The sequence below is a fragment of the Oryctolagus cuniculus genome, chromosome 17 (assembly GCF_051225735.1).
Source record: "Oryctolagus cuniculus isolate XC-2025 breed Fujian yellow rabbit chromosome 17, ASM5122573v1, whole genome shotgun sequence".
Taxonomy (NCBI): Eukaryota; Metazoa; Chordata; class Mammalia; order Lagomorpha; family Leporidae; genus Oryctolagus; species Oryctolagus cuniculus.
The window spans coordinates 56,737,722-56,881,900 of NC_142883.1; the positions used below are offsets into that span (position 1 = coordinate 56,737,722).

The 144,179-nt window shown below is 45.5% G+C and overlaps 2 protein-coding genes across 25 annotated transcripts in view; both read left to right on the top strand.

Annotated features, from left to right (window-relative positions):
- The first annotated feature begins 2,334 nt into the window (after nucleotides 1-2,334).
- On the top strand, nucleotides 2,335-115,044 carry MYOCD (myocardin). Of its 16 annotated transcripts, none has more exons than XM_051825177.3 (16): nucleotides 2,361-2,928; nucleotides 41,839-41,904; nucleotides 49,533-49,576; nucleotides 54,880-54,935; nucleotides 56,330-56,405; nucleotides 56,905-56,983; nucleotides 59,806-59,967; nucleotides 74,830-75,005; nucleotides 79,387-79,512; nucleotides 84,674-84,936; nucleotides 86,260-86,413; nucleotides 95,108-96,040; nucleotides 100,864-101,007; nucleotides 102,002-102,130; nucleotides 105,929-105,986; nucleotides 109,236-115,044. In XM_051825177.3, the coding sequence occupies exons 7-16, from the start codon at nucleotides 59,841-59,843 to the stop codon at nucleotides 109,805-109,807; spliced, it is 2,682 nt and encodes an 893-aa protein (XP_051681137.3). In that variant the 5' UTR covers nucleotides 2,361-2,928; nucleotides 41,839-41,904; nucleotides 49,533-49,576; nucleotides 54,880-54,935; nucleotides 56,330-56,405; nucleotides 56,905-56,983; nucleotides 59,806-59,840; the 3' UTR covers nucleotides 109,808-115,044. The 16 variants fall into 16 exon arrangements, with proteins under 16 accessions (XP_008268930.3, XP_051681137.3, XP_069917505.2 ...); XM_089317707.1 differs by lacking the exon at nucleotides 2,361-2,928 and adding an exon at nucleotides 3,527-3,572; XM_070061404.2 differs by lacking the exon at nucleotides 49,533-49,576 and having other exon boundaries at nucleotides 2,418-2,928.
- An 18,974-nt stretch (nucleotides 115,045-134,018) lies between these two features.
- Nucleotides 134,019-144,179, top strand: part of ARHGAP44 (Rho GTPase activating protein 44) — a 188,382-nt gene continuing 178,221 nt past the window's right edge. For 2 of the 9 annotated variants that reach the window (XM_089317709.1, XM_089317712.1), the window contains exon 1: nucleotides 136,313-136,378. In XM_089317709.1, coding sequence (XP_089173835.1) covers nucleotides 136,329-136,378 — 50 coding nt within the window. In that variant the 5' untranslated portion in view covers nucleotides 136,313-136,328. Of the gene's footprint in view, nucleotides 134,443-134,660; nucleotides 134,944-136,305; nucleotides 136,379-144,179 lie in introns of those variants that run through there. The other 7 variants (XM_008270707.5, XM_051825171.3, XM_051825168.3 and 4 more) reach the window with 7 other exon arrangements.

Below are 144,179 nucleotides of genomic sequence, written 5' to 3' on the forward strand. Positions count from 1 at the left end.
AGATGGGTATCTCTGTGTGGGAGGTACCTCTCACCTCCACCACATTCATGTCCCAGTGCCAGCCCTCTGAGTATGTGACATCACATGACAAAGGGGAAGGAAGGTAGCAGATGAAATTAAGGTCAGTCACCTACGGATCTAACAATAGAATCTGTCCTTGCCGCAAGGCTAATGTGAACGATGAATGTGGAAGGTGAGACAGGATAAGAACGTAAGGGTCCACTTCTGCCTTGGAAGCTGGAGGAAGAAGCCCCCAGGCAAAGAACAGGGCTGCCTCTAGAAGCTGGAAAAACAGCTCATCTCCTGGAGCCTCCAGAATGGAGCACAGCCCTGCACAGAGCTTGATTCTATCCCAAGAAGACCCATTCTGGACTTCTGCCTTCCAGAACCATGAGATAATAAATGTGTGTTGTGTTGTTGTTCTTAAGCCACTCCCTGTGTGGTAACCATGTGAAACAGGCAAGGTACACACGGGGAATGGGAGTGTGACAGAATCACTGAGTTGCTTGTCCGCACCTGCAAGCAGGTCTCCACTGCCAGAGGACATCATCCCCAAGACGAACAGGAATAGGATCTCTGCATCTTTTCTTTGACACATCAGCTACTATATCGTCTGCCCCTGAAGACCTTATTTACACAAACAGCCTGGTGAGATGCAGATACAGAACTCTGTGTCTTAGAACACACACTGGGACTTGGGTGTTAGTGCTTGTCCTAAGGGGCTGTTGCTCAGGTCCACCTGTCACTGACTGATACTTCAAGAGTTCAGAGCTCTAGATCATAGGCATGGTTATAGGAGAATTGAATAGATGGCATCTGGGGCCCACATTCATAGAAAGTGACAAATAATAGGGTCAGCACTGTGGCGTAGTGGACTAAGCCTCTGCCTGCAGCGCCGGCATCCCATCTAAGCACTGGTTCTAGCTCCTCTTCCCATCCAGCTCTCTGCTTAAGGCCTGGGAAAGCAGTCCTTGGACCCCTGCACCCACGCGGGAGACCTAGAAGAACTCCCTGGCTCCTGGCTTCGATCAGCTCAGCTCTGGCTGTTGCAGCCATTTGGGGAGTGAACCAGCGGATTGGGAGACATCTGTCTCTCCTTCTGTCTGTAACTCTACTTCTTAAATAAATATCTTCAAAAAAATGAAAGTGGCAAATAAATCCAAATTATGTCTGTAGATAGTTTAATGCTTATTTCCTGTGCCACCAGCTATTAAGCTAGCTTCTTGGGGCTTGCATTATGGTGCAAGGGGCTAATCCACCACCTGTGACACTGACATCCCATATTGGAGCCTGGGATTCAGTCCCAGCTGCTCTGCTTCTGATCCAGCTCCCTACTAATGCTCCTGGGAAAGCAGCAGAAGATGACCCAAGTCCTTGGGCCCCTGCCAACCATGTGGCAGACCAAGATGGAGTTCCAGCCTCTGTCTTCCAGCCATTGGGGCCATTTGGGGAATGCAATTGTGGATGGAAGATCTCTTTGTGTGTGTCTCTCCCTCGCTCTCTGCACTCTGCCTTTCAAATAAATACTATATATATATATATATATATAGTGCATTAGCTGTGCACTGACTTCAAGTGCACAGAATGGATTTTCCCCTAAGGAGGGATTCGTGTGCAGGAAAAGATTTTCCAAGCTAAGCTCTGCACAGGACCCCCATCTGGATCCCCCTTATCCTGTAGCCACCATTTACAGGCCAGTAGAGCATCCAGCTCCTGTGCCTTCCTGGCCCCTTTCCCCAGGGAACGGCGGGAGTGCCTTGTCCCGGCTGGTTTTCTAGACGCAGTCACAGATTTGTAAAAAACAAAAACAAAAACAAAACAAAACAAAAACAAAAACCACACACACACACACACACACATACAAAACTTCATCTTTTCATTTTCTCCATGGAAATATATCCACGTCTGTTAACGAAACTACTAACCAGGCATCTTCAAAATGTTTGTGGAACGTGCGAATTATGTAAAACTGTGCCTGGAGTTGAAAACTTTCGGGCACCAGAATCAGTTGAACTTTTCGAACGCCTCTTCCACGAACTTGACAAAGCGCCCTCGGATAACCCGGTCTGTCTGCGCGCCGGGCCCGGCTACGCTCCGAGGAGAGCGAACGCGCGGGGATTCTGCTCCGCCGGGGCGCAGCTGGGATGGGAAATGCCTCTCACCCAGCGTGCGCATCCGTCGCCAGCCTCTGCAGCCGGCGCCCGCGTCCCTGCTCTCGGGCTGCAGAAACTTTGGCGGGGAAGCCCCGGCTGGAGCTCCCCGCGCCGCTGCAGCGCCGCGCAGCGCCCAAGAGCCCCACCGCGTCGCCGCCGGGCTCTCCTTCTTCCTGCGTCTGCTCCCGCCCGGCCGCCCCGTCCCCTGGGCCGTGCCGGCGCCCTGCGCGCCCCAGCCCGCTGCAAAGAGTTAAAAGAGCCCCGGCGCGGCCCCGACTCTCCCGGCGGCCGTGGGTCCCGGGCCCCCAGCTCGCCGCTCCTGATTGGCCGAACGCCTGTCAGTAGTAAAGAGTATCAGATAGCAAACTTGGGACCTTCTTAAAGGCGTGGCGGCGATCTTCGGCGGTCGCGGGCAGCCTATGACATCAGCCAGGAACGCCTGCGATGCCGCCGCTCCTGGCCAACCTCCGAGGAGGAGGAGGAGGAGGAGGAGGGTCCTGCCGGCTAAGAGATAATTAGCCCCGCTCAGCGAGTGGGGGGAGGCGCCAGTTTTCTGGGGGACACTGGCTGCCACTGTGCGCGCTGCTGCCCAGGGGAGCGCACGGACGCTTGCATGAGTGCTGGCGGGTTCGCAGCGGTCAGCTGGGCTCCCGGGAGCCTGTTCCAGGTGGAAAGGAGGGGACGTCGGGCGCAGGGACCAGCGGCTCGCTGCGGCTCAACATGACACTCCTGGGCTCCGAGCATTCCTTGCTGATCAGAAGCAAGTTCCGATCAGGTAGGGCGAAGGTATTGGCGCTCCTAGTTCAGCTCCCTCCTCTGCGAGTCTCTCTCGGCATCCTCTTTCCAGCAAGCCCTGCCCGCGGCTACTTCCACTTTGTTCCCCAAAAGCACGTTTTTTTGAGAAGTGAAGAACTTTACTTAGCTTGGGGGTGGTGGTGTCTCTGATGCCTTCTGTTTTAAATGCTTTGAGTTGTTGGTGACTCGGCCAATCCCGATTTGGTTTATTTTATATTTTCTCTCTATCTGTGAATAGATTCTGGAGGGGGTACCCTCTAAGAGAAGCATCTTTGGGTATGGAACAAATAAGGGGTTACCAGCTTGGGAGGCGTACGGTATCAGTGGTTGTGGCTGAGAAGATGAACCTCATGTTGCGTATTAGGTACAAGGGTCGCTGAAAATGTAGCTAATCCAAACAAATCTATTTCCCAAAAAGAGTCACTTGGGGGAAGTAAAAATAGCAAATTTGGAGCACACCAAGTATTCAAAATGACATCACTTGTAGGAAAGAAGAAAAAAAAAAAGCCCAGTGCCACAAATATTTTTTCCCAAACCATCTGATATTTATAAATGGAGAAATTTTCCCCCAAAGTTCTGTGTTAGTGGCACACAGAGAGACGTCTCAGAGGACACCGAGTGGAGGTGAGTGGGATGGACGCACGGGAGCCGGGATGGATTTTGTGCAGGTGCCCGTGGCAGGGGGCTGGAGACACCTGACTTCTGACATTGCTTTTCAGTGGCTGTGGGTGTCACTTCTGTTTTACAACACAGGGGTATCAATCCGCTCTGTCATGGCCGAACTTGGACGGCCAATCAAGGGCTGTTAGGCCAGGATGTGCATGTTCAACACAGCAGGTGTTTGAGGCCCCCATCTTCTGCCGGGCCGAGCTTCTTTCTTTCGTGCTTCTACCTGGGGCCACTGGACTGTGGCTGGGGGACGAGTTGGTTCAAAAAGCGTCTTTGGGGAGGCAAAAGTTTATCCTTCGCTGCTCCTGGGTTTCGATGTCTCAGGGATTGACGGGAGATTTCTTAGGCTCTACACTATTGAAGCAAGTTGAAAACGTTTAGAGTGTAGGGAGCCACGAGCTCTCTCGTGTCCTCGAAGCCCCCCAGGGGGTGAGCCTTGCAGCAAGTGGACACTGATCATGGATGAAGTCCTTTTCCACAACGAGGAGAGGCAGTTGGTCTGTGATTCAGCCAGAGACCTCGCCACTGCTTGGGAACTCGGTCAAAACCGCAAGGCAATGCTGCCACCTTTCTGAAGGAGAGAGGATGTAGCATTGTTTGGCGTGAAAGCTGCATTCATTTCAAATGCTCCCTTGCCAGGTTCATATAGGGGGGTGTGGAGGGGCTGGCTTGGCTCTAAAAGGATTTGGTGATGCACTTGTTGGGAGGCCTGCAAAACAAGACTTATCAAAGGAACCCTTCCTTCAGCTGAAGGGCAATGGAGGAGGAGCAGGCAGAGCATTTTTTCAAAGCCTCCCATTCCCACCTTAGCCGTTTTGTGGAGTCCCAGGGTCTCCCAAGAAGACCCCACAGGCCCAGATCCTGGTGCTTTTGGACAATCTCAGAGTCTCCATTTTTATTTTCTTCTTAAGCTGGTCCAGGTGTTGGTTGTCGTAAGGGAGAGTAGTTTTGGGCAAACCTGCTGTCAATGCAGAAGCAGGTGTGCTTAATCTTCAGGGTTTGATAAGCAAGGGAGCTGGAGCCTGTTACTGGGCCAACTGGTTTGGGCTTCTCAGCTCCAGGGTTGGTAGCCTCCTGAAGACAGAGGAGGAAAAACAAGTGGCGTGTGGAACTTAGAAAGTTCATGATGTTGAGGATGGCGACTGTGCTGTCTGTGGATAGAGCCCACGAGAGCTGCAGGGGCACTGAAGTCTGGCTGACAGTAAGTGAAGCTCCCTCTAAGAGAACTCCGTGCTTTTTTATGTGCCTAGCCATGGGTTTGGAGCGCCTCTTCTTCATTTTGATTTCTCTAACTCCCTCTTGCCTCTCTCCTGTTTTCTTCCTCTCCCGTGAGCCACTCAAACTGTAAAGTAAGCTCCTATAACAGTTTCTAGCTCGTCGTATTTGCTTCCATCGTAGATCCCAGAATTACGTAGTTATAAAAAAAACTATTTCCAAAAATAAATGTAACTCAAGTCTTCTGATTCCAGCCCCGGGCGTTTGTGATAGTGCTTGTTTATAAGCAAGCAGATAACTGCTTTAACTCTGGAATTGACATGGGTTTCTGTAAGCTGTCATGAGCTTGTGATTAGGGGCAGAATCACGCTTACGGGGCAGTGAACTCTGAAAGCTTACATATATGAACGTGTTTAGTGATGTGTTTGAGAATCAGAGCGTCACGGTTGAGCAAGTGGCAATGTATGTGTTGCAGGGAGGGGTTGGTCTCAGGCCGGACCAGTTGGGATGTTAGCAGTCACCTGTCAGCTGGCTGACCTTGACTCTTAGGTAAATTACGTGATTCTCCGCTTCGGCTCACCTTCTCTGATTCATGAGGATGATTATGGGGTTTCTGGGGGAATTAAATGCGATAATGCAAGGAGATCCCACCTGGAACAATGCCTGGCCTTAGTAAGCCCTCATAACATAGTGTTGTGTTATTAATTTTCATGGCAGTGGGGTCCTGGATTGGTTAGTTTCTCTCTTTGTGTCTTGGTTTCTTGATCTGTAAATGTCACAATTGGGCTAAGTGATTTCTCACACCTCGTTGGTAATATTTTACGGTTCTCAGAGATCGGGAACAAGCAAAATTGTGATTGTGCTGCATCGTGGTTGGGCATAAGTAGTAGACAATTTACATAAATGCAACAATTATGCTATTTTTCTGCTGGCCACAGTTTGACAGCTTTTAGCCGTCTGGTATTTAGTCAATATCTGTCAACAATTTTTCTCAAGTAATCCTTACATGCTATAGCATAAGGGCATAGATGTATGTATACACACACACACACACACACACACACACAGGAGCAAAAGGAGAGAGCACTTCATTAATGGATTTTGCTTCTAATGTTGTGTTTCCTTTCATTCTTTCTCTCTGACCCTCCCTTTCAACTCAAACAATCCTAACAAAGACAAATGCTAGTAATTGCCAGGACCCCACCCAGGAGTAGGATTGTGAATTTTAACAAATAAAACCATAGGATCCCCAGTTCAATTTAAATGTGATGTATAACAATTCAGTCGGGGGTCGGGGAGGGAGGTTGTTATATAGCTGTATTTGGGACACGCTTTTATCGGCAACCCAGATTTCATTGGGCACTCTCTATTTTACTTGGCAACAATCTGAGCAGTCTCTGCTCAACATTTGCTGCCCTGTCCAAAAAACCCAACAAGCTTTTTAGATTCTGGATTCCCAAAGACTCCTTAAAATGCAAAACTCTGGGGCCAGCATTGTGGCACAGAGGGTTAAGCCAATGCCTGCGTCCCATATGAGCACCAGTTAGAGTCCCTGCTGCTCCACTTCCACTCCAGCTTTCTGCTAATGTACCTGGGAAAGTAGCCAATGATGCCCAAGAGCTTTGGCCCTTGCCACCCATGTGGGAGACCCAGATGGAGTTCCTGCTCCTGGCTTTAGCCTGGTCCAGCCCCAGCTATTGCAGACATTTGGGCAGTGAACCGTGAACCAGTAGACATAAGATCTCTCTCTGTCTCTCTGTCTCTCTGTCTCTCTCTCTTTTCTCTCTGATTCCCTCCCTCCTCTCTCTAATCTCTTTTCAAATAAATAAATACATGTTTTCTTTAAAATTTTTTTACATTTTTTTTTTTGACAGGCAGAGTGGATAGTGAGAGAGACAGAGAGAAAGGTCTTCCTTTTGCCGTTAGTTCACCCTCCAATGGCCGCCGCGGCCGGCGCACCGCACTGATCCGAAGCCAGGAGCCAGGTGCTTCTCCTGGTCTCCCATGGGGTGCAGGGCCCAAGTACTTGGGCCATCCTCCACTGCACTCCCGGGCCACAGCAGAGAGCTGGCCTGGAAGAGGAGCAACCTGGACAGAATCCGGCGCCCCGACCGGGACTAGAACCGGGTGTGCCTGCGCCACTAGGTGGAGGATTAGCCTAGTGAGCCGCAGCACCGGCTCTTTTTCTTTAAAATTCAAACCCCAGCCAGCGCCGCGGCTCACTAGGCTAATCCTCCTCCAGCGGCACTGGCACCCTGGGTTCTAGTCCCGGTCGGGGCGCCAGATTCTGTCCCGGTTCCAGCTCTCTGCTGTGGCCTGGGAGTGCAGTGGAGGATGGCCCAAGTCCCTGGGCCCTGCACCCACATGGGAGACCAGGAAAAAAAGTGCCTGGCTCCTGGCTTCGGATCAGCGCGGTGCGCCGGCCATGGCGGCCATTGTGGGGTGAACCAACAGAAGGAAGACTTTTCTCTCTCTCTCTCTCTCACTGTCTACTCTGCCACTCTGCCTGTCAAAAAAAAAAATTTTTTTTCAAAGCCCTCATTGAGCATGAAAGCAGAAGACTCAGAATGAGGAGGAGCTACCTTGAGAATGAACCCTGGATCTCCTGGCGTAGAGCCAGCATGTAGGTTGAGCAAGAACATGGGCCTTTGTGTCTGGCTTTCTGGCGAGGAGGAAGACAAGCCCACCAGGTGGGCCGGCCTGAGACAGCAGGAGCTCCTTAAGCAGGTGCTGCAGCTACAACAAGCCCAGGCTCATGTCCAGCAGGTGCTGAGGACGCAGAGGCAGAACTCAGTCGAGTGTCGGGTAGAACACGCCAACACTGCAAGCTTCCATCCCTGGCAGCACCCGGCCAGGATCAGGCCTCCAGAGTCTGCAATCGATTGCTTGTCCTTCCACGGAGAACAGGGCTCATCCCTTTAGGGCCCTGAGGTCACCCTCACCTGCCCTGACTCTATTTTTCCATCCACCTGCTCACCTAATAGGACGACTGGTTCCTACTTTAAGCTAGATTTTTCATCTCAGGGCCAAAATTTTGTCTCTGAGGTTGGATGAAGAGGCTGATACCCAAGATTTTTATCATGATCGGCTCTGTTGAAGAATTTCCACCATGAGCTCCAGCAAAGTCCAGGCCCTGGTCTCCCCTTCACCAATGATTATTTCATAGCTTAGGACAAAGAATTTAACCTAGCAGAGTGCTTTTTCCATAAGACAGAAAATATATTTGTATGTTTCTAATGACTCCTTGATCTCATTTTGTCATCTGCAAAAAAAAAAAAAAGTTTTTGACTGGTTAATCACTGAAGTTGCTTCCAGTCATAAGATTCTGTATTTTTCCAAGTGAATGGCCCCAAACTATTTTTGTGAAGTTTTAAATACTATAAGCTTGATTAAAAAAGCATTACCATGTGGGAATACAATTAACTATAACTTAAAAGATGAGTTGTTTTAATACCTACATGGAACACTTTTTTAATATTGGATGAATTTCTTTTCCTCCCTTTTTTCTTTCTGTCCTTTCTTTCTCTAAGATTTATTTACTTATTTGAAAGTCAGAGTTACAGAGAGAGACAGAGAGGTCTTCCATCCACTGGTTCACTCCCCAGATGCCTGCAATGGCCAGGGCTGGGTCAGGTCCAAGCCAGGAACCTAGAACTCCATTCAAGACTCCAACATGGGTTGCAGGGGCCCAAGTACTTAGATCATCTCCCCTTGCTTTCCCAAGCACATTAATAGGGAGCTAGATTAGAAGTGAAGCAGCCAAGACTCCCACTGGTGCTCATATGGGGCGCCAGCCTGGCAGGCAGGGGCTTACTCTGCTCTACCACAGTGCCTGCCCCTCTTTTTTTCATTATTTCCTCATTTATTTCTCTTAATTCCCTTATTTTTAAAATTTTATTTGAAAAGCAGAAAAACAGAGAGATTGCATCTGCTATTTCACACCCCCAAATGCCTGCAACAGCCAGGGTTTGGCCAGGTTGAAACCAGGAGCTTGGAACTCTGTCCAGGTCTCCCCTGTGGGTGGCAGGGACCTAAGCACTTGGGTCATCACCTGCTGCCCCTCAGGGCAAATATCAGCAGGAAGCTGGATGGGAAGTAGAGGGGCTGGGACTTGAACCAGGCACTCTGATAAGGAACAGCTTCTTACCTACTGTGCCAAAAGTCCCCCTCCCCAAATGGAAATTTAACATCTTTTTTTAAAAGTCAAAGGGACTTTTCAGGGTCTGGCTTAGGTCACCTGCTTGAGCCCATTGCTCCAGCTCCCACTTCCCCTACCCTATTTTTATCCATAGCTCTAATCTCTATTGAGCAGACTAAATGTTTTACTTGATGACTTATTATTTGAGGGTGGAAATTTTTACCTGCTGGTTTATTTTTCCACTGCTTTCAGTCTCTATCACCTACATCAGTGCTTGCCATAGAGAAGGCATAGGGATAGGGACCAGCACTGTGGTGCAGTGGGTTAAGCCATGGCCTACAGTGCTGGCAATACAAATGGGTACTGGTTTGAGTCCCGGCTGCTCCACTTCCACTCCAGGTCCCTACTGATGCTCCTGGGAAAGCAGTAGAAGATGGGCCAAGTGCTTGGGCCCCTGCACCCACATGGCAGACCCAGATGAAGTCCTGGCTTCTGGCTTCGACCTGTTGTGGCCATTTAGAGAGTGAACCAGCAGATAGAAGATATCCTTCTCTTTCTCCTTCTCTCTCTCTCTCTCTTTGCCTTTCAAATAAATAAATCTTAAATATATATATGTGGGATAAATATGCCCTCTTCACCCAAAGACTGTTCAAAAACAAAACAAATGAATACTATGTGTTTATGTTTAGGCATATGGGTATGTCTGTGTTAAATCTAGAACAAAAAGGGGTTGAGTAAGTATAAATGCAAAATTCAGAGCATGCTGAATTTTTAAAATTTCTTTTGAAAGAGTTACAGAGATAGAGAGGGAGAGACACACAGAGAGATCTTTGATCTGCTGGTTCACTCCCCACATGGCCACAACAGCCAGTGCTAGGGCAGGTTGAAGCCAGGAGCAACAAATGGTTCTCCCATGTGGGTGGCAGGGGTCCAAGCGCGTTGGCTATCTTCCCCCTGCTTTTCCCAGGCCATTAACAAGGAATCGGATTGGAAGTGGAGCAATCGGGACACAAACTGGCACCCATATGGGATGCTGGTGTCAGGCTAAGTCTTTACCCACTATGCCACAATGCTGGCCCCAGGATGGTGAACTTTAACCTCTGTATGTAAGTAGCATTTATATCCCCAATGGGGATGAATCATAGAAATACAAAAATTCAGAGCAGTAGCAGAGTGGGGAGGCTAGATGAGGAGATAAGACATAGTCCAAGGGCAAGAAGCAGGTTATCAGTGTTGTTTGTAGGTTAGGCAGTAGTTGCATGCATGTTTGTTACTAAGCAAGATAGTTAAACGAGGCTTATTTGTGGATCAATGAAAATAGTATGACAGTGTGTCAATGGACCAAGCATTATGTTTGAATTCAATTCCATGTGCTTGAGCTCCTTTAAAAAGTAGCATTAAGTTCATTAAAATCAGGAAGAGTGACAATCATTTTTATCTGCTGGAGTGTATGACAGAAACAGTAAGATTTTTGTCAAAGTGGATTGAATCAGATTAATGGGCTCTCATCAGAGGCGAACAGAAGTGGGCGACCAGCAGCAAATAAGCTCAACCCCAGGGTTATACTTTATATGCTTCAAAAAAGTCAAGGGATGTTGGAGCATAATGTCTTTATTTCTTTTTCTTTAAATTTTATTTATTTGAAAGACAGAGTTACAGAGAGAGGTAGAGACAGAGACAGAGACGGAGAGAGAGAGATCTTCCACCCTCTGGTTCACTCCCCAGATGGCCGCAATGGCCAGAGCTGCGCCGATCCAAAGCCAGGAGCTAGGAGCTACTTCTAGGTCTCCCACGTGGGTGCAGGGGCCCAAGAACTTGGGCTACCTTATGCTGCTTTCCCAGGCCACAGCAGAGAGCTGGATCGGAAGAGGAGCATCCAGGACTACAACCGGGGCTTCAGGCCAGGGCTTTAACCCGCTGCACCACATGCTGGCCCCGCATAATGTCTTTCATCTCCTTTTTTCTGTCTAATTAGCCAGACTTTGCCAGTCAACTAATGGATGATGAACAGGGGTTTTGCATCTGTCCAGATCAGGAAGGAGGAGCTGGCAGGTGTATTAGTCCTCAGGCCTCTGCCTTCCCAGTCTCGGGGCAGAGCCACAGCGAGAGTCTGTTCCATCCACTCTCTGACTTCACGATCTTGGGAAAACCAGCTCAACTCACTAAGCCTCCATTTCCATATTAGCAAAATGGTTTATGACCTTCGGAGCCTCATGACTCAATGAAGGAAAGATCTCTGTAGAATTATTAAGGGTTTTACTTACAGAAAGAAGGAGTTACTCACCCTGTGGGAGCAGATTACTTGACCTGATGGCATGTGCATTGCACAAGAGAGAAGCACCGAGTAGTTAGAAGCTTCAGATGGTCATAAGTAGGATTAGCAACAGTAACAACAGCCATTAGCCAAAGAGTAGTTTTGCAGACTTTTTTTTTTTTTTTTTTTTTTTTTTTGACAGGCAGAATTAGAGAGACAGAGAGAAAGGTTGTCCTTCCATTGGTTCACCCCCCAAATGGCTGCTACGGCCGGTGCGCTGTGCTGATCTGAAGCCAGGAGCCAGGTGCTTCCTCCTGGTCTCCCATGCAGGTGCAGGGCCCAAGCACTTGGGCCATCCTCCACTGCACTCCCGGGCCACAGCAGAGAGCTGGACTGGAAGAGGAGCAACCGGGACAGAATCCAGCGCCCCAACCGGCACTAGAACCCTGGGGTACCCACACCGCAGGCAGAGGATTAGCCTAGTAAATCACTGCACCGGCCTACAGCCTTACTATTTTAACACTCTGGTTTTCAATTTTATTTAGCAGATAATGCCTATTTTTTTTTCCAGAATAACTAATAAGTCAAGCTTTGCTAAATGACATTTGGATCACTCCTGTTAAAGAAAATATTGGGAAATCTCCAAATGTTTGTTCAAATAAAGTGTATTACTTATTCCCAGATATTTAGAATAATGGAGACTAATTCCTGACATTTTCCGGATACTGTCCAGTGTCCTGTGGAACCGATGCAGGGAGAGTCATGGCTTTCTTTCCTCCCACTGGGGAGGGAAGATGAGCTCTCATTTTCCTGTTGGGAAACCTCCCTGTTCAGGACAACCACCAATGGATGTTTGCTGTAGTCAACCACCTTGGGTCACTAGAGACAAGGTAGAATTCAAAGTGAATTTGGGGCCTGTGATTGTACTTGTTGGGTTTTCTCATGGATAGGAATTTAGTTCTCACTTGGTATGTGTAGATACCCAAACCCTCAAATGCTTGCTTTGCCGTGACCAACACCTCTTGTCTGGCATCCCAGTTAGAACTGCCACATAAGTAACTTTTCCGCCCCTCAATCTGCATCTACTTTGTTGGGACCTTTCTCATCTAGTCAGGTAGTCCCAAGGAATCTCCCCATTTCACAGATGAGGTGAAATGACGGGAAAGTGCCCAATATAGGGTGTTCTGCTTTTTCTATGTCCGGAAACACTCACCCCGTTAGGAACCCTGCAGACCTTACTCTGCTCATGACTGGTCAGGCTGGTTTTTCAGTCCGAGGGAAAGTCCCACATGGAATTTTTGCTGCTCAAACTCCACACGGGGCCACAAGGCTCCAAAACTAAGGTTAACGTCAGGACAAGCTGTTCAACATTGATTGAACAGCGGATCTCCTCAGTAATTTACATTTCTGTTACTGGTGGTCCTTCCTGTCCTTGTCCAGATACACGAAGATTTTGACAAAGTTATAATCAGAGTGTATGGCTAAGTTTACACTCAGCCTTTTGATCAGTCAGGATGGTATCAGAAGTATATCCAAGCTGCTGTATAGCAGCGTAATTCTTGTTTTAAAGGCGGGCATGGACCGCACTGTGGTGCAGTGAATGAATCTGCTGCTTCTATGGCACATCCCGTGGTGGAGTGCTGGGTTGAGTCCCAGCTGCCGAACTTCCAATCCAGCTCCCTGCCAATGCACCTGGGAAAAGAGCAAATGATGGCCTGAGTACTTGGGCCCCTGCCACCCACATGGGAGACCCAGCTGGAGTTCCAGGGTCTTGGTTTCCACCTGGCCCATCCCCAGCCCTTGCAGCCATTTGGGGGAGTGAAACAGCAGATAGAAGATCTCTCTCTTTTACTCTGCCTTTTAAATAAGTAAAACTTAAAAACAAAAGACTATCATAGCCCACAAGGTAATTATATAGTAATGTATTAAACTTTTCCCATCTATATAGGAAAATTAGGCCAGTTAAAATTTTTATATAATAAATTACACTATGACTATTTATGCACAACATGACTATGAAATTCTTTATTACTTTATAAGGTACTCATTATACATAATAGCTATCTAGCATGAGAACATGGATTTGAATCTTTATGATACACAATGGTAGCTAGGCTTACCCCTAGGCCTACTTCTTTTTCTTAACCCTAGGTCTGCTTGTATATGTATGGTAACTGCTTGTCTCTAGAAGATAGCTAACTCAGAACAATTTTGGTTACTTACCCAATGGTGACTTGTATTCAAGGAATAGAGAATGGAAAGAAGAATGAACAACAATTACTTAAGATCTATTTGTGGACCACCTGTTACCAAATGTGACTGGTCTATCACAAAGAAGAGATAAGGATAGGCATTACTGAACTATTTTCTGTTGGCAAAAATAAACTTACCTCTCAGTTCTACTTTTCTATAGGCTTCCTGAGGGATGCTTATATACCCAATCACATTCAAGACAATGCAAGTTGAAAGGCCAAGCTATCATCTTTTTCAAACTTCAGATTAGCGAAAATTGTATTGATAACTTCAAGTATGGAATAAGTGTGGAGAGTGTGGCACACACACCATTTTGCTTATCAGCCACATCTGCAGAGTGTAAAAGAACACAATTTGACCTTCTTGATGACTGTTTAAATTTTTATTTATTTATTTTCTGTTTGTTTGAAATGCAAAGAAAGACATAGATGGAGAGAGATCTCTGATTTACTGGTCACTCCCCAGGTGCCTACATCAGTCAGATTGAAGCCTGGAGCCCAAAACTCAATCCAGGTCACCACGTGGGTGGCAAAAACTTAAGGACTGATCACTTCTGCTGCCTCCCAGGCTGTGCATTTGCAAGAAGTTGGACCCAAAGTGGAGGAACCAGGACTCAAACCAGACATTCCAATATAGGGTGCAGGCTTCCAAGCAGTGTCTGACTTGCTGAACCAAATGCTCACCCCTCAACTGACTATTTCATTCATTCATTTATTTATTTATTTATTTATTTTGACAGGCAGAGTTAGACAGAGAGAGATAGAGAGAGAGAGAAAGAAAGGTCTTCCTTCCGCTGGTTCACTCCCCAAATGGCCGCTATGGCCAGCGCACTGTGCCAATCTGAAGCCAGGTGCTTCCTCCTAGTCTTCCATGCGGGTGCAGGACCCAAGCACTTGGGCCATCCTCCACTGCCTTCCTGGGCCACAGCAGAGAGCTGGACTAGAAGAGAAGCAACCGGGACAGAATCCTGTGCCCCAACCAGGACTAGAACCCGGGGTGCCGGCGCCACAGGCAAAGGATTAGCCTAGTGAGCTGTGGCGCCGGCCTTAACTGACTATTAAATGAGCCTTATCAATTAAGTTACTTCACGGTATCTAATCAGAAAAGATACTTGAGTATATCATTGTTGATAAGGCTGATCCTAAAAGGAGACAGACAACATAAACATACTTCCACAGGGTCATGGGTTAACTGCCTTGTGACACTACACATACTATGTATGTATGTAGCATTGTATACTACAATATAGCATAAAATACAATGTAAAGCAAAAAGAATGAGAAAATGCTACACGAACTGACATGGAACAATCTCTAAGACAAGTAATTTTTTAAGAAGCAGATTATGAAGCAACACACAGGCCACATATTTTCATTCATGTTGTAAAAATTATCCATGCATATATAGAGACAAGGCTTCAAGGTTCAGTCAGCCTTCAGTATACCCAGTGATATAGTGAGGGCAGTGCATAGTGTTTGCTCTGCTATTTGAACCTTTTACAACAAGAATATATTGGTATCTATGTCATTCTTGAACAGAATTAAAAATTAAGGAAAACTGACAGCCTCCTAATAGTGGTAGGAAATCATGCATTCTGTAAATCTTCAATCAAAAGGACAAAAATTCAAGTGAGAATTTAGAGAACATAGTTAAGTGAATTTGATTATATATTTTAATCTTCTTATCTGACATAGATTAGATGACAGTTCTAAATTTAGCACCCTTCTCTCTTTCTCTCTCTCTTCTCTCTCCTCTCTCATCTCTCACAGACACACACACACACACACACAGACACACAGACACACAGAGAAATGCAAATAAATTCTAAATATCAGGTTCACTTTTTTAAAAAATATTTACTTATTTGAAAAACAGGTGAGAGAGAGAGAGAATCTCCCATCCACTGATTTATTCCCCAAACGGCTGTGACAGCCAGGGCTGTACCAGGCCGAAGCCAGGAGTCTGGAACTCCATCTGGATTTCCCACATAGGTGGCAGGGGCCAAACACTTGGGCCATCTCATACTGCTTTCCCAGGAGCTAGATTGGGAGCAGAGCCTCTGGGACTTGAACCAGCGTCCAAATGGGATGCTGACGTCACAGGCAGCAGCTTAGCTCACTGCGTCACAGCACTGGCCCCTCAGGCTCATTTCTTGGCCATGAGGCTATGTAGAAAAAGGAAACTCCTTTAAACACTGAAATAGTTAAAATCCAACAAACTAGGAATCAAAACAGAAAAAAACACAAGACCACTAAAAAAATGCTAAAGCATTTGCATGGAAAAAACACGGAAGGATTTATTCCCAAACGACATAGCTGTGGGTGATTATATTATGTGTGACTTTTCATTTTTCTTGTGGTCTTTCACACAATTATTTATTCAGTGTGTCCTGTGTCTTCTATAATAAACAGGAATAACTTTGGCAATAAAGAGACTGCAAATGGGATTTACTAATTTTTAAGTCATGGAGCAGAAGTGAGGGTGTCATTATCCCCTATCAGAGGAGCAGTTAGGTCAGGAGTCCCTTGAGTACCAGGGGGAGGCAGGGTTCCATTGTTCTCCATCCCAGTGCAAGCTCACAATCCCGTAGCATCCGGGACCACTCGCACCTCGCCTGGGAGATGGAAGCCGACGTCCTCCGACAGTCATTTCCAGTAGTCAGTGTCCCCCTTGCCACAGTTTTGTTCTCAGCAGTGAATAAAACACAGTCAACCGTGGTCCAAAAACAATATATGGAAAATTCCAAAAATAAACACGTCTTACGTTTGAAATAGCTTTTATTACAGCATGTTGTTAAAATTATCCTCTCTTATTAGTTATTGGTCATCTCTTTCTGTGCTTAAAATGTTTCGGTTAAACTTTACCATGGGAGGGGTCTGCGTGTGTGTATTAGAAAAACATAGCGGTTGTCAGGTTTGGTAGGCTCTGGGGCTCAGGCACCCAGGGGATCCTCATAGCCCTCATGGCTAAGAGGGCTGCTGTAGGCTGCAAGCTTTGCACTTGTGTGTTGTGGCACAGGCCCTGGCGTCTGTGTGACCTGGGTTGAAATCCTGGCTCCGCCCTTAGCTGGTGATGTGGACCTCAGCCTGTGCTTTAAGCTCTGGAAATTCTGCTTCTCTTTTTGTAACTGTGGGAGCAAAAATGCCTCCCTCATTGGGAATTTTTGGGAGGCTTCTGTGGGGATGTGTCTTAGGGGGATATGCTTCTGTGGCTATTTTATCCGCATCATGTTTGTTTGTGTTATATCACAGTCCAAAGCCCTAGACTATGCTGTGTTCATTTACATGTTTTAAAGTAATTGGCATGTTATCAAGAATCATACCAATTAGAAATGAACAACAACCAGCTTCTTGTGACTATTTCTTAAGATTGGCTGCTCAGCTGTTTTCATTTCTTTTTTTCCTCATTTCTTCTTTAGAGTAATGCAGGTAACTATGGTCATTATGGAACTGATGCCGTAGTTTGGAAAGTGTTTCACAGGTGTCATCGCTCGCTCTCTTCTGTTCAAAACACTGTTTGAAGAAGGCATTATGATCGGTCTCATTCTCCAGAGAGGGGTGGCTTTTACTCCAGAGTGCCGAAGAGAGTGCTGGCCTCTGAGAATTAGCAAAGGCGCATGGCAGTGTGTTAGGCGCTGCTTGGAGTGCAAAGCCTTTTCTCTTATCAATTGCAAATACTGTTCCTTCTAAAAATAAAAGCAAAGGGAAAGCTCTCTCCCCAGAGAACAAAGTTTTGTGCTAAAATGTAACACTTTGTATTTCTATGGTGCATTAAGCTCCTCCGTGCTCACCCCCCACCCCCAAAAATCACATCCATGGATAGATTTTTTTATCTCCTTATCAACTGGATGAGATTATAAAGTTGGTTGCATGGTACAGATCAGGAGGGTGAGGTTCAGAGACTTTAAGACATTGCCCCCAAGGTCTCCCAGTAGATGAAGAGCTAGGAGCCAGGGCTCCGTGGTTCCTGCAGAGAAATGTGCCACAGTACAGCGGGTAGCTGCCTGGCATTTAACACCATTTCTCTCCCAATAAAATGGTTCCTCTGCCTAATGCTTGCTTCTCACGTGGAAGCCATCTGCACTGGCTTCAAGACTGGAAAGAACTGGATTAGGAGAGGTGGCAATTAGGCAAGTCTAACTCAGTGCAGCTGAGAGCAGAGTCCTGGGGCCAAGATAGCAAGGGAGCCCTATGCTTAGTAAAAACACCAGCCTTCGCAGGGGGCGCTGTTCTTAACACAGGGACCAGAAACCTGACAACACACAGTGTCCTAGAGACAGAAAATGTTCTGCTGAGGTGTGCTTGGTGGCCTGAGAACCCAGTGGCTAACTGCAGGGACAAGGTTATTTTCTGTATAAAAATAGCATCCTATATGATAACTAGAATATGAGAAACATACAGTAATTTTACATTTTAATTTTTTTTTGTTGTTGGTCAAACTGGTTAATGGTGTACAAAGAAACTTTTTATTTCATTAACTAATTTTCTCTGTTCTATAATTTAGTTCTTTTCCTATAATTTTCATTTTTTTCCTCCTTGATCCTTAATTTGAGTTTAGCATGAATTTATTTTGTAATTTCTTTTTTTGTTTGTTTTTAAAGATTTACTTATTTACTTGAAAGAGTTACACAGATAAAGAAGGAGAGGCAGAGAGAGAGAGAGAGAGAGAGAGAAAGAGAGAGAGAGAGAGAGAGAGAGAGAGAGAGAGGTCTTCCATCTGATGGTTCACTCCCCAGATGGCCGCAGCTGCTGGAGCTGTGCCGATCTGAAGCCAGGAGCCAGGCACCTCTTCGGGGTCAATGTGTTTAAACGTTTAAACAATGTTTAAACGTTGGGTGCATGGGCCCAACAACTTGGGCCATCTTCTACTGCTTTCCCAGGCCATAGCAGAGAGCTGGATCAGAAGTGGAGCAGCTGGGACTCGAACCAGCACCCATATGGAATGCCGGCACTGCAGGCGGTGGCTTTACCTGCTATGCCACAGTGCCAGCCCGTACACTTTAATTTTTATAAAACATAGCTATGAGAACACCTCAAAGTTCTTGAAAAAATTCAAAAATGTTTTTTCTGGTGCAGAAAATTTTTGAAATCCATGCACATGAGGGGTCTTCAGTAAGTTCATAGAAAATGTGCAATTATGAAAAAAAGTGTGAGTGAATTTCAACTTTACCCCAAAATAAGCTTATCTTCAGTCTATTTTCTATAAATTTTTGGAAGTACCCTCACATGTGCATGTATATCTGTGTATATATAAATAGGCATATTATACACATAAATACATAGTAGGGATTAAAGATTAAGGATTAAAGATTAAAAATTTCTGCTTCAAGATCTTTGGAGTGTTGTATATACCACAGAAAATTGGGGGAGGGGAGGACTGAAATCTCCAATAGAAGGAAAACGTTTAAACACATTGAAAATAGACTATAATATGTACATTAAATTTGATGCTTTCAAAGGATAATCACATGCAAGAATATCTGTATTATGTAGTAAATTTTCAAAATTATATGTAATAATGCATTCTCGATTCTGAAGAAACTGTAGAGTAGATTCCCCTTTATATGCACATGCACGTGAATCAGAAGAAAGCAAGCAAAGTATTAATATTGGGCAAAATGTTGTGAATCACTACAGAGGGGAATCACTCCTAATTTTTATTTCTAGCCTGAGATTTCCTCCATTTTAAAAATGTTCTATAATGAACATGCATTTGTTGTATAATCACAAAAGGCAAGATAGGTGCTAAATGCTAGTGTGCTGTCATATATCAACTTAACATAGGGTCTCAAAAGAACTCTAAAGACCACTGGAATGAGGAATTTCACCTTGACAGGGGGAGACTGTCACTCAGCCATTCAGTGAGTACCTAGGTTAGCATCATTAATATTGATGTTGTGATTTATCACTGTTAAAGGTAAACAAAACATCTTCCTTAAAGAGGTGGGAGACAGAGGTACAGAAAAGGTTAATGACCTGCCCAAATTCACACACACACAGAACATGGGGGAACTGCACTTGAACTCAGACCTCCCTGCACCTGATCTTATGCCCTCTGTCAAAGAAAGCCAGCACACAAGAAGGCACAAGACAGAGTCCCTTCCGTTCAAGACCTTCCCCAGCATTTGCTTTCAAGGAAAGCAGACCCGATGGTCCAGTGCTTTCCCTGCAGGCCCCTCCCACCCAGCGGCCCTACCCCAGCATCTCCTGGCGTGTGCACGCTGTCTGCTTAATTCACTCGTGGCTCCCAGCCATGGAACACATAAACAAATGGGGAAAGCCTCGGAGAGGAATCTTGGTGCCCAAATGGAACAATTTGTCTTCTGAAATTATTGTTTGAAATTGTTTATGTCAGTTGCTGAGTTTCTGTTCTGTACTTCAGGGACCTGTTTGTGATGGAAGAAAATACTCCTTGCTCCTGGACTCCTGGTTGGACAGTCCTGGTGACAGGGGGGGGACCTGTTTGCTTGCCTGTCCTCCCCAACATGGACAGGGATTTGATGAGGTTCCTTGCGGCCCCAAGACTTACCCGGAGCTCACTCTGTTGGATGTGTAGCGTGTGCTCGGTAATTAATCTTTGGAACAGTCTCAGAAGGGGGTCTGTGGTTTACCCCTCAATTTGTAGATGAAGAAATGGAAGCACCCAGCATTTAAGGAACCATCTCAAGAACCCACAAGCAGTAAACGGAAAAGCTGGGACTCGAACCCATGCATCTCTGGCTACAGAGCCCATGTTTGTGACTGCTACACTGTACTTCTTCCTGCAGGCACCACTGAGGCTAAACCGCCTTGAACCATAGGGCTTTCCCATCCCATCCCCCCAGGGTGCATGCAAATGTTGGATGCCACCCCTTGAGTGACATCGTAAGTCCCAAGGCATTCCCACTTGAGGCTCGCCTTTCTCCTCCCTCTCATGCCTGGAGATATTTTAACATGAAAGCCTTCAGCTCACAAACCTAGCAGCTTTGTGAGTGAGAGAGAATTCCTTTTGAGGCATGAATTAGTCTTCTTCAAATGTTTTGACAAACTGAGAGTGTGGTGCTTAGGGAAAGAATAGCTTCACAGTGTTTGTGTGAACAGACATGGCTCTAAAACAACCCCACGGGCCAGTGCGTGAGGCCAGATCATTGAAATAATCGCATGATAATTCGAGTCCCTTTAGCTTGCAGTATTCTCTTCATTTTTGACTCTGACATGCCCTGGATTCATGTCCCCCAATCCTCTTACGGGAAGCAGAGTCAAGAAGTCTCTCGGGGTGAAGACAGAATGGGGTGTGTTGGTCTCAGCTTCTTCCCGCGAGAATGCTTGTCTGCGAGAGCTACTACAGCCAGACCCACACCCCCGACTTGCCTTGGCCCTTCCGACCACCAAGGGTGTGTCAGTGACCTGGCCGTCCTCTTCACCTCCAACTCTCTGCAACTTCTCGCAGTAAAGGAGTAGCCAGTCAGGCCGAGGTCATCCTTGCTCAGTGCGACCCTTTGGTCGTACACTATCACACAGGGCGATGTTTGGCCAGGGTGCAGTTATTATTGGTACCTGGAATCAGAAGGCAAGCAGCAGAATGTGTTCAGGCATTAGTGCTTCACATAAAAATAATCCCTGGCTCTCAGCCTTGTTTGGGAACCACAGCCAGGGTTGGCGCAGGAGCAGCACACATAACCTGTTTTGTCATTTCATGTCCTTCCAGCTTTATGTTAGCCACCCTGGCTTCTCTTTATGAGGTGGTTCAATGCCTCCATGCCCCATGTCAGACCCACAAGTGACCCAGGATGCTAGTGTGGACTGGTGACTTTGTCCAGCATCCAGATAATGTCACGCATAGGAAAGATTTGATGAGAAGAGGAGAGTTCCATCTGTGACACGTGTCCCACAGTACCGGCTTACAGTTCTGGGTAGCCTTGAAACCTCCAATGAGGGGATCTCATCCACCCAGCAACAAGTAACCCTGCTGAGACTGGGCCAGACAGTGTCATCGAAGGCAATTTTGCCAAGGTCAAGGATGGTATATGAAGGTGCATCTAGTTCAACCCATGGTAGGACTTGGGCTGCATATCACATGGGAAACCCTGGGTTCTAATGCTAGTTCTTGCTCCTGATTGCAGTTCCCTACTAATGCAGTCCCCAGGAAGCATCAGTGATGGCTCAGGTAAAAGGGTTCCTGCCTCCCAGGTGAGAGACCTGGATTGAGTTCTTGGTCCTGGCTTCAGCCTCCTGCTGGGGTTGTTGTGGGCATTTGAGGAGTGAACCAGCAGATGGGAGCTAGCGTGCTCTCTTTCTCTTTGTCTATGCCTCACAAATACATAAATAAATTTAAATTCTGGATGAGTATTATTGTCATTTCCAAGGGTTAGGACCCCTGTCACCCATGTGGGAGACCTGAATGAACTTCTGGCTCCTAGCTTCATACTGGCCCAGCGCTGGCCATTGTGGCCATCTGGGGAGTGAGCCATCAGAAGGAAGATTGATATTCCTCCCTCCCTCCCTCCCTTTCTCCCTCCTTCCCTCTTTCTCTGTAACTTTGACTTTAAAATAAATAAATACTTTTTTTAGAAAGAAAATGTCCTTTATTGTCTTACCCTTTAGATTCTCACTTGGAAATTTTAAGGTCCAGTTATTCTGCCCATGGTAGCCTCCTATGGGTATGTGTTCTTTAGTGAGGTGTGTCCTAGTGTTTTGCTTATCTAATTTAGGTGTGTGTGTGTATGTCTTCTCTTCTACTGGAGTATCTATGCCTTAAATTATTTTGCCTCCTCCTCAGTGCCTAGGGGTGTCTCAAGCAAATAGAAAGGAGTTATAAATACTTTTTTTAAAAAAAGATTTACTTATTTATTTGAAAGGCAGAGTGACACACACACACACACACACACACACAGAGGAAAGGAGGGAGAGATCTTTGATCCATTGGTTCACTTCCCAAATGGCAGCAACAGCCAGGGTGGAGCCAAGCCAAAGCCCAGAGCCAAGAATTCCTTCAGGTCTCCCACATGGGTGGCAGGAGCTCAAGCATTTGGGTCATCTTCCAGTTCCTTCCCAAGGACATTATCTGGAAGCTGGATCAGAAACAGAGCGGCCAGGGCTTGAACTGGCACTTTGATATGGGACATGGTCATACAAGCAGCAGTTCAACCTGCTGAGCCATGGTGCCAGCCTTGTTAAATACATTGTGAGGCCGGCGCCGCAGCTCAATAGGCTAATCTTCCACCTAGCGACGCTGGCACACCAGGTTCTAGTCCCGGTCGGGGCACCAGATTCTTTCCCGGTTGCCCCTCTTCCAGTCCAGCTCTCTGCTGTGGCTAGGGAGTGCAGTGGAGGATGGCCCAAGTGCTTGGGCCCTGCACCCCATGGGAGACCAGGAGAAGCACCTGGCTCCTGCCTTCGAATCAGCGCAGTGCGCCAGCCGTGGCGGCCACTGGAGGGTGAACCAACGGCAAAGGAAGACCTTTCTCTCTGTCTCTCCCTCTCACTATCCACTCTGCCTGTCAAAAAATAAATAAATACATACATACATACATTGTGAAAGGCTGAACTGGCAAATGGGTGAAGGACATTTGATCCACAAATCGAACCGACAATCCTATAAATTTTTCTGTCATTCATAAAAGTAGGAGCATTCTAGTTCCCATGTTCCTCTCCAAGGAGTCTTTGGGAGCTTGCATTTCATACTGTACTTCTTAGTGAGGTGTTGCTTTACAATCCCATAGCCCCCTTTACTGCACTCAGAACATAACACTAAGGACTGTTACAAGGAAAGTTACCATCTCATGGGAGAAAATACTGGAGATGAAGATCCATCTCAAAGCCCTGAATTAGGGGACTCAAAAGGCAAGATCCTGGTCAAAAATTAAGCCGAGTGTTGTGAAATGTTAGCCCTCCAAGGAGCCCTGGTGATCGGCAGGCCCTCTCTTGCTTTGTGGAGGAGGAAACTGAAGCTGGAGAGACAAAGTGTCTTGACTAAGGTCGCATCGCTATTGAGTGGGTGGAATCTGCATGATTTACCAGACACACCCCACTGATAACATTGGGGCGCACACAACTTTCAGAGGAAGCCTAATCTCAAATGACAGATGTTTTGCCCATGTGCATCACAGAAATTGAAGGTAAATGCAGATGACTATTTTGTTTTATTTTGTGTTAAGACAGAGTGACAGAGACGGGGGGGGGGGGGGGGAGATGGAGACAGATCTTCCATCCTCTGGTTCACTCCCTAAATGGTTGCAATGGCCAGGGCAGAGCCAAGCCAAACCCAAGAGTCAGGAACTTCATCCTCATCTCCCACATAGGTGTCAGGGCCCCAAGCACTTGGGCCACCTCCCACTGCCTTCCCTGATTCAATAGCAAGAAGCTGCATCAGAAGCAGAGAAACCAGGACTTGAATGAGGATGCCAGTGTCACACGCAGCAGCTTAACCTACTGTACCACAACAGTGGCCCCCACTTACCTTCGAAAGGAAATGTAAAATTCATTTTGATTTTCTACAAAATCCTGGAATTTGGCATCTTGGCACCCAACATGTAAATTATAAAAAGGGCTTGCTATTAGAGGGCTTATGGCATGTGCAGAACTTGTAGAGATATGGTGCAATGAGAGTGCATGTGGCTGAGGGAATGATGACTTTGTGGTTGCCAAGGCTGCTGGTTGCCAGGCTGGCTACAGAGATCCTAAAAGAGGTTCTGCTTGTGTTGTTCCCCTCTGTGCCATGTTTGCCTTCCCTATAAGGTTTAGCTAAAGAAATGAATAGTCAGTCCTTTAAAAAAAAACAAATATGGAAGTACACAGTTTCAACCTAGCCATTCTCTTCATGCCTAAGAAACAGGAGCCCAGAGACGTGTGTTTTTGTGTTATTATTTTGAAGTCTTGTTGGAAGAACACATGTGGCTTTACTCAGTGGAATGTAGGGAGTTGCTTTCACCTTCCCACATATTGAAAGAGGAATGACTTCTAGAGAGACTAGAATTCGTGGGACATGTAGAAGAAATTGAAAAAGGTAGCTTTGTGGATGATGGATCTATAGTTGGTACAGTGAGTACATATTATTTTTCCTTATCAGTCACTTTATTGGTAAGTTTACATTTTATCTTTACAAAAAATGATTGTTAAATATACAATAACTGCAACTTGTTTTATGACTTTGGTAAGGTTTAAGTACAAATTAATTTGTAAGTCAAAAACAAATCTTGTCAGACTGTGCATTTTGGTAATCCTTTGGAAAATATGACTATTATCAGAGGCTGTAGAGATGGTGACAAGTAGACTTGTGTAGGCCTAGCAAGGCCAAGGGGAATTTACTTAACATAAATGGAGGAGTTAGGTGGGAAGAAAATTGTTGCATTGGGAAACATTAGAAAGAAAATCAACCAGGTATGAGAAATATGATGGTGTTAAGAGAACAATCTAAAGATGTACATTAGGTACAGTGATTAAGATATTGCTTGGGGGCTGGCGCTGTGGCTCACTAGGCTAATCTTCCGCCTGTGGTGCCAGCACCCCGGATTCTAATCCTGGTTGGGGCGCAGAATTCTGTCCTGGTTGCTCCTCTTCCAGTCCAGCTCTCTGCTGTGGCCCAGGAAGGCAGTGGAGGATGGCCCAGGTCCTTGGGCCCTGCACCTGCATGGGAGACCAAGAGGAAGCACCTGGCTCTTGGCTTCGGATCTGCACAGCGCCGGCCGTAGTGGCCATTTTGGGGGTGAATCAACGGAAGGAAGACCTTTCTCTCTGTCTCTCTCTCTCTCTCTCTCATTGTCTAACTCTGCCTGTCAAAAAATATATATATATCACTTGGGACGCCATATTGATATGCTTGGGTTTGAACACAGCTACCATTCCCTATTCCAGCTTCCTGCTAATTTAGACCATGGGAGGCATCAAGTGATGGCTCAAGTAGTTGGTTCCCTGCCACCCACATGGGAGACTCAGATTGAGTTCCTGGCTCCTAGCTCCTAGCTCCAGTTTCACCCAACCCCGGCTACTGTGGGCATTGAGGGGGTGAACCAGTAGATGTCAGATCTCTATCCTTGTCTCTCTGCCTTTTAAATAAAATACAAATAAATTTAAAGCATTTTAAAACAAAGCAATGTATCCATGGCAACATGGGAGGAGAAGTGGGTAAAGAGGATATTCTTAGCAGTGGTGATTTATCTAGGTGGGTGAAGTAGAAAATACAGATATTACAGTAACTTCTTGGTGATTCTGTGAATGACATAACTTCAGGGGCCCATCTAGTATACCTGATGGAAAAATGAACAAGAACCACCGATTGCTCAAGGGTTGGGAGATGCTAAGATACCTAGTATTGTTGTCAGGGACAATAATATTGCTAAAAGAACTGAGTGATCTCGTACACCCAGTGGAGGAGAAGGCAAGTGTTTCTACCTTGACTGACAACAGGGGAGACTTCTAGATCTCATAAGTCTCAACTTTGTCAGTTCAGCCCAAACTGAATATGGGTGGGTAACAATGCTGCTTATTCAAGCAAACTTGTATGAATAATTAATGATAAATAACCTGGCTTGCTGCCTCCAGACTATCTGAACAGTTGAGATAATAGCCATGCTCATGCCGAAATTTCTACAGCTACTCTTGCATGGTAAAGTAGGCTGCATTTCCTTTATTGTTTCCTTCTTTATCTTTTCTTTTAAGAATCAGAAGCACTTTTCCGATGATGTGGGCAACATGAAGTACTGCAAGGGACAGTGCTGTGGCATTGTAGGCTAAGCCTCTGCCTGCAGCACTGGCATACCCTGCAGGCCCCGGCCCTTTGTGTTCCTGCTGCTCCTCTCCTATCCAGCTCCTGCTTATGGCTTGGGAAGGCAGTGGAGGATGACCCAAGTGCCTGGGCCCCTGTACCCGTGTGGGATACCCAGAGGAGGCCCCTGGCTCCTGGCTTTAGATTGGCTCAGATCTGGCTGTTGTGGCCATTTGGGGAGTGAACCAGCAGTTGGAAAACCTTTCTTTCTGTCTCTCCCTCTGTCTGTAACTTTACTTCTCAAATAAATAAAATTTTTTAAGTGATGCCTTGCAAGTCCAGAATTCTACCAGACACCAGCTCTTTTTCCTCCCCTCCTGGGGTAGGACCTGGTGTGCCCCTGCTTTCACACATCCTTATTTTCTATTAAATGCACATGAGCTAATAGCTATCACTGGAATAGTCACACATGCGTGCACACACACACAATTCAGAAGTAAATATCTGTTTCCCTATTCCCATTCTTTTTAACCTTCTACCTTTCTCTATCCTTGCCTTGCCTTCTGTCTACTCTTTTACCCAAGCTCCTCAAAACACTAGGAACTGATTCACACTCAAACGTAATCAGATCAAAGTTTCCCTACCTGTTGCACATAAATATTTAGCTGAATACATAGCACTACTGTCATTGTTGGGTACATTGCCTTTTTTTTTTTTTCTGCTCTGAGTATAAGCTAGTCATCATGACTTCTTGGAACTGCCTGGAAATCATCATGAAATCTTGGTCTGGGAAATCTAAACTAGGATTATGTGACTGGAGGATTCAGGCTATCCCAAACCAGATTCCCACATTAACCCAAGTATACATTTAAGGCAAGTATATAAAGCCAACCTTCTATCAAACAAAACAAAATATTGAGATCAGAATATAAAGAAAGAGTAAAGATAGAGTCAAAGTTATATAAGTATATGCTGTAAGTATACAGGCTATGCAAAATATTTGGAGACCCAGACACTGAGGGATCTTCAAAAAGTTCATGGAAAATATATATTTAAGGCTGGCGCCGCGGCTCAATAGGCTAATCCTCTGCCGGCAGCATCGGCACACCAGGTTCTGGTCCTGGTTGGGGCGCCAGATTCTGTCCCGGTTGCTCCTCTTCCAGGCCAGCTCTCTGCTGTGGCCCAGGAGTGCAGTGGAGGATGGCCCAAGTGCTTGGGCCCTGCACCTGCATGGGAGACCAGGAGAGGCACCTGGCTCCTGGCTTTGGATTGGCGTGGTGCACCGGCCGCAGCGGCCATTGAGGGGTGAACCAATGGAAAAGGAGGACCTTTCTCTCTCTCTCTCTCTCTCACTGTCTACTCTGCCTGTCAAAAAAAAAAATATATATATATTTTAAAAAAACTATGCATAGATTTCAAAATTTTTTGCAACAAAACACACTTCTCTTTTCATTCAATTTTTTCATGGAATTTTTGAAGTACCTTTGCATGGCAAACATGATATCGGTAAGATCCGTTTGATATAGAAATGAATTATATTAGAGCAGTTAGTCTACCATTTTTTAAAATAATTGGAGCCTTTCCTAACACTATGTGCTAAAATTGATTCTAAATGCATTGTAAAGGCAAATGTAAAAACCAAATATGTAAAAATATAAGAACATTTAAGTGATTTATAATTTGGAGATAGACAGAATTTCTCTAAGTCTGCACCAAAGATAGAAATCATAAGAAAAAATTTCTGAAGAATTGCGTATAAGAATGTTAAATGCCAAGAATGATCACAAGCCAAGTTAAGAGGTAAACTAAAAACCCAGAAAAATTTTCTACATAAAAATGTTTAATGTGCTTCAAATATAAATAGATTTCCCCGATCTGTAAGAAAGTAATTCCCAATGGAAAAATGCCCAAGAATGTTATCAGGCAATTTGCCAAAAAAAAAAAAAAAAAATACTAATGACCATCAAATCTTTGAAAACACATTTGACTCATTAGAAGGTACTCTAAGATATAACAATTATTGATTATCAAATCAGCATAGATGGGGGCAGCCCTGTGGTGTAGTAGGCTAAGCCTCTACCTGCAATACCAGCATCCCATATGGGTGCTGGTTTGTGCCCCAGCTGCTCCTCTTCTGATCCAGCTCTTTGTTTATGGCCTGGGAAAGCAGCGGAAGAAGGCACAAGTCCTTGAGCCCCTGCACCCATGTGGGAGACCCAGAAGAAGCTCCTGGCTCCTGGCTTTGGATAGGTTCAGCTCCAGCTATTGCAGCCATTTGGGGAGTGAACCAACAGATGGAAGACCTTTCTGTCTGTCTCTCCCTCTAACTCTACCTCTCACATAAATAAATAAAATCTAAAAGAATATCAGCATAGGCTTTTTTTTCTTTACCAGCATCAAGAATTTAAAATAATTTTAGAATCCTTCATTGTTAATTACAGTATAGTGAAATGTGGACACTCTTAAAGTCCTAGTACAAAATAATATTTATGGCAGGAACAGAATCTGTAACAAAAAGAGTTTAGTTAAATAGGTCTTGAAACATAACAAAGTAATATATAGTCAATAAGATGAGAGTCTACATACACACACCCCCCAAAGCGTAACAATACATGCAAGTGAAAAGCAAAGTAAAAAACAGTTTTAAAGCATGGTCTCCTCTATATGCTTATTTTCTTATTTGTTTCTCAAATCTACCTTTTCCTACAAATTTCCTGGAAGTTTGTTCAATTGTTTTCCCATCCAAGCCCAAACCTCCTAGACTAGAATTTCCAGGAAGGAGCCCAGGGAAATGTGTGTGTTTTTCAATCAAGGCACCAGGTGATTCTTCTGTCAGGTAAATGGGGGACGTTCTGATCTGATCTCATCTCCTCTTTAAATTTGTATTGAAGCTGAGATCCAGCCAAGCACTGGAACAGCAGAATGGAGTCCAGGACACCTGTTCTGCACTCTAAACGAGCGGTCCCTCTGAGAACAACACGCTTATGTAGAGATTCCTTTTCTCCTTGAATTTTATGTATCTAATTGAGAGGCGGAGAGGCAGGGAGCTCCCATGCACTCATTCACTCCTCAAATGTCCTCTACTGCCAGGGACGAGAGCCAGGAGCCAGGAATGCAATCCAGGTCTCACATACGGGTGGCAGGAACCCAACTGCTTGGGCCATCACCATTGCCTCCCGGGGTGCACATTAGCAGGAAACCAGATTCCGGAGCCAGAGCCAGGTGTTGAACCCAGCCACTCGGATGTGGGATGTGGACATCTTAACCACTCTGTTAAAGACCCACTTCCAGACCGATATTCTTTAATGAAACTCCCAACAACCTGCTATTCTGTTGCCAGGTAACAGAACCTGTCAACTCCATTGTTCTGCATCCAGTAATGATCTGCACTCGTTGATAGTGGAAAGTTTTCCATTTTCCACTGTTCCCTAGCAATGTGACATTTTCAAACAGTAGCACAAAACTCTTTAAATAGAAAAGATCCATTTCCACTCTATCGTGACTCAGTAACAGCCACAGGATTCTTCTCAAACTTTCCTAAAAATGTCATCTTTGGGCTGGACTCAGAGGCACATTTCAGCCAAGGAGGCACATTTTCCACTGTGTCAGGAATGAGTGAGCATGGGGCTGGAACAGAAAGTGTTTTGCAATCCTCAGAAAAGCAACACTTCTCACCAAAACCATGGCAACAGCTCAGTGTGATGCCGTCACAGCCTGGGATCACTTGGGAACCTCCTTCTAATCTGAGACTGGGCTGGGACTATCACCTGTGTCTGCGAGAACTGCCATCCAGCTGCCTGTTGGCTCCAGAAAGAGAATGGTACCCTACATGACTGTTGCCATGGAGACACTGTGGCAGAGGATTCAGAGCTGAGAGTTCTTGGTATTGAACTAGCTCAGGGCAGGTAGCATGCAATCTGCCTCGTGTTCTAGTGGCTCTTGATTCTTCATTTGAAAAGCACCCCCCCCCCCGCCATGGAGGATACATTAAAACGCAAAGTCTAAATGGTAGCAGTTACTCTTTTCTCACCCAAATAGTTCCTTTGGGAACTGGCACCCATGAAGCAGAACTGAAGAACCCAACATCATGGGTTGGAAATTTGCTTCGCTCCCTTCATAGCTCCCATGGCCTTGGTTTAGCCCTCTCTGCCCTCTGAGCATGAGCAGCTAAAATGTGGGGACAACAGCATATATTAGTGGGAGATTTCAATGAAATAGAAGCTCCCATGCCTGAGACTGGCAATTCTCAATTCTTAGTAACAATTAGTTACTTGCTGCGACTTCCTTATCAGGAATTCACAGTGCCAGAGAGATGGGGAAGAGAAATGAAAGAAGACGAAGAGACAAAAACTGATCTGTGATGAGTTAATGACTCAAAACTTGCCATTCATCCCCATTTTCTGTCCTTCCCACCTCATTCCCTGTGCCTTCCGTCCCTTGTCCTACAAATGGTGTTCTCTCCCCTCCAGGGACCAGATGCTCCGAGCACGGCCAAGATAGAAGCCAACAATGACTTTCTAAAAGACACACAACAGTGTTCTCTTTGCTTCTTTAGATTCTGTAAGGAGAAACAAACCAGTGGGTCTTCTCCTAAAGAAGCCAGCATCCACACAAAACATACAGGTACTCGAGATTAGAGAGTGGTTCACTCATGAATCACCAATAATCTTTCAGTGTTGCGGGACTGATTATCAACGGTGCCACTCCCTGCAAATGAGAAGCCTGGGACTCAGAGACAGAGTGACTTACCTAGGGCAGCACAGCTTGGCAGAGTCAAAGTTGAATCCCTGTTTTCCTTCCCCAGTGCCCTTGCTCTATCTTGTGGCCTCCTGTTGGCAACAAAAAAGGGCTTGTGGCAGAAGTGACTGTCTATGTGATGAGAGAAATGTCACAATGTCCGTCAACCCCAATGATCTCCCTCCCCTTCAAACCAAAACTCTAAGGCGCCCTGTATGGTTGCACCTGCTCCCTCCTCTCTTTGTGGCTCTGCTTCCTCTCCTGAGCACAGGCAGGTAACATCTCACTGGATGCACCCCCAGTGGAGGGCAGAGATAATTCTCTGTCCATTCTTGAGTTGAGTACCCAGTAGCAGCCCCCAGCTACATGCAGGGAATCTAGTCCTTGTCCTCCATTCAATTTGACCATAAATCTATAAACATTCTTCCACTTCTCTGGCCACACAGGATTTCTACCTATTATTCTATGATCATGGAATATCAGAGGAACTTATTCTCCCTTGGAGGGGAAACAGATGCTTAGAGCAGTGGTAGAACTTGCCACAGGGTTCTCAAAGTTCACTTTGGGAAAATGGAATTGTCAAGAAACATTTATTTGTTTACAAAAAGGTAATATAGGGTTCACCCTACCAGACATGAAAATATGTATCACTGTTCTAGAATAGCTTAAATAGGGTAGTGCCAGGACAAGAATAGCCACAGAGATGAGGAAATCAGAATGGAGAGCCCTAGTCCAGTGAGTAAAGAAACCACTTGGGAACAAACGTTCAACTTGCAACTCTTATGGCAATGGTCAAAAGAATGAAAAAAAAAAAAAGGAAAAAAATGTATTTGGTTCTGGAGACTAAGAACAACACCCAAATGTCAGAATGGTAAGAGATTTCTGCTGTTGATAATGCATGTTGGGATGACATGGAAAAAACACCAAGATCTCATTTCCCTTCTCATCCCAGAGATGCCAAAGGATGGGAAGCGAGAACTCCAAGAATGCCTGCAATTTGTAGGTTGTTAGAACTGGCAGTGGAGAGAAAGTGTGGACCAAAACATAGCCCTCTTTCTCCTCTGAGTATTTTTATTGACTATAGATCCGTGGAAGTTGGCCAGGAGCTCTGGGGATGCGAGTGGTCATGGCAAGCTGAGAGTGGGGAAATGATATTGCTCAGCAAAGCACCAAAAGGGGTCCGAGGCAATGACTGAGGGCAGCTATGCCAGAGGTGATGGCGGCTTTACAAAGCACAAGGGGAGTGGTGCAAGATTTCTGCTCCAGGCTCTGCTATAGGCTATGGGCTAGAGTAGTGGAGAGGGAGGTAGTCACTCAAGCTTGAATCCTTGGGTTGGAGCTTTGCCAAACCTGGAGAGGAAGCCACCTAGAGACAAATTTCACTGCCACGATTATCCTGGACCTGGCTCTCTGGCATTCCCATTAGGCTTGGAGCACTGAGCCAGGGACCAGGAACCAGCTTCAGAGGTTACAGCTGCCTCCATATGATGAGAGCAGCAAGGCCAAGAGAAATGGAGAACCCAAGCGTGCCTTGGTGGTGGGGAGAGGATCAGAACTGCCCTTCAGGAGAGCTACTGGTCATGTCCCCCTAGCCTTCAACTTGGGCATTTCCCATGCCCTAGTCATTCTGCTTCTAGGAGTTATCTTAAAGCAGTACCAAAGATGTGGCCAAAACTTAACTGCAAAGAATGCTCTCTGATGTTTTTCATGCTGAGAAACTTGGAAACAAACTAAACACCCAAGAATGGCTATTTAGTTCAATGGCTTATGGAATAACCAAAATAAATAAGCAAATGATAAAAATCCCAGGTATCTTTTGGGGAGGTTTTAAATGAAAGGAGAATGTATCTATCCGTGCTGGTGGAGGACATGATGCCACATGCACACAGAGGAAAACAACCTGAGACTTCATGCATCCTACAGGAGTAGAGTTCTCCCTAGTTCAGTTAGTGTCCAAGTCCATTTGGGTTGCTGTGACAAAAAAGAACCTGAATGACTTACAAGCCATAGGGATGGGTTCTTTCATGGTTCTGAAGGCGGCAAGTCCAAGATCAAGGCACAGGCAGGCAGTGTCTGGGGAAGGCTTCCTTCTGAATTCATAGCTCGTGCCTTCTCCCTGTCCCCTTGTGATCTCTTCCTACTCATGAGGGCTCCCCCTTCAGGACCTAATTAATCCCAAGTGCCCCACCACAGGGTTAAGTTTTCAACACTTGAACTTGGGAGAGGACAGGTACATTTGTGCCCCGGGAAGTGAGTATTTTTATTCGTGGATGCCTTTCCACATTTCCAGCATCCCTTTGCACTAAGAGGACGTGTCAGCCCACCTTCTAGCTTTCTGACCCGTGTTGAGCTATATCCAGCCATCTACTTGAGTTTGTTTATTTTGATGGACTAAATTTTACTTTGAGCTTTAGTTTATTATTTTTTGGATTTTCTTATTTTTAAAAAACTGTGATACTTGCAACATGAAACTTAACAACTATTTTTTAAAAAGATTTATTTATTTGAAGGCAGACTTACAGAGAGGCAGAAGTGGGGTTGGGAGAGTCTTCCATCTGCTGGTTCACTCTCCAGATGGCTGCAACAGCCAGAAGCCAGAAGCCAGGAGCCAGGAGCCAGGAGCTTCTTCCATGTCTCCCATGTGGATGCGGGGGCCCGAACACTTGAACCATCTTCCACTGCTTTCCCAGGCCATAGCAGAGAGCTGGATTGGAAGTGGAGCAGCCAGGACTCAAACCGGTGCCCATATGGAATGCCGGCCGACACCCGCTTCGCCACAGTGCAGGCCCCAGTGTTGTACTTTTATAACTGGCTTATTTCATTTTCTTCCTGAAACTCAAAGGCCACCTGTGTTGCATCTGGCATCAGAATTTATGTCCTTGGTGAGGCTGAATAATGTGTTGTTGCGTGTGTATATCACATTCTGATTATCCGCTCATCCATGGGTGGACACTTGATATTGCTTCGCCTTCTGACTATTGTGAATAATGCTGCTGTGAGCTGGGCATGGGGGTACAAGTATCTCTTCGAGTCCATGCCTTCAGTTCTTTAGAATATATACCTAGAAGTGAAAACGTTGGGTTGTTTGTTAATTCCAGGTCATGGTTAATGCCTTGAGCAGCCACCATACTGTTTTTCGCATAAGTGCATCATTTTCTATTCCTACTAACAGTGCATAAGGGCTCCAATTTTCCCAACACGTGTATTCCGTTTTATTGATAGTAGCTTCCCTACTGGGTGGAAGGTGGTTAGTTTATTATTTTTCGTCTCATGAAAAATGCCCTTGCCTGTCTCTGAGAAGGTCCTTTCAGAGAGAACCCAGAGAAAAGCCCATGAAGTTCTCCTGATTGTGTGTTCTTTCCTTTGGGCAGATCAGAGTCTCTCGTGATGCTGATGTTTCTCCATGGCGATTCTTTATCGTACCGTTGCGTTGTGCCCTGTGGGTGGCCCTCTGTTAGCCACTGACACACAGGTCGTCACAGCATGCAGAGAGAAAACATTGGTGTTTTCATGATTTCAGGGATGTGAAGGAGACACAGGATGAGCCAGAGGCTAGATTTAGATGATGAAAGATTCCTTTTTTTTTTTTTCATTTTTAAAGAAAAGTTTAATTTTATCTTTGGAAAGCAGAAAGACAGAGACAGAGATAGATAGGACAGAGAGAGAACATACTCCCATTTGCTGGTTCTGACCTTGAATGCTTGCAACAGCCAAGGTTGGGCCAGGACCAAAGGTAGGAGCTGGAAACTCAAGCCAAGACTGACATGGGTGGCAGGAACCCAATTACTTTACATTTTTTTAGATTTATTTATTTATTTGAAAGTCGGAGAGAGAGGTCTCCCATCCACTGGTTCATTCCCCAAATGGCTGCAATGGCTGGAGCTGCACTGATCTGAAGCCAGGAGCCAAGAGCTTCTTCCTGGTCTTCCATGCGGGTGTAGGGGCCCAAGGACTTGGCCCATCTTCCACTGCTTTCACAGGCCACAGCAGAGAGCTGGATCGGAAGAGAAGCAGCCGGGACTAGAACCAGCGCCCATATGGGATGCCGGCACTTCAGGCCAGGGCTTTAACCTGCCGCACCACAGCACCCTGGTTTTAAACCTTTCTCATTTTCTAATATAAGCACTTATAATGTAATGAGTGCTTTAGCAATGCCTATAAGTTACAGTATGGGATATGGGAAATTATGGTATGGAATAATTGTCATATGGTATAAATTGTAATATGGTGTATATCATTAAACTTAAATGACTAAGTGATTTCTTCTTTGATCTTTGAATTATTTAAGAAAATGCATTGTCAGATATTTGCCTCAGTACTATATTGGTTTTGATTTCTGGCTAACTCCAGTGTGACGGAGGATCTACTTAAGTGAGTTCACTCCTACTGAATTCATTGAAACTTGCTTTATGGCTCAGTACATCCCGGTGAATGGATCGTGTGCACTTGAAAAGAACGTTTATTCTGTGCTTGTTGGTTGTATTGTTTTACAAATTTCAGTTAAAGCAGGTGTTTGATATTGTTGTTTGACACCTGTATGCTATTAGTGATTTTTTTTTATCTAATTCTATCAAAAATTGAGAAGGGTCTTGGAATTCCCTAGCGTGGTTTCAAAATTGTCTCTTTGTTCCTCCAATTCTGTCCATTTTTGCTTCACGTACTTGAATGCTCCGTTACCAGGTGCATAGCCATATTAAAACTGCTGGGGAGCTACTGATGAACTCTCCCCCTAAAAATTCTGAGCATTCTATTTATTTATTTTTATTTTTGAGGCAGAGACAAGCAGAGCGAACTCTGAGCCTCTGGATCACTCCCCAGCTGCCCACAACAGAAAGACTGTGTTGGGCCACAATCCAGATCTCCATGAGTGGCAGGAACCCCATGGCCTGGGCTGTCCCTGCTGTCTCTCATGGTCTGCACTGGCGGGAAAATAGAGTCAGGATGGAAGCTGGATGCTGATCTCGGGCACTCGATGTGTGCAACAGTCATCGTAACCCACATCTGCCACGTTGACTGCCTGACCCCAGAGTGCCCTTTCTTTTCCTCTTACTCTCACCAGACACCTGTTGTTTGTGTTGATACAGTTAGTTATTCCAATTTTCTTATGCTTACTGTTTTTCCATCTATTTATTTTTTTAAGATTTTATTTATTTATTTGAGAGGTAGAGTTACAGAGAGGCAAAAGCAGAGAGAGAGAGGTCTTCCATCTGCTGGTTTACTCTCTAAATGGCCACAATGGCCGGAGCTGTGCCGATCCGAAGCCAGGAGCCAGAAGCTTCTTCTGAGTCTCCCACGCAGGTGCAGGGGCCCAAGGACTTGGGCCATCTTCCACTGCTTTCCCAGGCCATAGCAGAGAGCTAGATCAGAAGTAGAGCAGCCAGGACTAGAACCGGTGGGCATATGAGATGCCAGCACTGCAGGTGGAGGCTTTACCCACTATGCCACAGCCCGGGGCCCTCCAACTATTTATTTTTAACCAATCCATCTTTATATATGAAGTGTGTTTGTTTCTTACAATCAACTTTTGATCCAATATCATTTTTTAAAATCTCTTATAATCTGTCTCATGTCAGCATTTTGACCATTAAAATTTAGTGTAATTGAGGATGCACTTGGGTTTAGAGAGACCATTTTATTGTTTGTTTTCTGTTTGCCCCTCTACTTCCTGTTCCTATGTTCTACCTTTCTTGCCTTCATATGGACTATTTGAATATTCCTTAGAATTTTGTTTTAATGTATTACTTTTTCAAAAATTCTATAGGTTTGTGTTCTTATCTATTAGTTGCTCCAGGGGTTACAGGATAATCATTAATCTTGCTCAGCCCATTTATACCTAATATTGTAGCACCGCATGTAGCATGCAGGGACTTGGCAGTCATAAGGGGACTATTTTGTGCTTGCTGTCTTGTGTGTTACACCCATGTCCCTTAAGAATGTCATAAGACAATGGAAGAATTTTTTCTAAAATGTCACATGTATTTTTTAATCAGGAAAATGCAGGACTCTTGTCATGGTGCAGCGTGTTAAACCACTGCCGACAACACTAACCTCCCATATGGGCTCCGGTTTGAGTCCCAGCTGCTTCCACTTCTGACCCAGCTCCCTGCAAATGCTTCTGGGTGTTGAAAAAGACGATGGCTCAAGTGCCTGGACCCCTGCCACCCATAAAGGAGACCCAGATGGAGCTCCAGACTCCTGGCTTAGGTCTGGCCTAGGCCCTGGTTGTTCATTTGGGGAATGAACTAGTGGATGGAGGATCTCTCTCTCACCGTCTCTCTCACCTTTTCATTCTCCCCTCTTCTCTCTCTCTCTCTCTCTCTCTCTGCCTTTCAAATAGATTAAGATAAATAAGAATACACATTTTAAAATGCTCATGGAAAATGCATATTAAGAAAAAAATGCATGGATTTCAAATTTATGCACTAAAATAAACTTCTTTTTAAACTGCATTTCCCACAAACTTTTGGAAGTACCCTCATATTCACAGAAAATCACACTTAGATACATAATAAGCCAATGACTGAAAACCAAAAACATACTCATGAAAATCAGTGGGGAAAAAAAGAGCACATTGTTTAAAGGGATACACTGATTTTAATAACCACAGATTTCTAATGAGAATCGGAAAGGGTGACTGAGACTGGTGTCGGGGTGCAGTGGATTTAAGCTGCCCACATCCCATACTGCAGTGCTAGGTCAAGTCCCAGCCACTCTCTTCTGACCCGGCTTCCTGCTGATGCACCCTGAGAGGTAGCAGACGATTGCTCAAGTGCTTGGGCCCCTGTCACCGACATGGGAGACCCGGATGACGGAGCTCCTGGCTTCCAGCTTCCGCCTGGTCCAACCCTGGCTGGGAGTAGACCAGCAAATAGCGTGTATCTATCTCTGTCTCTCCTTCTCTCTCTGTCATTCACCTTCCAAGTAAATGAAAAATCAATAAAGGTTTTAAACCTACTTTAATAACTACTTGTCCAGTAAGTCCAATCTGGTAATTCCAATTCTGATCTTCTGGTTAGCATCTGCTGATTCTCTTTGCATTCACAGTGGGTTGCAGTTCCTCAATTTATGTAAAGAGTGATTTCAGATTATATCCTACACATTGTAAGTGCCATGTTACACAGCCTCTGAATTGTCATAATCCCTTGGAGAATGCTGGTTTGTTGGGTTTTTTGTTTGTTTTAGCGTACGATTAATACAGGTAGATTTAAGCTTTAAGTTCTCTTTGGCCTTAATGTGTATGTAGGCTCAAATGTGAATTTAATTTTTTTTCCATGAAACTGATTTCCTTTGAAACCTCCAGAAACATGCCAGAAAAATCTCAAGACAGAGTTGGGGGAGGGGAGAGGTAGAAAGAAGACAATAGAGAATAAAAAAAAATGAAATACATCAACATATAAAAAAAATGCTATCTTCAGCCATCAGCTAGAACAACCTCAAATTGAATAATTTGTTTTGCAAAAATTCTTTGCCGTGTTATCGTAAGCCTGTTCTATGGAAAAGTCTCAAAGGGATGAACCTGATACTCGTGGGGTTCATACACAGGATTGGAGGCTCCTCTCTCTGGCTCCCCCTGCTGGCCAATTTTCCTGCCACTTGCTGACTGTCAAGCCATAGTCATCTGGTCACCTTTCCTGGCCCCTTGGGCTAAAAAAATGAGCAGTTCTTTGGTTATTTTTTGATCTGTGGTTTAAATTTTTGTTTAAAATTTGTATTTATTTGAAATGCAAGGACACAGAAAGAGAGAAGTCTTCCATCCACTGGTTCACTTCCCAAATGGCCACCATCGTCAGGGCTGGGCCAGACTGAAGCCAAGAACCAGGAACTCGGCCGGCGCCGTGGCTCAATAGGCTAATCCTCCACCTTGCGGCGCCGGCACACTGGGTTCTAGTCCCGGTCGGGGCACCGGATTCTGTCCCGGTTGCCCCTCTTCCAGGCCAGCTCTCTGCTATGGCCAGGGAGTGCAGTGGAGGATGGCCCAGGTGCTTGGGCCCTGCACCCCATGGGAGACCAGGAAAAGCACCTGGATCCTGGCTCCTGCCATCGGATCAGCGCGGTGCGCCGGCTGCAGCGGCGGCCATTGGAGGGTGAACCAACAGCAAAGGAAGACCTTTCTCTCTCTGTCTCTCTCTCTCACTGTCCACTCTGCCTGTCAAAAATAAAAAAAAATAAAAATAAAATAAATAAAAAAAAAAAAAAGAACCAGGAACTCTAAACAGGTCTCCCATGTGGGTGGCAGGGACCCAAGCACTTGGGCCATCTTCCACTGCTTTCCCAGGTGCAGTAGCAAGGAACTGGATCAGAAGTTTAACCCATTCACCATAGCTCCAACCCTTGATTTTTGGGTTTGGTTTTGGGCTTCCCTTGAGTTTTAGCTCCCTGTGACTGCCACTTCATCACTATAGGCCATCCTCAGGGTTCCCCCCAACCCCCCATGGGAAATTCTCCCTCATGCAAGTCATTTCTCCATGTTTTGACTTCCCTCCGGCACCTGCCTGATTTTCTTTACGAATCCTCAAGTCATTCTTTTTCATAGTATGCGGGGAGCTTATAGCTTTGATTAACGGGAGGGTTGTTGTGGAAGGGGCTTAAACAGCAAAACTCTCCTATCATTGTCATCTGTGCACTACACAAGCAATTCAGTCCTCTTTGTGGTCTGGTCTAATTAATGGGAGGTGCAATGAGGCTTCTCTAGTGAAACCCAGTCAAGCAACCAAAATTAATTCGTAGTGATTCAAGCAGTATTCGTCTCTTCCAAAGAAGGCAGATGAAGACCCACTCATATCATAGGACTGCGCTGGAGCCTCGCCCTGAAAGACTGAACAAACTTGAAATTCAGCCTGCACAGCCTTTTCACGTTTGCTCCTCTTCCCCTCATTCGAATGCTGTCTTCATAAAAGCAGTACTTGCTCGCCCCTTTCACTTTGCTCCTTAAATTAACCCTTCTGTTTGCAAACTACAGTTCTTTGCATCCTTATCCTTATGCTGCCAACTTAAACCTGGGGACCAAGATGGCAAACTACAGGTATCCCTAGGAAAATGGAATATTCAGAGGGAGAGGTAGAAGGTCCAAAATAAAATGTGCTGGGGGTTGGAGGGTGGGCAGTTCTGTGGTGTAGTGGGTTAAACTGTGGCCTACAATACTGGCATCCCATATGGGCACTGGTTCATATCCCAGCTGCTCCACTTCCTATCTAGTTCCCTGCTAATGAGGCTGGGAAAGCAGCAAAGGATGGCCCAAGTGCTTGGGTCCTTGCACCCCCCGTGGGAGACCCAGAAGTTCCTGGCTTCTGGCTTCAATCTGGCCCAAGCCTGGTTGTTGCAGCCGTCTGGAGAGTGAACCAGCAGGTGGAAGATTGTTCTCTTTCTCTGTCTCTCTCCTTCTCTATCTCTGTAACTCTGCCTTTCAAATAAAATAAACAAATCTGAAAAAAATGTATGAGGGGTGCCGGCACTGTGGCTCAGTGGGTTAATCCTCTGCCTGCAGTGCCGGCATCCCATATGGGCGCTGGTTCTAGTCCCTGCTGCTCCTCTTCCAGTCCAGCTCTCTGCTGTGGCCTGGGAGGGCAGTGAGGGATGATCCAGGCGCTTGGGCCCCTGCACCTGCGTGGGAGACCAGGAGGAAGCTTTTGGTTCCTGGCTTCAGATTGGCCCAGCTCTGGCCATTGTGGCCATTTGGGGAGTGTGCCTGGGGATGGAAGACTTTTCTCGCTCTCTCCTGCTCACTGTCTGTGACTCTGCCTCTCAAATAGATCAAAAATTTTAAATAAATATATATATATATACATATATATATATTGGGGGAGAGGTGAGAATCAGGAGAGAGCTGCAAATACTGCATTCACAATATATATTACAATGACTATGCCTATAAGATATAAATCTGTGTTAAAAATGTATAGCATATATGGCATGTGTATACACATATCTACACCTAGAATATAGATTATAGTTTAGAAAGTTTTATCTTTTTTTTATTATTTTTGACAGGCAGAGTGGACAGTGAGAGAGAGAGAGACAGAGAGAAAGGACTTCTTTTGCCGTTGGTTCACCCTCCAATGGCCGCCGTGGCCAGTGCGCTGCGGCCAGCGCATCGCGCTGATCCGAAGCCAGGAGGCAGGTGCTTCTCCTGGTCTCCCATGCGGGTGCAGGGCCCAAGGACCTGGGCCATCCTCCACTGCACTCCCGGGCCACAGCAGAGAGCTGGCCTGGAAGAGGGGCAACCGGGACAGAATCCGGCGCCCCGACCGGGTCTATAACCCGGTGTGCCGGTGCCGCAGGCGGAGGATTAGCCTAGTGAGCCGCGGCGCCAGCCAAGTTTTATCATATTTTAAGTTTTATGTATAAAGCATAAATCCAATAGCTTTTTTTTTAATCCTCCAAAGAATTCCAGATTCTCATCACACTAGCATTTACTGATGACATAAAACGTGTCGACCACTATGCTAAGCAAGGTGCGTGCATTTGCTTTATCATATGTTGTTGTAAAACCACAATGTGGACACAGTTCCCATGTACAACTTCCCCAGGGTCCCATGTCTCATAAGGAGGTAGGGGCTGGATTTGAACCCAGGTAGGGCACCAAAGCCCATGTTGTTTTCTCTCTGTCTCCCGTGATGAAGTCAGAGGCTGCCACCCCAGCAGAATTTGATGATAGCCATCTCACAAATGGTAGAGCGGGGAGAGCTGCATTCACAGACGGCATTCACTGCACAGATTAGGCAAGGTTTGGAATCCCAGCGTGTTACCAAATTGCGACAAACCCTGCAACCTCTCAACTCTTTTCTCTCTCTTCTGTTATCCTCCTCTATGTCTACAACAGAAAAAAAAAAAAAAAAAAGGCACTTCATGGTAGTGTCCAGAGCTAGGCTAGCAATAAGATGATGAATACATGTGATGGAAGTTGCATTTAGTCCAACTTACAAATGAATGCTTCCTTTTCTAAGTTTTACAGTTACGACTTCAACAGAGAAGGACCCAGGAACAACTGGCTAACCAAGGCATAATACCACGTGAGTACCTGCATCTCTTATGCACTTGTCAATGACCATGGGGCTGCGGGGAGCATGAGGGAGCTGGAAAGTGCCTCAGAGGCTGTTTAGTGTGAGCCTCATAGAATTGGTGCCAGCAGAAATCCCAACCCCGGGATGCTTTGCCCCAGTCTCTATTCACCTACAAGGTACTTTCCTTTAATAGTATTAACTATGCCTAAAATTCCAATGTGATTCATTTGTTCTTGGGGTAAATACAATTCATTACAGGTATCCCTCACCCTCTACCTACTTTTAATGTTGGATACAATTGCTATTTGTTGCAGAAGCATCTATCGGGTAATCTTTTTCTCACTTCTTTGGTTACGGTTCTATTTGGTGTATTTGAGCCCACAATTAATCGAATATTGTCAGCTGTTCCCTTTCTGGAAAATTGGTTAGCAATATCATTTTAGCACAACTGGTGTAATACTGAATTATTGGTGACAATCTGAGTCAAAGAAGAAGGGTTAGCCCATCTTTTAAAATATATGTATTTGAAATTTCCTTTCAAGTCAGCAATTCAAGCTCATTCTTGGTTATTTATGGAAATAAGGGGCCAAAGGGTGCCTTGAATGAATGAAATCACAGGTGTAAAATATTCTGGGTCATACCTTCTAGTCTCTTTCTCGATAAAATTTTGAAATCGGGAGCCACAATAACTTGGAGAAGTTCGGGTCTCTGCATAAAAGCATCATACCTATGACTTCATATTTGGTAAGAAACAAGTGCAAGTTTGACCTTGACAGAGTCCTGTGGGCAGAGATACTGGAGCCCCAGGGCCCAAGCTCAACAACAACAACAAAAAAAATGTTAAGTGCAGAGCCAGAGCAGAAGGAAGAATTTTTGTAAATCAAAAGTCAGCCTTTGTTCTCAGCTAAGCCCTATCAACAGTAAACAGTAGGTGATCTGACAGTGGAAGGACTTGTTTAGAGATTTGCCAAACACTGAAGAAAGCTGATGCTGCAACCTCAAGGGTGTTTAAGCAACGTTTACAGCGAAGGGGAGGAACCAAAAGAAGTCTCTGGGGAGCCTGTCCTCTTAGCCTTCCTGCCCAGGCTTAAGACAGAAACCAGGGTCCGCAGAAGTCGGATCAAGGAAACAGGAATTCACTCAAAGCTGCTCATCTGTCCCCTTGCAGCAAGAAACGTGGAGCAGGTACACTCAGGACTTTTTTCTACCCGAGGTGTTTCACAATTGATTTAAAATTCAACCCAAGTGGTTAGATGCCCTGAGCCTGGGTCTGACAGAAGGCATTTGGATAGAAATCAACATTTTTTTTAGGTGTAAGGGTTTAATTTGAGGATCATTAAAACACCCACTAAAGATAACAGTGTACCCTATGATAAATTTTACAAAAAGCTTCTCGCATAAGTTGTGTAAATCAAACATGCATTTGGGTAGTAAGAGTCCAGTGGAGATATCAAATCTTGTTTGTTGGGGTTTCAAGAATCAAATAACATAAATAGTAATAAAATATTACAAAGTCAGCATTTTGCATCTGAAGTTGATGGCATCATTAAGATAATTTCCCAGAGGAAAACATCCTACAGAGAATAAATTTTGCAAAATGATGAAGGTTTTCCCTATTCTGCAGCTATCTCTTCTCCACCTGACTTTGCAAGGACAGAGATTCTACCGGGGCAACATGTGCAAGGCACAGAGGGCACACACCACAGGCCCTGCCTGGACAGACTTTCTTTACTTAGCTCTTCCTGGAAAGCAAGACCCACAGTGCATCTCCACCTGCTGGGAGTTGGCATCTTCAACCCAAGCAGGGACAAAAACACGAAACTCAGAATCTCTGTGTGGTGCAGAGCGGTATGTTCCTTCAGGCTGCTAAGGGCACCTGTGGAAATGCAATGGGGACAAGCAAAGAGGAGCTGAGAGTCTCAGGATCATCTCCAGTTGGTCTAATTCGACAAATTTTATCCCAAACAAGAATTATGTACGGGCACTGTGCCGGATACTAGAGGGACAACAATAATGAACAAGATGGCCCTTCAGAGAGAGTTCAAGGTTTTAAGTGAGAAAGTATTTGGCCCAGGTGTTAGGATGCCAGTTACGATGCCAGTTAGAATGCCCATGTCCCAGGGGTCATTGTTGTGGCAGAGTGGGTAAAGCCTCCGCCTGCAATGCCGGCATCCCATATGGGTAGCTTTTCAGGTTTAGCTGTTCCACTTCCAATCCAGCTCCATGCTAATGTACCTGGAAAAGCAGCAGAGGATGGCCAAAGTACTTGGGTTCCTGCACCCTCGTGGGAGACCCAGATGAAGTTCCTGGCTCTTAGTTTCAGCCTTGTCCAGCCCCAGCCATTGCTGCCATCTGGGGAGTAAACCAGCAGATGGACAATCTCTCTCTCTCTTTCTCCCTCTCCCCCTCTCCCCCTCCTCCTCTCCCCTTCTCCCCCTCTCCCCCTCCCTTTAACTCTGCCTTTCAAATAAATAAAACAAATCTTTAAAAAAAAAAAAAAAAGAGGATACCCACAGCCCATATTAGAATACCTGGGTTCCATGCCTGGCTTTGGCTCCTGACTCTAGCATTCTGCAAATGTAGTCCTTGGGTGGCAGCAGATGGGCTCCAGCGACTGGGTTCCTGCTGTTGTTGGAGACTGGTCTGAGTTCCTGGCTCTCACCTTCAGCCTCAGACAGAGGCTACCATGGGTATTGGGGGTAGTAAACCAGTGGATGGGAATGCTCTCTATATATCTGTCAAATAAAGGTAATAAGAAACACGAGTATGTATAATTGAATATTTAACTCATTATATTCCACAAGAAGACTTTTTGTTTCCTCATTATATTTGGAATTTTTGAAACAAAGAAGAGGAAAGGAGGAAGGAAGGGGAGAGAAAGGAAGGAAGAAAATCTAATAGTCTTCAGAGATCATCTAGTTCTGTGTGTGTTTTTTTTTTACTTGTTAAAGAAGTTTTATAAATGCAGAGTCTTCGAAAAGTTCATAGGAAATTATGGAAAAAAAAATGCATGGTTGGCACTGTGGCTCACTTGGTTAATCCTCTGCCTGCGGTGCTGACATCCCATGTGGGCACCGGGTTCTAGTCCCGGTTGCCCCTCTTCCAGTCCAGCTCTCTGCTGTGGCCCAGGAGTGCAGTGGAGGATGGCCCAAGTGCTTGGGCCCTGCACCCACGTGGGAGACCAGGAAGAAGCACCTGGCTCCTGGCTTTGGATCGGTGTAGCTCCAACCGTAGCAGCATTTGGGGGGGTGAACCAACAGAAGGAAGACCTTTCTCTCTGTCTCTCTCACTGTCTAACTCTATCTGTCAAATAAAAAAAAAAAAAGGAAAAAAAAATGCATGGGCTTCAAAATTTTTTACATTGAAATAAACTTATCTTTTAATTCTATTTTTCACAAAGTTGTTGAAGTCCCTCTGTATCATTGTCTGAAATGACAGTGATGGCCTCTGCCCTGGCTTCTCCCCCTCATTGTTTCCAGAAGATTCTCCCCTCATCGTTCCATGAGAATCTCCTCTGACAGGCTGGTTCTCTTCAGAACAGAGTCCAAAGACCTGTGACCTCATTCAATGCCCATAAGTCCTTGACATACACAAAGCTGCGGTTGAAGAGACGGAAGAGAGTTTTCAGAGGTCCCGAAGCCGAGTCTGATGTTGTTTCATTTTCTACAGATTCAACTTACGAGAACTTAAATGCATGCAAGAGAAAAATATTCATAAAATCTCAAATAATTGCCATCCTCCCCAGATTCTAAAGCTTATCATAAATTGCTTAAATCCAAAGCTGACAGCCATGTGAATTGTCAGTTGAGTTTAGGTTATTATCATACTAGAAGTACTATTCTTAACCAGTCAACAAAAATACCTGCTGCTCTTTAGCAGAACCCATCTTGATTTTTACATTAGATTAAATTTCTAGAACTTGTCCCTTGTCAAAAAAAAAAAAAAAATGCAGCTCCCTCCTTTGGTGGCAGCGCTGAGGGCAGAGTCTGTGTCTCTTGACCTCTAACTTTTCTCAAATGTTCAAAAGCAAGCACTTGGCCTTTCAAAGCACTTATGTAGGTTTCCATCAGAAAGCATCTGGTAGCCCAGAAATTTAGCTGGAATTGGAAAAAAGTAAAAATGAATGTGTGAAAATGCCAAGGATAAACTAACAAGTCTGTGTCACACAATGACCAATATTGAGTGGAAAACTCCCTAGATTTAGCCATATTGCAGAGCTCACTTCAACTGCACTCCAAATTGATGATAAATTCTAAGATTTCTCCTCTGCTGACTCTAAGGAGCTGAAAACAAGTGTAAGGGATTGACATTGTGGCGTAGTGGGTTAAGGAGCTGTCTGTGATGTGAGCATCCCATCTGGGCACTGGATTGAGACCCAGCTTCTCCACTTCCAATCCAGCTCCTTGCTAATGTGCCTGGTAAAGCAACAGAAGCTGGACCAAGTGCTTGGGCCCCTGCACCCACATGGGAGACCCAGAAGAAGCTCCTGACTCCTGGCTTCAGATTGGCCCAGCCCTGGCTGTTGCAACTATTTGGGGAGTGAACCAGCAGATGATAGATCAATCAATCTCTCTCTCTCTCTCTCTCTCTCTCTCTCTCTCTCTCTGTGTGTGTGTGTGTGTGTGTGTATGTATGTATGTATGTATGTAACTCTACCTTTCAAATAAATTTTAAGGAAAGAAAAGGAACAGAAAACAATTCTCAGTTGACTAGTGAAACTAGTCCAAATAGATTGAGTTTTCTTCCGTCCCTCTTTCTGGGCATGTATCCTACAGCTTTTGAACTTGCTGAATAACCAATAGTCCACAGCAACAAATTTAAAAAAATTGTTAAATTTGGTGTAAGAGGCAGAAAAACAGAGTTCCTAACCAACCACTTGTTTATTCCTCAAATACCTACAATGGCTGGGGCTGGACCAGTCAAGAGTCAGGAATACAGTGTAGGTGTCCCACATGGCTAACCAGAACCCAGCTACCTGAACCATAACTGCTGTCTCCCAGAATCTGTTTTGGAAGGAAGGTAGAGTCAGGCATAGGAATAAGGAATTGAACCCAGAAACTCGGATGCAGGTATATTAACTGCTGAGCTAACTGCCCAGCCCAAATTATTTTTTTAATTCTTTATGTATTTAAAGTGAGAGAAAGAGATTCCATCCACTGCTTTACTTTATTTTTTTTCAGTCTTTTTTTAAAAGATTTATTATTTATTTATTTGAAAGTCAGAGTTACACAGAGAGAGAAGGAGAAGCAGAGAGAGAGAAAGGTCTTCCATTCGCTGGTTCACTCCCCAACTGGCCACAACAGCCAGAACTGCACCAATCCGAAGCCAGGAGCCAGGAGCTTCCTCCAGGTCTCCCATGTGGATGCAGGAGCCTGAGGACTTGAGCCATCTTCTACTGCTTTCCCAGGCCATAGCAAAGAGCTGGATTGGAAGTGGAGCAGCCAGGACATGAACCAGTGCCCATATGGGATGCCAGCACTGCAGGCTGCAGCTTAACCCGCTACACCACAGTGCCGGCCCCTGATTTACTTTCAAAATGCCCACAGCAGCCAGAGCTGGACTAGGCTGAAGCTGGGAACCAAGAATTCAATCCTCGCATGAGGGGCTGGTGCTGTGGTGCAGTAGGCTAAGCTTTCCACCTGTGAGGCCAGTATCCCATATGGGTACCTATTCAAGTCCTGGCTGCTCCATTTCCAATCCAGCTCTCTGCTATGGGCTGGGAAAGCAGTAGAAGATGGCACAAGTCCTTGGGCCCCTGAACCCACATGGGAGACCTGGAAGAAGCTCCTGGCTCCTGGCTTTGGATTGGTCCAGCTCTGGCTGTTTTGGCCATTTAGGGCATAAACCAGCAGATGGAAGATCTTTCTCTCTTTTTCTCCGTCTGTAACTCTACCTTTCAAATAAATAAATAAAATCTTAAAAAAAAAAAATCTCCATGTAGGTAAAAGGGACCCAACTAGTTAAGCCATCACTGCTGCTCCCCGTGGTGTGCATTATCAGGAAACTGGAATCAGAAACAGAACTGTGATTTGAACTCAGGCACTTTGATATGAGATGTAGGAATCCCAAGTGGCATTTTAGCCACTGTGCCAAACTCAAAGTGGAGATTTCAAATTGCTTACTTTGCCATCAAATCTAGTGTTCAAAGGAGAATGGCTTCCTTATCCCTTCCTTTTGGGCCCAAGGGACGTGAAGACATACAGGATTTTCACTTTCTCAAGGCCTTAAGACAGCTCCAACCTTTGCCCCTTATAGGCCTGTTGTGTTGGGGTCTAGCCATCATTCCCAGTGCACCTTTTCACCCACAGAGTTCTTTTTCCCTGGCATCATTCTCCTAGGTAGACTTTTTTTTTTTAAAGCTGTACTATGAAGTGATGAAATTTGGGCCCTAATCTTTGTTTTTTAAGATTTTATTTATTTGAAAGAGTTACACAGAGAGAGAAGGAGATGCGGGGCGGGGGGGTCTTCCATCCTCTGGATCACTCCCCAGTTGACTGCAACGGCTAGAGCTGCGCTGATCCGAAGCCAGGAGCCAGGATCTTCTTGGTCTCCCATGCAGGTGCAGAGGCCAAGGGCTTGGGCTGTCTTCTGCTGCTTTCCCAGGCCACATCAGAGAGCTAGATTGGAAGTTGGAGCATCTAGGACTCAAACCAGTGCCTATATGAGATGCCAGCACTGCAGGCGGCAGCTTTACCCCCTAGGCCACAGTGTCAGCCCCCTAGGTAGACTCTAAATGACATCATTTGATTCCAACCACTTCTGAGGCCTTAGTGTTAGATGAGCAACTATGTGAATTGGACTCATTCAAATGATCATAGAGTGATTGAGTAAGTATGTATTGACTAGTCTGAGGAAGACTCTGGGGACTACCCACAGCAATCAGACATGACTTCTGTTTCAAAATGCTTACAGTCTAGAAGGGGCCCCCATCAGGCCCATTTGTTACCTGGAAGATTCTGGACATTAAGCCAGTATGAGAGAGTAGGTATTAGAAACCACGAAGGAGACCGGCGCCGCAGCTCACTAGGCTAATCCTCCGCCTGCGGCATCGGCACCCCAGGTTCTAGTCCCGGTCGGGGCACCAGATTCTGTCCTGGTTGCTCCTCTTCCAGGCCAGCTCTCTGCTGTGGCCCGGGAGTGCAGTGGAGGACGGCCCAAGTCCTTGGGCCCTGCACCCGCATGGGAGACCAGGAGAAGCACCTGGCTCCTGGTTTTGGATTGGCACAGTGCACTGGCTGTAGCGGCCATTTTGGGGGTGAACCAAAGGAAGGACGACCTTTCTCTCTGTCTCTCACTATCTCACTCTGCCTGTCAAAAAAAAAGAAACCATGAAGGAAAGACATGACTTTTTCTCTCCCTCTGCTACTAACAGTCTATTGTGGTTGAACACATGGGAGATAGGAGGAAATGTTAGCTCATTTTCCTGGAGTACAGAAGACATGATTGGAAAACTAAAATGGATTTTGGAGGATGTGAGGCCCAGAGAGGCTGCCATTTGTCCTGAGAATCTAGAGAAAATCACTACTGTCCCAGAAGGAAATGTCTGGGTAGCTTGGTCCCAAGATCTGATCAATGTCGATGAGTTTCAAGATGCAATGAGTTGTCTATGAATGGTGCTGCCTTTATTTTTTTTGCAGACTAATCCAAGCTACAGCAGCCACATACTTACTGCAAAGCCTGGGTAAATCCCTGAATTCTGTGATGCTTCTGAAAAGCACGAAGAATGGCCGGGGCATTTCCTGCACCCACACTCCACGCAGCCTCTCGATAGTTTTGAGAAGTTGACTGGACAAAGTCTCTCTTCCTTTTCTCAGTGCATCCATTTGACTTGGCTTTTCCCTACCACACTCTGTTGGCTGTTTGAGCAGAACACAGCACAAGAGGATTAATCTATCTGCCTCTGCCCTTCTTTCTAACATCTCAAATTCAGAGAGAGAAAAAGGAACCCTGGATTTTCATGCCAAGCCCATTTGCGTCAACAGTCCTAACTTTCTTCTTTTCTCTCACCTCTTTCATTTGTCCAGTGCCCTGTTCCTTATCAAGTAGAAAACGAGCAATTACAAACACGCTTTTAATTTATCTCTGTACCCAGCTTCCAAGAAATTTCAAAGTATTCTTATAGGTTGCAACAAATGCTCAACCGCTCAAGCCAAGTCTTACATATCACAAGGTTGCTTGGGAATAGCACTGTTTTTTGCTCCTAATACTGTCGTTTGGGTATTGAATAAGCAATTTATGAACAACCTAAAGAAAGACCATAACTTGCAAAGCACTATCCCTTATGACTAGCATGTATCTCATTTGTTCCAAAGAAAAGTGCTCATTGTCCAATTTGTCTTTAAAAGACAAGCATTACTAAGCCCACTTTGTTAAGTGGGAAACAGCACAGGAAGACTACCAGACTATTCAAGATTAAACCCCCCCCCCAAAAAAAATGACAAAGCAAGAACAGAATTCAATGGGCGATTCCTCAATTTTTGATCATCCAAGTCTTCTTGAATTATACCCATGTACCACAGATCTTACATTTGAGATTTTTTGTCTTTCCCCTTAAGTATTAATTATTAATCCAGGCATTAAGTATTAATCCAGATACCTGTTTTAATTTAATCAATGGCATACAGGTTTACCAGTCTGTACTTTCTCTTGAGACAACCATTATTAAACAATATTGCTATGAATCCAAGCAGGAGGAATGGAAAAATAAGTTTCATTAGCCTAAGCAACCTTTCTCTGTGCCAACATAGCCTTCATCTTCAGTTTGTTGAAATACTGAAAATCAGTCCTGGAATTCCAGGGCTCCCTTCTTGAACTCCCAGATTCCCAAGGACCCCAGATCAGGACTCAGTGGCCTTATTAACTCCACAGCAGTGGTTCTCAAATTTACAGAGAAAAACCACCTGGAAGGCTTTTTATGACACACATCGCCAAGTCCTACCCTCAGAGTTCCTGATTCTGTAGGTCAGGGTAGGACCCAGGAATTGGAGTTTCCTACACATATCCAGTCATCACGATGGTTGCTGGTCCAGGGCCCACACTTTGAGAACCACTGCACGATTGCTGCTCCAAGTCTCTTCCTGCTCTTTGGCTCTACCTCTTGATCCTCATCCTTGGTACCAGCGGGGCTGGACTCCCAGCAGCCTGGTAGTGAAGGGTCCTCTTACTAGAAGCCAGGCCCTGCTCTGCTGCCAGGGCTGCTGCCCAGCTCCAGACACTGCCCTGTGCTGAAGGCTCAGGCCCCTGAGCTCCCAACGCCTGGGCTTCCACCCTCCCCCACCCCTTTCCTCCTTTGTCTGGGATCTCCTTGGAGGCATGAGGGTAGAGTGGAGAGAAGGGAGCTGCAGGAGGCCTGTTCTTATCTCGGGATCTTTCTCTGAGCTCTAAGTAAGCAAATGTTTATATACACAGCTGACCCAAATTAGCCAGAGCTGTGGGGACAGAAATAGGAATAGCCCACAACTAAACTCTGAGGCGAGAACGTTGAATTCCCCTGTGAGGAGCCATTAATCTTCTTCCAAGGGGGACGAGTTCGATGTGTGGCTGACTGAATTTATGACCGTATTTTAATTTGAAATCGCACGGACTTATTTTTTTAATTTAAAAGTCCAAATTCCTTTTCCATCTTAAATGTCAATGTCCTTTAAATACAAAAGTTTGCCATTTGATACTCCCAAGGCTGCCAGCAAAAGTGATCCTCTGTGTATTTTCCAAAAAGCTGACTAGGGGAAGGGGGCCTTGTGGCTTTTGTGGGCCCTCAGGGGAAGTGGCTAAAACCCACATTCTCCAGAGTCACGGAAAACACGAACCTCAGACCTCAGCCCAGGGCCGTGGCAGGGTAGTTTTCCATGGTGTGACCTCAAACCAGTGCCCCAAATAACACTCTGTGAGCCCCGAGGAGAAGACCATGTGGTATTCACAGTGTGTGGACCTCCTTGGCATTCCTCTTGAATCCTCCTTTTTTTTTTTTTTTTTTTTTTTTTTGACAGGCAGAGTGGACAGTGAGAGAGAGACAGAAAGGTCTTCCTTTGCCTTTGGTTCACCCTCCAATGGCCACCGTACCCGGCACGCTGCGGCTGGCACACCGCGCTGATCCGAAGGCAGGAGCCAGGTACTTATCCTGGTCTCCACGGGGTGCAGGGCCCAAGCACTTGGGCCATCCTCCACTGCCCTCCCGGGCCACAGCAGAGAGCTGGCCTGGAAGAGGGGCAACTGAGACAGAATCCGGCGCCCCGACCGGGACTAGAACCCGGTGTGCAGGAGCCGCTAGGCGGAGGATTAGCCTGTTGAGCCGCAGCGCTGGCCCTTGAATCCTTCTTTTTTTTTTTTTTTCCCCTTGAATCCTTCTTAAAGAGACATAACTCCTCCCACTCCTGGAGTAGAAGGTTCCAGAAGACCTCTGTGCTCCTGGCATTCGAGAACTGGACTGTGTGAATCATTTCACAGGGGAGTTGTTAACACTAAGAAGTGATGAACTGTAGCTCTATAAAGCTAAGAAACAGGGAAGGCAATGTGTCTTAGAATAATTAATAAGCTCCACTAATAGGAATTGAAGAGCCGTGGGGACAAGAAAATCAGACACATTCCTTGTAAGCCCCAAGTCCTATTAAAACCAATTGTATTTGCAATGGAAGAGCTATATCAAATTTATCCACACCATTCCCATGGGGGAGCCTCTTGAGGAAAAGGGTGCATTATTCTTATTAATCACTTAGGAAAGCCACACAAAGACTATTTCTTTTTGGGATTATGGGAGCAATTAAGCCATGCCTAGATATAAAACTAATTAAGAGACAAGTAGACCATAGGTGAGAGCCCAAGACCTATTGGTGCAGATTGTCCGGGCTCAGAAGGGCACAGTGCACTTTGGATAATCAGATTTCCCCAGAGGAAATAGGGTAGCTTTTCAGAACACCCTCAACATAAATTGCCACCATGCTCAAATGCAAGAAAATGCAAAACTTTTCTTTGGTGGCAGATCCCAAATCAAAAACAATGCCTGGGCCACACAGGAAAGCTCCCATTTATTTCTTAGTGAGTGGGGCGAAATGGTGGGAGTGAGGGGAGGGCCATCTACAGGGACAGATTGGGCAGACAAGCTCATTTTTAAGAATAAAACACAGGCCGGTGCCACAGCTCACTTGGCTAATCCTCTGCCTGCAGCACCGACACCCCAGGTTCTAGTCCCAGTTGGGGCACCGGGTTCTGTCCCAATTGCTCCTCGTCCAGTCCAGCTCTCTGCTGTGGCCCAGGAAGGCAGTGGAGGATGGCCCAAGTGCTTGGGCCCTGCACCCGCACAGGAGACCAGGAGGAAGCACCTGGCTCCTGGCTTTGGATCGGTGCAGCGCGCCGGCCGTAGCAGCCATTTGCGGGGTGGACCAACAGAAGGACGACCTTTCTGTCTCTCTCACTGTCTAATTCTGCCTGTCAAAAAAATAAATAAAACACAGAAGCCAAAGAGAAAGTGGTGCTAGATCAGTGGTAAATGGGGCACTCAAGCCTCATATTCTTTTTTTGAGTTTCATCCCCCCTATAAGAAGAGAAACCTTCACCTCTGGTCACAATAAGAAGGGTACCAACCAACTATATTTGGCACAAGGCAGTCAGCTGGTGCTATTTCGCATGTTCCTTTGGTCAACACTGTTAATGTTGGGGTGAGGCAGAGGAATTTATAGCGATCACTGCCTTATGAGCATCCCAAGTAGCCACAAGAATACAAGATACTATGTTTGGCCACCATTATGGTTGCCACCAAGACCACAGCTGTGTCCTGCTGTACACTATGCTCAGATTTAGCACATCCTTAAGGACTGAATAAGGAACCCACCCCTACCTCCCACCCTACACTCATAGGGTTCCAAACGATCTGGCCAGAAATCTAATTTTTATGCCAGCCCAGATACGGAAGAACACTTCCTCACCTGCAGTTTAACATCTGTTAAAGTAACCTTAGAACTATAGATCGTGTGATCCATCAACTTGTCCAAACGTAGAAGGCGGGGGTAGGGGGAAATATCAGTGTAATTCTGTAACCTCTGACCAACCTCAACACTTGCCATGGAAAGCAGTTGTGGCTACTGCTAGAGATTGTTCCAGGGGAACAGGAAAACCTAGAAACTTGGGAATTTTTCTGAGTGGTGTCCTACTCCTTTGCTTAGTCAAAAGAGTTCACTAAATGGAAAGATGCCCGGAGTGAAGCAAGGATGTAGTGGGAAGAGGGAGACTGGCAGGTGGTGCAGGTGGTTGATGGCTATTCACCTGTGCCTGTGTCTACTGATTGTTGAATTCTGAACCTACTGCTCTGAAAGAAATTACAGTGGTTAGAAGGCCTAGGCTCCTAGCCCTAACTGTGTGACCCTAGGTAGGTCAGTCCGTTTCTGTGGACCTCAATTTCTCCATTCTGTTCAGAGCTGGATTTGAACTTCTCTATCTCCAAGATCCCTCCCAGTCCCCTCAAAGTCTGATTCTCTGCTTCTCACTCAATGCCCTGAAGTTGCATGCTCATAACCCAGCAGACTTGTCCTTTATGCCAAATACAGTCCCTTCCTGCAATATGCCCGCCACCCACCCCAGACCACAACTATCCATGCAGCCTTTTGCACTCCAGAGCAAAGGAAGTGGAAGAGAGTGTTAGTTAGCCCGACTACCCCTCTCTCTCAAACAAAAGTGTCACTTCCGTCGTCAGTCTTCCACCAGCCTCTCTATTTTCTCAGGCACTTGGAAGGCCCTAACTCCACCACTTCTCTTGTCTCAAGCTCCACCTCTACTGCTCGTCCTGGCTTAGACTTGATGTCCACCTTCCTCTGTCTCATCTGGCTTCAGGGCAGCTGGCACCCTCAAGGCCTTTCCTCTTTCATTGCTTGTAGCCTAATAAAAGGCAATCACTTCCATTCTATGCATAGCTCCGCAAGCCCACCGACAAACCCTGCAAGACTGACCCGCACCCTTCACACAGCCTCTGCTCATGTCTTTGTCTTTCTGTTTCAGCATTGAAAAGTCCAACTGAATTCCATGAGCAAAGAAAAAAATTGGATAGTGACAAGGTAATTTTTGCAGACTACCTTTCCTGAACTTGGACTGTAGGCTATAGGACCTCTGAATGCTAAACTTTGGCCAACACGAGTAACGTTTCTACATCAAACTCTACCCATTGACGGATCCCTGCCCTCACACCATGTGGAATTTTATTCCTATTAACTGAAAACTGTAGAAATAGGACCAACCATATTAGCTTTGAAACACTTATCGTTTAACTTAAAAAAAAAAAAAGTCACAGCAAGAAGGCACTAAAGGTCAAAAGACTTTAATAAGGGAAATAGATTTGGTTTGCAAACTACCCCTCCCTTTATTGCAATGTTCTCTCTAAGCAACGGTTAGATTTTCTTAAATCCGATTGAATGATAAGGCAGGATCTATAGAGAGAGAGTTTATTTGCAGCTCCACACAGGCCAAAAGAATGCTTATTTACCTTTCTGTTTTCTGTGTTTGTTTTGAGCATTTGAGGGCAGATATTGGGTTATATCCTCTGCCTTCATAGCAAATCTCTGCAACCTGAATTTTATCAATAACATAAATACTGTTTAACAAGCTCCAGCACTTTGAGGGAGGAGGGGAGGCCCAAGGTTGGGGACAGGCCTGCTGGATTTCTTTGCCTGAGAATTCCAGCCTTGCAACTTGTCTACAAGTCGACAGGAAGAGCAGAGCTCTGCAACTCTTCAAAACTGCTCACAGGTCGCTATTTTCCTACCTCCTAAAGAATAGCAGAGAACAGCAGAGTGTCTTCTATCAGAGCTGGAGTGATTCCTCAGGTCTCGCTTGGGGTAAAACCCAGAACTGGAAATCGGGGACCCGGGGTTCCATGTTGGCCCCAGCTTACTCTTGACATCCCTCCAAGCAGCTCTACCATCAAGAAGAGGCAGAGACTCAGGAAATGACCTGTCCCTAAATGTCCTTCCAGCTCTGAGTAGGTCTGAGTCTAAAGGCTTTCCATTCTCACAAGTCCCAAGAGAGATGTCAGGCAAATAACAGGAGAAGGACACACACTGTCTTGCCCTTTTAGATGGATTCAGGCAATGTTTTATCTGTGACCTGAGTTAATCTCGTGGCTATTATAAGATGCAGTAGACTAAGGTTGGTTCTAATACAAGCAGCCCAAGTATCACGGTGGTCACAGTGATATTTTATTAACCTATACATGCCTGACCCTTGAAGGACTTTTAAGTGTGTAGCCCTGGTGTGGACCTGAACCCATTCCTCTTCGCCTTATCCTCTCATCATAAAATTGCAACAGAGGCCTGTGTGAGAGTTCCTTGTGGAAGACCAAGGAGATGTGCAGGTTCCTTCCCTTGTAAATAGAGCACTTTTCTACTTGAGAGGAACTGAGAATTTTTTTTCCTTGAAGTTAAAACTGGGTGACCCCCATGCTTGTGTTCTACAGACTGAAGATTCCCTGAAGCGCAAGGCCAGAAACAGGTCCGACCGTGCCGACTCGGTTAATATGCACATTCTCCAAGGTAAGCCTACGCAGAGTGATAAACCAGGAGATGCCCGTCAGACCGTGGGCCCCTTGTCCCCAAGGTTTTTGTGGCTGTGCAGTTACGAAGCCCTCTTAAAAAGTGTCCCCTGCCCTTCTAAAAGGGATCATTTCGGTCAGTCTTCTATGTACTCTAAGCCAAGTAGAAAAATCAGACTTACAAGCCGTCTCGTGGTTAAGGAGGTCTCAGGCTTGGGTTCCAGTCTCAGCTGTGCCTCTCCCTGTCTCAGGCAAATCACATAGGAAGTGCCCACGTATGGTGCCAATTATGAGGGTCTTTCAAAAAGTTCATGGACAATTGGGATTAAAAGAAATGTATTTGGGTGCAAAAAAATTTTGAAACCCAAGCAATAGTATTTGCATAATAGTTTTTCAAGAGCTTTTTGAAGACCCATCATAAGCATGGGTTTGAAATTCTTTTCTTCCAAAATAAACCTATCTTTTAATTCCATCTCCACAAACTTCTTAACTTTTTGCAGTGCCCTCGTATTGTTAATCTGGATCATCACTCACTTTGGAATGTGATTGGGACTCCTTACCTGGTTCCATACCCTCTAGGTAACTGCTTGATTCTGCTTTGCTGCTGACGCCTGGCATGCAGGGATTGCCAAGATGAGAACACCAGTGCCGGTCCAAGCAGGCTCAGTTGCAGTGCCTTAGGCTACCGCCTCTATGATGGGGAGTGCATGACAGGGCAAATACGTAATTGGCCTCCATATCTGGACCCTTGGATGAGGGAGCAGAGGTTTCTAGTCTGTCTTCAGGAGCTGCTGTTCCTGGGATGGGAATCCCATAGAACACTGGTGTCTGCCTCCTTTGACAGTTGAGCTATGGAGTATTTACTTATTGAACAAACACTGTGTTGGATGCATGCTAGGGGCTGGCCGCTCTGTGAGAGCCTCTGAGTGCAATGATGAGGATGACAGAGGTTCCTGCCCTCCATGGATAACAGAGTAGGCAGACACGAAAATCAGCGTTTATAATCCAGCATGACAAGAGAGGGAATGTATGTTGCTGTGGATGCATGGGAGAGGAACTGAGAGGCATTTTAATCAGAAAGCATGGGGAGGAGTGAGAAAAAGAACTGCAATATGGGCCAGGTAGAGAAAGTCGGAAGGGCACGGCAGGTTGAAGAAACGGCATGTACGAGACGCAGACACTATTTGTCTAAGACTTGGACTTCCTTGCACTAGCTTTAAGTAGTATGAATGATCCTGGAATATTATGAAAACTGTGAATCTTGGCTCTGTGATCAGCATCAATTCTGATTTCATCCTGGCTTCCCGCTATCTTCCCGCTCTACGTGCAGAACTATTTCCAGTGTAAGGAAGAGAGAAAAGGAAGGCAATGTAGAATTCAAGGGAAGGGGCTACATGGAATGTGAGACTGACCGGGATGAGGCATCCCAGGGATGCCATATGCCTTAGGCAAAGAGGAGAGAGGATCTTAGGGGACAGTGACAAAATGCTTACCTCCTCTGCAATGGTGTCTAAGAACTTAGAAACAGCTACTGTGTCAGCACAAACTCACAGCTGCACAAATAATCCAAGAAATGCCATTTCAAATGAGATACAGACTTGTCGGTGATCAAGTAGCAAATAAAAACAAAAATATGCACAAGGGTAGGAATAGAACACACATTCTTATACACGGCTGGTGGGAGTGCAACCAGGTCAACATTTCTGGAGGGTAGTTTTAACAATGTGCATAAAATCCTTCAAAGTGTACCCACCTTTTAGCCCTGTAATATAATTTCTAGTATTTTGCCCAAGAAAATAACAAGGCATACAAAGATTTATGAACAATGATTTTTTAAAGGCAGAGAAATAGACATATCTCTCACCCACTGCTTTACACCCTAAATTTCCCCAGCAGCCCCCAAATTTGCCCCAACAGAGTCTCATGGAGTCCTCTTCTTCTCCCCAACAGAAATTGGGAACTAGCTCCCTAGTGCACCAAAGATCTGCTAGACGCAAAGTGGCCTCTGCCATCCAGGAGTTCATCTAACAAAGGGCCAGAGCTTTTAATTGACAGAAGCAGTCAAAGCAAAGGTGATGTGTAAGAACAGGGAGAGTTAGGAGGGCCTCGGGCTGGGACCTAAAAGGCAAGGAGAATGAAGGTGGAAGGGGAGTAGACAGGAAGCTTCTCAGGGTAGGGAAAGGAACTTGGTAAGGCATGGGGGGTAGAGGGGAAATGACCAGGATCATTGGAGTGGTGGGTTTGGGATGCAGAGCCACAGGTCATAAAGGGAAGTGAATTTCATTTGTAAACTTGTAGTGAGTGGAGCAAAGTGCAGGAGGATGAAGAAGAAAGGATGATCAGTCCTCTGTGGCAGGTGGGATGGATCAGCAAGATCTCTGAAGCAGGGTTCAACTGAGAGCCCTTGGAATGACCTCTGGGGTGGTTTGGAGAGGATTTAAACCCAGGCTTCTTTGATCTAAACACTGATGTTCCCTCCTTCCTGTGTGAAGGGCTTTGCACCTGCAGCTTCTGGATAAGCTCAATGTGCTGCAACCAATGAGCTAGCCCTAGAGCTTCCCTGTATGGACAGTTCGGCATCAGCCCCCAGGTGCAAGGTCTGGATGGTGAGGATAACAATGACAGAATAGTGGCATTGGCAGACTTTGCCACATTCTAAATCTGTCGGAGAGTCTGTGGACTCTCATAGAATGTTCACTTACGGTTCTCCACTGGGGAAATGGGTTGCACAGATTCTCCTTTAAGCTCTGCTTCCAATCAAGTCAAGACCCAACTTAGAGGGGAAGTTGGTGTCATATGGGACCAGCATTAGAGCTCTGAAGGTGTGACCTTTCTCACCTCCTAAATGAGGAGAAACTGCCTGTTGGGTGTATTGATTTGTAAAAATCTCTCAGTCTAACTAGATAACTGTTTCAAAGAGACTTTTTTTTTCTCTTTTGCAACTGACCTGGATGTTTGGGGTGTCACAGCATTGAAAATCTAAAGCCTTTAACAAGTCATGCTCCCCTCTCTAATTATGACAATAGATCACACTGACTGCAGGCTTAGCTTGTGCCAGTCACTATGCAAATCCTGTAGCTTAGGGTCAGGCAAGCAACGTGGGCCCCCCGTGGACGGCTTGCTTACAAAATTGCCAAAGTGCACATTTTTTCACAAATCCTCGCAAAGCAAGTTTCTCTAGCTTTCCTCTGTGCCTCTCTATTTGCCTTTATTTGGAAGTGTCTGGTCTTCTGTGCTAATCCCTGCGAAGCGATGATGATTGCATTGAAAAATTATTAGGATGGTAGAGCACGACGTGACACAATGTTTTGTAATCACAAGCCAAAAACAAAAAAAAAGAAGAAGAAGAAGAAGGAGGCATCAAATTCGAGAACTGATCCTTTTCATTTCAACCCCCTTAGCCTCCACTGCAGAGAGGTCCCTCCCATCTGCTCAGATGAAGCTGAAAAGAGCTCGACTTGCGGATGATCTCAATGAGAAGATTGCTCTCCGGCCAGGGCCCCTGGAGCTGGTGGAGAAGAACATTCTTCCTGTGGATTCTGCGGTGAAAGAAGCCATAAAAGGTAGTGAGAGCAAATGACGCGCCTGTCCCTGGTACTCGTGGGATCAGAGGGCTGCCAGAGTACTGACATACTAGGGGTCTTGGGGGTGAGGGACTGTCACTAGACAAGAGCCACGCCAGTATGTTACATGTAACCAGAGACCCTCAGGATGAGGAAGGAACTCCTATTCACTCAACTATGGAGTCAAGGTCAACATAGGTCAACTTTGCTCTACTCAGCCAGGCTGGGAACCTAACCAGGCTTAATCCTCAAATCATCTCTCCTACAAGATCCCATTTCTTAGGAGTCATGGTCATGACCTCCTTTAGCTTCCTCTTTTAAACAGGGGTGGGCTGGTACAGTGGAAAGACAATTGACTTTCAACCCGAAGACCTGGGCTTCGTGCCCAGCTTGGCTGCTATGTGCTGGGCCTTGCCCAAATAACTTTTTTATTCACTGAGGTGAAGGTGACAATGCCTGCTTTGCTCAGCTCTTGGGAGTGAAATTCATGTCATATAATGCATGAAAAACTGACAATTCTCACTGCTCTTTGACGTTGAAGTACAGACACCAACATTGATTCTGCCACCCACCATTAAAATCATTTCGTAGACTTTTTCAAATGACTTGAATTCATCCCTAGAAGGGTTGAGGTGGCATCTGGGAAAACCATGATAGAAGATGAAAGGGGAAGCTTAATGCTTCCATATGCAAACTGTTTTTCTTCCAACCTGGCCCACAAATAGTGCTGAGAACGATTGATGAGAAGACGGCACTTTCAAAAAGTTATGGAACATGAAGTTAAAGATAAGTTCATTTGTGTCCATGAGATTTTTAAAATCCATGCTCGACTTCTCTTTGGAGGGGTCTCCCAAGAGTTCATAGAAAATGTGTATTATAAAAAAATTATTCATGAATCTCAATAAAATCTTTTGTCCCAAAATAAACTTACCTTTTAATTCCATTGTTTCACAAACCTTTTAAAATCCTCTCATATATTTCCATGTTAAGGCATTTAATTCCCCTCACCTGGTACCCATCCTGGCTCAGGAATTCCATGTGCTGTGTAGCATGCTTGCTACCCTTCACGACCATGGGCTGATTGCAAGCCGGAGCATCACCAGAAGGGACTGGACAGCCTAGCACAGGCCCAGGAAAAAAATCCAAGTTCAAAATCCTAAGTACAGTTTCTACTGAGTGTATACCATTTTTGCACCCTTGTAAAGTAGGGAAAAAAATAAGTTGAACCATGGTAAACTGTAAACCATCTATATATACTTCACAAGTAAAGTTACCATTACATTTTCACATTTTCCCATGTGCTGGAAACAAATGTGATCACATTGGTCCATTACTTGAAAACACTGCTTATCGAAATCATAGGAACCCAGTGACATTCTTAGGTGGTAGTTCTTTTCCACTATTTTAGTCATTGTTATTTATGTGCTTAAATTTTCCCCTGGAGTTAATTTATACAATCTACCTCTTTCTAAGAATTCTAATTATACTCCTGAATTTCAAAGGTATTAGCCTTAAGTGGTATACAGTAACAGCTCATGGTTGTTCTAAATTTCTCTGAACCTAGAATTAGACTCCGTTTGTAATTCCAAAACCATATATAAAAGGATACTTCAAAAAGTTCATGGAAAATGTGTTATGGAAAAACTGTGCACAGACTTCATATTTTTACATCAAAATAAACTTAGTTTTTTTGTCTTTTAAGGTTTTATTTATTTTTGAGAGGTAGAATTACAGAAAGAGAGAGAGACAGAGAGAAAGGTCTTCCATCTGCTGGTTCCCTCCCCAGATGGCAGCAATGGCTGGGATGGGGCCAGACCAAAACCAGGAGCCAGGAACTTCCTCCAGGTCTCCCACAATGGTGCAAGTGTCCAAACACTTGGGCCATCCTTTACTGCTTTCCCCGGCCACAGCAGAGAGCTGGATCAGAAGAGGGGCTGCTGGGACTCAAACCGGTGTCCTTATGGGATTCTGGTCCCGCAGGTGGAAGTTTAGCCTACTACGCCACAGCGCCAGCCCAATAAACTTAGCTTTTAATCCTATTTTCCACAAGCATTTTAATTGTCTTGAAATCTGAGTTGTAGAGAAAAACCAAGAGAGAGACAGAAAGAGAGCTTTCATATACTGATTCATTCCTCATATGCCACCAACAGCCAGGGGGTCATGTCTAGGAGGCGGGAACTCACTCTAGGTCTCTCACATGAGTGGCAGGGACCCATCGACTTGATCGCAGTCAGTCCCAGTGATGTAGGAAGCAGGCACTTTAACCCATCTCCTAAATGCTAGGCCAAAGACCTGCCCCTACTTTCCACCAACTTTTTGAAGCATCCTTGAATTTTGTATATTTTTTCTCTTCCTTCCTTTTCATTATACTAACCAAAAATCTTTCTTTACAATTGGTTAGTAGTAGGAGGAAGCAATACACGATTCTATTTATGGATTGTATTGGTTTTCTATCTTTTCTCAAACTCAGCGTTGCTCTCAGTCAGGTTTTTGTGCAGGAAAATCTATACAAAGAGAGCTGAGATTCGGGAGAATTCATCTGGCTGCAGGTGCAGAGGGAAAGAATGGAGGCAGAAAGAATGGTTGAGAAATAAGCCCCCATTCAGGTGAGGAGGCAGACATGTGTCAGCAGGAGCACATCGATGGAAAAGGAGAGAAAGCAGTAAATACAAAGGGATTGAGAAGTAATGATGGCTGGCGCCGCAGCTCAACAGGCTAATCCTCCGCCTAGCGGTGCCGGCACACCGGGTTCTAGTCCTGGTCGGGGCGCCGGATTCTGTCCCAGTTGCCCCTCTTCCAGGCCAGCTCTCTGCTGTGGCCATGGAGTGCAGTGGAGGATGGCCCAAGTGCTTGGGCCCTGCACCCCATGGGAGACCAGGAGAAGCACCTGGCTCCTGCCTTCGGATCAGCACGGTGTGCTGACCACAGCGTGCCGGCCGCGACGGCCATTGGAGGGTGAACCAATGGCAAAGGAAGACCTTTCTCTCTGTCTCTCTCTCTCTCTCTCACTGTCCACTCTGTCGGTCAAAAAAAGAAAAAAAAAGAAGTAATGATAATCCACAGGATGCCAGGCTGCCTGAAGATAATAAAACAGGAGCTGTGGAGTCCGTCGGCCAGGTTTTCAAACCTAAACTTCGGTCTCTGTGGCATAGCAATGTTACTTAACCTCATTGTACCCCCAGCTCCATCTGTAAATTCCTATAATAACTGTTTTGTGGAGCTTTTTTTTTCAGGGTAAAGCACTTAAATAATTTATGTAAAGATTTAGCTAGGCACTGAAGACGCACCCGCGATTTGTCTCTGTTTCTGAACTCAAGGAATTTGCACTTGGACAAGAGAAGGGCATGAAAGGAGAGAATTATCACTTCTTGTGTTAATTTCTGTGAAGGAAATAGTCAAAAGTCACAGTGGGTGTACATCTGTGTGTACCTACTCAAGACATCCCAGAAAGACTGAACTCTGATTTGGGCCCTCACAGGAGAGGGGTAGAGGAGGGTGATATGGATGGAGATGTATGTACTGGTTGGATTATAAAGTTAAGTTGTATATGCAAAAAGAGTAGACAGGTTCAAACTTCAGAGAGGCTGTTACCACTCAAGGGAATAGATAGAAGCGCTTTTCTCATTCTCCAACAAGGGGAAACATGCTTTAAAATGATAGCAAAAATGAGAGCCCTGGAGAAGAATTGGGAGCCACGATTACTGGAGGTGGGGGGAACGGATTTTGTATGTAGGAAAGTGATGTGTGAGGTGGACTCAAGAAAGTCAGAATAGTCAGAGACCTCCATTGGGAAGTTGTTCAATTTGTTTGATGAGAGCCTGCTCCAGAGTACTTGGTTGCAAATACAGAAAAAAAAAAAAAAAAAAAAAAGAGGAACTGGGAGGTAGTTGAGTTTGCATGATTAGATGACAGACCAATGGAATACACCAGCACATCGAAGTAGCCCCCAAAGTTTCTCTCTTGAACAATGGAGTAAATAGTACTGCATTTATCTTTTTTTAAAAGATGTATTTAGCCGGCGCCGCGGCTCACTAGGCTAATCCTCCGCCTAGCGGCGCCGGCACACCGGGTTCTAGTCCCGGTCGGGGCGCCGGATTCTGTCCCGGTTGCCCCTCTTCCAGGCCAGCCCTCTGCTGTGGCCAGGGAGTGCAGTGGAGGATGGCCCAGGTGCTTGGGCCCTGCACCCCATGGGAGACCAGGAAAAGCACCTGGCTCCTGGCTCCTGCCATCAGATCAGCGCGGTGCGCCGGCCGCAATGCGCCGGCCGTGGCGGCCATTGGAGGGTGAACCAACGGCAAAGGAAGACCTTTCTCTCTGTCTCTCTCTCTCACTGTCCACTCTGCCTGTCAAAAAAAAAAAAAAAAAAAAAAAAAAAAAAAAGATGTATTTATTCACTTGAAAGTCAGAGTTACACAGACAGAGAAGGAGAGGCAGGGAAGAGAGGTCTTCCATCTGCTTGTTCATTCCCCGCAATGGCCAGAGCTGTAATGATCCAAAACCAGGAGCCAGGAGCTTCTTCCAGGTCTTTCACATGGGTGCAAGGGCCCAAGCACTTGGGCCATTTTCTACTGCTTTTCCAGGCCACAGCAAAGAGCTGGAAGTGGAGAAGCCAGGACTCGAACCAGTGCCAATATAGAATGCCAAAACTGCAGGCTGCGGTCTTACCTGCTATGCAACAGCACTGGCCCCAAGTGCTGCATTTATCAGGAGATCATGGTGGTAAAGGAGATTTGGGGAAAGATGATGAATTATTGTTTTTTTTGTTTTTGTTTTGTTTTTTAAAGATTTGTTTATTTATTTGAAAGGCAGAGTTACAGAGAGAGAGAGAGAGATCTTTCATCTGCTTGTTCACTTCCCAAATGTACACAATGGCCAGGGCTAGGCCAATCCAAAGCCAGGAGCCAAGAGCTTCTTCCAGTTCTCTCATGTGGGTGCAGGGGCCCAAACACTTGAGCCATCCTTCGCTGTTTTCCCAGGCCATGAGTAGGGAGCTGGATCAGAAGTGGAGTGGCCAGGACACGAACCAGCACCCATATGGGATACTGGTGCCACATACGGTGGCTTTACCTGCTCAGTCACAGCACCTGCCCCAAATTCATGTTTTGCTTTGTTTTGTTTTTTTACAGATAGAGGTAGACAGAGAGAGAGAGAGAGAGAGAGAAAGGTCTTCCTTCCATTGGTTCACCCCCAAATGGCCACTATGGCCGGAGCTACGCCGATCCAAAGCCAGGAGCCAGGTGCTCCCTCCTGGTCTCCCATACAGGTACAGGGCCCAAGCACTTGGGCCATCCTCCACTGCTTTCTCCGGCCACAGCAGAGAGCTGGACTGGAAGAGGAGTAACCGGGACTAGAACCCAGTGCCCATATGGGATGCTGGCACCGCAGGCAGAGGATTAGCCAAGTAAGCTATGGCGCCGGCCCCTCATGTTTTGAACTATGGAATTTGAGGGACCTATTGAAAATGCAAGGGTGAAGTCTAAATAGGCAAGGAGTTCTATGGAGCTAAAGTTCAGAAAAGAAGATTGGTCTGGAGCTACAGACTTGGAAATCCCCAGTGTATGTGGCAAAGTATGCTGATGGACTAGATACAGTTTCCCTCTCATTCATTTGCTTGTTCATCTAGTATCTGTTGACTGCCTCTAGAAGACAGATAGTCTGAACTCCTAGGATATATCAATGATCCACACAAATAAAGATTTCTCCTCTAGCAAAACTGACATTATAGTAGGAGAGACAAAACACAATAAGTAAGTAAATTACACATCATAATAAGAGTTAATAACTACTTTGAAAATTGCAGTAGTATAGGATGCAAAGAATCACGAACACCCAGTACAGAAGGATGGTTGGAGGGCACAGGAAGGAATAAAAAGAGAAATGGTGCTAACACGAAGCTCTTGCACAACAGAATTTAATTTAGAGAAAGGGAATCTGTGGAGAATAAACAGAAGGATTGGTTAGAGCAAGAGCTGGAGGACCTAAGTCTACCTACTCCAAGAAGAATGCAGAGGAACATTCCACTTGTGGAGAATTGAGCACCTGCTACTCCACCCGTGCATCCTTCCTGAGCTGTGAGCTTTCAAATGTGCATAGGAGTTTTCAATGGGCAAGGTGGCTGTACCGTATGAAATGTCACAAAGACAGAAGGTATTGCTTACAGAGCAGTGTGGCCCCTCCAGGAGAGGAGCTGACCCAACCCATTCTTCTGCCTGGCACTTCTTGTGATCATATCTCCTCCCTTGGAGAGGCTGTGGCTGTACTGTGTATCATTCCTCCAGCCTCTGTGTATTTTTCCCTCCTCCATCCACGTGCCTGTCCAGATGTGTTTACAGTTTCCAGCTGTCCCTGCAGCTGTGTCTCTGTGTGTCTGCCAAGCTCTGAGAGGGCCACTCGGTCATTGTCTCCCGCTCTCCAAAATTCAGTAAAGACAAATTCTTAAGACAGGATCATCTAGAACCACTCCCAGGAGCAGCCGTTTAGTCTGACAGTGAAGACATCAGTGTCTGGCCTCAGAGTGCCTGGGTTCAATTCCTGGCTCTGTCTCTTGATTCCAGCTTACTGCCAGTGTAGACTCTGGGAGGCAGTGCTGATGGCTCATGTATTGGGTTCCTGCCACCCATGCAAGAGAACCGGATTGCATTCCTGGCTGATGGCTTTGCCTTGACCCAGACCTGCTGTCATCTGAGCAGCGAACCTGCAGATGGGAACTCCTTTTTCCCTCTGTCTCTCTCTCTCCATCTATCTCTACCAAATAAAAATAAAAACATAAATAAAACAGAACTGCTCCCAACTCAGGGGAGGACATTACTGATGGAGAGTGTCTTCCACAATGGGATTTTTCTCCTTCCCAGACATCATTCCCTCACAGTCAGCTGAATGACCAAACCCAGTCTTTTCTCTCCAAATTTTTCCACACCAAACTGTCCACTCTTTGTCTTCCTATAGCTTAGATTCCAAAGGTCTTTTTGTACCCCCCAAAATAAGCTTTTCTTTGAATCCTGTATTCCGCGGGCTTTTTGAAGTGCCCTCGTGTTTTCCGAGCCAGTGGAGTTGGATAGATCCCAGCCAGTCTCCTCACATGAGACTGACATCTCGTGGAGCCCTGCTGATCGCTACAGATCCACGCACGCATGCACCTGACTGCCTCTCTCCCCGACACGGAAAACCATTCACGAGGCTGGCATGCTGAATACAGCACACGTGGAGTGCTAGGGAGTGATGATTAGTGAGAGCAGGAATGATGTTGATGTCCTGGAGCTTTGCATGCTTTTGTGCAGCTTAGGAGTGGTCGTTATTGTAACACACCCTTCAACTCTATGACCCTTTGGGGCCTTACTCCTAGCTTGTTGATTCTCTCACTGGGTCCTAGGAGGATTTTCTTCCCTTGACAGGAATATCCCTTAGCTTCCAAGGAAGCTGTATATTGTCCAGATGCCTGACCTCCGGCTTGAGGAAAACAGAACCCAGGCTGGATTTCCCAACTCTTCAAACAGTTGAAGGGGCCTGGGTTTTCAACTCCAACAGACAAGCAACTTCTCCAAAAGGGTTCTCACCTTGTCCTTGGACTGGGCCAGATTTCTTACCTGAGTCAACACGTCAGCTGCTTTTTCAACCAGTTAACCTATGATACAGAACACGGAGTTCTAGTGTCAAAGAAAAATGGGTTCTTCTTTGCCCCCATGACCCTTTAATATAGAAAGCAACGTTTCTGGTGCACCAGAGCTGGTCTAGAGGTCACCCATCTCCAGGTGATACTTACACTTCTAGAAGATTCTACCCTAATCTTCGCTCACCGATGTGCTCTAAGCTTCAACTCCTGACCTCCTAGTCACCAAGATCCTGCTGATTCTTCCAAGACTCTCAAAGTCTTAACACTCTCTCATCCTTCATTTTCAGGGCAGATGGACAATAACCATGGCCCTGTGCCAGATGGTGGGATTGTTTGCTTTGGCATGAAAGAGAAAAAGTTTGCTTTGGCATAACTTTCTCATGGACAAACTCTATCATCCTAGGATGAGAAATAACTTTCCAAAGTACAAATGATCCTTGGGGGAAAGAAACACACTAAGGCATATGTGACAAATGCTTTTCTGAGGAAAAGTTCTGGGAAAGGAGCCTGGTGGGGGGAGAGAATCAGGGAGCTGGTGGCTTTGGAGGGGTGAGAGTGCCCTGGCAGCCTGCGGAAGCAAAGCCAGAGGCTTCCCTCCTATTGAGGTTGTCCCAGGCGTGAGAGGTGGGCGGGGCCTGCCCAAGTGGGAGCTGGAGTTGGGGAGGGGTCCTGGAAACCTGAGGGGCAGCTTGAGGCACAGGGAGGAGCTGAGTGGGTTCCTCTAAGACCCTCCCACTTGGGGGGACTCATTGTCATTAGAGAAGTCACCCTAAGAGCTGAATTGGGACAAAACATTTGTGTTAAAACGGGCTTATAAGCTTATTTTGGTGCCAAAAAAAATCTGAAATCCACACGTACAAGGAGCCTTCAGAAAGCTTATGGACCTGCATACTATAGGAAAACTACGCATGGATTTCAACATCTTTTAGCTTATAATTCCACTTTCTACAAACTTTTTTGGAGCCCCCTTGTGGTTACATGGATGGATGGCAAAATGGAAAGCAAATTTCAGAGTGTCAGGGAGCTGTGGAAAAGCCATCCTTCTTAGGCAAACACCCACTTGCACCCATTTCCATAATACAGGTATCTGATACCCTGCAAAAGCACCGAGTTCTGACTGTGGTTAGACAATCCAGTCACTCTGTAGGGTGTAGACTGTGACGTGCTAAGTCAACTCAAAGCTCTCTGGGCAGGGGCCACATTTAAAGTCTTCGACTTCAACACCTATGACTTTCTCCCTTAGGAAATGGACTTGACTTCACGTTCTTGCAAGAGGGATGCTGGGAAGGGATCTGTCCAGGAACTAAAATAGCTCTCACGCAGTGCACTGAGCAAACTCACCAGTAGATAAGCAAGGAGGTGCATTTTCACATTCCACTCTTTGCAGCCCTTGCTGTGGGTCCTATGAGAAAGGTAACTGGGACTCCAATTATCTCACTTTAATCTCGGAATTTTAAATGTTTGTGCAGAGGAAAGTACAACTGACTCATTCATCTAATCACTTCCAAGAGAGAGAGGGAAAGCTGAGAGTCGCCAGCCCAGGATCTCACAGGGGCCAGTGCCCAGAGCCAGTCCTGTGGGCATAGTTGGAGAATGATGTCAGGGCTTCCCAGAGCAGGTCCTTGTCATCACACCGCCTGACGTGCCTGCAGGGACAATAGCCAGTGCACTGCACTCCAACAACTCCCAGCCAGCCTCGCGCCCGCCATGGAAGATTGCAGCAGGGGCTCAGGGTCACCACACAAAGCCTGGAGACTTGGTTGTTCCAGAGGCACACAGATAAGGTGACCTTTGTCCCCGTGTGCAGGAGCCTGGATTGAACCAGGAAAGAGCGAGAGTCACTTTCCTCCTTTGCTGGGGCAGCTCTGTCATTGCTTTCCCCAGAATGAACCTCTCAGAACAACCAGTTTTTCTGGCTCTGGAGTTGGGCTGACCTTTGCTAAGCTGACCACAGGATAAACTGCCTCCTGGGTGGTCTTTTTCATTTTGATAATGCTAAGCTTGGGACAAACAGATGCTCCTAATAAAAACAATAACAACAATAGCAGCTAGAAATTACTGGATACTCACACATCTGGGACTGGCTCAATGCTTCATGCATGTGACATGATCCTTGGAACCCTGAGAGCAGCTATCATCATCATTGTTATCCAATTTTATAGATGGAGAAATGGAGGTTAATAACTTACCAACAGTCACCCTACTGCAGAAGCAGTAGAACCAAGAAAGAGACCCAAGTGTATCCGCCTCCAGAACCCATGGAACTCCACATCCATCACGTCAAAAAGAAGTCGCTGCTATTTGCTCCTCCAGGTCCCTCTGCTCTTGCAGTTCTTGTTTGCAACAGGGACTGAGCCATGTAGCTATGTAGCTGTGTGTGGGCTCTCTGCCCTTGCCATTGTCTCTTTCCTGGCAGTGACTTATTCAAACCAGCCCTGAAGGAGTAGTGATTGCCAGGTGCCTCTGATGGGGACTCCTGACCAGGACTGCCAATAAGTGGTCCTCAACTCATCTGTCTGTGGCTACCTTCCGATCTGGCTCAGGGGGCTTTGGGGGCTTGATGCTTACCCTGTTTGTTTGTTCAGGTGTTAACAATAACCCTATCTCTGGCTGCCTGTACTCACAGCTTCCTCCTCTCACTTCCACATGGAAGCCTCTTTCAATGGTTGATGTTCCTTGATGACCTTCTAGAGGTTGCATCTCTCCAGGGCTTGCTCCTACCATGACATAGTCCACTGGCTGGGAGAATGCCTTGTTCATCCTTCTTCTATCCCTGAGAATCACCACACTGAAATTTCTTTCCCACTCTCCCCATCCTTGCCAAATGCCCCCTTCCCTTTCTGTTGTCCCATCCTCAGCTGACCCTCATTCAGCCGCCATCCAATCCCTCCACCTCCACGAGCCTTCATGGACAATTCCGCATCGCAGTCTTCTCCATCTGACCACCAGCCATATTCACCAGCAGTTGACAGCCCTTGGCAGATTCTCTAATTGTGTCCCATGGAGATTCACAGATAGCCTGTTTCTCATGGCTTTCTGTCTCTCTTCTTTGCTCTATCTTATCTGGTTCTACTTCAGTGTGTCTTTGCTCTGCTTCAAGTGAAGGTTGCAAATGAATGAAATAATTGAGGAATTCTCCCGCCAGCTCTGAGGGAAATGGGACTGGGTACAATCATCCCCAGGTATCCTCCGGGGATTGCTTCCAGAGCTCCTGCAGGTGCCAAAACCCACTGATGCTCAATCTCTTCTATAAAATGGTATACTGTTTGAATGTAATCTACTACATCTAGCCTTCCATAGACTTTCAATCATATCTGGATTACTTATTATATCTAATACACTGTGAACGCTGTGGAAGTAGTTGTCACACTGTATTGTGTAGAGAATGGTGACAAGAAACCAAAGTCTGTACCTGTCCAGGGTCATTTGCTGTCTCTCTGCTTGAAACAATACAAATGGGATTGTTGGAAAATAAGAGGAGAGAGTTCTCTCTCCTCTCTCTCTCCTCCCTTCTTCGAGACATGGGCCACTTTGCAGTTTGGTTAACTGGCCTTAGCTTGGCCCCATTTGGGATGTGGCGATGGGTGGATGTCTTTGTCACCTGAACTTATCAGACCACACAGAGAAGATCCTTAGCCATGCAGACTGAAGGAAGTGGGGAGGGGAGCCCTGATAATGAAGCTGTCAGATGTCAGATGGAGCTTGAGTAGGGCTAGGGAGCCTGGCTGTCACTAGGAGCTGACAAGATCACATATAGGATTCCCTGAGAAAGTCAACGAGATTGGCTTTGCCTGGTAGAGACCAAAGAAATGCTGTGATTTCTGGGGTGGGGGGTGCTTAACATTCACCCACCCACTCACTCCCCTGCCTAGCTGGTCCTCAATATTACGTGTATTCCTTTGAATGGGGCAGAATCTTCAATTTCACAAATAAAGTAACACATGGAAGGCAAACATTTCTTTTTTAAAAAAGATTTTTTTTTAATAGGCAGAGTGGATAGTGAGAGAGAGAGAGAGACAGAGAAAGGTCTTCCTTTTTGCCGTTGGTTCACCCTCCAATGGCCGCCATGGCTAGCCCGCTGCGGCCGGCGCACTGCGCTGATCCAAAGGCAGGAGCCAGGTGCTTCTCCTGGTCTCCCATGGGGTGCAGGGCTCAAGCACTTGGGCCACCTCCAGTGCACTCCCGGGCCACAGCAGAGAGCTGGCCTGGGAGAGGGGCAACCAGGACAGAATCCGGCGCCCCGACCGGGACTAGAACCCGGTGTGCCAGCGCCGCTAGGTGGAGGATTAGCCTATTGAGCCGCAGTGCTGGCCTATTTTATTTTATTTTATTTTAAATAGAGATTTGGGGTGGGGGGGAGGTAGAGAGATCTTCCATCCACTGGTTCACTCCCTAAATGACCTTAACAGCTGGGGTTGCTCGATGTTGAAGTCAAGAGATAGGAATCTTCTTCCAGGTCTCCCATGTGGGTGCAAGGGCCCAAGCACTTAGGCCATGTTCCACTGCTTTCCCAGGTGCCTTAGCAGGGAGCTGGATTGGAAATGGAGCAACCAGGACTCGAACCAGTGCCGATATGGGATGCAGGTGTTGCAGGCAGCAGCTTTACCCACTATGCCACAACACTGGCCCCCAAATATAATTTCTAAAGGAAAGAAATCTATGGATTGAATTGACAATGAGGTTACGTTCATGGAGTCAACTGGAAGGACATTCCCTGGAAGATCTCAGGCAAGAGATCACCCTGAGAAAGGAAAAATGTTCTCTAAATTCGTTTGCAGGGCCAGGGCTGTGGTATAGTGGGTAAAGCCACCGCCTGCAGTACTGGCATCCCATATGTGCACCCATTTGGTTCCCCGCTGCTTCACTTCTGATCCAGCTCTCTGCTATGGTCTGGGAAAGCAGTAGAAGATGCTCCTAGCTCCTGACTTCGGATCGGCACAGCTCCAGCCATTGTGGCCAATTGGGGAGTGAACCAGCGGATGGAAGACCTCTCTCTCTCTCTCTCTCTCTCTCTCTCTCTCTGTGCCTCTCCTTCTCTCTCTGTATAACTCTGACTTTCAAGTAAATTAATAAATCTTTAATAAATAGATAAATTCACTTGCATGATGTGAAAATGACACATGAGGGTACTTGCAGAGAAAAAAGGAAGAGAATATGCTAATAGACCCTTAAAATAGAGTAGCACTTGGGATCAGAGGTAAGGGGAAGTAGACCCTGATATCAAAGAAAAGTTGGCAAAAACCCATTGAAACCATCCCATTAGAAAAAAAAAAGTTTACTATGACACAACTATGAGAAACTGTTAACAGGTTTTAGGTAAATAGCTATTTTATATTACTCTCTATACTCTTCTATTATTTTGATTTTTTTATAGTTAAAACTGTGCAAGGAGGAATTTAAAACAAAGTTCCCATCCATAGAATGGGATACATGCAGCTGTTAAAAAAAAAATGATCTCTCTCCTGTCACCTGGAAAGATCTCCAGTAAACACCACAGAGTGAAGAGAAACAGAAAGCAGGTTTCAGAGCAGTGCATGTCTCATTATATGCAGAGTTACATCTGCAAGAGACCACAAAGCATTAGGAGGAGGTGGATGTTGTATGTTAAGTGTTTTCGTTGGTATGACTATTTATGAGGAGCCTTTATTACATTTATAATCATAGCAAAGCAGCGATGACTTTGGCCAATGACCTGTGGAGCAGAAATGCTGGTCTCCAAGCCGTTCCAGGTTAGTGGGCCGCCCCTTGGGCCAGCAATGGAGTTTCCACTTACTCTGTCCTTGCCTGGCCCCTTTCCTGATCTGACACTTGGATGTCTGCATGAGGGGTCTGTGACAGATGCCAGCAGGCATGGTGGTGACAAGCCCAAAGCTGTGTTTGTTCCATTACTTCCAGCTCCTCGTGGCCCTCCCATTCTGCACACCGAGCGCTCCTTTCTCTTATCTACACGAGGCAAGAGTTAAAAGTGCTTGTCAGTGTGATTGCAGAATACCGGACTGGAAAACTTCCTGATAATACCTACATTCCTTTCAAAGAGCAGTGCTTGAAATTGGGTCAGGAGCGCTCTGTGGCTTAGAACATTGTGTACTGTGCAGCTGGATAATAAACCAGAAGAAATTTGGCAATAAAAAAAAATGTAAGGGACATACAAGGATGTCGTGATAGTCCTATCTGGTCTGACAATCCTTGTCCCCAAGCTAATTTAAATCTGCACCCTTACAAACATCATACTGTCCACATGTGTGAGCCATTGAGGATTTCCAAGACAGACACAAAGATAGGAGGACTCAGAAGAAAATCCAAACAGTAAAACAATAAGGATCAAGTTAAGGTTTCCAAGACGCATTTATGACTTTCATAAACAGTCATGCATTAGTTGAATTGCTCAGTGGGATACTGGGGTGACATTAGCTAATTTAAACTGAGAACCCATCCTGACTTATCCTTATTAGCGAAGTTTGCTAAACAGTTTGTGATGTGGGCTCTGCTTTCTGTTTGAGATGCTGCAAATGGCGTGTTGTCATCTCGGCTCTCTCTAGCTGTTAGAACTAAAGGAGATGGGGCGCTCTCCTTTGATCTCATTGTCCCTCCTCATCCCTTTTTTTTTTTTTTTTTTTTTGACAGGCAGAGTGGACAGTGAGAGAGAGAGACAGAGAGAAAGGTCTTCCTTTTGCCATTGGTTCACCCCACAATGGCCACCTAAGCCGGCGCACTGTGGCAGGCACACCGTGCTGATCTGAAGGCAGGAGCCAGGTGCTTCTCCTGATCTGCCACGCCGGTGCAGGGTCCAAGCACTTGGGCCATCCTCCACGGCACTCCCGGGCCACAGCAGAGAGCTGGCCTGGAAGAGGGGCAACCGGGACAGAATCCGGTGCCCCTACTGGGACTAGAACCTGGGGTGCCAGCGCTGCAGGCGGAGGATTAGCCTAGTGAGCCGCGGTGCCGGCCTTCATCCCTTTTTCTTTCCCTACCTCCCCGTTCCATTTCCCAGAAGTATGGGTTCCTGTAAGAAATGCATAAATCTGATAGCAAAGTTGAACAAATAATGATGGGCCTACAGCCCACTTCTGTAAGCACACATTCCCATCTGGGAAACCCAATGATTTAAAATGGATCTTCCCTCTTACCTGAACTCAGAGAAAATCGGGGCAGAGAGAGGTGTGCTTCTCATGGCAACAGTGCACAGAAGCATCCTAAGAGCCCTTGGATGCTCTGTAGCCGCTGACCCGAATGTCGGGGTTTCACTCCCACAGGTAACCAGGTGAACTTCTCCAAACCAGCAGATGCGTTTGCCTTTGAAGAGGACAGCAGCAGTGATGGGCTTTCTCCGGATCAGACTCGAACTGAAGATGCCCAGGGCTCAGCAGGGTCCCCACCTGACACTAAGACCTCAGAGACCCCTTTGGCCGGCCCTCCGGGGGCGATCCAGGTAAGCCAACTGCACCTGCAGGTGTCCTGTCTTCAGTCTTGAAATCAACGTGGCATGGCCAGTTTTTTGGGAGACCCCTGAAGTGTCCCTGATGGTAGGGGCTTCATTGTGGGACCCTCTGTCACCCTATTCAGCTGGGGACCCAAAGCAAGTGACCGAGGCCTCCAGAAAACGCTGTCAGAGAATCCCCAGGACTGCACTTGGGATTTTCTTTAGAGCTTCTATTCTGCAGACTAAATGCCTTCGCTCTCCATGTTCATGGGCAAGGTCACTGAGGCTCAATGAGCTTCAATGACTCACCAACAATCTCCCAGCTAGAAAGTACCAGAGCAGGACTGATTTCAAAGTCCACACAATGAGGAGTCCCTGTGGAGACTCAGGTGAGATGTAGCACTGGCAAGTTCCTACCTGCTGAGCCACATGACAAAGCCAACTTGCAGCCCCAGCTCAACCATGGCACTCACCTGGGTCAGGATCAAGCCACAGACCCACAAGAATGATATTATGTGTGTGTGTGTATGTATTGAAAACACACTTAAAACACATTTGCAAAGAATACTGAGAGGCCGCATGTGAGACACTAATTAGGTCACCCTCATTTGAGGGTGCTCCTGGCTCCAGCATCCAGCCCTGGGAGGCAGCAGATTCAACTTCTTGAGTCTCTGCTACCCATGTGGGAGACCTGGTTTGAGTTCCTGGCCCTTGGCTTTGTCCTTGGCCCAGTCCTATCCATCACAGGCATTTGAGAAGCTAACCAGTGGATGGAAGATTCCCTCCCTCCCTCCCTCTCATCAGTAAATAAAAAGAATAATGATGATTATGAACAACAGCTACTGCTAGGATGCACACTCTGGGCCAGGGGTAGTCCTGGGCACTTGACAACCTTGACATTTGAGGTCTACGGCCACTCCAGGTAGGCATCATCGATGTCAATTCTGGCAGAGGCTGAGTAAGAGTCACCTCAGGGATCACTGTCCATGTCAGCAACCCTGGAGAGTCCACCTTTAAAAGCCCCATGCAGGCTTGATGGGGATTATCTTTGGCCTTACGTGATGGTGATCATGTAGTCCCCAGGAGGAAATATGCATGGTGGTCCACACATGAGGGAGAAGGAGCTGTCCTACTGTGGGAGTGAGATGCACCTGGCTCTGCTGTGGACCATCTCTGGAAAAACCAGCCAACCTTACCCTTCCTGTTAGAAGGAGTCTCTTGGGCCAGAACGGTGGTGCAGCAGGTTAAAGCCCCAGCCTGCAGCATGGTCATCTCATATGAGTGCCGGTTCTAGTCCCATCTGCTCCTCTTCCAATCCAGCTCCCTGCTGTGGCCTGGGAAAGCAGGAGAAGATGGCCCAAGTCCTTGGGCCCCTGCACCCACATAGGAGACCCAGAAGAAGCTCCTGGCTTTGTATCGGCCCAGCTCTGGCCATTGCGGCCATCTGGGGAATGAACCAGCAGAAAGAAGGAAGACCTTTTTCTCTGTAACTCTCTCAAATAAATAAATAAAATCGTTCAAAAAAAAAAAAAAAAAGGAGTCTCCTCCTCTCAGACCTTCAGGGGCTATGCAACAGACTGAAATTAAACACCAAGGCTGAGCATCTTTCCTTCAAAATGCGTGGGACTGGACATGTGTCCCAATTTCACATTTTGGAAGATTTTGTGTGTGAATATACACAATGAGACATCTTGGGGAGGAGACCCAAACCTACGCATAAAATTCATTCATGTTTCATCCACACCTTATGCACACGGCCTGGAGGCAATACTTATTGGACAGTATCTTTTAACAACTTTGTGCAGAGTTTCATGGTGTAAAATTTTCCACTCTTGCCATCCCGTGGCACTCAGGAAGTTTCCGATTTTGGATTCTGGAGTTTTGCATACAGATGCCCAATCTGTATTTGAAAACTGCATCACACGTAAAACAGGGACAGATCGCCTACGTTATCATCCAGGGTTTCCCAAGACCGTAGTAATGACCGGTCCTTGTCACCTCGTCTTTACTCCATCAGAGCAAACCTAAAGCTACCAAGGAGAAGATGTGGAAGGAGAGGGAAGGGGGAAAAGGGGGGAAAAAAAGCAGAAAAATACACCCATTTATTGGGCAAGAGTTCATAATCAAAGCATTCTTCCTACCCTGCACGCCCGCTGCTCGCCTTGGCTGCCAAGCTCCCCTGATAACATCAAACGGTATCTCAGGCCATTTGTACGGATTATTCTGACAGTAAATTCCTCAGCTGCTGATTTAAGAATGGCTGGAGAAGAAGACAAGTTCTTTTCTGTTAACCCTAGGAGAGGGGACGGAGGGAACCAGTGCTGAGCAGTGCCGGGCGCCATGTAAACGCTGTTTGCCTTCGTTTTCTCTCCGCAGTGATGTTGGGCAGAGGAGGGTGCTGAGTCTCTGAGAGAAGAGAGTCCCACAGGTCTTCAGCTCAGGGAAGAACTGAGCTGTCAGTTCTGATCCCCTAGTGACCCATCTTAAGCAGCTCTATCTTCTTCTTCTTCTTCTTCTTTTTTTTTGAAAGGCAAAGAGACAGAGATCTTCCATCCACTGGTTTCACTCCCCAGATGCCCATAACAGCAGCAGTTAAGCCTCCACCTTTTTGACTTTGTGTCAAAAGTCCCAGCATAAGAATAATAGGAGAGGGGACTGCCCGTTTGTGGAGCAGCAGGTTAAGCCACCACCTGTGACACCAGCAGCCCATATGAGCACGATGCCAGTCCTGGCTGCTCTGCTTCCAGCAGTATCCTGGGAAGTCAGCTTAAAATGGCCCCTGCACCCATGTAGGAGACCAGGATGGAATTTCTGGCTCCTGCCTGAGGCCTGGCCCAGCCCAGACTGTAGCAGCAATTTGGAGAGTGAAAAGCAGTAGAGAGAAGATCTCTTTCTGTCTCTGCTTCTGTCTGTCACTCTGCCTTTCTAATAAATAAAAATGAAATCTTTTTTTTAATTTTTTGAAGATTTTATTTATTTTTATTTATTTAGAGGTAGAGTTACATACAGTGAGAGGGAGAGACAGAGAAAGGTCTCCCATCCATTGGTTCACTCCCCAAATGGCAGCAATAGCCAGAGCTGGGCTGATCCAAAGCCAGGAGCCATGTGCTTCTTCCCAATCCCCTATGTGGTTGCAGGGACCCAAGGACTTGGGCCATCTTGTACTGCTTTTCTAGGCCGTAGCAGAGAACTGGATTGGAAGAGGGACAGCCGGGACTTGAACCGGCATCCATATGGGGTGCCAGCACTGCAGGCAGAGGATTAACCTACTGCGCCACGGTGCCAGCCCCATAAAAATTAAATCTTTAAAAATGAAGAATGGAGAGGAAGAGAACATAGAATCCTGTGCTGACATAAACATGCCTCTCATAAAAATTTGTCATGACTGCATGCACACACACACACGCCACATGTGTATATACACACACACATATGCACAGAGACATGCATATATTTATATATACACATACTTATATATCCTGCACACATACACATGCATGTACACACTTAGACATATTCACACACATACATAGATATATACACACATGTACTTATCCATATATACACAGTACACATACATATTTAGACACACATATATATTCACACATAACCTTCATGGGTGTGCACACATACACATACAGTTTCCCTCCATCTGCTGGCGTCATTTTCTTCTGCCTTGTTGTCCTACTGTCCACCAAATTCCTACATTCACTCTTCCTTTCTTGTTCAATCCCATTATCAAGCGTAGCAGGTGTACCTTGCCACAGAGGGGGAGCCCTCACATGGGCTGATCAGATGCCCCAGTTGGATTAGAACCTGTCAGTTTCACACCTACATTCTGGAATCATGATTAAGAAGGTTCCCTTTCTCTCTCAGAAGTATCCCTAATTGGATGTCCAATTATATATGAATATATAACCCCTACTTCTCAGGGGAAAGGTAAAATTTGATATTTGCTTGGATACGGAGCAGCAGAGTGTAGGGGGCTCTGCTTTGACATTAATAAGTCATTCAACTATTATTTAAATGTTTATGCATTTTATTTATTTGAAAGGCAGAGTCAGAGAGAGAGAGAGAGAGAGAGAGAGAGAGATCTTTCATCTGCTGGTTCACTCCCCAAAATGGCTGCAACAACCAGGGCTAAGCCAGGCAGAAGCCAGAGGGAGCCAGGAACTCCTTCGGGGTCTCCCATATGCATGGTAGGGTCCAAGACTTGAGCCATCATCTGCTACCTCCCAGGATGCATTAGCAGGAAGCTGGATTGGAAGTGGAGTAGCCAGGACTCTGATAGGGGATGCAGGCATCCTAAGCAATGGCTTAACCCACTGCACCGCAATGCCTGCCATACTTTCATTCTTATATTCTAATAATGTGAAAATTTGGATTTCAGGATCTTGCTTCTGGCTCAGACAATGACAAGAATGACTCCACCTCACAGCCCAGCAACCATTCAGACCCGGGGAAGCAGGGCCTTGGCCCCCTCAGCGCTCCCATCCCTGTGCACGCTGCTGTAAAGGTATGGACCGTGCCCAGGCACAGCTCAGAACCAGCTCACAGCAGACGGCTCCGAGTTAGGTCTGGTGACATGGGGAGAGACATCTGGATGCACACATGACTTCACTCCCTGGGAAAAGTTGCAAAACAGGGGCGGGGAATCACCATGGGTGTACGTCTTCTCTAAGTGGGAAAGTCTGAAGGTTTGGATGTCTTTGGAATCACGATTCAGCCTGCATGTTCCTGACCACAAATTCCAAGAGTGCACCCTCGAGGTAGACACAGCTGAAAGGAAGGCACACAGGACTTGTAAGCGCTGTAAGATAGGGATGGGGGCAATTGGATTGTATGCCAGAGAAGCTCCCTGAAGACCTTGCATAATGTAAAATCCAAGTTAAATCTATGGGAAGGAGGTTCATTCATAGCAGACAAACAGCTGTAATGATTGCAGTATAATTTTATGTAATTCTATCAGTTCAGGGTACTTTATTTTCACTTAACTCCTTGCTAGGCATTTGGTCTTCTTCATAACAATTTTTTAAAGATTTATTTATTTATTTGAAAGACAGAGTTACAGAGAGGGAGAGACAGAGAGAGAGGTCTTCCATCTGCTGGTTTACTCCCCAGATGGCCACAACAGCCAGAGCTGTGCCGATCCTAAGCCAGGAGCTTCTTCTGGGTCTCCAACACAGGTGCAGGTGCCCAAGGACTAGGACTTGAGCCATCTTCTACTGCCTTCCCAGGCCATGGTAGAGAGCTGCATCAGAAATGGAACAGCTGAGACTTGAACCGGCGCTCACATGGGATGCCAGCACTACAGGCGGCAGCTTTACCCACTTTGCCACAGCGCTGACCCCCTTCATAACAGTTTAATCCTACCTAACTTGTAATTGATTTGGGAACATGCTTTCTCGGCTCCAGTTCAACCTCTTAATAGATGCTGGGATGACTCTTAAGGGATTTAAAAATAAATATATAAAAGGATTGCGAGTTGAATTAAGAATCAATGATAAAATAGCAGTTGCACGTTCTAAATGAATGGTAAGCATTTCAGTTTCCTAGTAAAGCTCCCTATCCCTTCCCTCCACACACACACACACACACACACACACACACACACCACAGTAGCTTAAACCCAGCTTGCAGTACACTCAGCTCAACAGCTTTGAAATCAGATGACTGTTGATGACTGTTGGGTGTGGCCAGGGAAGGAGATGGAGATGACTTTGCATTGCTTCCAATGTTAGATAGATATAGAGACATCTTATTAATATTCCCATCACACAGTATTTAAATTTTTGCAGAACTCAAATTGGCCAAATCATCAACCTTACTGTACTAAGGAAGTGTGACGGGATCCCCGAGAAACAACTGACCATGTTCACTGAAGAGTGAGACTGATTGTGAGGCTGATTCCAGTACCTGAATGTGGAAGAGCCATCATCCCTTCTGACAGATTGGCCAGTGCCTATGCATCTCAGTTGTTAAATACCCATCGCCTCGGCCGGCGCCGTGGCTCACTAGGCTAATCCTCCGCCTTGCGGCGCCGGCACACCGGGTTCTAGTCCCAGTCGGGGCGCCGGATTCTGTCCCGGTTGCTCCTCTTCCAGGCCAGCTCTCTGCTGTGGCCCGGGAGTTCAGTGGAGGATGGCCCAAGTGCTTGGGCCCTGCACCCCATGGGAGACCAGGAGAAGTACCTGGCTCCTGCCATCAGATCAGCGCGGTGCACCGGCCACAGCATGCCGGCCGCAGCGGCCATTGGAGGGTGAACCAACGGCAAAGGAAGACCTTTCTCTCTGTCTCTCTCTCTCACTGTTCACTCTGCCTGTCAAAAAAAAAAAAAAAAAAAATACCCATCACCTCTCAGTTAAGAGCCTGATAGAGGACTCCTCAAAGAAGGAGGCCACAGAGCTCGGGGAGAGCAACTTGCCTGGCTTTGTAAGATTCTCCTGAGAGAGACCAGTGAGAGAATGCACAAGCACACCCTGCGAGACAGCGAACATGCTTTGTGAAAAGAAAGGCACTGTGCCATCTCTGATAGGGTGTCTGTAAGGGCAGAATAAGACGTGATCCTGCCCTCAAGGAGCCTATAGTCCAGTTGGTTTATCAGGCTCAAATGTTGTTTTCTGCAGGTCAGAACAATCTGCCCCCAAAGGGTTTGCTTATCCCCCAAAATACACACATGGTCACCTGGCACATGAAAAGATTCTCAGGGTCGTCAGGTGTCATTGGGAAATGCAAACCAAAACCACAAGGCAACGCCCTTTCACACCCAGTAGGGCGACTTCCATCACAAATAGGGAAAACAGCAAGCATTGCTGAGAGTGTGGGGAAACTGGAAGCTTCTTACCCTGCTGATGGAAATGTAACATCGCGGGAAAGAGTTCGGCAGTTCCTCAATAATCTCCATAGAAAATTACCACGTGACCCAGTCATTGTACTCCCGGTGTACAAATGAGGGGACTTCAAAAATGTGAGGGGAAATGTAGTTCAAAGGGAAGCTTGTTTTGGTGCAAGAACTTTTGAAACCCATGCATGGTTTTTCATAATATGCATTTTTACATAAACTTTTGCAAGACCCCTCGTATATATGAGTTTCAAAATTCATATATACTTCGTTTCCATGGATTCAGTGGTCTTTGTCTCATTGTATCTAGAGAAAATGGTCTGATTTCAGTACCATCTGGGACCTGGTGGTACCTGTGCAAAGGTAACACAGAAAGAAAAACCCCAAACCCCTCCACTCTGACTGAGCTGGGAGACCCAAGACTGCATCTCCTATCCTCCCAGACAAGGCAACCCTGGGATGAGGTGCAAACAGCAGCAGAGCCCAGCAAGGCAGGACCTGAGCCCTGCAGAAGCTCTTCATGTAGAGGAGGCTGATGCATTAACCAACAGGTCCATTAGTGGGGAGAAATAGAGCATCGAGCTCACAGAAATACTTGTGCTCATTATTCATAGTCTCCAGGAACAAGTCTCCTTGAAAACAAAAGAGCATTCGACAGTGGGATGCGCTGAGTCAGAGAAAGGCAGGCTGTAGACTCCTTTGGATAAGGTTGCACTCAGATGCATATTTTGTGGGGAGAATGGGGAAGCGGCCAAGTCAGGAGATGCCTGCCAGCTATTCAGGAGCCCCCTCTCCTGGACACTGCTGGTAACACAGTTTCCCTCCGATTTTCCTGCTGTGTCCTCAATAACCCGGTCATGATATCCATATTCCAACTTTCAGCCTTCTAAGATCAAGGTGTAAAAGTGCATTTTTTTTATTTATTTTTTGACAGGCAGAGTGGACAGTGAGAGAGAGAGACAGAGAGAGAAAGGTCTTCCTTTGCTGTTGGTTCACCCTCCAATAGCCGCCGCGGCCGGCGCACCGCGCTGATCCAAAGGCAGGAGCCAGGTGCTTCTCCTGGTCTCCCATGGGGTGCAGGGTCCAAGCACTTGGGCCATCCTCCACTGCACTCCCGGGCCACAGCAGAGAGCTGGCCTGGAAGAGGGGCAACCGGGACAGAATCCGGCGCCCCGGCCAGGACTAGAACCCGGTGTGCCGGCGCCGCAAGGGGGAGGATTAGCCTAGTGAGCCCCGGCGCCGGCCAAAAGTGCACTTTTAAAACTGATACCAATATAGACATATTTTTTCCTAAAATATAAAGGCCTTTTTATTTCAGAAGCAGATTGTAGACATAATTACACATGTTACTGAGCATACATGATATAAAGGTTATCTTTTATAGTCTTTATATTAATCACTGAGATGGGAAGTAGAGAATATTTCCCCCAGCTTGAAGGTGATGTAACTGGATATAGCATGTCTAAGTGACTACACCGTGTTCAAAAATTTGTCTTAGCTTCTGAGTACGTACCTCTACATCTGTTCAATGTGTCTAAATCTTGCTCTCCAGTTTCTTTAAATAATAAGTCAAGTGTCATTACTTCAGAGGATGCCACTTTCTAATTTTAAAATAGCAACTGGCAGAGGGAGGGAGGTACCTGGACAGGTAGTGAGGAATTAATTCACCTTACTTTTGGCCAAAAGTAACAAAGGCACATATTCTAAGTGTTTTTTTTAATAGTTATTTATTTTATTTGAGAGGCAGAGAGACAGAAAGACGTCTGCTATTTCACTCCACAAATGCTCACGTGGCTAAGTGTGGCCTAGGGCTAAAGCCGAGAACCAAGAACTCAACTCAGGTCACCCAGATGGGTATCAGGAACACAATGACTTGAGCCATCACCAATGCTTCTCACTGTCTACATTAGCAAGAAACGGAAGTCAGGAGCCAGAGCCAGGGATCAAATCCAGGTGTTCTGATATGGGACTGGGGTATCTTTCTAAAAATCGTTTGTTTGTTTGTTTGTTTGTTTGTTTGAAAGGCAGAGTGATAGGGCAGGGGGTGGAGAGAGGAAAAGACAGACAGAGAAAGAGATCTTCTATACACTGGTTCACTCCCTAAACGGCTGCAATGGCCCAGGCTTAGCAAGGCCAAAGCCAGGAGCTTGCACTTCATCCAAGTCTCCCACATGGAAGCAGAGGCCCAAGCATTGGGCCATCTTTCACTGTTTTCCCAAGTGCATTAGCAGGGGGCTGGATTGAAAGTGGTGTCTCTGGGACTTGAAACGGTACTGCTCAATAGGGGATGCTGGCAATGTAAGTGGCAGCTTAACCACCCCCTGTGCCATAATGCCAGCCCCAACATGGACATCTTAACTGCTGGACCACACACCTGCTTCCCATGTTCTGGATTTTCAAAGACAATGATAATTTCTGCTAAGGTGATGTCTTTAATAAGTCAAGGTATAAAGTGCTTAAGGAAAGGTAACAGCATGAATCTATATGAAAGACCTTTTTTAGGAATAATTTTAAAGACCGGAATGCACCCTTTGTTTGGGCAATCAGTTGGTTTTAAGTTAAAACAATACGTTCACTGGAATTCAGACTTACTCGTAGAACTACTTCCAAAAATCAAGATCCTCCACTAAGGAGCATCCTTCCAGGGTCATGTGCTTGCAGTATATTGGCTCACGAGATGCGTTCTTGACCTTAGAACTCTTTGCGCATTGTACCTTTGCTATATTGTATTTGTGGGATTCCAGAATGTCCATCCGATAAACCTCTTCACCATTTGATGCCAAGCCATCATCATACACCACCTAAAGCACGTGCTGTTTCCTCATCCTCTTTGCAGTCCAAGTCCTTGGGAGATAGTAAGAACCGCCATAAAAAGCCTAAGGACCCCAAGCCGAAGGTGAAGAAGCTCAAATACCACCAGTACATCCCCCCAGACCAGAAGGCGGAGAAGTCCCCTCCCCCCATGGACTCGGCCTACGCGCGGCTGCTCCAGCAACAACAGCTGTTCCTACAGTTGCAGATCCTCAGCCAGCAGCAGCAGCAGCAGCAGCAGCAGCAGCACCGATTCAGCTACCCTGGGCTGCACCAAGGCCAGCTCAAGTAAGTGGGAGAGCCTGGGAGGGTGACTGTGGGCAGAGGTTGGCATGACTTCTCTCTGTCCAAGGCACACAGACCCAGCCCCCTGGGAACCCAGCAAGTCCTGTATTGCTGAGTTTGAGATCTGAGTCCATTTAGAGATCATACATATGCCTCTTTAGGACCATAATGCTGGGAGGAAGGAAGTCAATCCATGCCTGGTGGGAAAAAGGAGAGTATTAGCACTTCCAAATGGAACTGTGATACACCTAGAGAGGAATTAGTTCTCACGTTCTGTAGCACAAGTGAGATAACTACAACCATTTATGATATATTCAAAGCTAGAGGAGGCTGGAGGTTTTCAACATGTAAGAGGAGTCTTCAGAATTCAGAGAATGCATATTATGAAAAAGATTGTGCGTGGATTTCAAATTTTTGCCCCAAAAGAAACTCATCTCTTGAATTCCACTTTTCCATGTACCTGATGAAGTGCCCTCATAGAGATAAGTGTTTAGGTAGATGACAATGTTAGCAATCCTGAGTAGTGGATCACCACACATTGTATACGTGTGTGAAATTAGCATTCGGTACCCTGCAAATATTATGTGTCAACTGAAAGTAAAAATAGGGAAATAGTGGAATTGTGAGCAATTCCAGGACACTTCTGCTTTGGGAAGTCACAGAGTTAAACAGCTGAATGACAGCCTCCAAAATCAACTACTGAGCCAGGGTTGTGTGACCACAGTGCTGGGTCACCTTCTCAGTGGTCAACAACCTGACCTGTGAAGTTGGGATGTGGGTTTCCTTGCCTGTCTCTTGCTCATCCTAAGGCCATGCTGGCAATCAGGTTGAGTGCTGAAGGCAACTGAGCTCCAGCCCCTATAGGACAAAGTCATGCTCCAGTATCCCCAGGATAGAACATGCTCTAGCTCCATACCTCCACCCCTAGGACAAAAGCACGCTTAAGTGTCCCCAGGTCAGGGTGTGCCCTAAGCTCCCCTCTCCAGGGAAACAGCACACTCAAGTGTCCCCAGCCCAGGACAAGGGTAAGATCCAGTTCCCCCGCTCCTATCCCCACCCCCAGACAACACTTTGGCTCCGTCATAGAAGATGAGCACTCTGCCTTATACCAAAGTCTCCACCACTCCCTGTTGGTTTCCCACTAAGAAGCTCCAGCTTCATATGCCATTCACCATGTGGTCTGTCCCGTTGTGTTTCCTTCCCCAACCTCTTCTGCTGACTTACTACAGGCCTGATCCTTATAGGCAATTACTCTGTGCACTGATATAAATGCAGGTTACCCCATACATATTTGATTGTATCTTAAGCGCGTCTTTGTTTTTTTAGAGAACCAAGCGAACAGATGGTCAGAAATCCAAGCTCTTCTTCAACACCAATGAGCAATACCCCTCTGTCCCCTGTCAAGAACAGCTTTTCTGGACAAACTGGTGTCTCTTCTCTCAAACCAGGCCCACTGCCACCTAACCTGGATGACCTGAAGGTAGAGGATTTGACATGATTTTTCTCTTGTGTACAAATTGAGCAGTATATCATTAACAACATCTTTGCCATCTGAGTACAAGAATGAGAAGGGGGAGAAGGGGAGGATTCAAAAGGGTGACAGAATTTATGCAACCGTGGTTGAAGACCCCACAGAGCAAACAAACCCCGTCAGCCTCATGCACAGCTTTCCCAGGCTGTGGAAGCTTGGGCTGCTTCGGATACTTTTCCACGTCTCTGATTGCTTGTTTGCATACATGACTTATTGTGACAGTGGAATAGAATAGCAGGCAGAGCCGGCACCGCGGCTCAATAGGCTAATCCTCCGCCTTGTGGCGCCGGCACACCGGGTTCTAGACCCGGTCGGGGCACCAGATTCTGTCCCGGTTGCCCCTCTTCCAGGCCAGCTCTCTGCTGTGGCTCGGGAGTGCAGTGGAGGATGGCCCAAGTGCTTGGGCCCTGCACCCGCATGGGAGACCAGGAGAAGCACCTGGCTCCTGCCATCGGATCAGCGCGGTGCGCCGGCCGCGGCAGCCATTGGAGGGTGAACCAATGGCAAAAAGGAAGACTTTTCTCTCTCTCTCTCTCTCTCTCTCTCTCTCTCACTGTCCACTCTGCCTGTCAAAAAAAAAAAAAAAAAGAAAAAAGAAAAAAAGAATAGCAGGAGAGTAGGTGTGAGATTGATAGAAGCCTCCAGAACATTTTAAACCTTCCAGAATGTTTTAAACCTTAACTCAGCATAAAGAGTAGGCATGAGATTGATATTAGCTTCTAGAATGTTCTAAACCATAGTGATCACCTCCATGATGAACTTTTATCAATCTCTGGCAGAATGAGAAAGGTAGAAATGACAGAAGGGGCTTTCCCTACGTTGAAGCACATTCCACATTTCTTTTTTTTTTTTTTTAAGATTTTATTTATTTATTTGAGAGCTAGAGTTACAGACAGTGAGAGGAAGAGATAGAGAGAAAGGTCTTCCATCCATTGGTTAACTCTCCAAATGGCCGCAATGGCCAGAGCTGCGCCGATCTGAAGCCAGGAGCCAGGTGCTTCTTCCTGGTCTTCCATGTGGGTGCAGGGGCCCAAGCACTTGGGCCATCTTCTACTGCTTTCCCAGGCCATAGCAGAGAGCTGGATCAGAAGAGGAGCAACCGGGACTAGAACTGGTGCCCATATGGGATGCCAGCACTGCAGGCAGAGGATTATCTTACTGCACCATGGTGCCAGCCCCTCCACATTTCTGAGTACATATTCATTCAGAGTATATATGCCCTTCCAATGTTTTGAATTTTGAATATCCTTCCCACGAGAAGATGATGATGATGGTAATAGATGAAAATTGAGTTTTTTCATAAGCTTTTTATTATTATTATTATTATCATTATTTGACAGGTAGAGTTAGACAGTGTGAGAGAGAGACAGAGAGAAAGGTCTTCCTTCCGTTGGTTCACCCCCCAAATGGCCGCTACGGCTGGAGCTATGCCAATCCGAAGCCAGGAGCCAGGTGCTTCTCCTGGTCTCCCATGCGGGTGCAGGGCCCAAGCACTTGGGCCATCCTCCACTGCACTCCCGGGCCACAGCAGAGAGCTGGCCTGGAAGAGGAGCAACCGGGACTAGAACCCGGTGCTGCAGGCGGAGGATTAACCAAGTGAGCCACGGCGCCGGCTCCCATAAGCTTTTATTCATTCCTTTTTGTTAAATAAGGGTATTATTTAATAAGGATCTTAGTACTTATTGAACGAGATAAAATGTTGATAACCCAGTGTTATTCATACACTATACATTGTATTGTTTTTTACTGTGGAATCCTCAGATTAGGGAGCTTCTGCCCTGAAGCATCTCCTTGTTACATAAGTGTGTGCTGGTAGCTCACTCCACATCAGAGACCACAGAGATCTCAGCTCACTGAAGTGATGTTGAACTTTACGTTGAACCTGGTGTACTTCAAAGAAGTCCTCAGAATTGGCACGTTTGTGCATCCTGCATCACCACAAAACCATAAAGAAGAGTACCAGGCCCTTCAGCTTTCTCTAACATGTGAATACAATTCCTCACCCCATTTTTAGCAATTCCACTTGTTTGCCTGGTTTCTGCCCTACCCATTCTTCACCCCAAAAGATCTTAACATTTTCCCCCCAAATAAACCAAATTCCTATAACCAATCTGATGGCCCTCCCTCAGTCCTCGCTCTCACCTCATTCCCATTCATCATTGGTGGGAGAAGGTAGGACTGGGGCTATTTGAAAGGCTCTTTATGGCTGCCAGCTGTCAACACCAGTAAATAAAATGTTGTGTGGGTCCTGATACTAAAGGTTCCTCTAGTCTTTCCACTTGGATTAAAAAAGGCTTAGATTTCATTGAGCTTGTTTCAATTTGGCATCCATACACCTAGAAGAAGATGCCAAGCTTGGGATAATGCTCTCCAGAGCTGTGGGTCACCCACCCTCCATTCCCCAGGTCATAAATCCATGGAGATAAAAGGAGGCAACCTCACCTTGTAAACATTATGCTAAGTGAGACAAGCCAGACACGAAGGGATGCATATTGTATGAGTCAACGTGTTGGAGGCACCTGGACGAGGCAGATTCATAGAGACAGGAAGTAGACTGCTGGCCACCAGTGGATGGTGAAGAGAGAGACATTAGGGAGCTGCTATCCAATGCATACAGGATTTCAGTGTGGGAAGATGGAAAAGTTCTAGAGATAGGTAGAGGTGATGACTGCAGTACACTGTCAACGTTCTTACCATACACTTACAAATAGTTAAACAGTAAACTTCATGTTTACTTTACCTCAATAAAAAATTTAAGGTAGACTCTCTTGGTGGTGGTGGGTAGGGGGAGAACCCTGGGTCAAGATGCTTAGTCCTGAGAGTGAACATAGTCCAGATATGCTAGTGCCATTGTTCAGAATGCCCAAAGGTGATTCCCCCCATATGAACACGTTCAGAGTCATTGACTGGGGGTAATTGTAATAACTAGTATCATGTAAGAGAATAGTGGTGATGGTGATGGTAACTATGAGTTTTTTAATATAAACTATCAGTCAGCAATTCTATAAGATTTGATTTCATTTTTATCCTGTAAGATTTCACTTTGAAAAGTGATAATAAAAATCAGAATCTTAAAGAGGCTAACAACAGGCAAGTTGACCATCTCACAAGTGACCATCTTAGAAAAATTGGGCTTGAACTTGAATTATCTCAAGGGCATCCCATCATCATTAGAGATGAAATTGAAAAAGGAAAGATGGAATTAATGACTCGCTGTTTGTATGGAGAAGTTGTCAGCTGAGTCCTGGGGTGGTTACAACAATGGCAGAAACAGGGAGCCCAGAATAGGAAACTGAGTCGAAGAGTTTGTGGCAAGTTCATTCACTTTGAGAAAGTCGAATGTCAGATAACAGCAGGACAATCAAGAGAAACATCTAGTCAGTTTTTATCAGTAAGAACTATGCCCACTTGTGGCATGTGGCAGACTTTTGTCACAGTGGTTAAGACACCACTTCGGGTTCCTGCATCCCATAATGCAGTGCCTGGGTTCAAGTCCTCGCTTCTCTCCTAATTTCAGCTTCTTGTTAATGTACACCCAGAGAGGCAATAGACTCCAGAAACTTGAGTCTCTGTCACCTACATCAGAGACCTAGATTGAGTTCCCAGTTCCTGGCTTCAAGTTTAGCACAGTCTCAGCTATTGTAGACATTCGGGGAGTGAACCAGCAGATGGGAAATATCTCATTAATTAATTAATTAATTAAAAGTGATATGCCAACCTAGGTCAGCCTAGCTGTATTGTCAAGGATTGAAATAGCAGTTTTAGAGTTATGTGCAACATGGGGAGAGTTGGCATGAGAAGAGTGAATGACATGGAGGGAGAACAAAATGGAAAGAGTAGAAGGGAAGAAAGGAGAGGAACAAAGAAAGCACATGAGGCAACCAGACTGGGGGAAGGAAGAAATGAAAGGATCTCCCCAAAGGTGATCAGGGAGGTAAAACAATGAAGGTGATGTTTTCAGGAGATGTTTTGCTACATGGACAGAAAAATGAAAAGTTATTGATGGCTTTATCACACTTGGGGGGTATGACAGAGTATTCATGGAAATAGATTTAAAAGCTAAAATTTTGGTGAAAAAAATTTCAAAATCTATATATACCATTTTCATAATATGCATCTTCATGGACTATTTGAAGACTCCTCCTATACATGGACTGCAAATTTTATGCTCCAAAATAAGCTTATCTTTTGATTCATTTTCATGAACCTTTTGAAGTACTCTCATGTATGGATTTTTTTTGCACCCTTTTTCTAAAAAATTATAAAGTGAAAGAGAGCTTTTAAGGGCAGCAGGGTCTGTGATGTGTGAAAACTGGGAGAATATTTGATGGTTACCAGGAAATAATTGTTCATTTTTAAGGTGTGATAATGATGTTGCATCTGTGGTTTTTTTTAATGAGTATAGAGCTAGATACCAAAATATTTGCAGATGAAATTATATGATTTTCTTTCCAACTAACCGAGGGAAAGGAGTAGAAGAAGTGAATAGAATTTTAATAGAATGAACATTGGGAATATATTGATAGCAGTGGAAGTGCGTTGATAAATATATAGATTTTGTTATACTTTTCTATCTACTACATCATATGCATTTAGTACCTTCCATAATAAATGGCCTAAAACTAATGAATGTAGAAAAGAGGTGTATACAAACCTTTGTCCCAAACTATCCCATAAAGCTTAATATTCTGAAATTTAAGGTAAAATGAACTCAACACATATCCATTTTATTTTAGAATATGAACTACATTATTTAATAACGTAGTTTAAATTATTCAGTACCAGAATAGACTCTAAAAATAAATGTAGAAATCATTAATTTTAAGTAATTCAAAATTAAAACAATAATGAGCTCCCATCTTGTACTTTCCAAACCAGTAAATCTTTTAAAAAAAAAAAAAGGTAAAATAATAGCAAAAAGATTATGGGGGAAATAGCATATTTATTGCAAATGTAAGTCGATGAGATCTCATTTTTGATGAATTTTAGCAGATTTTGAGCTTACATACATTCACTGTTGAAACATGACAGTTTCAGGTATAGAAAAATACACAATATTTTAAAAGATAACTAAGACTCACAAAAGCCATGACAGATTATATTTCCTCCTGACCTTAAAATGCACTTGAACATATTTTATTTTACAATAATTATGTGTAAATACTCACATATTTCTGGCATGCTCCTTTCCTGAACATAGCATGAATATTTTTCATAACTTTTCATATCCAATAAAGTTTTTATTTTTAATAGCAGCATATCATTCCACCATCTAGTTAACATTCCACTGTTGGACTTAAACTAGCTGCCAAAATTTTGTTATTCAAACTATGGTCTCTCTGACCTTGGCACAGCTGTTGGCTAATTTTTCTGACTATTTCCCCAGGCTAAATACATAGGAGTGAAATTCCTGAACTGGAATATACTAATATTTTTTAAAGCTCTTGATATACATACACTGCCAAATCTGTGTTCTGAATAATTGTGCAGAGGGAATGTGTTATAGAGACACTTCTCAAACAGTGATGTATGCTGTGAAAACATAGATTCTGAGTTAGTCTGTCTGGGGAGGGCCTGAGATTCTACATTTCTACCAGGCTCCCATATATTGTATCAGCAGTATGGAGTAGCAAGGTAATAGAGAGGCTTTAAAAATCTTTTTTATGTAGTTGTTTTTGCTGCTACTTCACTGACACAAAGTGTTATCATTGATTTATCTGTCAATCTGATAAATACAGACACGCGTATATTCATTTTATTTGCATTTATTCGATTGCTAATGATGGTAGACATACATTCTTGGCCATTTTTATTTTTTTTTAAAGGAGTTTATTTCTTTTGTATTGTTGAGTAGTTTTCTATTTTATAGACATTCTTCTATTAAAAAGAAAAGATTTATGAAGTTATTTGAAAGGCAGAGGTACAGAGAGAGAGAGAAAGAAGAGCGTGTGTATTCATTCCACTGGTTCACTCTCCAAACGGCTGCAATAGAGGGGCTGGTCCAGGCTGAAGCTACCAGGAGCCAGGAACTTCATTCAAGTATCCAATGGGAGTGGCAGGGGCCCAAGCAGTTGGGACCTCTTGTGCTAGTTTCCCAGACACATTAACAGGGAGCTGGATTGGAAGCTAAACAACCAGGACTTGAACCAGAACTCCAACATGGGGTATTGGTATTGTAAGCAGCTGCCTAACCAGTTAGGCCAAGCCAGTCCCACACTAAACTTTTTAACACTATTATTGGTGCTATAATTTTTTTCCAAGATCACTACTTCTGTTTGCATTTTTTATTGTTTTCTTACTTAGAGATGTTTTCAATTTTTGTTTTCAGTATGTTTACAATTCCTTCCTTTGCTTTTATGTTTAGAGTATTAAAAGAATGTTTCCCTGTGCATTTTTTATGAAAGTTTTGAAAGTGGGATACTTAATATACTTCCTTATTTAATTACAAAAGTGATCTGTTAATGTGAGAATATGAGCAAGGACCATTGTTAACATTTTACCATAAATTTATCTATATTCATTTGTAAACATTTCCATCTACATGCTTATGTACACATTATTTATATAATTCTTAGAAAAATAGAATGATTTCCAACTTTTTCACTTCATAATATTTCGTAAACAATTGTTCATTATTCAATGCCTATAGTATTCATGGCACCAGCTGTAAGGGGCAACAGTATTCCATCATCTGCATGCACTATCATTTCTTTGACAATTCGTGAATATTCATAGTTTCCAATTTATGAACACGATTTAAAATACAGGGATAAAATAATCACACATGAATCAACATAATAATATATCCTTATACTGCACAACACTTTTCTGGGCACAATTCCAAATGCTTTGCAAATTTTAAGCCATTTTAACCTTCATAAAAATATATAGGCAGGGGGTCAGCAAGTGGCATCCTATTTTGAAGCCCCAGTTCAAGTCCTGGCTGCTCTGCTTCTGGCCCAGCTCCCTGCTAACATGCCTGGGAGAGCAGCAAAAGATGACTCAAGTACTTGAGCCCCTGCAACCCATGTGGGACACCCAGACGGAATTCCTGGGTCCTGGTTTCAGCCTGGCCCAGCCCTGTCCATTGTGGCCATTGAAGGAGTGAACCAACGGGTGGAAGATATCTCTCTCTCCAACTCTTTTGTTACTCTGCCTTTTGAAGAAAATAAATAAAGTCTTTAAAAAAAAAAAGTATAAGGCAGGTATTGCTATTTCCAGCTCAGAAGGGAAACTGAGACACACGATGATCTCCAACCTAACAACAGGCAGGACCAGAATTTGGATTAATGGCATTATCACCACACACGCCCTCTCAATATATGATGATCATTCATCCACTCATTAAAATTAGGACACCAATGTTCATGTGAAGCCATGGTTTTCAGTCTGGTCTGAGGACCAGCAGTGCATTCTGTCTGACTCCACTCAGACTTACTGAACCAGGAGCTTGTTGGTGGGGCCCAGCAGACTGTGTTGTCACATGCCCTCCTGTTGTTCTGGGAGACACTGAGATTTGAAGAAGCCAAGTGGTTGAAACAGCCTTCACCTAAGAAGTCAGAGAACCTGCAGATGCAGGATGCCTTAGATGATTGTTTGAGAGCCTATATCTAAACCCAGGGATATAACAGTCTTCTCATCTACAAAATGGGGACGGGAACCATGGTGTGGGTTGGAGGGCAGTAGATTCAGGAATTTCTGTAGTTCATTTGAGCTCTGCATTTCTGTTTTTTTGTTGTTGTTGTTGTTGTTTTTTGACAGGCAGAGTGGACAGTGAGAAAGAGTGAGACAGAGAGAAAGGTCTTCCTTTTGCTGTTGGTTCACCCTCCAATGGCCACTGCAGCCTGCGCACTGTGGCCAGCGCACCGCGCTGATCCAAAGGCAGGAGCCAGGTGCTTCTCCTGGTCTCCCATGCAGGTGCAGGGCCCAAAGACTTGGGCCATCCTCCACTGCACTCCCGGGCCACAGCAGAGAGCTGCCCTGGAAGAGGGGCAACCGGGACAGAATCCGAAGCCCCGACCGGGACTAGAACCCGGGGTGTCAGCGCCGCAAGGCGGAGGATTAGCCTACTGAACCGCGGCACTGGCTGAGCTCTGCATTTCTATAAGGTCATGAAAACATGGCACAGTCATCCCTAAACGTGATGGTTTGGTTTCAGATATTTCCACTTCACAATCAGGTACAAGCCATAGCGATGCAGTAGAATCCTTACTAGGAAGTTTGATTATTCCTGATCTAGTGATATCTCCAATCCTGTCTGGAAGATGCTGGCAGCCTCCTTGCAGCCCAGCAGTCATGAGGAGAAGCCACCCATGCTGCACAGTGGGCTGCATCCCTGAGCCAGGATGTGCGGGAAGTCGGGTGGACTCAATGCATTTTAGACTTATGATCAATGGTTTCATCAGGATTTAAACCCATTGTAAGTCAAGGAGCATCTGTATCTGATAAAGACAAAATTGTTAAAATTGTGCAAAACTGATTTGTATCAGGGATAGGAGAGGAAATTGAAAGGATGCATACAAATAGAGAGGCAGATATTGTTAACATTCTATCTGTGGTGCTTTAAAGCTCACGCTTGAATCAATTCATTCTTTTAAAATGCTGTCACTGGGTAGCACACTAACACCGCCCTGGTTTCCTTAGGTCTCTGAATTAAGACAACAGCTTCGAATACGGGGCTTGCCCGTGTCAGGCACCAAAACAGCCCTCATGGACAGGCTTCGCCCCTTCCAGGACTGCTCCGGCAACCCTGTGCCCAACTTCGGGGACATAACGACTGTCACTTTCCCTGTCACACCCAACACGTTGCCCAATTACCAATCCTCTCCTTCCACCAGTGCCTTGTCCAATGGCTTCTACCACTTTGGCAGCACCAGCTCCAGCCCCCCCATCTCTCCTGCCTCCTCTGACCTGTCGGTGGCTGGATCCCTACCCGACGCCTTTAACGACGCCTCCCCCTCCTTCCTGCACCCGTCCCCAGTCCATGTCTGCACGGAGGAAAGTCTTATGAGCAGCCTCAATGGGGGCTCTGGGCCTCCGGAGCTGGACGGGCTGGATTCTGAGAAGGACAAGATGCTGGTGGAGAAGCAGAAGGTGATCAATGAGCTCACCTGGAAACTGCAGCAGGAGCAAAGGCAGGTGGAGGAGCTGAGAATGCAACTGCAGAAGCAGAAGAGAAACAACTGTTCTGAGAAGAAGCCGCTGCCTTTCTTGGCTGCCCCCATCAAGCAGGAAGACGCTGTCTCCAGCTGCCCTTTTGCATCCCAACCAGTATCTGTGAAAAGACAAAATAATGGATCGGAGAGTCAACCGCCGGCTTGCGAGACTGCCCAGCTCCTGCCCCTTGGAAACACCCATTGTGTGGAGTCCTCAGGTCAAACCAATGTACTTTCTTCCACGTTTCTCAGCCCCCAGTGCTCCCCTCAGCATTCGCCACTGGGAGTGGTGAAGAGCCCCCAGCACATCAGCCTGCCCCCATCCCCCAACAACCATTACTTCCTCCCGTCATCTTCCGGGGCTCAGGGAGAAGGACACAGGGTCTCCTCGCCCATCAGCAGCCAGGTGTGTTCTGCCCAGGTAAGAATGGCTTGTACCAGGGGCCACTGCCCTCTTCGTTCAGGGAATGTGAAATGGATTCCCTTGGAGATTTCAATGCTAAGGTTTACCAAAAGCCCAGCAGGAAATCCAAACACTCCAAGCCATCACAGCAGACCAAACTCACCTGTCCTCCAAGACAGGGCTTGGCAGGCTTGTTCTGTGAAGGTCTGGATAGTAAATACTTTGGATGTTGTGGGTTATACCATCTGTATCACAACCATTCAACTTTGCTCTTGCATCATGACAGTAGCCATGGACATCTTGTAAATGATACACATGGCTGTGTTCCAATGAATCTTTATTTTCAGAACCAGGCAATGAGCAGGAATTGACTTGTGGGCTGTAATTTACTGACCTGGCTCTCAGGACTCTTGGTATTAAACCTTACCATGGGCCAAACCAATTCATCAGGATGGCCAAAGGAAAAGTACCAAACCATACTCTTCCCCCATGTAATAGTATACACAGTGTATTAACTGAGCACCTACTATGTGCTGGGCCATGACTCTAGCTAGTTTGAACTAGCTAAACAAGTGGTAAGCAAAAATAAAATGCAAATCATGCATTGTATTAAGCAGAGAGGTGTATATGAGGGGTTTGGGAGTTGCAACTTTAAATCGAGGAGCCAGGGACATTTTAGCAAAATGTTGCAAGAGATAAAAGAGAAAACTTAACGAATATTGGGATGAAGGCATTGAAGGCAAAGAAGGAGCATCAAGTGTGAGGGCCCCGAAGTGAGAGTGTGTGGAAAGTTGGAATCAGAAACATGGCCAGTACAGCTGGGACAGAATGAGAGGAGTTGTAGAGATGGCTTACAAGAGTTACTAATTCCAAGACTAGACGAGGGGCTCAGCAAAGACTCCTTGTGTTCATGAAGGTGGAAAATTATAAGGAAAGTCTGTCAGAAGTCAATTTGAGAAAAAAATTAATCAAGGGGTCTTCTAAAAGTTTATGGAAAATGTGTATTATGCAGAAACAAACTATGCATGGGTTTCAAAATATTTTCATTAAAAGAAATGTATCTTTTAATTCCATTTTCCACAATCTTTTTGAACTGTGCTTACGTTATCAAAACCTGAAACCTACATTACCCAGAAAAAAAATTCCTGCCACATTTCAAGTAGCAATGAGATGTAAGTATCTCATTAACGTCACAGTGATCCTGTGTGCTCCAATCTGTTGTTCAATAATTGCCATTGAGGAAAAGGAAGCTGATAGAGGTTAGACCACTTGCCCAGGACCACAGGAACCCAGGGTCTGTTGAGTCTAAAGAACTTGCCCTGTTCACATTGGGTATCTCTACCCTGTCAATATGCACTCAGCTCAAGGTAAAGAAAATGAATGTTAGCAAACCTAGCAGAATAACACATTAAATCAGTGATGCCCACTCCTCTGAGGGTACTCTGGGAAGAGTTGAGACTTAAAGGGGCTATCATCATTGTTAACAAACATGTGTTCAGTGCATAGTATCCTACGCACCAAAGACAAAAACAAAAAAAAAGGGGGGAGGGGGCTCAAGACAAAGTTCTGGGCCATAACTTTCCATTCTGATGATATTGGTGCTATCAAAAAGACCAGCATGTCTACAGTGATTTATGATTTACAAAGATTCTCTGAAGACATTAACAATTCGATGATCGCAAGATGAAGATCAAGATAGGATAACACAACTGCTCTGTACTTAGGACATCAATGCTGCACAAAGTAGGTGGTGGTGAGTCAGGGCACAGATTGATCATAAAGGGCTGGAAATCTCTAGGGAGAGTTTGTAAAGGAAACGGACTGTCCAGGAAGCGCCACATTAAAAAGGAAAGAGAAAGCAGGAAAGGACATTCCACGTGGACAGATTTAGGGGGTAGGATGTTGAGGGATGCTCGTGGTGGGAAGAGTGGAACTGAGGTTTGTAGAAGTGATGGCGCCAGTACCCAGGTTACGAATGGAGACTGCATGCTGTGGATACCCCAGAGCCCTTGGAAGTTGGTGAGTGTCGCTCCCCCTCTTCGTGGAGGAACGACACTAAGCCCTGCCTAGGCTTCATATCCGAGTCACGGCACCATTATGTCGCTCCCCCTCTTCGTGGAGGAACGACACAGGACCCTGCGCTGTTCTTTCGTCTGCTCGGCCCTCCCCGGGTTTGCTGCTGGTTCTTCCCGGGTTGGCTACTGTCCCTTCCACCTCCGTGGAAGGGCGGTTCCCCCTGGCCGCTTTCCCCACTTCCGCAGGGGAGCGGCACTCCGCCGGCCGGCTCTCTCGGGGGCTGCACAGGTGTTCCCCTTAGATGTTCCCCGTAGATGTTCCCCGTAGATGTTCCTGGTGAATGCCGTCTCTCTCCTCCTTTATAGTCCTCCTCCGCCAATCCTAACTCGGCTGCCCACACGCCGAGTACGCTGCTCTCCTCCAATCAGGAGTAGGTCCTACAGTTTATTGGTTGAACTGGAGGCAGCTGCGTAGAAGCTGTTTTCTTCTCTCCCAGTGCCATATTGTGGGAGAGCAGATGCATAGAATAAGTCTTAATTCCAGTAACAGTCTAGTCCGGGTTGCTCCCCACAGATCCCCCTTTCTTTTTATTTTTTGGCGTTGATACGCGCCTGTCTTCAGTGTCCCGCGGCACACACTCTGCTCTACTTGCTAGAGTTGCCACAGGTTCTTACAAGTCCTATCAATCAGGCAAACCGAATCCGGGTCCTCTCTTCGCCATGTTGTGAGGAGGTTTTTAGGCGCTGATGCGTGCCTGTGTTCGGTGCCCTGCAGCGCATGCTCTGCTCGAGCTGCCTGCTGGTGCTTATCGCCCTAATCAGGCAGACCGAATCCAAGCTCTCTCATTGCCATGTTGTGGGGGGACTTATTGGTGTTGATTCGTGCCTATCTTCGGTGACCTGCAGCTCATACTCTGGTCGAGCTGCCTGCTGGTGCTTACCGCCTTACTAATCAGGCAGACCGAATCCAAGCCTTCTAATTGCGGTATTGTGGGGAGGCCTTACTGATGTTAATTTGTGCCTATCTTCGGTGACCTGCGGCGCATAAGCTGCTAGCTGCCCGCAGGTGCTCATCGCCTCCCTAATCAGGCAGACCGAATCCAAGCCTTCTAATTGCGGTATTGTGGGGAGGCCTTACTGATGTTAATTCGTGCCCATCTTCGGTGACCTGCGGCGCATAAGCTGCTAGCCGCCCGCAGGTGCTCACCGCCTCCCTAATCAGGCAGACCGAATCCAAGCTTTCTCATTGCCATGTTGAAGGGAGGCCTTTCTATTTCTCTATTTCTCTATCTCCGGGCATTCCTATTTCTCCTATTTTACTTCTATCTACCAGCATTCCTATTTCTCTCATTTTACTTCTAAACTTCTGTTTCTCTTATCCCTGCGGCTTCCCGGCGGCGCTCGCCCCGAGGCTGCTTCTCGGCACCTCGCCCCGCGGCAGCTTCACGGCTCTGCATGGCTTCCCGGCGCCTCGCCCCGCCGGCGGGTTCCCGGCTCTGCGCGCACGCTCCGCGGTCTCCACGTACTTCGCGCCCGCACCACGGCCTCGCGCCAGCCCCGCGTTCCCTATCTATTCACGCCCCGTGCTCTCTCTGCACGTGGCGGCTTCCGCGAATGTTTCCGCCACCACCGGCATTCAGTCCAAGTTCCCCGGACTAACCTGGCGAATTTCAACCTGGCGGCCCACGTCTCTGCCTCTGGTTCCAGATCTTCACCTCTTGCTCCCCGGGGTGACTTGAAGAATTCCAAGGTGGCTTATGTCTCCGCCTCGGCCTGCACTCGCGGCTTCATCCTCCCTAACATTTTTCTCTACCCGGTATGTTTCCTTAAGTTTTCTTCCAACAATATTCCTCTCATTTCTCCTGGCTACTCCCCACAGTCCGTATCCGAGTCCAAGCCTCCTCCAGGTTTCACTTTCGCTTTCAATCTCCTAGCTTCCCCGCCATAGTCCGCATCCGAGTCTATGAAAGCTTTCACTTTCGCTTTCAATCCTAACTTCTTTCCCACAGTCCATATCCGAGTCTATGCCTAGGCTTTCAATAGCTTCTTCTGGCACCTTTTCCGTCCAGCTTTTCCCTAGGCTGTTTGCTAGTCTCTCTCTCCGGTATTTTCCCATTTCTTTCCTCCTAAGTTTCCTATCCGTCCTAGGTTTCCTATCCGAGTCACGGCACCATTATGTCGCTCCCCCTCTTCGTGGAGGAACGACACAGGACCCTGCGCTGTTCTTTCGTCTGCTCGGCCCTCCCCGGGTTTGCTGCTGGTTCTTCCCGGGTTGGCTACTGTCCCTTCCACCTCCGTGGAAGGGCGGTTCCCCCTGGCCGCTTTCCCCACTTCCGCAGGGGAGCAGCACACTGCCGGCCGGCTCTCTCGGGGGCTGCACAGGTGTTCCCCGTAGATGTTCCCCGTAGATGTTCCTGGTGAATGCCGTCTCTCTCCTCCTTTATAGTCCTCCTCCGCCAATCCTAACTCGGCTGCCCACACGCCGAGTACGCTGCTCTCCTCCAATCAGGAGTAGGTCCTACAGTTTATTGGTTGAACTGGAGGCAGCTGCGTAGAAGCTGTTTTCTTCTCTCCCAGCGCCATATTGTGGGAGAGCAGATGCATAGAATAAGTCTTAATTCCAGTAACAGTCTAGTCCGGGTTGCTCCCCACAGTGAGTAGTAGGTGATTTGTCCAAACTCAGGTTTAGGCAGGTTCATCTGATAATGGACTTCAGGAAGGTTTGCAAAGGTAAAACACCAGGCACACAGGCCAGGACCACAGAGACCACACACAAGGAAGTGTTCTGCTGCTGGCCATTTAATTTGTCACTTCTGCCTTTCACAGAACTCGGGAGCACACGATGGCCACCCTCCAAGCTTCTCTCCTCAATCTTCCAGCCTTCACCCCTCTTTCCCTGGAGCCCAGGCAGACAGCAGTCACGGTGCTGGAGGCAATGCTTGTCCCAAAAGCCCAGGTGTTCCGCAAAAGGTGGGTACCAGGAATCAGGTTTAAATCTGGGATCCGCTTACCCTCCAAAGTGAATGATGAGATTCAGAGACAGCAGTAAATTTCATTTCAGAAAGAATCAAGTCCACTCAAGGTACATTGAACCAGATGTATCCCTAGGGAGTTATTTTCTGGGGCCAACTCAGAAATCATGATTAAAATGGCCATGGTTTATTTGCAAACCACCGCGGACAACCAGGCAAGTTTTGTGTTGAAGTTTGGAAGAGGGGCACAAGGGATAATAGTGTTGGAGAAAGAAAGAAGCATAGAGTTCCAGGAAAAGGACTGGCGAGGAGCAGAGAGATAAGGTCATAGTGCAGTATCTTTGAGAAAAAGGAAGAGATGACATAAATTGATCGGTAGAAGGAGTCACGAGTGTGAAGGGTCCAGAGATCCCTCCTCCTTGGGGAACTCCAAGGAGCCATGAAGATGTGGCAGGAAAGAGACAGATATAAGCTAGTCATAGCAGGAAAGTGCCACCTGCCACAAGTCACAGAAGGAACAGAGACCTGAACATGGGTAGGGCGCACTTCACACAACACACTTACAGTAGACAAAGCTGGTTCACAAAGAGATCCCAGCGATGTCTCCACTCACAGATACAGCCGCTTCAGACCAAAATGTCCAGAGGATAAATGACTCTGGAAATTCCTGGATGAATGATCTTCTTTGCGTTGGATTGGGCTCTATTTCCTCTGCTCACCTCATTTTCTCCAAACTGCAAAGAGTATACCTTAGAGGGGGATGTACGTCTCCAAGGTGCCCATTAAAAGATGCCTCCAGCAATAAGTTCACAGGATATGCACTACTGTTAATATATTAGAGCTATTTTTTAAGCCCTGACCTTTTTATTTATTTATTTATTTGGTATTAGATCAGTTTTTTCCAAAACCTAGCCTCTAGTTTCTAGAACAGAAGCAGTTAACCATTTCTGATCCACTAATTGAATGCCTCTCTGAATTTTACCCACATACAGATGGCTGGTTTACACTCTTCTGATAAGACGGGGCCAAAGTTTCCAATTCCATCCCCAACTTTTTCTAAGTCAAGTTCAGCAGTTTCAGACATAACACAGCCTCCATCCTATGAAGACGCGGTTAAACAGGTAACCACATGATGTACTCTATATAAAATAGAAGGATTCAATGTATACTGTTTTATATGAGAGCATTTCAAAAAGCTCTTTGAAATGGAATTAAAAGATAAGCTCACAGACAGGCATTTGGCACAATAGGTAAGATGCCCACATCTCATAGCCAAATGCCTTGGGTTTGGTCCTGGCTCAATTCCCAATTCAAGTTTCTTGCTAATGGGCACCCTGATAGGCAGTGGTGATGGCTCAAATTCCTCAGACCCTGCCACCCACGTGGGAGGCCCGGATGGAGTTCTGATGTCCTAGCTTTGAGCTGGCTCAGCCTTGGCTGTTCTGAGCATTTGGAGGAATGAGCCAATAGATGGGAGATCTCTGCCAGTCACTCGCTCGCTCTCTCTCCCTCTCTCCCTCCCTTCCTCCCTCCCTCCCTCCCTCCCTCCCCCCCACCTCTCTCTCTCTGCCTTTGAAATAAAATAAAAATAAATTTCTAAATGTAGAGAAATTGAAAATTTGTAAAGATAAATTTATTTTGGTGCAAAGAGTTTTTGAAATCCATGCATAGGAGGGCTTTTCAAAAAGTTCATAAAGTGACAATTGTATTATTACAATATAAGATGTTAATGATGGGGAAAACTGGGTATGGGATATATAGGAACTCTTTATACTATTTCACAGATTCTGTCTGGTAAATTTAAAGCTATTCTGAAATTAAAAGTTTATGTAAAACAAAAAATGTATATTATGAAAAATCTATGCATGGATGTCAAAAATGTGTCACCAGGCCGGCTCCATGGCTCAATAGGCTAATCCTCCACCTAGCGGCGCCAGCACACCGGGTTCTAGTCCTGGTCAGGGCACCGGATTCTTTCCCGGTTGTCCCTCTTCCAGGCCAGCTCTCTGCTGTGGCCCGGAAAGGCAGTGGAGGATGGCCCAAGTGCTTGGGCCCTGCACCCCATGGGAGACCAGGAGAAGCACCTGGCTCCTGCCTTCGGATCAGTGCGGTGTGCCAGCCGCAGCGGCCATTGGAGGATAAACCAACGGCAAAGGAAGACCTTTCTCTCTGTCTCTCTCTCTCACTATCCACTCTGCCTGTCAAAAAATAAATAAATAAATAAATAAATAAAATAAAAAGTGTCACCAAAGAAAACTTTTAGTACCATTTTCCATGATTTTTCATATTATTAAACTTCATGCAGTTTGTAAATCCTGATACTGAGTGTGCCTGGTGTCTATATCGAGCACTGTCTAGATACTAGTTGCTGAGATGCGTTGCAGGTGAATAGAGGCTTTGTGCAACAGGAAGACGGGGTTGGGGGGTTGGACTGGCATTTAGTTTCCTGGTCTTAGTGCCAGCTCTGCCAACCACCCACAGTCACTGACACTAAATAGAGCAAGAACTGAGTTCTTTGCCGTAAAATAGGAACTGTACCTACTTTGTTGGCATTTTAGATAACCTAACACTTACTCTGTTATACAGGCACACAATAGGTACTCAAATACATGAGAGTGATTATCAAGGGAATACTCTCAATAGCTTTTCCTAGCTTTAAAACCTGAAGCACCGGCATCCCATAGAGGCACTGGTTCTAATCCTGGCTGCTCCTCTTCCGATCCAGCTCTCTGCTATGGCCTGGGAAAGCAGTAGAGGATGGCCCAAGTCCTTGGGCCCCTGCACCCAACTGGGAGACCTGGAAGCAGCTCCTGACTCCTGGCTTCTGATTGGCATAGCTCTGGCCATTGTGGCCAGTTGGGGAGTGAACCATCAGATGGAGTGAACCATCTGCCTCTCTTCTCTCTATGTAACTCTGACTTTCAAATAAATAAATAAATCTTTAAAAAAAATTTCAATGACAAAGATTGAGAGGGATTGAAGCTGAGTAACGAATGCACAGAGGTACATTTGTATCTTTTTCTTTGCTTTGTGTTTGCATACTTCAAAATGAAAAAGCAAGAAAAAGGGAAACAATGAATGAGCTTACATTGCAAAGGGTCTGAGCTTGGCTAAGGTATCAGTGAATACTTCAAATGTGCTCAACCCAAAAAAGAACATCAAAGTTGGTTGGCATTCCACAGACCACAATCAACATGCAGCTAGGTTTCATTTGGAATAGAGGGTGTTTTTTTTAAGATTTGATTTATTTATTTGAAAGGTAGAGTTAGAGAGAGAGAGAAAGAGAGAAAAAGAGAGAGAAATCTGCCATCTGCTGGTTCACTCCCCAAATGGCTGCAAAAGCTGGAGCTGAGCCAATCCAAAGCCAGGAGCTTCTTCTGGGTCTCCAACAGGGGCCCAAGCACTTGGGCCATCTTCTACTGCTCTCCTAGGCTGTAGCAAAGAGCTGGACTGAAAGTGGAGCAGCCTGGACTCAAAGCGGCACACATATGGGATAGCAGCACCATAGGCAGTGGCTTAGCCTACTATGCCACAGTGCTGTCCCTAGAGTAGAGTCTTAAGGATCAGGTGATGTTATGCAAAGTGGCTTTCTCATTTCTAAAACCTCAGGGGATCTGCCCAACTCGGGAGCTAATTTTCCGTCAAGCAACAATTGCCTGGAGCGAGGTATCTGCTGCTGCTTTGAGCCCCAGCTACACTCTGCACTCCACCTCTGTTTCCTAGTCTGTACTGGGCTCATTAACAATCCCTGCCAGATCCTGCAGGTAGATGGCACCTTCTAGACTGCTCCATGACTCACTCTTTGAGCAGTGCTCTCATCCGTATTGATTGTTGATGCCTGTAAACACATGGGAATCAATGCCTTTCTTCTCCCCACTCCCTTCCGTGTCTGAAAATATCAGCCAGTTCTTTAATTTCAAAAGAAAAAGGAAAAGGCCCAGGTAAAGGGGACTTCCCAAAGTAAGACTTTACTCAACAACTTAGATTAAACTCAGAGGAAAGGGGTGAGCCCTACAAGTGTCTCCAGGTCCCTGAAGTGGTTGCAATGAGGAACGAAGGAAATAGAAGCAAAGTTATGGGACTGCATCCACAGCAGCCAAACAAGAGGTAGATCCAATTTTCTGTGTGGTAAAATGCCCTGTATCTGGTTGGAAACCTTGCACCTGAACTTAAGCTTAGGTACTCTGGGCTAGTGAGTATTCTACCTTCTTTTACCTTTTCTTGTTGGAGTAGATTATTTCATTCAGTAGTTTACCTGCCTAAGTTTATTCAAATTGATTGATTAATCAAAGTAATCACAATATTAGATGTGGTGGTTCTAAAATCTTTAACCAGGCACCCATTGTGTTCCAGAGCAACGTTATTCACTGTGGTCAAAAGGTATAAAATACCCAAATGTCTATTAGCAGATGAATGGATATACAAAATGTAGTGCATCCATATAATGGGCTATTATTCAGCCTTAAAAAGGAAGGAAATTCTGACAGATGCTACCACATGAATCAACCTTGAGGACATAATGCTTAGAGAAGTAAGCCAGTCACAAAGGACAAATACTGTTATTTCACTTATATGTGGTTCCTAGAACAGTCAGATTCTCATAGAGCGAGAAAGGAGAATGCTAGTTGCCAGGGGTGGGACACAGGTTGGGAAGTTATTGTTTAAAGGGTATAACATTTTGGCTTTGCAAGATGAAGCGTTCTGGAGATGGAAGGTGGTGAGGGTTGACGACAATGCCACAGAACTGTGCACTTTAAAATCATTAATACAGTAAAGTTCCTTGTTATATGTACCATCCCACAACTTAAACAAAAGAACCTTTAACTGAGCCTAATTCAAACACTTGTGGTACTGCTTCTGCTGACGTAGACGTAACCATCTTCTCACTTCTTTGTTCTCTTTGGGTTAATTCCCAATAGCAACTGACTCGGAGTCAGCAGATGGATGAACTTCTGGATGTCCTCATTGAAAGTGGAGGTAAGATTGCCTGGACCTGTCCAGCAGACTGCTTTGCCCTTGCGCATACCCTTGGGATGCACTTGTCGACCAAGGTCAGGTGCACGTTGTCAGTCAGATGCCCAGGTGGTCTGCAGGGAAACAGTCACTTCCCTTAGCTTCCTGTGCACTTCTGGAGCAGATGGAAGAAACACGGTGGATGAGTCCTCACTGCATTCACCTTAGAAGCATTTTTTACTGATTTATCTTAGCAGTTTTCATTTTTCAGCTCAACACCTGTTTTTCTAAATTTTTCTCTTCCCATATCATTTTTTTCCCAACTCTCGAATCACAACGTCCCTGTCTTCTTGATAACAAGAAAAAGAGCAAAGCAGATAGTGAAAGATGTGTGTTACCTACTCAAAAGGAAGCTCTATTAGTCATCTTCCACTGGATGGTCCATTCGTGCTTAAATGTTATTCAAACTATCAATACAAAATAATCAGCATGTTCTTTTTGCCTTGTAATCCATTCGTGCATTTATTTAAAAGAACATTATTGAGTGTGTGCCTAGAATTTTAAAACACACAAAAGAATAAGAAGACCTGAGAAAGAAGAGTAGGTAAAAAGAAAAGAGCCCAGGGCTGCATTCTTAAGCAACAACATTTAAAGTTTCAGGAAAGAAGGTAACAAAAAACTTGGCCAGGAATTATACTGCACCAGGCAAATAATATTCCCATCCTTAAGGTCTGGTGAGGGAAATGGACAATGGCAAGTGAATAGATGTTTTTCCATTGTTAACAAGATGATAGGAAAAAAGAGATGGGTACAGGGACTTCAAAAAGTCCATATGAAATGAAATTTAAAGATGAGTTTAGGGGCCAGCATGGTGGTGCATTGGATTAAGCCATCACTTGCAACACTGGCATCCCATTACCAGAATGCTGGTTTGAGTCTCAGCTACTCTGCTTCTTTTTTTTTTTTTTTTTAAGATTTATTTTATTTATTTGAAAGACAGAATTAGAAAGAGAGGGAGACATAGAGAGATCTTCCATATGCTGGTTTGCTCCCCAAACACTTGCAACAGCAGGGGCTGGGCCAGGCCGAAGCCAGAGGCCAGGGAATTCATCTGGGTCTCCCACATGGGTGCAGAGGCCCAAGCACTTGGGCCATCCTCCACTGCTTTCCCTGGTGCATTAGTAGAGAGCTGGATTGGAAGTGGAGCAACCAAAACATAAACCAGCACCCATATGGGATTCCAGTGTTGCAGGCTGCAGCTTAACCCATTACATTACAACAAGATACCCTACTCTGCTTCCGATCCAGCTTCCTGTTAATGCACCTGGGAAAGCAACAGATGATGGCCCAAGTACTTGGGCCCCTGTCACCCATGGGAGAAAGAAGGATGAAGTTCCTGACTCCCACCTTCAACTAGCCTTGACTGTTGAGGCTATTTGGAGAGTGAAATGGCAGATGGAAAATCTTTCACCCCTCTCTTTATCTCTCTCTCTCTCTCTCTCACTCTCTCTTTCTCTCTCTCTAGTGAGCTTCTGATATGACTACCACTCACATTTTTAAAGATATATTTTTGTGTAAAGGAGTTAGAAATCCATGCAGATTTTTTTCATAATAGGTGTTTTCTGTAAACTGTTTGAAGACTCCTCTTGTGTGTGATTTCTAATTTCTTTACACCAAAACAAACTTATCTTTTAACTATATTTTCCATGAACTTTTTGATGCACGCTTGCATGTGACAAGGTCAACCAAGGGTGGTGGGAGGTTCAAGGAAAGATGACGAGTTATGACTTAATCATAAATGAATTTAGTTTTCTGTAGGAATATAATAAGGATTTCTAGGTAGAATTAAATGTCAGTTTTAGACTTGACATCATGTATTTAAAGTGAAACCAGGCAGTTGACGTGTGTAATTTTTCCCTCTTGTCACTCCCAGCTGATCTAGTAATGGTTCAGAGAAAGCAGTTGATGAGGTTCATCCAGCACAAAGTCTTGCCATAGGCATCCAGTGAAAATAGAGAACAGCAAGAGGATGGCAGGTATTTGTAGGAGAGTCACTAGGTGGTAGGTTAGAGGTTACAGCTAGGAATGGGAAGAAGTGAAAATCAGAGGGGCTGCTAGTAGAAATTGAGAAAATTGTAGCTTTGGTGGATTGGAATGACTCTTTTTTTTTTTTAAAAAGGATTTTATTTATTTATTTGAGAGGTAGAGTTACAGACAGAGAGAGGTAGAGACAGAGAGAAAGATCTTCCATCTGCTGGTTCACTCCCTAAGTGGCTGCAATGGCTGGAGCTGAGCTGATCTAAAACCAGGAGCCAGGAGCTTCTTCCAGGTCTCCCACATGGATGCAGGGGCCCATAGACTTGGACCATCTTCTACTGCTTTCCCAAGCCATAACAAAGAGCTGGATCGGAAGAAGAGCAGCCAGGACACAAACTAATGTCCCCATTCCATGGAGAAAAAGCACCCACTTGGAATGCTGGCACTGCAGTCAGAGGTTTAGCTCATTATGCCACAGAGCCAGCCCCTGGAATGACTCTTAAGTGGCTGAGAAATTATTGCCCTGCAGTACTTCATCAGAGAGCTAGAGAGCAGGGAGATGATGGACCAGGAGAGGAACTCATGCTTGACATTGAGGTTTCAAGGGGGTGCAGCTCTGGGGGATGACCAGGTCGAGGGTATGTGCCACAGCATGGAGACAGAGGAGTCACTGAAATTGAGGAAGAGGCCAAGAAGCCAAGAGGCCAGCACAGATTTCTAAGGATGCAAAGATTGCCCAGGACGAGTATTGAGGTAGAAAAGAGGCAATGAACCAGGGAAGTGTCATCAGCAAATGAGCAGAAGTGACCAGGAGGCTGGGGGTGAGGAGAGCAGCTTGCCCCTCAAAACCAGAGGGGGATTGGGAAAAGAATAGAGAGTAACAATCAGCAGGTGGCAGCAGGCTGGCACTCGATCACTCATTTCCTGTCCCTGAAGTAAATGGGCCCCCGCTGAGGGCAACACAGAGAATGCAATATTCTCAGGGGCCAGCGAAAGAATGGGGAAAGGAATCATCATGACAGAGTGGGAGCTCCGGAGTGAAGTGGTTTTGGAAAAGACCAAAGGGAGATGAATGAGGGGTACCTAAAGCAGAGCAGGGAATAGAATGGGTGATGAGCAATGACCAGAGGAGCATGTCCATCTCCATGCCTAAGAGTAACTCATCCCAAAGACTCCTTGTGTATGGCGTGCTCCTTTTGAAGCAGTTTCACAAGGGAGCTTGTGTTTCACCAACAGAAATGCCAGCTGATGCCAGGGAGGACCATTCGTGTCTTCAGAAAGTCCCGAAGATCCCTGGGCCTTCCCGGAGCCCTACTGCTGTCCTCCCCAAGCCCTCGGCTTCCTTCGACCAAGCGTCTTCAGGAGGCCAGCTTGCCTTCGACCACTATGCCACCGACAACGACGAGCACCTTGAAGTCTTACTCAATTCCCAGAGCCCCTTAGGAAAGGTGAGCGATGTGGCACTTCTGAAAATCGGGGGTGAGGAGGCTCCTTTTGATGGCATCACGGATGGATTCTCTGGGAAGGCTGCCGAAGACCTCTTCAATGCCCACGAGATCTTGCCAGGCCCCCTCTCCCCAATGCAGACGCAGTTTTCACCCTCTTCTGTGGACAGTAATGGGCTGCAGTTAAGTTTCACTGAATCTCCTTGGGAAACCATGGAGTGGCTGGACCTGACTCCACCCAGTTCCACACCGGGTTATAGCTCCCTTGCCACCAGTGGCCCCAGCATCTTTAACATCGACTTCCTGGATGTCACGGATCTCAATTTGAATTCCCCTATGGACCTTCACTTGCAGCAGTGGTAGATGGCCTGATGCAGCCATGCTCAGAAAAACCCATTCCGCGGGGAAAAAGCACACTACCATAAATTCTCATGTTACCCCCGCCCCCAGATACAAAGAAGAAGAAGGGAATTAAAAAGAAGCACGGAGACTTCTATGACAAGCAACAAGAACATACAGGGGTCATTTTTCCAAGAAAAAAATATATATAAAATGTCATATTTACCAGCATTCAATAACTGTCAATGATGTCAATAATGCATTCAACAACAAGCTTTCTCAGATTATGGATGCCAAAAAGTAATTCTTTCACTGCCTTTTCAAATATCCATATTTTTTCTAGCCCATAATTTTTATCAGGCATTGTTGGGGCATAAACTCATACTATAAGCTTTCCTCATTAATTTACTGTGGAAAGAAAACAAAGTCTTTTGGGAGAAAAGGGAAGGACATGCTCATAATTGAGGCAGTGTCCTGTGTCTCCGTTTTCTGTCTTTCAGAAGAGAAGCCAGGTTCAACTTCAGTGAGGGAGAGTTTGAGGAAGAACAGGAGGACAGAATCTACCCATTCCCAGGAAATCAAAAATCAACTCGATGTCCCTCTACCCACAACTGCCCCATTGGAGTAGTTCCCATCCTGTACTAGGACTCTTTGTGGTCACTTGGCACAACTCATCTGTGTTTGGTCTGGAGATTTCCACCCAAAACTTTCCTCCATTTCAACCAGTAGCCCAGTCATTCCCGCCTTCTCTTTGCTGATAATCCTTGTGTATTAGCTGAGAACCTTGAAGCAAGAAAACCTCTTGCCTGGAAGGGGTTCCTCAGGTTCTCCACACAATTGGCTTTTGATCCAAAGACCAAAGATGACCACATGAGCCTTAACAGGGATGATTCAGACAAGCATAGAGAGCAATGTTGCTTCCCGTGCCCCAGGAATAAACACCAAGGGTTACCATATCAGGACTATTACTTATGAAGGTCCAACTTCTATTTTTGCTTTGTTATGGAAGGAAGGGTCCACCTTCATTTATCTCTCTCCTATTCCACTTTTATTTCCTTTTTTCCAAGATGCTAATCATTTTTCTCCTCTTTTGTCAGCCCCTCCTTTTCTGTCCCAACATTGGGAGGGGATGACTTCTCAACTTTAGTGAGCTGCCTTTCTCCTAACTAAGCCATTTTTTAAAAAGCTAAACGTCCAGGTTGTCCTGCAGAACTCATTCTGCATATGCATAGTTGAAAGAGTTTCCTTAGGAAGAAATGGATGACTTGGCCCAACAAGTCACCAAGCTCATCCCATTGGATGTATGAGTAATCATTGATTGGTGTTCCTCTGGGGAAATTGGAAATCTTATATTGCAAGGATAAATATGGGTGACATTTACTGGAGAGAGTATTTCAGGTCCGGGGTTCTGAAAGAAAGCACAACTGCCCACTGAAAAACAATGGCAGGCAAAAAGACATGGTCCAACGTGCATTCCTTATCATCTCTCATGCTTTGGCTGGGAGTTTAAGAAACTCAACTTGCAAGACAGTCTCCACAGGGCTCACTGTGGCTCCAATTCACCATTTTATAGTGTTACACGCTGTAGAAAGTAGCTGTTGCTGTTGTTGTTGTTGTTTTAATTTAAATCACTGAGGCACTGTTTTCTTGTGTAAAAAAAAAAAAGTGTTCACTGTGCACTTATAGAGAAAAGTAATCAAAAATGTTGTGATTTTAGAAGCTCTCATTTTGATAAACCAAAGATTTAGAAGTCATTCCATTGTTAACTTGTAAAAATGTGTGAACACAAAGTGTTTTTGGTGACTGCTACTCTGAAAGCTGCCAGAAGTTGGCGGGAGGGAGACAAATATACACACAGACACATGTGTATAGTTATATACGTTTGTGTATATTATATGTGTGTATACACACGTACATATATGTGTATACATACATACACACACAACGTGTGTGTGCAAGTATCTTGCAAAGCAGTGTTGCAGAGTTCTATACCAAAAGCCTTTAACCCTTAACATGCTGTGAATGATACCTGGCCTTTCTCACTACAACTTCCTGATTAATCTACCAGACCACACGTTGCCTCTCTGTGTATGACTCATGGCTCCAGCCTGATGACTCACAGCCACTTGCTTCCCATGAACAAGCTCATCTTGGCAATGAATACGGATGTGAAAAGACAGAAAGTCTTCACCATTAGTAGCTGGAAATGGTAATATGCCTCTTGTTGAAGAGCACAAAAGGAACATGAAAATCATTTTACATTCCTTGATCTGCATTGTGCTTTGAAAGATCCACATGGCAAATCTCCTACTTTGCTTTTTATGTCAGTTATCAGAACCAAAAGCCTAGAGGGAAAAATTACAGGCATTTTCTTTGCAGATGAAGCTATGGTGAAAGAAAACCTTAACACATTCCACACGTTGGTTTATTCTGCCGATGTTGATATGTTTTTTGGGTGTTGACAAAGCTTGTGATCAGTATGCTTTTCAGGTGCCATGTTTTGTTATTTGTATGTTATTCCTCCCTCCCCCTTACTTCCTTTGGAAAACAAATTCACCTCCTACCCTATATCTCAGAATTAATCTTCTGAGGCCCTGGTCTGAGTATTAATTGTTTTCTCCTTTGAGTATTTCTATCTGAAGGACTAGACCTGGTTAGGAGGCATCTGTATTGGCGAGATTGTGCCTTTTTGTTGGGATTTTAAGAGGATGTTACCTAGGACTGATGTATCTGCCTCACAGTAGACAAAAGACAAGCTGGCTCCTACTTCTATTGCAACCCAGCACAGTTCAAAGAGCAGATCCCAGAATAACTGGGCTCAGTCTCCCCCCACAGTCTTCATTCCCCTCATTCACCCTGTCTCTTTGTAGGTCATTTGTGACACTAGGGGTGGGGGTGGGGGGACTGTAGACAATTAAGAGAAAATTGATGAAGCTGGCCTCTCCTATTGGATCAGATATGTTAACTCATCTGTTTCCTATTGGAGATATTTATGTCAAGTTCTTTTAAACTCAGTTATGTTCTCTTGTTGGATGAGTGTAACTAGCAGTTGTATGGAGATGGATGAAGAAGTGGCCACATTCAAGTTTCATAAAGTTCTTAGAACCTGAAGGCAACCACATGTAGTTTTCTTAACACTGCTTGAGTACCCAGGGTGATGCAAATCTGCAGACATTTGCAACCATTCCAATGTGGCTGCAACCCAGTAAATCCATACTTAGCCAATGGAGTCAGAAAATTCATTTGTGAAGGCACTTTCAGTAACCCAATGCTCATTATTACAGTTCCTGTTTCTAAGGATGATGTTGAGACAACACACATTCTATTATAAGGAAGAGCAAGCGAGAAAGAGAGGGAGGAAGAGAAGGAGGGGGAAAGAGGGATGAAAGGAAAGATGGAAGGAAGGAAGGAAGAGAGGAAGGAAGGAAGAGAAAGGAAGGAAAGAGGGAGGGAGGGAAGGAAAGAAGGGAGGGAGGAAGGGAAGGAGGAAAGGGACCTCTCAGTTGAGCTAAGTTGTCACATTATGAAAAGTGAATCACAACTTTGTGAAGAGTAAGTTTATAAAGATACCCATTCTTAACAATACAGTGATTGCACCAGTAAGTGAGGAAACAGACAGCCCTCACCTGAATAGCCAATAGTCTGTGAACTGATAGGCTTCTGCCTTTCAAACATATTTATTTCTAGTCAGGTGGGAAAAATAGAATCAGTAAAACGTATCCCAGTCATTTGAGACAACCCTTTTAAATCCCATCAGATGAGCTCTTGCAGAAACTGATTCTGGCCTGGTTGAAAACTCCCACATCAGATGTACTCATCCAGTGGATAATTATTTGATGCCTGCCACGTGCACAAAATGCAAATCTTCAGCTATCCAATACTGAATGGATTCAGCACAGACTGTTCAGATTTTGAATGATTGAGGAGTTGTAGTTCCCTTAAGCAAGAACATTAGGAATCGCCAGTTCTCAAACTAGAAACCTTTTAGCTATGCTTAAAAGGGATCTTGGTTGTTTCCAAAGAGATTGGAGGACTCTTTCTAGCTAAAAGCTATCTCCTACACTGATTTGTGTCTCCTTATCTGGGGTCCAGTGGCAGTATCACTTGGAGATTGTCTGTCATCATGCAAAACAGCTGTGACTTGTAGAATTTGTTTTGGTGGGTGGGCACAGAAGTCCCTTGAAATTGGAAAAAGGGTAGAGGAAAGCATCTTTTGTCCCTACCCTATTCTCAGTCATCATAACAAGCTCTCTAGGGGAGAACAGGGTGTCCCTAGTGGGCCTCCATCCCCTGAGAGAAAAATAAAAAGGGTTATGAAGGCAATTTGGTCTCTGCAACATTCCTCACAGTGGGAAACCCACAGTGTGCTAGTAGATACAAGAAAACTTAGAGCAGAAAGTCCAAGGTCTTCATTTTCCCATAAATCCAATATAAGGTGGCTCAGATGCTGAAAGTGCTCCTGCTCTATTAGGTAGATGAAATTAACAGACACAGATTCTTGTGTCCAGGTTTGGAACAAGATGGTCTTACTGTGCTGAGGGCTGGTCAGTTGTGGTAAGGAGCTGAATTTGATCCTAGAGTCTACATTTTTAGAGCAGCCCTGGCTGGGCTGAGATTGTCCATTGGGAGATAAGTGAGAAGAATTTACTTGTAATGTGCCAAGGAAATTGTAATAGGACTCATTGGATTCAGTAATGCTGAAGTTCCCTTCTGATTCTAGGATTTGGTGGTTTTTCTCTATGGGTTAAGACAAGCCAACCCCTGAATGACTCCTGTGCTCATTTTAATCACCTGCTCCCAACATGGACACTGGTAGCATGCATTTCCTATCAATGCTTTAGCAGCTCCTAAGCATTTATGGAAAAAGGGAGGATGGGGGGGGGAGGGGATCCTGGAATCAAACTTAATGTTTTCCAAAGGAACAGAGCCCACACTGCTCCCCAGAGTTCCTTTCCAATGGCCCTGCAAGGAGGAAGGAGGGCAGTGGATCACTGCTGGGTGTTTAAAATCCTCCCTTCGTGAAACACAAAGAGGCACCTTGTAAAGGACAAAAGACCAAGCACACATTCTCTGTGGGCACAGCATGGTGGTGTTTTCACCTTGGTCTCCTTGCTCAACTCTACATAAATCAGAAAGCAATGTGGGTTATAAGGAAGAAAAAAGAAGCAATGGCTAAAATACCAAAGTTGGCATGTGTTCTTTCTTTTTTTAAAAAAAAAAAAAAGCATATATTTTTAAATAAAATGTTTATTTTAAAAAGAGATGCAAGCCTTTTTTCTTGACCCTATGAGGGACTCAGGCCTGTGCCATTGGTTTTCCATGTGTTGTCTCCCTGAATCCTCCCAACAGCCCTGGGAAGTTGTACCATTATTATCCCCATAGTAAATTTTTTTCAATTATACAATGAAAAAAAAAATGACAGGACCAAGAATGAAACCCCACCTTGAAACACCCTGATCTTAAGCTTTGCATATGTGCTGCCTTGCATACTAATAAAATGAGGCCTTTTGTAAAACCTTCTCTAATTACATATATGTCCATGAAAATACACATGTGCACACACACCCCGCTTAGCCAATCCAATGATTTCATAAGCTTGTTAACTTAGAGCCAAATGAAAAATAATGTAGAATAAATTTGGCATCAAGTTGGCCTACAAGGTGCTCATATGTCTAATCCTCTTGAGGAAGTCATAACTTTTATCTGATTTTCTCCTAGATTTTTTTACACTCATCATTTTCTCATCAGTGAATATATAATCCACATAGAAGCATGATGGTCTTGGATAAGAAATGGGGGTCTTGGCCAACGCTGTGGCTCAATAGGCTAATCCTCCACCTGTGGCACCGGCACACCGGGTTCTAGTCCTGGTCAGGGCGCCAGATTCTGTCCCGGTTGCCCCTCTTCCAGGCCAGCTCTCTGCTGTGGCCCGGGAGTGCAGTGAAGGATGGCCCAAGTCCTTGGGCCCTGCACCCGCGTGGGAGACCAGGAGAAGCACCTGGCTCCTGGCTTCGGATCAGCGTGGTACGCCGGCTACAGCAGCCACGGGGGGCTGAACCAACGGAAAAGGAAGACCTTTCTGTCTCTCTCTCTCTCACTGTCCACTCTGCCTGTCCAAAAATAAAAAAATAAAAAGAAATAGGGGTCTCAAGCCCTGGTTTGGATGAGTAATGATCCTTCTCCCTATCATGGTTCTCTCTTCCTCTGCATTGTTCTTACTTCCGTGAGTTCTTCCCAGATAGAAATTGCAAGGTCACAGGTTGCCAGTGGCCCAAGGATAGCAATTCCAACATCAACAGAGTTTCTCTTTCCTAAGAATCCCAGCATAAATCTCACAGCTGACTTTAAGTGCAGACATAGTCATGACCGGATATTCCTGAACCCTTCTCTGTAGACATGAGAAGGAGGTACAACCTCATTCACAGGGTCTGGTGCCCTGCTCAGCTCTGAGCTGTGGAGTGGCATCTTTGAATCTCATGGACTGACAGTGGCAAAGGTAAGGTTTTCTGGGGGGAAAACTGGAGAGCTGTTACCAAATGGGAGGATGGACACCAAAAAGGCAGAAATAGTAGGTTTCTACTATATAATCCCTGCTTTCAAGAAATTTGTCCTCTACGGATGACACAAATAATAAATATGGAGTACCATCTTGTCCAATAAGTGTATGCCATGTGCTACTGGAAGAGCATTAATAAAGTCTTCTTTAAGATGCATTTTATTGGGGGCTGTGACGGCGTTGTGACGCAGTGGGTAAAGTTGCTGCCTGCAGTGCCAGCATCCCATATGGGCGCTGGTTCAAGTCCCAGCTGCTCTACTTCTGATCCAGCTCTCTGCTATGGCCTGGGAAAGCAGTAGAAGATGGCCCAAGTCCTTGGGCCTCTGCACCCAAGTGGGAGACCCAGAAAAGCTCCTGGCTCTTGGCTTCGGATCAGCTCATCTCTGGCCACTGCGGTCATTTGGGGAGTGGACCAGCAGATGGAAGACCTCTCTCTCTTTGGCTGCCTTGCCTCTGTGTAACTCTGCTTTTCAAATAAATAAATAAATATTTTAAAAAATATTTTATTTACTTGAAAGGTAGAGTTACAGATAGAGGGAGAGACAGGAAGAGAAAAAGATAGAAAACCATCCACTGGTTCACTTCCCAAATGGCCGCAATGGCAGGGGTTGGGCCATCTTGAAGCCGGGAGTCTGGAACTCCATCCGAGTCTGGAACTCCATCCGAGTCTGCCACATGGGTGCTAAGGGGTCCAAGTACTTAGGCCATTTTCTGTTGCTCTCCTGTGTGAATTAGCATGGAACTAGATTCAAAGTGGAGCAGCCAGGACTCATTTGAACCAGCACTCACAAGGGAAGCCGGCATTGCAGACCGTAGCTGAACCACTGCACCACAATGCTGATCCCATTAATGAAAGTCTTGGTGGTGGAAAGAGAAGCTGGGCAGGAAGGACTCTCCTTAGAGGGAGATCACTAAGGGAAGGTATTAAGGACATAGACTTTGGCAAGCAAACAGCTGAGTGAAAGATTCCAGGCAGAGGGTGCAGCCTAAGCAAAGGCTTGGAGATAAAAGAGAATTTAGCACATTTAAGGAATGTGAGAAGCTAGCATGGCATGGAGTAGAGTGAGGGGGTGGAAATGCAGAAGGGAAAATAAGAAAAAGTTGGGAGCTGTGTTGGTTTGCTAGGGTTGACATAAGAAAGCACCACAATCGGGGTGACGTCAGCAATGGAAACTTGCTGTCTCACAGCTCTGGAGACTGGAAGCTTGAAAGGGGGGTGTTGGCAGGGTGAGTTCCTCCTGAGAGCAGTGAGGGTCTGCTCCCAGCCTGCCTCTTTGGCTGGTAGACATCCATCTTTGCATTCACCTAGTGGTTTCCCTACATCTTCACACCATGTTCCCTCTGCATGGGTCAGTGTTTGTGGCCAAGTTTCCTCTTTTCACCAGGGCACCAGTCCTGTTGGATTAGGGCCACTCTAATGACCTTACTTGAACTTGGATTGCCTCTGTGAGAACGCCCTGTTGAGAAAGTCACCTTCTGAGGTGCTCATGGGTTGGGTAGGGTTTCAACTTGCCAATTTTGAAGGGACATAGTTCAGCCCACAATATGGGGCAAGCCAAGGCCACATCACAAAGGCCTCATTAGACATTTTGAAGGATAGGCAGTTATCTTTAATAATAAATAATAATATAATTTAATAATAAAAGGCATCATGGAAGAGTTTAAGCAAAAATAAATAAATAAATAAATAAATAACAAAAAAAGTAGGTAAAAATCTTCACACTTCAGAAAAGTATCTCTGGGGCCAGTGTGGTGGTGTAATGATTTAAACTACCACTTATGATGCCAGGATCTCATATCCAAGTTCCAGTTTAAGTCCCACTTACTCTATCTCTGATCTAGATCCCTGCTGATGCACCTGGAAAAGCAGGATGGTGGCCCAAGCTCCTGGGACCCTGCCCCCGACGTGGGAGACCCAAATAGAATTCCTGACTCTGGCTTCAGCCTGATTGAGCCCTGGTTGCTGCACTCATGTGGGGAGCTAACCAGCAGATAGAAGATCTCTCTGTGTGTCTCTGTCTCTCAAGTAAATAAATAAATATTTTATTAACACATAAAAATATGTCTTTAGCTGTGATGCAGATTGGAGTGGCAAGGGCAGCCTGGTTCATGTTGTGAATTAATTTGATACATCATTGATGCAATCTTAATTCTACAGACTGGAGAACTTAAAGTAACCCAGAATATTGGATTTTATATCTGCAAAAAAGATAGTGTTGGCAATGGGAGAAGAGGATGGGTAAGTATCAGAATGAAGGTAGTGGCCTAAGGGCATCTTTAGCAGGCAACTGAAGAGTTGCCTATCACCAAGAGTGGCAGGGAAAGTGTAAAATTATCTCCTAGCATTTGTGCAAAGCACAAACTAGAGACATGCAGAAGAGAAATGCATGAGAAAAGCCGTGGGGTTTGTCATGAGGGTGCACTCAACAGTGACCAACGCAAGCTGACATCCAGGAACCGAATGGATACCCAGGCTTCTGAGCAGGTGATGGCAGAGAAGAATAACCCAGTGTTGGCGCTCAGCTCCCTCCACCCTACCCTCCAGTCACAGTTCTTACACCCACTCCCTGAGAGAACCAAGTCCCAGCCAGCTGGCATGATCTGCCTGCAATACACGCCTTTGTGAATTTCTCGAATAAAACACTGCTATAGACCAGGGGAGTATGTGGGAAAGGAAGATGTGTGCAGAACAGGAAAAAAAAAAAAATAAAAGCCCCAGAGCAGCTCAGCAGATGTAAAAGTATTCTCAAGGTGGACGATGATGTATTTGAGAAAGATATTCAAGAGACAGCAACTGTGCTGGTAGTCCAAATCCTGCCAAGAGAAAGTGGAAAGTGCAGTGCGATTGAAAAAGATTGCATGGAAATGGAGGCTGAGATGAAGAGAAACAGAAAGACTCCTCTGGACAAGCAGTCTGGATGAACCGGAGGCAAAGAGAAAGGCCGAAGGCAAAGGCAGAGAAAGAAAGGGAGACAATCAAAGCTAAGGCAGTAAAGGCAGCAGAGGATTTGGCCTGTAGACCCTGACACACATGAGACAGGTTACACAGCACAGATGTTTAGTTACGATTTATTGACCTCAGCTCCCAACAAATGAAAACTCTTCGTTTTCTCATTTTAACTTTTTTTTTTTTTTGACAGGCAGAGTGGACAGTGAGAGAGACAGAGAGAAACGTCTTCCTTTGCCATTGGTTCACCCTCCAATGGCCGCTGTAGCCAGCACACTGCACTGATCCGAAGCCAGGAGCCAGGTGCTTCTCCTGGCCTCCCACGCGGGTGCAGGGCCCAAGCACTTGGGCCATCCTCCACTGCACTCCCGGGCCACAGCAGAGAGCTGGCCTGGAAGAGGGACAACAGGGACAGAATCCAGCGCCCCGACCGGGACTAGAACCCGGTGTGCCGGCACCGCAAGGCGAAGGATTAGCCTAGTGAGCTGCGGCGCTGGCCTCTCATTTTAACTTGACCTTTTTCCGCACTCCTGTTCAAACCCAACATAACTCCTCAAGTTTGTGTAGGGAGCTTAAATAAAATAGTTTGATGAATGAAAGCTATATTGATGTTTTCATTAGATCCAGGTATCATCAAACATCAAGATTCTGTCAGGTGTTAACATCTCTAATCTGCAGGAGATTATAGCTAGTAAAGGATATACTGACAAATATGGTTTTTTTTTTTTTTAAAAAAAAGCTATTACATAATCGTATCATTGAAGAATGTAACATCAGTGGGTCTTATAAATAGTACTTGTTTGGAGTTTTTATTTGGCACAATTCAGAATTATGTATATATGTTAAAGATTTGTTTATTTATTTGAAAATCAGTTATAGAAAGAGAGACAGGGGAGAAAAAGAGAGAGAAAGAGAGAGAGAAGAGAGATCTTCCATCCACTGGTTCACTCCCCAAATGTCCTCACCAGCCAGGGCTGGGCCTGGCTGAAGCCTAGAGCCAGGAGCTTCAACCAGATCTCCCATGTAGTTGCAGAGGCCCAAGCACTTGGGCCATCCTCTGCTGCTTTCCCAGGCACATTAGCAGGGAGATGGATTGGAAGTAGAGCAACTAGGACTTAAATCAGCACCCATGTAGGATGCCGGTGCTGCAGATGGCAGCTGAACCTGCTATGCCACAGCTCCCAGAATTTAAAAAAAAAAAAAAAAAAGTATAAAAACAGAAAAGAAAATTGAGTCCCAACCTAGAGAAAGGGTTCTAACACTCAAATGCCTAAAATTAAGTTTTTTTGTGACTCAATGGAATGAGTGTCAAAATAAAAAGTCCATATAGCAAATGCTTATGCATCTTATTTTTGGATTAAGCTCTGAAGTTACTGTACTTTCTCATTCTTGAAATTGTGAATCTATGTTATCCCTCTTGGACCTGTCATATCTTTCATTGTTTCATCATAAAGGTGTCTTTATATTTATTAATAAATCTTTATTTTTTCTTATTTGTATTCTTCTTATTCATATTTTCTACTATCCACATTTATTCATTCATGTTTCTTGATACTGATTTGATATTTTTGCTACCTTTTCTGATGATATTGAAAATATTCAAGTCTATAAATTTTCTTCTGAGGGCAGTTTTGAGATAAAACTATGGGTTTCTATATAATATTCACGTAGTAAATAATCTATGATCACAGCCTTGATTTTCTCTCTGATTTAAGAGATAACCTAGAAGACTAAGCTTCCATTCATTAATTTACAAATCAACATTAATTAACAAAAATAACATGCGTACAAGAAAGTGGCAGATTATAAGGGTAGAGCTAGATGAATTTTTACAAAATGAGTCTACTCAGTGTGACCACCACTGAAATCAAGAAATAGGAAATTTTTAGGGTGGGCTTTGGGGCACAGCAGCTTAAGTTGCTGCTTGGGATGTCTTGCCTGTATTCCCTATCATAGTGCCTGGGATCAAGTCTCCCCTTCCTGCTAATGTGCTTGGGGGAGAGCCGATGATGGCTCAAGTACCTGGGTTCCTGTGGAGTTCCTGGCTCCCAGCTTCAGCCTAGCCCAGCTGTAGCTGTTGAGGGTGTTTGGGGAATGGACCAGTGGATGGACAATCTGTCTCTCTTGGTTTCTTTCTCTTGCTCTGTCATGTGGCTCTCAAATAAATAAATCGTTTTTAAAAAAGAGAAAGAAATGGGAGATTCTTTTTTTTATTTTAAATACATCAACCCTTGGGCAAGCATATTTAATATTTTTTAAAAGATTTATTTATTTTATTTGAAAGAGTTGCAGAGAGGGAGAGGCAGAGAGAGGCGGGGGCGGTCTTCCATTCACTGGTTCACTCCCCAAGTGGCGACAATGGCCAGGGCTGGGCCAGGGTGAAGCTGGGAGCCAGGAGCTTCTTCCAGGTCTCTCATGTGGGTGCAGGAGCCCAAGGACTTTGGCTATCTTCTGCTGCTTTTCCAGGCACATTAGCAGGGAGCTGGACCGGAATTAGAGCACCCAGGACTTGAACCCGTGCCCATATGGGATGTCAGCATTGCAGGCTGCGGCAGCTTTACCTGTTATGCCACAGCATGGCCCCGGGGGATGGCACCCTTTCCCAACCACCAAGGTAAGCCTCACCCTGACTTTTATTACCACTGATCTAGTTTGATTGTCTTAACACTTTCTGTGAATTAAATGATATAATGTGTTCTTTCCTGAATTTAGCAATTTTTGCTCAGCCTTTTAAAGTTATAGTGACCTATGGTTCCTCCATTGTTAAATGAAGCCATAATGCATTCGTCTCCCTTTCTTGCTGCATTGTATTCTGTTGTATGAGTATCACACTGTTTATTGACCCAGCCCATTGTTGACAGGCATTTCAATTGTTTCCAACTGTTTAGTGTTACAATTACTGCTTATACAAACACCCTGGCACTCACCTTTCTTACAGAGTTACACAGAGAAGGAGAGAGAAAGAGAGAGACATCTCCCATCTGCTCTTTCACTCCCCAGATAGCTACAGCAGCCAGGGCTGAGCCAGGCCAAAGCAGGAGCTGGGAGATTCTTCCTGGTCTCCCACACAGGAGCAGGGATCCTAGCACTTCAGCCATCCTCTGCTGCTTTCCCAGACACATTAGTAGGGAGCTGGATTGGAAGTGTAGCATCCCGGGACTCGAACCAGTGCCCATTTGGGATGCTGGCATGTTTGTCCCAATGCCAGCCCCTGGCACATACCTTTCATTGCAAATATGTGTTCATTTCTGTTAAATGTGTGAAATTTCTGGGTCACAGGTTGTGGCTACTGCCCAGTCTTCACAGATACTGTAAAAACAGTTTTTAAAATGGTTTAGATTTGGTGTTTAGTTTAGCAGTTAAGACATTGTTGGGATACCCACATCACACATCAGAGTGCATGGGTTCAAGTTCTATCTCTGATCCTGATTCTAGCTTCCTGCTCATGCACACTCTGAGATACAGAAGGCGATGGCTCAACTAGCTGAGTCCCTGCCACCCGTGTGTGAGACTCATTTTGAGCTCTTGGCTCTTGGCTTCAACCTAGTACAGATCTGGCTGTTGAGAGCATTTGGGAAGTGAACAGTGGACGGACACTCTGTTTCTCTGTCTTTCAAATCAATTGCAAAAATTAAAATTTAAAGTGTTTGTAATGATTTCACTCCCATCAAAAAGTATGAGAACTCCAATGGCTCTACATACACACCAGCATTTGATTTAGCCAATCTTTTTCCTTAAGTTTGCCCATCCTAGAGGTATGTGGTAGTATGTCATTGTATGTTGGTTGGCATATGAGTATATGGGTGATCAGAAGTTGAGCAACTTTTTGTATGTTCTTTGGCTATTTGGATTGTTTCTGTGACAAAATGCCTATCGTGTTTTCTTTCTTTTTCCTATTGATTGGTGAGATTCTATACATGTTCTTTATATATTCTGGAGTTGAATTCTTTGATGGGTGTATGTGCTGCCAATAAATTTTCCTCCTGCAAGGACTGCTTTTTCATCTTAATGATGTCATCTGATGAACCCAAGTTCTTAATGAAGTAGCCCAATTTCTCAATATTTCCTTTAAGGTTTGAGTTTTTAGTGTTGTGTTCAAGAAATCATTGTCCACAACAAGGTAATGAAGATGAAGATCTCTCTCTCTCTTCCCCTCTTCCACCCCCTCTATTTTAATATTTATTTCTTTTATAAAAGATACTTTTTTTGACAGGCAGAGTTAGACAGTGAGAGAGAGAGACAGAGAGAAAGGTCTTCCTTCCATTGGTTCACCTCCCAGATGGCCACTATGGCCGGCGCACTGCGCTGATCCGAAGGCAGGAGCCAGGTGCTTCTCCTGGTCTCCCATGGGGTGCAGGGCCCAAGCACTTGGGCCATCCTCCACTGCACTCCCTGGCCACAGCAGAGAGCTGGCCTGGAAGAGAGGCAACCGGGACAGAATCCGGCGCCCTGACCGGGACTAGAACCGGGTGCACCAGCGCCGCTAGGTGAGGATTAGCCTATTGAGCTGTGGCACCAGCTAAAAGATACTTTTGAGTAGCACTTTTTTGATTAATATTCTTTTCAGAAAGAATGGGAAGTTGATAAACTTTTCCAGTCAATGCACACCTAAAAATGACCTCCTTTTGTCCTCGGTTGTGAATTTTGAGCCAGAGGCAGACTTTTTGAGTTGCACTTGAGTTTCAGTCTATTTCCACAGGAACTCAATAAACGTTGCTCCAGGTTTTTTGGCATTGGGTACTATAAATGTGAAGCATGAGGAAAACTGGCTCCCTTTTCCAGAGACAAGCATCTTTTCTCTGAATAGTACTTACATATATTTATATCTATCTTTGAAATTCAGACGTTTGAACAAGACGTCTAGGGTTTTTTCCCTCCTCTACAGAAATATTTTCTGATGCTCGGTTCATTATCTTAATTTTTAAAAAAATATTTGAGAGAGAGAGATCCTATCCGCTGGTTTATTCCCCAAATGCCCGCAATGACAGCAACTGTAGCCAAAGCTGGTTGCTGGTTACTCAATTCAGGCCTCCCACGTGGGTGGCAGGGACCCAACTACTTGAGCCATCACCACTGCCTCCCGGGGTCTGCACTTGCAGGAAGCTGGGGTCAGGAGCAGAGCCAGGCATCAAATCTAGGCATTCTAATTTGTGATGTGGGCATCTTAACTGCTAAGCCAGACACCTGCCTGCCCATCATTTAATTGTGACTTGGGCATTTCTTCAGCTCTGCAAAAATGTTTTTTCTAGGTTATTTAAGTTTATTTCCTCTTCATCATGTGCTCTGGAAATTCTATTACATATTTTTTTAATGTCCTGAAAAAGGATGCCAAGGCTCCTTACCTTTTCCTCACCCTTTCATAATTTTACTTACTTTGTCCCTTTGAGTTTTGGGTGCATTCTTCCAGCCCATCTTCTAATGCACTAATCCCATTTTGGGCAGTGCCATACCTGCTATTTCCTTCCTCTGTTGAGTTTCGTTAGTCTGTAAGTTTCTTATCCATGAACTCTTTCTTGTTTAATGTGCCTATTTTCATGACAACCAGTTCCAACTAAATTAAAGCAATATTCTCTTAGCTCTCACCAGGATTACAAATTAGAGTGGAAAAATATGTTTCCGGGGCCAGTGCTGTGGCATGGCGAGTTAATGCCCTGGCCTGAAGCGCCGGCATCCCGTATGGACGCCGGTTCGAGATCCAGCTTCTCCACTTCCAATCCAGCTCTCTGCCATGGCCTGGGAAAGCAGCAGAAGATGGCCCAAGTCCTTGGGCCCCTGCGCCCATGTGGGAGACCTGGAAGAAGCTCCTGACTCCTGGCTTTGGATTGGCACAGCTCCGGCCATTGCAGCCAATTGGGGCGTGAACCATCAGATGGACGATCTCTCTCTCTCTCTCTTTCTCTCTCTCTCTCTCTGCCTTTCCTCATTCTGTGTGACTCTGACTTTCAAATAAATAAATAAATCTTAAAAAAAAAAAGAAAAATATGTTTCCCTTCTTTCCTGCACAACTTATTCACTGCAGGTCATCTTCCCTGCGTTCTCAGTTGGGTCTTCCTGTTTTATGGAAATAACAACGGGTATTAAAAAGCACAGGAGGGGCTGGAGCTGTAGCATAGTGGGTAAAGCCTCCAACTGTAGTGCCAGCATCCCATATGGGTGCCGGTTTGAGTCCCGGCTGCTCCACTTCCAGTCCAGCTCTCTCCATTTCCAATCCAGCTCTCTCCACTTCTAATCCAAGTCTCCCACATAGGTGGCAGGGATCCAGGTACTTGAGCCATCACCTGCTGCCTTGCAGAGTGTACATTAGCAGGAAGCTGGATTCAGGAGAAGAGCCAAAAATTGACCTTAGGCATCAGAGGCAGGTGCTCAAAGCAGTGTCTACATTTGGCTACACCAAATGCCTTTTCCATAAAGACAGTAATCTTGATTCATTTCTCCTTCCAGTACTAATTCTAAGTAAATCATCAAATATAACAGACCAATTCCATAGAAAGCACCTAAGGAAGTTAATGACATGTTAATCCTCACAATCTCAGAGCAAAAGTGTATAGATGATTTCTGAGTGAGGCCAGGCAGAGTTGACTATATGCGGTAATCCTTTGGGAGAAACTAAACTGAAATCTACACCATCCATAGACAAACCACCTATCCTACCAACTCAATCATCAAATCTGGACTAATCAGACCTCTCCATGTGAGAATGGATCAACAGGAAAAAGATACAATAGTTCAATATGATGATGATGATAGAGGTAATAATAGCGTTATATAGCCAAGTACTATTATAAGTGCCTGAATTTATATTATCTTATTTGATCCTTAAAAGAACTCTGGGATGCTAGTTCTATTATCCCCAGCAAATAAATCAAAGCTCAAATGGCTTAGGTGGGGGCCAGCGCTGTGACCTAGTAGGCTAAGCCTCTGCCTGCAGTGCCGGCAGCCCATATGGGCAACAGTTCGTGCCCCAGCTAGTCCTCTTCTGATCCAGCTCTCTGCTGTGGCCTGGGAAAGTAGTAGAGGATGGCTCAAGTCCTTGGGCCCCTGCACCTGCATGGGAGCCCTGGAAGAAGCTCGTGGCTCCTGGCTTTGGATAAGCTCAGCTGTCACAGTTGCAATCATTTGGGGAGTGAACCAGGGATGGAAGCTCACTCTCTCTCTCTCTCTCTCTCTCTCTCTCTGGCTCTGCCTCTCTCTGTAACTCTTTCAAATAAATAAAATAAATCTTTAGAAAAAAACATAAAGGGAAAGCTTAATGGATTTGATTGAACTAAACATGTAAATTTTCTGACATAGAAAAGTCAACATTAGAGATGTTGAAAAGAAAAGACAATCTACAGAAAACGTGTGGAATTCATACAGATAAAATAATGAACTTGCTGGGGCCAGCGTTATGGCACAGTGGGTTAAGCCACCACCTGCGATGCCACCATCCCATATGATCGCTGGTCCAGGTCTCGGCTGCTTCCTTTCCAATCCAACTCCCCGCTATTGTGCTTGGGAAACCATGGAATATGACCCAAATGCTTGGACCCCTGTTGTTACCACTTTGGACAACCGAATGCAGTTGCTTGCTCCTGGCTTCGACCTCACCCAGCCCAGGATATTGCCAACATTTTGGAAGTGAACTAGCAGATGGAAGATTTTCTTTTTCTTTATTTGACAGAGTTATAGACAGTGAGAGAGAGAGAGACAGAGAGAAAGGTCTTCCTTCCCTTGGTTCACTCCCCAAATGGCTGCCACGGCCGGCACTGCGCCGATCCGAAGCCAGGAGCCAAGTGCTTCCTCCTGGTCTCCCATGTGGGTGCAGGGCTGAAGCACTTGGGCCATCTTCCACTGACTTCCCGGGCCACAGCAGAGAGCTGGACTGTAAGAGGAGCAACCGGGACTAGAACCAGAGCCCATATGGGGATGCCAGCGCTGCAGGCAGAGGGTTAACCAAGTGAGCCACAGTGCCGGCCCCGATTTTCTTTTTCTTTCTGTTTCTATTACTCTACCTTTCAAATAAAAAAAACTTTTAAAAAATATAACTAAAGAACTTTTCAAAATGAGTGGGAAAATCTGGAACCCAGAATAGAAATGAATGGACCTGAGGGCATGAAGAATTAATTAACCGAAGAAGAAATACTAACAGCATGAAACATGTGGGAAAATGTTTGATAAAAACAAGTGCAAATTATAACAGTACTATCATTCTATTTCTCATCTATTCATCTGGCAAGATTATTAAAAGTGGTAATACCAAGTGTAGTGCAGGGTGTGGGGACAATAGCACATTTATTATATGCTGTAGGTGGGCCTGCAAAATGTTTCTGTTTTTCATCTGCATGATAACTTGGCAATACATACAAAAGGCTTAAAAACGTGACCCACTTTGACACAGAAATTATAATTCTTTAATTTTAATCATAAGTAAGTATATGTGCAAAGTTTTAACCATTAACATGTTGATCACAGAGATATTTAGAGTAAGAGTAGATAAGAAAGAACATATTGATCTAGCAACAATGTGATCTTATTTTTGAGATCTATTTATATAAATACACAGTGAGATAGTGAGATGGTTAGTAAGAAGGTGGCTGGTTTTCTATTTGCTTTATCTGAAATGTCCAATTTTTTCTCAATACCATTAAAATGTATGCATGCTTATCACTAAACATGTATACTTTTAGATTTAAATTACTAACAGTTTATCAATAATTAAATATCTGTTATTTTAAAATTTATGTATTTGAGAAGGAGAGGGAGAGAGAGAGAGAGCACGAGAGAGAGAGAGAGTAAGAGAGAGAGAGAGCCCTTCCATTCACTGGTTCTCTACCCAAATGCCTGTAACAGGTGAATGGGCTGGAACTGAAGTCAGGAGCTAGAAACTCAATCCAGATCTCCCATGTGGGTGGCAGGGACCCTGTTACTGGAGCCATCACTGCAGTCTCAGTGGAGTCGCATCAGCAGGAACCTGGAATCAGAAGTCAGAGCTGGGAATCGAACCCAGGCACTCTGATGTAAGACATGGGCATCCTAACTGCTAACAACTGCCTGCTCCGGAATCTATTCTTTTAAGGGACACCAGTTTGTTGTTTTTGCTTTTGTGCTGTCTTTATCAGGTTTGATAACAGAGCTGGGCAATTTAGAAAATGAATTTGGATGCTTTCATCTTATTCATGCTCTCTGGAGCACTCTAAATAGCAGAGGAATTATCTGTTCCTTGACGCTTTGAAAGAACTCTCCGTATAACCATCTGGGTCTGAGTACTTGTGGGAATACTGCTATTGGAGAACTTTCCCAGTTTCTTTAGTGTTCCCAGTCTATTCATCCTTCCCACTTATTTTTGAAACACCCACAGCAATTTCTGTTTTCCGAGGGAATAAACAGCTTATTTTCAATTTAGTGAACATAAAATTGCAAAGGTATTCTTTTAATTGTTTTGCATCTGTGACTAAAGCCTTTTTCTTATTTCTGAAGTTGGTTCAGTTTTTCTTTTTTCCTTTCTATAGATCCACCCATTGTTATCTACCTTTTTAAAAAAATCTGTTCTAAAATTAACTTATTAATTGCTCCTTTGACTTCTGATCCACAATTGTTCATTCTGCAGACCAAGGAGGAGCTCTTACAGCAGTGGCAGATTCCAAGAGGATACGAGGGAAATGCACAAAACCTCCCCTGGGCTTGGGGGTAGCGCAGGTCATTTCTAACCTCATGCCATTGGCTGAAGTAGTTTCATGGTCACATCCAAAGTTACTAGGTAAGGAAATATACTCTGTCGATGATGAAGATGTGGCAAAGGTGTAGCTCCAAGGAAGGATGAAAAGTTGGAGTTGATTTTGCCCTCTACTGCCCAAAGATGGGAGTATCCATTATCATGTTCAAAAGACAACTTGCAGGGCCGGTGTTGTGGTGTAATGGGTTAAGCTGTAGTCTGAAATGCTGGTATCTCATATGGGTGCTGGTTCGAGTCCCGGTTGCTCCACTTCTTATCCAGCTTCCTGCTTGTGCTTGGGAAAGCAGCTGAAGATGGCCCAAGCCATTGGGTTCCTGCACCCATGTGGGAGACCTTGAGGAAGCTCCTGGTTCCTGGCTTCAGGTTGGCCCAGCCCTAGTTATTGCAGCCCTTTGAGGAGTGAACCAATGAATGGAAGACCAATCTCTCTCTCTCTCTCTCTCTCTCTCTCCCCCTCTTCTCTGTAACTCTGCCTTTCAAATTAAGAAAATAAATCTTTTTTTTTTAAAAAGGAGATACCTTGTACTAACAGATATGCTACTGAGATGCCAGTTTGATACCCATAGGAATAAAGGAGATTTGAATCTGAAAAGGATACATGATTTTTTTTGTTATATTACAGCACTGAATGTTGCTTTGGCACATTACATACTGTACATTTTAGGCACATCTATACCAACAGCAAATCGTTCAGCAAATGGACTGGTCAGTTAGTAGATTTCCCCAAACTGATGGCATAGAAATCTTGTACTATAAACCCCTAGATAGTAGGTGAAGAATGAATAGCTTAGAGAAGTCCAAAAAAAAAAAAAAACACACACACACACACACACACACACACCCCACTATCATTATAACTGAGTGTGTGACTGCCCATTCAGCTTTCTCTCTTCCGCTGGACCTTACATTCTAAATACTACACTTTAGGTCAGCGCTGCCCAAAAAAAACTTTCCGTGGCAATGGAAACATTCTATTTTAAACAATCGCATGTAGTGACTCCTCCGCGGAACAAGGCAGCCCTAGCAGTTGTTTGCACTCAGAAGGAAGAGGCTGAAACCATTCTAACTTAGGGGCACCTACGCGGTTATATCAGGTGTCTAAGGGCACATCTCAAGAGAAAGAGTATTATAGCACTGAAGTCCCTACAAAGCCCGCATTCTGTTGACCAAAGCAAGCAATGAGACCACACGAGCGGTCACTAGAGCAAGTCAATAATCCTCTGACAGGTCAATGTCAAGGACACCATAATTAGAGGTTTCTTCTCTTTCTCATCCTCCATTTCTACCTCCTCCTATTCTTCTTCTCGCCCCCTCACCTCCTCTTCCCTTTCCTCTTTTCTGGTGTACACAAAGCTAACTTTTCAGTCTGCTCTTCCAGGTGGCAGAAATTAAATTCCAGGCAATTCAGACCCCCCACATTCCACATTTTGGTCATTGCCATCTTCTTCTCTTCACCCTCAGTTTTAGTGGCTTTCAGTGCAGCTCTTGAAGATACATACATACACCTTGAGGCATAAACACACACACACACACACACACACACACGCACACTCCAAATCATTGCAGGGAACTCTGCAGCTGCCACAGGACTGTGGCACAGGCACTTCACGTGTTCCACGCAGATGTATGGACTGTTCCCTGTGCCTTAGAATCCAGGAGACCTCTGTAAGCTTCGCCACCTCCAGGCTCCACTCCAGAAGCTGGGCACAGTCCCACTGTGCTGATTCCCCCAGAACTGCACGGTAGAGCTGCCTCCAGCCCAAGTGTTGAGCTTGGGAAGGGGCAAGGTGCAAGCCACTTTCTCAGAAATCCTCACTGCAGCAATCAGCTTGGACTCAGTTATGCTGCAGCCACAAACCAACCCTGAAACCTCTGGCTTAGACCACCAAAGTACCCCTCTCACTGCAGCTATATAGACATCGATCTCTCCCAAAGCAGCCCCTAACCAATCCCTTGCCTGTGTTATAGGGGAGTGAAGAAAGCATCACAAAATGACTCTTAAAACGTCTATTCTTCAAAGTGGTCTAAGCCACTTTTGGGTGTATTTCGTTGTCCAAAGAAAGTCACATGACTTATCTTGACCTCCATGGGAAGCTGAAGTAGAATCTCTTCCCAGGGGGCGAGGCAGTGAAATTTTGGGGCAATAATAGACTTTACACAAGTATCATATGTTTGCCTCCTGTCTGTCTCTCCCCATCAACTCCCTCCTCCCCATCTGAGCACTCTGCTGCCTGTGGGTTCTTTATGTAGACTGGGCAGGATAATACACTTTCCACAATCTACTATTTATGAGAAAGACTATTAAAGCATCAAAGGCTATCTTCTAAAAATCTAAAACAGCTTAAAAGATAATGCTATTCTCTCACATATGTTTCTGATGCTTGGGTTGCAAGATCAAAAGAACACACTTGACAGCCTTTGTTCTTTTTTCTATACAGTCATCCCTTACCTGGGCTAAGAAGCAGAAAACCCACCAGCTGCTTCCTGAGTGAAAGGAAAGCTCACAGGAGGATAGAAACCAGCAGATAATAACATAGTATTGGGCCACACTCGAGCAGAGTAGGTGTCTTTTGTGGAGAAGCAGGGAGTTTCCTTTTAGAACTGAAATATCATGAGATCGAAGGCAGTCACCGATATGGGACGGCGGTTGTGTGCCAATCTTCTTTAGGACAAGCACTGTCCAAAATGACTTCCTAAGGGGAAAAGAATATTTTACATCTGTGGTGTCCAATATGCTAACCACTGGCTACAAGCGGATATTAAATACTTGAACTCTAGTGAGAATAATTGAGTGACGAGATTTTAGTTCATTAAGTTTCTTTTTTTTTTTTTTTTGAAAAGAAAGTTTATTTATTGATTGATTTGAAAGGTGGAGTTACAGAGGGGGATAGGTAGAAGGAGAGGCAGAGAGAGAAAGAGAAAGAGAGAGAGAGAGAGAGAGAGAGAGGTCTTCCATCTGCTGGTTCACTCCCCAAATGGCTGCAATGGCCAAGCCTGGGTCAGATTGAAGCCAGGAGCCAGGAGCTTCATTTGGGTCTCCCATGTGGATTCAGAAGCCCAAGCACTTGGACCATCTTCTGCTGCTTTCCCAGGCACGTTAGCAGGAAGCTGGATGAGAAGTGGAGCAGTCAGGACTCTAACTGGCGCCCATATGAGATGCTGGTGCTGCAGGCAGCAGCTTAATCTGCTACGCCACAGTGCCAGCCCCTAGTTCATTAAATTTCAATAGCCACATGTGGGCTAAGGGTACTATATTGGACAATACAATTCTACTCATAACAGCTCTTCTATTATTTGCATGTGTAAAACCATGATGTCTCTTTGTTTTATTAAAATATCAAAATGGAAATAATTTCCATTTGTATAAACATTGTGTTAATATTATAAACCTATCACAGTTAGGTAAAAGCAAATAAAGCCTTCACTTATTAATTGGCCGGAACTGCCTGACCTAATAAGCGGAGGCTAAATTCACAATTAATTAAAGATTTCATGTTCATTCAGCCAAGACATGCCTCAAACCATCTTTTATTCAGCTGGCCAGCAAGATACTTAGAGCCATATTTAGGACATCTTGCAACTATAATCAGCATACACAAAATATTCCATTTTGAAAACGTTCTTTCATTTAGCAGATGAGTTCATTCATTCTGTTGTGGGAACAGGATTTTCCTCTATTACGACAACAATCATATTTGGAGTAAATGAATGTGACATAATTTATTCTCTCGAAATGTATACATAATTTGATTATGGGTAATTCATCACATAGTTCTCTTTCTTTGCTATTAGACAGCATTATTTCCCTGTAGGAGAGAAGGAAATTGATGCTTAAAGAGGTGCCCCAGTTTTCCTGACAGTATAGGATGGGTGCATCAAAAAGTTCATGAAATAAATGAAATTGAAAGATAAGTTAATTTTGGTGCAAAATTTTTTGAAACCCATGCATACCTTTTTCATAATACCCATTTTCCACAAACCTTTAAAAAAAACTGCTGGTTTGTATGGATTTCGATTTGTTTTTGCATCAAAAATAAACTTTTTAATTCCTTTTTCCATGTTCTTTTGGAGTTCCCCCATGTCCTAGGTCTGTGGAATTCTAACAGAGGAACCCATCAGTTTGATCCAAAGCTCCTGGCAGCCAACAACAGGCACTGCTCTTCCTTGATAACTAATGATAGAACTACAGCATTCTCCCATCTCCAGCCTGGAGAAAGCCAAACCCCTCTCTAGTTGGGAGCCAATGGATGCCAACGGACTGCTGCTGTGTGGGACGCTCCAGGGCTGCTGCCCCTGAGGCCCCTAGTCTCCTAGGGGATGCAAGGGCGATGGGAACAGCCTCAAGACTGGAATCCCAGCCATGCAAACAAACGATTGCAGTCGGGTTAGGCCTGGACACACCCACGCCGCTCCGAGGACACCCTTCTTCTATGAGAGAGAGGTTCAACAACTTCACGGAAAATGTATCAGATGAAAATTAAAAAAAAACAAAACCTGTAGGCTTGGGTTTCACACTTTGTGGGGGGGGGGGGTCCCCCAAATTAACGTCTTGTAATTCCATTGTTCAGAAGCTTTTCTAGACTTTTCCAGATCTGTTTATCTTCTGGGCTTGGTGAAGTTTCAGGCTCGGACTTGTGGTTCGAAATCTTCCGTCAATCTGTGCGCTCCAAACTTCAGTCTTCGGCACCACAGCACTGGGCCGGGTGCCCTTCTAACCATTCTGAGCCATGCACCTGCTGCCACACATCTTCCTCCTGGGAATCCACAACAGGGGTGCCTCCCTCACCTTCCCTTAAAACGCAACGGAGGAGTCAGATGCGCACTTTCCCAAGCATTCTCGGTTTCTCTGTTATTTTTCTTTAACGGCTAAAGCGCCAGGCGACGCTGCCTTCGTCCCTCCGCCTCCGCCCTCGGGCGTCCTAGCAAACTTCACACCCAGGCAAGGTGGGCACGGGGGCTCCGGGAACTACAAGTCCCAGCATGCCGCGCGCCCCATGCACAGGCGCACCGGGACCCTCCCACCCCGCCCCCCGGCCGGCCGGTTAGCCAGCCAGCCTGAGGCAGCTCCAGGGTCCCGGCGCCTGACGGGCTTGGGGGGCTGCAGCCCGGGCGGACGGGGCCGGCGCCGAGGGCGGCCCCGGGCGTTGCTATGAGGGCGCCGCTGCGCGCGTGAAGAGGATGCGGCAGGAGGCGGCGCGGCGGGAGGAGGAGTAGCGGGGGCGCCCCCGGGAGGGAGCCGCGCGCGGGCCAGACGGCGCCCGGAGGCTCCGCAGTGCCGCCGCCGTCGCCGTCGCCCCGGAGGCTCCGCGCGGGAGCCATGTAACCCTGCGGCGGGCTCCGGGCTGCTCCGTCCTTCCCCAGCTCGCGGGCTAGCGCGGCGGCGGGGCCACGATGAAGAAGCAGTTCAATCGCATGCGCCAGCTGGCCAACCAGACGGTGGGCAGGTAGGTGGCCCGCGGGCAGCCGCGGCCGGGGCGCGCAGGTGATGGAGCCCGCCCGGCCTCCTGGCCTCCCTGCCTCTGCGCCCCCGGGCGCCGCGACCCCTCCTCCCGGAACTTCACAGACCCCGGAGCACTGCTCGCTCGCCTCCTTGCTGCTCCGGGCTCCGGTTGCCAAGCGCAGACTGTGACGCATCCTCCACCTGCGTCCCCAGCTGCCCCTGCACCCCGGCCTCCCAGCCTCTCCCTGGGACTCCCTTCTCCCCCCTGGCCGCGTAGCTCCCTGGAAACAGGTGTTTGCTCTGATGTGCTGCAGGCAGCGGAGCCGCAGGCGCTCTCCCGGGAGCCGTCCGCTCCCTTTCGGCTCCCTCTGGGCTCCCCTTGTCCTCCCCTGCGCCGAGTTCAGGGCCGCTCCGGGGTAAGTGCTGGGCCTGGCCAGCCTGCCCCTCCCGCCGTGTGTGTGTGCGGGGACTGCGACTGGACGAGATTCTGGATCACTTTTCCTGGGTGGGTTTTTCAGGCGTCGGGTGGTGGGGAGGGGGGTGGGTGGATGGAAGGAGGGGTAGGTGCCGGTGGCATGGCGCTGCGGCCGGCTGGGTCCAAAGACTGATTTTGGTGGAGGGAGGGAGGCTGCAGAGAGGGAGGTGCAACTCCTTTGCGAGATGAGATAAGCAGAGGATCGCAGCCAGGTAGGGGAGGGGGGACAGAGGCGCCCAGCCCGCTAGAACCAGGCCCTAGGGGAGCCACCAGGACTCTGCCTGTTGTCATCACTGTGAAAATGGGCTACATCTGGGCTAGTGTCGCCAGGAGCGGCTCTGCGGGGTGCCAGCGTCTATGAAGCTTACATAAGGATTCTGCTGTGGGCCTCTTCCAAAGCTAGACTCTCTATGGACACAGGATTGCTGGGTAGAGGGGAGTTTTGCTGAACTGACTGCTCCCTGGGGGAGGGATTTCTGTTTGTTGCAAAGAAATTCAGGTGTGCAGTTCTCAAGGGATTGAGAAGCGAAAGAACCCAGCACTGGATGCGATTCAGGTGCAAGCTCAACACGCAGAGGGCTCTCCACCAGGTTTATCAAGAAACCAAATACCTTTCTCGGGTGGGAAGTGGAGCCGGGGCTGGCACCTGGTGGGGTGGGGGTGGGGACGTCCCTGGAGGACAGAGGACAGCTAAACTCCCGTCTAAGCACACTGCCCTAGTTACAGTGGGCATTTGAGGGCAGGGGATGTGGTGGCTTCTTCTGCTTCCAGGGACTCCAGATGGTTTCCAAGTAACACAGTCTAAAATTGACTTGGATTCATTTCTCTTTCCCAAACACATGTGCCTTACCGTGAGGAGGGGAATTCATGAATAGCAGAGACAGATTAGCCCAGATTTCTGGCATGGTATTGCCACCAATATAGCTTCACGTGGACTGCCCCTGTAGAGGTTGGTTGCTGGGATGGTGTTTTCCTGGTACTCGGCTTGTTTCATGGATGACAGGCTGACCGGTGGATGTTAAATGCCTTGACCTCTGGCCTCACCCTGCAGGCTGGCATCAGTCATGGTGTCAGACCAACCAAGTGGGCAGGAGGTCCCTGACACAAGATGTGGATTGCTGGTTTGTCTTGGGCTTAGGGTTTCCATTCAGTGCTAGGATCTACTTGTGGGACAGGTGTTTGTATTTCTTTCTTGGCTTCCCTGAAACATAGCTCTTCTGTTAAAAGACTTTGTAAGTTCTTGAGCCGAGGGTCCAATGTCTTATTTTTCATCCTCATTCATGGAAGGAATGAGAAAGGGCGAGAGGAGGTTGGGTTTTAGCAAAAGTGGTCTTATTTCTCCCGAGTGTGTTCTTGGAAGTGGAAGCAGCTGGTCAAATAGAGGTACTTTCTACTTGCTTGCTGGACATTGGCGTATGGAAGAATTCCGCCTCTACCAGGTGGTACTCTTTGTGCTGTGCGGCAGGTAAGGCAAGGGGCAGACTGTATCCATTGTGATGAAATCCAGAGCATCTTGTAAAGCGAAAGATCAGCTCGTGTTGCCCTGCTCACAAGGCTTTGCTGGCGTCTCATTGCATGCAGAGTGCTCTCTTTCCAGTGATCTGCAAGACCATACCTGATCTGGCTCCTCCTTGTCTCTCCAAACCCGTTCTGTTCTCCCTTCTCCTTCCTTACTGAGCTCCATCTCATGACCTTCCTTCCCCCAAAGACCCCAGGCTGTTTCCTGTCTTGGGGCTGCTGTTCTTGCCAGTTTCCTATTTCCCAGCCTGACTGTCTGCTCCCCTCATATCCTCCTCCCCACCATTCACGTCTTTGCCCAAAGCCTTGGAGAAGCCCTCCCTCCCCCATTCATTCTCTAGCCCAGCATCCTTTTCATTTTTGCACAGCAGTCATAACTGTTTGGAATGCTATTTTGTTATTTTCTTGTCTGTCTGCCTCTGATCCAATGTATTGATTGCTGTTGTATGCCCAGTACCTATAGTACAATACCTGTAGACAATTTGTGCTCAGTTGGCGTCAATTGCCAAGATTAAAACAGTTGGTGATAAATGAAAGGAGCAGCAATTTCTTCATCTTACTGGGAATGTTGTGAGGCATGATCCTATGAGTGTCAGAGAAAAGGGTCAGAATTGGCTTCTCAGTTCCTTTAATCGGTACAAGTACATAGGATTGGAAGTTTGGACTTGAGGGGTGGGATAATAAAGCACTTTGTAGAGTTGCTTGAGCAAGCCACTCAGTTCTAAGCCTTGTATGATTGGGTGTTGAGAGCTGCTGTTCTTCACAGCTCCTCGCCTGGCTTGCCTTCTGTAGGTTGCAGGATCTCGACTTCTGAATATGAAATCGCTAGAGATGGACTCAAGTATTTGCATACTGTGGTTTGAATATGGTTTGACTCCTGACTCGTGGGACCCAAAGTTAGAGGTACTAGGAGGGCAGAAACTTCAAGTCATTGAGGTGTTCACAGATGAGGCCTTTGAGAGGTGATTGGGTTGGATCATTGGAGCCCCATGATTAATTCCCGGGCTTTATAATTAGAGACCTCATGGACACACACACACTCTTACCATGTGATCCTTGTGCTGACTCAGGACAAGTGCGGTCATTAGAGGCCGGACCACTGGGGCCTGTGCAGTCCCGAGATGTGAACCACCAAGATGGGAAGCCCAAATTAACCACCTTTCTTAGGAAAGCGAATTGCCTCAGGTCTTTCATTGTGGCCCTGAAATGCTGGCTCATATGCACATTAACGATGTAGTAACTGCCCTACTTAAACCTACTCTGTTGGGTCCCTAGTACTCTCTCCTCAAGGGCTCACAGTGAAGACCTCAGGGACCCAAAGAGTTAGTAAAATCCATTGTACTTTACTGGGAAGAATTTCATCTTTTCTTTGGACTACTTCTCCAGTCTTTGCACATGTTCCCTCTGCTTTGGACTCTCCCTTATCTGTGCCTTCACATCTTCCTTTGGGGAGTACGCCCTGGCCACTGTGGCCTAATGGACAGGAGATTTTTCAGTGGGACAGGTCTGGTTTTGTTGCTTATTGACTGTGGAACGTTAACTCTCTGCATCTTAGTTTTTTATCTGCAAAATGAGGATGAGGAAGATTGCATTGTGGTGATTATGGTAAAGATGACATGATAGTACTTCTAAGAAGTATCTAACCCAGTGCTTAATAAATAGTGGCTGTAAGAATCTCTGGGCAATGTTATATCTGTTGTTGGATTTTATGAACTATGGCATGTACACATGCATTCATTCTGTAAATATTGAATGCCTACTGTGTGCTGGGTTCTGCTGTGGTTCAGGGACTATTAACAGTACAGAGCAAGTAAGAATCCTTGTTCCCTTGGAATCTGCATTGTAAAGGCATGCTATGGTTATAATGGCTAAATTGTATTCTACTTTTTGCCTTATTTATCTTCCCCACCGTCAGTTTAGCTCCTTGAGGGCAGGGACAGCTGCCTTACTGCTTGGCTCGCGGTAGGTTCTCTGAAATCCTTTGGCAACTGAGTGAATAAGGTGAGGGGAGTCATGTGAAGAAGTTCAGAGATGGGGAAAGCCTGACATGGTGCTGCTTTAATGTTGTGATGGGCGTGCATGGTCAGAGGAGTGAGGAAGAGCTGCGCTGGCAGGCTTTGCCAGATCTTATTTATGTCTTGCTTATGTATTACGGCACTGTCTTTTACCTTTAAGAGGATCTAGGCGTTGCTGGGTTGAGAAGCTTCCTGAACCGTACAGAGTAGTTTTCTTGGGTGTGACATTTGGTTTGTGTTGAGTGGAACCAACCCTGAGTTCACATTTAGCACCCAGGAGATCCACTAAGTGAACAAGAAAATGGAAGTAAAGTTGGCACCTTGATCCAGTGAGGAGGATTGTATTCCAGTCTGCACAGTAGGGTCACAGTAGCCCCTGCCTTAGAGGACTTCTGGGAGGTTGGAGGAAGCCTGACCCCCCCCCCCCCACCATAGGACTCACCAAATGGTTGCTGAGGTTCATTGTTATTGTAATTCATGGTTCTGTTACTGTCTGCTGTTCCAAAAATGTTGCCCCCCCTCCCCAAAATTAAAGGACTTCTTAGAAATGGATTCCAGCATCACTGCCCAGTGGTGGCTACAAATGGGGTCTGTGCTCTTGCATAAACATGCATGAAAGTAGGAATGGAGCTATGGCCGTGTAGGAGGGCGCAGGGCTGCTCGGGCTGGGTTAGAGTACAGGGTATTGGAGGCTGTGAGTCAGGCAGCAGTGGAAGACCGGGTTTTGTGTCCAGAGCTCTGTTTTCCATTCCTGGACTGCTCAGTGTGCTTGCTGAGTGTGCGTGGTTTTTGGCGCAAGCCTCCCTGCTGCTGTGCGGTTCTCAGGATTCAGCTGCAGCGGTCTGGCCCAGGCAGCAGCCTGTGGTCCCCTGCAGGATGCTGAGGCTGCAGCAGCCTCTAGCAGCACCCATGCTCCCAGCGTTTCTGCTTAGGCCCAAACAGCCGAAGCCAGTGGAGAGCTTTTCCTTGAAGGTTTCTCAAGACACTGCCCTGTCCTTCAGCAGGCTTCCTGGGAGTCATGACCTAATCAATAGGACATCAGGGATAAGTGAGAAGCAAGTGCCAATTGCTCATCAGACTGCTTGATTCCTTCCCTGCCACTTCCCTGGCTGGGAATTGGACCCTCCAGACTAACATAGGGCCTACCCGAGGCTTCCTTTTAGCCCCCCAACCCAGGGCCAGGCAGACCCAAACCTGTCCCCCGAAAAGCATCCTATATCTTGGAAGTTTTCAGGGCAAAGTTCTTCATGTTTGAGTTTTGGAAGCTGAGCGTGAGAGATAGCAGAATGTACTAACTCGCTGATAACCAGGCCAGCAAATCTGGGGAGAATGTCCTTTGCTCTCGCCTTTTGAGGTCCCTGCTGTGCAGGTCTGCAGGTTTCACCGTCTGCTGGGCTGCTGTTAGCATTCAGCATGAGGCTGCTAGATTTCCTGCAGAATTCTGCTGTCCGGCACCTGCAAGTCATTGTGAGCGCAAGCCCGTCTCCAAAATTGCAAATGAATCACATCCCCTTGCTCCTTTTGCCTCTACCAAAGACATTTATCAGCCTGGATTCGTGTTTTTTTATGATGGACCATAAGAACCGTTCCTTTTTCCCTTGAGGGAAAGTAAATCAGTAGCCCTGTGAATAGAACCGTCATTTAGGGTTGTTCTTTTAGAGGGCATTAGTAAATGTCTCTTGTTTCAGATGTGATCTCCTGAGGACAGCGAGTGATGCTCTTAGCTGTCCTTGAGTTCTGTGGTGAGGTCAGAGAGAAGGGTAAGGGCAGTGGGGGACAGTCGGGGCTCCCCCCAGGCACAGGGCCGCAGAGTGAGCTGGCACCTGGAACCTGACCGCCTTCGCGTCGTGTGTTGCTGTCTAGCAATGTACAACTCGCTGTCCAGGAAGCAGATGTTTTTGCTTTCATTTTCCAATTCTAGAGCATATTTTTAGAATAAATATTTATTTTCCCACAGAATTCAATTTACTTTTTTTTAACTTTCTCTTTGGTTATATAAGTCATATTTGTTTATTATAGAAAAATCACAAATTTACAGATGGGAAAGAAGGGAAAAAGGCTCACTGATAATCTGACTACCTGGAGACCATGGTTAATGTTTTGAGAATAGTCTTGTGAGTTCTTAATGGGTGTGTAGTTAGGCATGGCTTAACATTGGGGGTACTCTTAGGTGACAATACTGTGTGTGTTATTTTGTTACCTGATTTCCTCACCTTCATATGGTATCTTCAGTATTACTCCATGTCAATGATTGTGTATCTACTGCCTGCTTTTCCATGCTATATAATATTCTGAAGTTAACCAATTTCCTTTTAGGATTTATTTATTTGTTTGAAAGGCAGAGTTACAGAGAGGCAGACAGAGAGAGAGATAGATCTTCCATCCGCTGGTTCACTCTCCAAATGTCTACAATGGCTGGAGCTGGGCTGATCCAAAGCCAGGAGCTTCCAACTGGTCTCCCATGCGGGTGCAGGGGCCCAAGGACTTGGGCCATCTTCCACTGCTTTCCCAGGCCATAGCAGAGAGCTGGATCAGAAGTGAAGCACCCGGGTCCTAAGTGGGATGCCGTCACTGCAGACAGTGACTTTACCTGCTGTGCCGCAGGGCCAGCCCCTAACCAATTTCCTTTTGCTGGTCATTTGGTAAATAGGATGGTACTTCCAAGAGTTCATGGAAAAATGGAATTCAAAGTTTATTTTGCTGCAAAAAATAATCCATGCACCTTTTCTTATATATATAATATACATAAAATATGTGGTTTTTTTTTGTGAACTTTTTGAAGTTCCCTCTTTTCTCTCACTGACTGACTTCCCTAGGATGAAGTCTTAGCAGTGGAATTACTGAGTCCAAGTACATGTCACTGTGCCCATTTGGTACAGACACTCACACATTATTTTCCCATCTTCACTAGAATTGTAATCTCATTTCCCCAATCCTGTAGACAGTTAATATTACAACTTTGTTCATTGTGTGGGGGAAAACAGAAGCCTCCATTTTTTAGTGAAGTTGAGAATATGTATGTGTTTTCTGGATATTTGTAGTCTTTTCTGAATTGCCTGCATATGTCTTTGCTCTGTTTTTCTTTTTTATTTCCATTCATTTAGCATATATTGTTTGTAGATTTGGTCTCAGTTACAACTGGAAATGCAGAGGTAGACCAAGGCCCAGCTTTCAAGCAAAAGAAGATGTGACTGCTTCTTCTACCCCCTTTCCACCTCTCTCTGGTCTCCCGTGGTCTGTGTGTCTGGCTGTGAGAGACAGTGCCTTGTGCCCAGTGGTATCCCTTCACAGAGGAATAGTGGGGTTCATATCCCATTCGGGACCGAGAAGTGAACCTCTACTAGTGGGCTTTGGGGCACTGTCCTGGAGTGGGGAAGGAGAGGGTTGTTCAGGGGATCGGGCTACTATAGTTCATTTTTTGCTGGCCTTGGTAGGGAAGGTTCCTCTCACAACAGACAAGTTTCCAAAGCAGAGGCGTGGTTGTGTACTCTATTTTCTGAACTGCATGGTCATAACTTTTATTATTGATTTTTAGGTAATTAAGCATTAATTAAAAATGTTTAATTTTATTAAGCATTTAAATTCTTTGTTATATGCTACATACATATCCCTAAAGTTTTTTATTCTCACTACTGTAAAAGTATTTTTTTAAATCCATGGGATTTTCCAGGTAGATAATCATATCTTTTGCAAATAATAATTTTTCATCTTCTTCAATGTTTATACTTATTTGTTTAATTGCATTGTCTACAACTTGCAGATTGGTGTTAAAACATAGGGTGCTTCAAAAAGTTTGTGGAAAAGTGGAATTAAAAGATGAGTTTATTTGATGCAAGAAGTTTGGAAATTCATGCCTGTTTTGTATAATATGCATTCTCAGTGAAGAAAAAAATTTAAAACTTTATTTGGAAGGCAGAAAGAGAGAGAGATGCCAAGAGACCCATCGACCAAAGGAAATATCTCCCATCTACTGGTTTGCTTCCTAAAGAACTGCAAGAGCTGGGACTGGGCCAGGTTGAAGCCAGGAACCATGAACCCCATATGGGTCTCCTATGTAGGTGGTAGGGATGCAGCCATATGAGACATCCTACTGCCTGCCAGGGTGTGCATTAGCAGGAAGCTGGAATCTGGAATTGGGAATGGATCTGGAACTCAAACGCAGGCACTCCGACATGGGATGTAGGCATCCCAAGTGACGTTTTAACCACTGTGCCAAAATAGCTGCCTACCATGAACTTTTCAAAGACCCCTAATAGTATAATATATGACCATCCATACTGCTTTATTAATCTGAATACAAATACATGGTTGGTTTGAGAGATCTTGTTTTTAATTATATTACATCGTGCATAATTTTATTTTACTTTGAGTTTTTGGCACCAAAGTTTATTTTGACTTATGACCTTTACAGATAATCATAAAGTAGTTTTTTCTTTAATGTATTAATATTCTCTCAAACACTTAGTTTATAAGTATTTATACTATGTACATTGATCTCTATGCTGAGGATACATCAGTGGTGGAGCCTATCTGTGAATAACTTAGGTTTTGGTTACTTGAACCTTGATGGATTTTCTGATATTGAGCTTTTCTTGGCTTCCTGTAATCAATTTTCTCTAAGGTTTGCTAATTTTTTTTCTGCATTGCTAAATTTACTTTATAGTTTTATTTAGAATTTTGACGTTCAATATTGTGAGAACATTTGAATTTTTTCTTTTGCTAAACCTGTCACATTTGGTTGACATTGTGGAGTGGGTTGTTCAGCATCCTTCTTTTCCTATATGTGGTGAGATGAGAAATTACTTGTTCTTGGACAGTTAAAAACAACTTTCCAAGGACATTGTTGAGATGTCGTTCTTTAATAGTTTCCTAGATTTCTTGAGTTGTTCATTTTTTTGACTTTTCTTGAATCACTTTGAGTAACGTTTTAGAGAAAAGCATTTATTTTATGATCTCAATGTTTGATAGAAGGTTTCTTTTGAGGGGTGTGTAGTTGTATTTCTATTGTCATTCCTAATTTACATTTCTTTCTCTTTTTTTACCCCTGGACTAGCTTTGACCTGAGACTCTCCCTCATCTTCCCAAAGTGGTTTAGGTTTAACCTATTCTCATTTGAATTTCTTTATCATTGCCTCTTGCTCAGTGTTATAATTGTTTTTTTGTTAAATATTCATATTTTTCTTCCTGATTTTTTTAAAGATTATTTATTTGAAAGAGTTACAGAAAGGCAGAGAGAGAGAAGGAGGGAGGGAGGAGTAGGTCTTCTATCCACTGGTTCACTCTCCAGATTGCCACAATGGCTGGAGCTGTGCCGATCTGAACCCAGGAGCTTCTTCCGGGTTTCCCATGTGGGTGCAGGGGCCAAGAACTTGGGCCATCTTCCACTGCTTTCTCAAGCCATAGAAGAGAGCTGGATCGGAAGTGGAGCAGCTGGGACTTGAACCGGTACTCATCTAGGATGCCGGCACTGCAGGCAGCGGCTTTACCGGCTATGCTACAGTGCTGGCCCCCTGATTTTCTTCTTCCTGTTGTTTGTGTCCTGTCCATCCATGTTGTGCAGGAGAGGTCAGCTCTGTTTGGGTAAGACATAAGCTCTGAAATCTAGGCCCCCTCGCAGAGCAGAAGTCCATGTTAAAGTCATGAGAAGCGTGCCATGAGTTGGGGGACTCCTCAGGACAGCTTTTCAGGAATCTAGCCCCCTTAGCCATCTCCCCAGCCTCTGTCCAAGGTGAA

Coding starts and splice junctions, on each gene's coding strand:
- MYOCD (XM_008270708.5), top strand. CDS start 2,874: ATGACACTCCTGGGCTCCGAGCATTCCTTGCTGATCAGAAGCAAGTTC. Junction 84,937..86,259: donor CTGCACCAAGGCCAGCTCAA/GTAAGTGGGAGA, acceptor TTGTTTTTTTAG/AGAACCAAGCGAACAGATGG. Junction 96,041..100,863: donor GCCAGGTGTGTTCTGCCCAG/GTAAGAATGGCT, acceptor TGCCTTTCACAG/AACTCGGGAGCACACGATGG.